Source organism: Lissotriton vulgaris, chromosome 7, assembly GCF_964263255.1.
Source record: "Lissotriton vulgaris chromosome 7, aLisVul1.2, whole genome shotgun sequence".
Classification (NCBI taxonomy): domain Eukaryota; kingdom Metazoa; phylum Chordata; class Amphibia; order Caudata; family Salamandridae; genus Lissotriton; species Lissotriton vulgaris.
The window spans coordinates 944,040,089-944,184,267 of NC_141695.1; positions in this window are offsets into that span (position 1 = coordinate 944,040,089).

Consider the following 144,179-nt stretch of genomic DNA (forward strand, 5'->3'; position numbering starts at 1 on the left):
TCTTCTGTCACCCCATGAGACAGTTTTGGTACGAGGAACCACAAGATCCATTAGACTTGAAGAACGTAGTGTTCTGGACGGACAATAGGGAATCAGATTTTGGACAAGATAAGCTGGTCCCAGATTATGCAAGGCCTTGTACACAATACAGAGGGTTTTAAATTGTATTCTGTTTCTGATGGGTAACCAGTGTTGCTCTCTGATGGTGTCCGAGGCAGATTGATATTTGGGAATTTTTCCCAAAAGCCTGGTTGCTGAGTTTTGTATTATTTGCAATTTGTTTAAAACTCCTTCTTGTGCATTGAGGAATAATGCATTGCAATAATCCAATGTGGACAAAACAAGGGAAGTGACCAGGGTTTTACCAGCTGAGTCAGGGAGGAAGGGGAGGATCTTTTTGATGAGTCTCAGTTTGTGGAAGGCTGAGGAGGTAACCTGGTTAGCGTGTGGATGAAAAGTGAGGCAGTCATCAAAGATGACACCCAAATTCCTCACCTTGCTGACAGGCTCGGGAGGAGAGCCCAGTGAAGATGGCCACCAGTTGGATGACCATTCAGGAGTCAGCGGTCCGAAGAGGACTACTTCCGTCTTGTCGGAATTTAATTTTAGACAATTGGAAGCCATCCAACTTCCAATTGCTACCATGCCTGATTTAAGATGTTCCGCTTTTTGTGGCCGTTGTTCTTAATGGCAAGGACCAACTGTGTGTCATCTGCATAGGAGGTAAGGCTCATCCCATGTGCCCGAATGACATTGGCTAAGTCCGACACATAGATGTTAAAAAGTGTCGGACTTAGGGATGAGCCCTGAGGTGCTCCACATGGCAGAGACATAGTGGAAGAGTGAAATGGTCCCATTGTGACCACCTGGGTTCTGTTGGCCAGAAAAGAGGCCAGAAGTTTGCTGGCGTTCTTCTGGACACCCATGTTTTCGACACGGTCGATCAAGGTAGCATGATCGACCGTGTCGAAGGCTGCTGATAAATCAAGCAATATCAGGACTGCTGAGCCCCCAGCGTTGCGGATGGATCTAATATCATCCGCCGCTTTGATCAAAGCCGTCTCCGTCCCATGGAATTGACGAAAGCCAAACTGGGATTCATCAAGTAAATGATGTTGCTCTAAGAAGGCAGAGAGCTGTTGATTCAGTGCTTTTTCCGCTATTTTAGCCAAAACTGGTAGGCTAGCAATAGGGCGGTAACTCTTAGGTTCTTCCATGTTGAGGTGTGGTTTCTTTAGGAGTGGTTTAATGAGGGTTTTTTTTTAAATGTCAGGATAAGTAGTACCTGTGCTAAACATGGCATTGCAGATGGAGGTGATAGCTGGAAGAACCACTTCAATAACAGGTAGTAATACTTTGAATGGACAAGGGTCAAGTGCCGAACCTGATCTAATGGTGGATATTATGTCCGCAATCTGGGAACTAGAGATTTCTGCGAATTGGGAGAGGATGGGTCCAGTCTGAACGGCGGTCGACATGTTAGGGGGAAGGTTGGTATTTTTAGCAAAGGCAGAATAAATGTCATTGACTTTACTAAAGAAGAAGCTGGCTAGGGCATCGCAAAGGGGTTGTGAGGGAGGTGGAGTCAGATTAGGGGAATAGCCTGCTAACTGCTTAGTGGTTTCATACAGAGCTTTGTTGGAGTTTTTGGCCATTTTGATTCTATCACTAAAGAATTTTTTCTTGGCCTCATAAATCATGGTCTTATATTTGGCTACCATTACTTTGTACGTCATTTTTGCCTCTGCAGAGTAGTCTTTCCGCCAGTGCCTCTCCTTATTCCTACACTGTTGTTTTTGTTTTCTTAAGGCCTCCGAATACCAGGGAGCCGACGGGTTAGATCTATTACGGGACCGTTGTTTAACCGGAACCAGGGAGGATGCCGCCGCACCTACCCACTCATAGAATTGAGTGGTGGCGGTATTAGGGTCAGTAGATAGAGGGGGGATGGTATTGGTTAAAAGAGTTTCCAGGCTGGAACTATCAATGTCATTCCACACCTGGAAGGACTGATAGGGGTTGGAGAGTGGTATGGGGCACCAGTGTCATGAATAGTTAGTGATGTCAGAATAGCATGGTGGTCTGACCAAATGACAGGAAGAATTTGTGAGACATGTAGATCCTGTGAGTTGGTGAAAATACCGTCCAATATATGGCCCCCATCATGTGTGGATGAATTGACCAGCAGTGGGAGACCAAAGGTGGTCATATCCCCTAGACGCGCAGCAGTATCTTTGTCCTCCGTTTTATCAAAATGAAAGTTAAAATCACCGAGGACAGTAAGGGAACTGTCAAGAGCTGACGATTCCAAAATGGACCTAAGGTCAGAGATAAATCCGGTCCTTGATCCCGGTGGGCGATACAAAAGGATCCCTTTAAAATTGTAAGAGGGAGTCAGCTTGATAGAAAATTGCAGAGCTTCACAGGATGGTAGTGAGATCATATTGGTTCTGACAGTGAAAGTGTCACGTGCAATGACGGCAATCCCACCACCTTTCTTGCGTTGTCTGTCCAGTCTATGGATAGAAAATCCTTTAGGGACTGCAATCGCTATGTCTGGCTCGGACGAACTGTCCATCCAAGTTTCTGTCATAAATAACAAGTCTAGACTATTGTCCTCCATCAAGTCAGCTATGTCCTGTCAGTGTTTCCCGAGTGAACGGACATTAATAAGGGCAAGTGAGAAAGATTTGGGTGATTTGGACTTGGTAGTGGGGGAAGGGTTGAGATAAAAGGGTATCCGTGATTTACAACTGGGACAGATTTGGGGAGAATCCACAGCAAATAGCAGCGGGTCAAGTAAAAGACATGACTGATGTTGGGGGGTCGCAGAAGCATTAGCATATTGGACGTGTAAAGTCCATGTGGGTCTGGACCAGGGGGACTGGCCCTCAGCCCGATCCTGGCGCGGACGGGCGCAGACGGCATATGATGCTGGGAGTGTGTTATTATGAACTCTGCACCATAATGACTTTCCTGAAAACTGGGAAGTTCGGTATCAAACTTCTCAGCATAGTAAACCCACACTGCTGCCAGATTTAAAGAAAAATGCACTCAGCGGGCATCTTGGAGGTGCCCCCTGAAAAACAACCAGCCTCTGGTGGGTTACCTGACTAGTACACTCCAGCCTACCATCACGAGGCATGTTTCTGGACACCTAGGGTGGGAGTCTTCGCTCCCTGAGCCCAGAAACAAAGCCTTTCCTGGGCAGAGGGGTTTACACCTTCCCCAGGCCAGGAAGAGCCATCTGCGTCAGGGGAGCGTCAAAGGCCTTGCAACCTATGTAATGTGACCACCAGCGTCTTCTGCTATCAGAAGCAGGCCCCCTTCCAGTCTCCCCTCATTTTCGACGGGACAAATTAGCCAGCGCAGAAGGTGTGCCCACCTTTGCCAACCAGGTGGGGGAGGCGAAGTGAAGCCCATTCTCTAGGGCACGCCATCTTGCAGATGGCAGGCATGCCCCAATCAGTATTTGGGATTGTGCTAACTCCCAGGTCCGGACTGGGTGTCAGTTTTTGCTACCGGGGTCGGCAATATTAGCCCCCTGTAACAAAATCGGCTGAAACCGGCCCTAGCAAACTGCTTGGCCACTCCCCCACCTTCCCTCCAGGGGGGACGGCCGAGCAGTTTGCCAGGGCCGGTTTCAGGTCCCAGTCTGGCCCTGCTCACTCCCCCTCGTGGGGGAAGCACACCAAGCGTGTAGTCACCCTAAGGTCAGTAGCCCGTTGGCTACTGACCTTGAGACCCCTAAAACGTCGCCTAAATACACTATTTAGGAGGCAGCCCTGAACCAAGAACTCAGACAAGGAAAACACAAGGAGAAAAGAAGAAGAAGGACCGATCAGCTGTGATGAAGCTAAGAAGAGGAGGACGCCCACTGACTTGGCCCTAGCCCCACCGGCCTGTCCCCACCTCGAACCTGAAAATGCAAAACTCTGGCGAGTCCAGCAGCCTCCAGAACCCAGAGGACCTGCCCTCCAAAGAAAAAACTCTGTCTCCCTTGAACACCGGATTTGTTCACCCACACCCTTCAGCAAAGTCCACGAGACTGCACCCGACGCCCACGGCCCGAGTTCGAGTGGCCCAACACCACAAGGAGATCTCCCTGGCGATCCTGAGCCAAGATCCAGTGACCCCTGACCTGCCTCCAGCCGACACCTGCAGCCTCAAACCAGAAGGTCCCCCCAAATGTGACAGGAGCTGGTAAGAAGATCTGACCCTAAAAGGCATCCCTGCACAACCTTGGATAGCCTAGCTGACGATGCCTACCCAACCCCCAGCATCCCAACTTACCTTTCCAAATGGTGGGCGCACCCAGAAGACCTTCATCCCAAGCCTGCAGTGTGTTTGCAAACCTAAGACTCCCCATTGAAAGCTGCAGGGCGCCTGACGCCAAAACAGCACTCTGCACCCGGCCGCTCCAGTGCCGCTGAGGGTGCACCTTTTGTGCTGGCTTGAACTCCCATTTGCCCTGAGCTTAAGTCCAGGAGCTTTACTCCCACAACCTTGTGGCCTGCTCGTAAGCAGCCACCAACTGGAGGCCCCATAACCCCTATTGGCTAACATTGGACATCAGCACTCTGCACCTGGCTGCCCTAGTGCCGCTGAGAGTGTAAAACGAGTGCATCCTTGACCCTAGAGGATCCCTGAGTCTACCCTCAGAATACAAACTTCCACAACCGAATACTTACCTTTGAACCAATAAACCTATTTTCCTCCGTAGGATGACATTGACTGTTTTTCTGTGAAAAGTTTCTACGTGTGGAGTTGGAAAACCCTCTTTAAAACTGAAACCGAAAAATCAAAACGCTTTTACTTACCTGTTTACAGGAAATATCCCAATGTAGTATCCATGTATATTACACTGTGTAAGAAAAGTAATCTGAAAAGTAATTTACATGACCTGCTAGTGAAAAGTCAACACAAAGTATATGTACAGTATTTCACAGTATTGCATTACCAGTAATTCAAATTGTAACCAAACCAAAGTATACATATACAACTGGAATCAAAGCTGTATTACTTCTGCAAAGTATTTATCACTTACCTGTGCCAGGCTTGGTTTTAGGAAAATAAAATAACTAAAAGAGTATTTTTTATACAAAACCAATTGGTCTAAGTTCAGTCTTTGAGTGTGTGTACAACAAAGGCTTAATACTACCCTCTGCTAAAGCCTTACTGCTTGCCCCACTACCACAAATAGAGAGTAAGGTGTTATCTTCTTTTACCTCTACCTACCTTTGGGGTTCATCTGGACTCTGTGCACACTATACCTCATTTTGGTATAGTATATACAGAGCCCGCTTTACACCCTGGCCTCTGTCCCATAGATATGCAAGACTAGGAACAGAGGCAGATCCTTCTCCGACCTTGCGGCCAAGACCTGGAACACCCCGCCTCTCCACCTCAGGCAAGCCCCTTCGCTGACTCAATTCAGGAAGGATCTCAAGACCTGGCTCTTCGACTGAATCCCAGCACCTGGACGGATCAGAAGCTCCTCATCCCCCCGAGGCTTGACACCATCTCCAGTCACTAGCCACGCTATACAAACTCTGACTGATTAATTGATTGGTGTTGCCTATCTCTTTAGCTGTCTGTAGGCAAAAGCCCGGTGTGGACCATACCACAAACTTACAGTGGGCTTGAAGCCCACCTATTAGGTTCCATTGGTTGTCTTTATTGTCACTCTCATTTGCTTGCTTCTATTTTGACGACTTGTCCCTTCTCAAAGGCATAGCCTCTTTCATTTCTTTTTGGTTGGTTGACTTGTATCCTCCCAGTGCTCACATTTAGGGAACTTTTTTTCTGTTCATTCAACACTGCATGAAAGTGCATTTGTTTGATTGCTCTCCTTCTTGAGTTGCCCCACCCCTCCCCCCAACCAGTCTCCCAAATATCTGCCCTCTCTGCTGCTCCCCACTTTTCCTAGAGTGTCCGTTAAAGCAAAGCTGCAGGTATATTTTTGCAACTGTATGATTGTTTGTGTTTTATCTCTTGTAATAAATCTAGTTTACAAAGGCTCAACCTTGGCAAACAAAGCCTTTTATGGCCCTGATGCACTCACCAGACGTTTGAGGCAGAAGATGTATTTAGCTGAGAATGGAGAAGAGGTGCCGCTTCTCTTGGAGGCCAATAATTCTGTTTCTGCAAAGAATCAAAGGGCTGGTGCATCTTTCAGGTCTGAGCTCCGAAGAAAGTAAATTAGGCTTTGGAATTCGGTTTAGTTTAAACTTCCTTATCCTTTTTGAATTCTGTTCAGTTTCCTGAGTGAAAAGTAATTGAAAAGAAAAAATGTCAGTTTGTATTCAGTGTAGAGTTGTAAGACACATTAAAGTCTTTGCTTTTCCTTACGTATTTTGAAATGTTTTTGATTTTTTTTTAAACAACGGTTAGCAAACAATTATTGGCAAACTACTATCTTACCACTCTTGTTATATTGCTGAGGCCTGTTGGTTTTGCCAATGCTTGCTTTGTGTTCTAACTAACCTTGCCTGGTCTATCAGGGAGGTTGCACTGTGTTGTGCTGCGTGTGAAAGGGAAGTTTTATTAAAAAGCTCAAAGATAGAACTTGGCAGCTCATATATTTTTTAACAACAAATTGTATTTGGTTTTTCTTTGGAAAGATGGGTAACAGCCCTGCAATGACCTGTAGGAGAAAATGACTTAATATCACAAAGATTCCAGCATTTTGACCAAATTCCAACACCTGCCCAACTTGCAGGGGATACAACTCAGAGAGTGCAGACATTACTAGATCTCAAGACTTGCGTACATGGTAAATTAGTATAGGGATCCATTTCCAACCAGTGCGGGATAATCCAAACAGTATACATTAGGGAGCGAGGTGCCAATCAGGGGTCAGTAGGCGGCAAGGGGGGGAGCTCAATTCCTCGATATGACGGCCATTGGGTCCAAATTTTCCTATGTTTAACGGGGCAACTGCGAGCAAGAAATACTGCCATTTCGACCCCAAACATCTGTTCATTTCGGTCTTCCATTTACCCATCGTCGGGGGAGAAATCCCTTTCCATAATTGTGCTATGTCTCTCTTGGCAATTGTGAGAGCTAAAAACAGTAAATGTTGCTTAGACACATTTCCCCCAATGTTGTCTGTGCTATGTAAGAGGAAGAGTCACGGGTCCAGCAGGAGTTCCCACTCTAGTACCTCCTGGAGGCAGGACCTAATTCTGCACCAAAAAGGTTGCAACACTGTGCAGCACCAAACTGTATGTAAGAAAGTCCCCTCCTCTCAGTCACACGGCAGAGATGCGGAGGATTGAACCACTCCCATCTGCCAGAGACTAGTCTGTGTATAGCAAAACCTGGGCAAATATTTAAACTGTATCAGGCGGTATCTTGTAGAGACCGCCACACCCCGCGGGCTAGCGATAGCTTCGGCCCAGTCGTCGTCCGTCAAATCAGGGATGTCGCCCTGCCACGCCTGTCGCGTCTTGTCAAGCGTTGTCTGTGTGTGGGTCGTTAGGGTCTGATATATCTGCCTAATCTTGTGGAGGCCTAAATCTCCCATCTGCAGATGTCCCACTAATGGATGGAATTCTGGAAGGGTCTCAAGCGAGCGAACCAGGGGGTGAGTGCATGGCGGAGTTGGAGAAATTCGTAGAATTGTGTTTTGTGTAAGTTGTACTCCGCTTGCAGTTGCTGGTAGGATTTCAGGGTAGTGCCCCACATCACATCGCCGAGGGTCGATATCCCCACCAGGTCCCATCCCCGGAACCCCCCAAGGCGGCCGCTGGACGGAGGTACGTTCCCTGCCATAGAGGGGTTGCCCAGGTGAGCTTTCCGTTCCAACCAATCTGTCGGACTTTAGACCGCCATAGCAGTATGACGACTTTACCTGCTGGAGGCATAAAATCTGGGTGTGTAGTGCTGTATAAAGGTTGGAGGAGGGAGGTCCGTTCCATTGCTGCATGCTCAATCACATATGCCCGGTATGTAGGGGAGTTATACCACCATTTGTTTACCACGAGTAGATGCTGCACTGCGTAATATGAGTAGATGTCTGCTGCTGCGATGTCCCCACAGTACGTGGATTGCACTCATGTGAGAAAAGCGACTCTGACCGCACCACCGTTCCAGACAAATTTGTTTTGTATGGCGTTGACCTCTGCAAACCAGGAGTGCGGAATGTGGTAGGGAGGTTTTGGAGACGATATAACACCCGGGGCAGCGATAACATCTTGAAGATGGCTGAGCGCCCATATAGGGACAAGGGAAGGGAGGACCATATTGCAGTTTTACTATTGAGGCTAGGTAGCAGTGGAGTGATATTATGCGCCCAGGAGGTTTTGGGTCATGGTGACACGAAGATGCCCAGATATTTAAAACCGTCTGACGTATGGGATAGCTGCGATGCCCAAGGATCTCAGCCTTCATGACCGCACACTGGAAACAGTATGGATTTGGTGGGGTTCATGTGCAAGCCCGTAGTTCCCCCGAATACCCTGAGGATTTTCAGGATGCGAGGCCCGGAGAACCAAGGGTCTGTGATGAAAAATAGGACACCATCCGCGTATAACGCAATACGGTCCAAGCGCGACTGCGACCATTCAAAGCCCCGTAAAACCAAGTCATTTCTAACCCACGTTCCCAAGGGCTCAACCGCGAGGGCAAACAATAATGGTGCCAGGGGCAACCCTGCCTAGTGCCTTTTTGTATAGGGAAGGGGGGTGAGCAATGCCCGGCTATTCGCACCGACGCTGTTAAGTTTGTATAAAGTAGACGTATATATGCAATGAATCGTGGTTGAAAATTGATTGCCTCAAGCAGTTGAAAAAGGTATACCCAACTAAGGGAGTCGAAAGCTTTGTCTATATCAGCCAATAGTATTGCCGCCGGCCAGCCGAGTGCTGGGGAAGCTGTTAAAGCGTTATGTACTCTTAGAATATTATGACGGTGGCTCTGTGGGGCATAAATCCTGACTGGTCGAGATGGAGCAGATCTGAGACACACGTACAGTGGCGATCTCAAAGGACCTTCCCCAACAGCTTAGGCTCAAAATTAATGAGGGAAATGGGGCGGTTGGAGGAGGGGTCTTCTGGAGGGCAACCGTGCTTGAGGAAAATAACTATTTCCATGTGTCTCCAATCTTGGGGCAATATGGAGGAGTCCACGGTCTCCTGGATAACCCGCCAACAGGTGGGGGCCTAAGAGGTGTATGTTCGGCCGTAAGAATTCCATAGGAATCCGTTAGGACCGGGGTTCCACCCCGGGTGAAGCGCATTGAGGTCTCCAGTCAGCTCGTACACTGTGATTGGGGTCTCCAATTGTTCTCATAGTTAGTCTGGAAGCTTTTGTGGCGGGATATCTCTGAGGAATCCCGCAATCAGATCGGCCAAGATCTGTTCGTGTCGGGCGTATAGGGCAGTAAAGTGCTGCGCAAATTGCCTAGCTACACCCTTCGGTGATGTACATAAGGACCCGTCTGCGCCGCAAATGGTGGGAACCATCGCTGGAGATTTATCCGCCTGACACAGCCGGTGGAGTATTCTACTCGATTTGTCTCCCGATTGATAAACCCGGTGTTGTAACGCCTCCCAGATTTCTTTGGCCTCTCCCATTAGATATTGCTGTAGTTCTTATTGGGCCAGTAACAGGTTCCGCCGTATATCAGGGCTAAGCGTGGGCGAATTTTGCGAATCTCGCGTTCGCGAATTTTGCGGATTTGCGAACTCGCAATCCGCAAAATCCGCGAATTCTTGCGAATTTGCGGATTTTTTTTTTTTTTGTGTTCGCAAGGATTTCTGCCAGTTCGCGAGGGTTTCGTACCAGTTCGCAATTGCGAACTTACATTTCGTCGCGCAACGGTCGCGAATTATGTTGTTTCTACGTCTGGTTCATCATCACAGGTTCCCAGCACCCTCTGTTTCACCACTGCAACCCTCTGTTACATCAATGCCACCCTCTGGTTCATCATTACTGTAGATTATGGGGGGGAAAAGCAAGCACACCAGCCCTGCTTCAACTGAGATGAATTAATTTGGGGTTAGTTTATTAATGTGTCACTGTTTTAAAATTCCAGTCTGGCACCTGCTTCCTTATCTGTAATTTTGCTTTCTGTTGCAGTGCATTTTTTTTCCCCAGGACCTTCTTTGTGGCCTACTTGTAGCTATTGTATGAGCCTGCTGTGAGGGTCAGAGCAGGGTCATACAATTGTTGCAACTAGCAACTGAATTCTGGAGGGGCCCCAGTCAGGAAGCACTACCGGGAATTGTTACTAATGATGAGTTTGAACTCTTGCCCCTGCCGAGTGCTTTCAGTTTTGAAAAACTCGTTTTTCTGCAATTTCGCGGGGTTCGCGGGGTGCGAACACGCGCGAGATCGGATTCGGAAGCCGCAAATTCGTGCGAATATGCAATTTGTTTTTTTTGCGGCGTGTTAGTTGGCAAGGTTTTGTGCGTTTTTGCGAGCCGCTCGTAGCGCAAGACGCGAAGTTACCCTCGCGGTCGTTCAAGGGCGCAGCCATCTTGTTTGCCTGACGTATTTCCGTTTCCGGGCGCGACGTGTAATCTCGCAAAGTCCGCGGCTTGCCAGTACAGTCTCGCGCGTGTTCGCAAGGAAAATCTCGCGCGAACTTACCCGCGCGGTCGCGGCCATCTTGTTTCTCATTCATTGCTATGGTTCTGGGCATGGTCTTTGTATCCTCTGTCAATCTCTGCCATCCTTTGCTTGTTTGAAGTTTTTTTTGATCTATTTTACTTATTATCTATCCCTCTATTTTTCTAGCCCTATATTTTTGTGTTTACTGCTACTTTTGGTTAATTTTATACTACTTTTGTAAACTCTTTTCTTTTCTTCTCTTCCCTATTCTATTTTCTTTATTCCTTTCCGCCCAGACCATGGTGAAGGGAGCCGGGAAGCATCCCGAGAAGGGGAAGGGTCCCGCACCCCGTGTCCGGCTCCCGTGCGGGCGTTTGAGGGGGGGAGCTAGTGATGCCACGGGAGATCTTTACCCCGGAGGAGGTGGCCCAACTCATTTTTTATGTTCAGCGCCGCCTCCCCAGGACCATCATGGGAGGCGGCAGGATCAGTGCCGGGTACGGGGCCCGGGAGCGCCGGAAGCGGTGGGAGAAGGTGTGCCAGGCCATTTACCACCACTCTCGGGTCTGGCGCACCTACAACCAGGCCACCCACCGCTGGACGGATGTCCTGACCCGTGAGCGAGATCTGCTCGACCTCCTTGGCCTTGAGATCCCCGGGCTTGGTGAGTAGTAGTAGCTATGTCTTTACTACTATGTTTTCTCCTGCTGTGTTATTATATTGCAAATTTTTGTTTTTTACCAAGAGCAATAATGCTGCTCATTACATTAAATTTTATTTCAAAATCTTCTGTGCATTTCAGGTACACTGCTCTCCTTCTTCTCAGTAGTGTTGCTACTATGCTTATTTGTTTTAGATTTTGTGTTCATTTCATTGGCCTGTGAAATTATGTATGAGTGTAGTTGAAAGAACTGCGTAATGCTACACACTAAGGTTCAGATTTTTAATTACCGGCGCATCCCTGCAAAGTTGCAGGGATGCGCCAGTAATTGTGCGTCACGCCACCATCACCCATGGTGCGCCGTATTTACAATGCGGCGCACCATGGGCCCAAAACGTCACCAAAGCGTTACGCATCTGTGCCGTAAAGGCGGCGCATTGCTGGAGTTGCGTCGCAACGATGGTGCAGCTCCATCAATGCTCCATCAATGCTCTGGGGTGCCCTATCTCCCCAATGCTGCGTCAAGCCGTACGTCTGCTTCCAGCAGGCGCAGGGTTTGAGTCACGCATCATTGTCCTCAAAGTGACTGATTGAAATCTTGTAGATTTCCCTCAGCCACTTTTAGGATGCGTTCCTGCGCAGGAACGCCCTCCCTTGCGCCGGAACACCCCTATTGGCGCAGGGCTTTACAACGTGATGCATCTCCCAGATGCGTCACGTTGTTAATATACGCCGCACCATTGCGCCTCTTTTGTGCTGTCGCTGCGTCACAAAAGTCACGCAACAATGGAGCAAAAGAGCCGCAAGGGCCTTCTAAATCAGCCCCTACAGACTCAAGTCCAGTCCTTCCTTTGTACACATGGCGATAAGAAGAAATAGTGGTGGTGGATTAATAGTTTGAGTATTTTAATGACTGGTGAATGTAGTAGGAAACTTTAGTGTTGTCGCTGATCTTCAATCACGATGGACTTTGGCTGTCACTTTGCGTGCTGCGGACTGCTGCCTGCCAATCCTAGGCAAACCTTTTTAGTACTTTGTTTAGTGAGTTACATAGGGTATTTTCCAATTCGACGGTCCGCAAATCAAGCAATACTAAAGTAATGACGTAGTCGACCACATGAGATTGGTCAATAATATATCCCGTGGAGTCGTTACCTATTTGCTATTTCGCAAAAATATTTTGTTACTTTGTTAGTTCTTTTTTAAATGTTTGATTTGGTTGAGAAATATCATCCATGTTTTCTGTTTTTCTTTCTTTCATGTTGTACATCAGCTTCCCCCAGGGGCAAGAGGAGGACACAGGAGGAGGAGGAGGAGGGTGCTGTTGTCGATGCAGGCCAGGACCGGGCAGTCGAGGGCTCCTTTGCTGGCCCCAGTAAGTTTTAATTTTAATATAGAGTACTTATTTTTTCCTAGCGTTCCTCATTCGATTTTTTCTAAATCGTCTTTGATCTTCTTGTAGACAGGATCTAAATTCTTATCCTGCCTCGACTATGACTCCGTGTGGTATTACTAGATTATTCTTATTAGTCTGTCTGTGTAGCTAACTAAGATTGCACATTTGGCATTTCCATTGGACTCCCATTCTAGTCACCAATAGCTGTATGCACTGAGTGTAGTCCTCTGGGATTGTACATAATGTCTTTTCAAGTATTCTAAATGTTTATGCTTTGACCATTGCCAACAATAAAAAGGTGAATGACCACCACCAAGAAATAATAAGATACTACTTTACTTTTGGTTTGGATAGGAGGACAATCCATTCTACTACTGTTGCAGGGACAAATCTGCACAAACAGAACTATGGACACTAAATAATGCATCGCTTAGCTTATCAATTATAATAGGTGCTGTAACTGTTAGACTTTCCACATACCTCAGTGATAACAGACTTTGTAGTTGAACCCCCAATCTCCTTACTGAGTAGATAGTGTGGCAGAGTCATTTAGCTCCCAAAGTCACCGATGGCAGAGGCACGGACTCATGCTTGCAAAAATTCGAAAACCTTTAGCTCATCCACTCTAGTCTGGAGGACCAAAAACCACAGAGTCTATTTAAGTTTAAAAGCTTTATTAAAAGTAAACACATTTATTAAATTCAAGTTTGTCATAAAAGTGAACGTGTAACTGAAAATGGAAAAGTGCTTAGTGCTGACGATTAATTGGACACATTTCTTGTGGTCGAGCCGAGCTCTCACCTGGTTTGAACTTGATCCTGCTCGTGTTCTTAGAAGTCAAGGTTCTGTCTGTTAGGAGAAAAAGTGGTGCGTGTTAAAAAGTAAAAAGCAAACATTCATCAGTTGTGCCAAAAAGTGCAGCAAGACAACAGCCTTCCCTGGAAAAAGGGACATTTTTACTCTAGAGTACACAGTCAAAAATTATTAAATTGTACACTTTTTTTCACATTTCTTTCTTCCTCCTAGACCAAATATTATATAGTAGTGAGTGGTGTATTCTAACATTATTAAATGTACTTTGTAGGTGGAACATCTGGAGACGGGGCCAGCGCGGAGGTGGTGGCATTGGACGAGGAGGACAACTCTGGGGAGGAGGCGGTGCAAGTGCCGGAAAAGGACATGCCTGTGAGGGTTCACACGGTGGTGGCGGGCAGAGGTAAGCTATACATTCCTTAGTCATTGAGATTGAAGACTGCAGAGTGTGCTTTCTGCACGGGTGTATTATAAAAAAAGCAGGTAGTAGCCTCCTCTAAATGTACTTCGACTTAGCTGTGAAGTTTTTGGCGAGAAGAATCCCAATCAGATCTGAGGTGAACTTGATGGATGGGATGAACGAAAAGCGAAAGAAGGGTGTAAGTAAGTGTGGAAGCACGAGAAATGTAATGATGACTGGCAAAGAAGAATGATATGTGTTTGCTTGGTCCCCGAGGTGGCTGGGAAGGTAAGAAAATGGTATGGTGCATGGCTGGGTGAATGATGAAGCAAGGATGGGTGGAAGGAGAACAGCCTGGGTGGGTGAGACAGAAACTGTATGTGTGCAATATACTTTGAATGGATGGATGCCTGGATCATTCATGGTACTATCTGACTCTTAGATAGCATATGTGAATCTAGAGAGAGTAGACGGTCACTGGATGAACTAAGTGTTACTTTGAAGAGCATGTAACACCGCACCCGCACGTCCGTTCCAGTGTAGGAAAGGCAAGGAAAAGAAGTTGTAACGTTGTCCAAAGACTACCATGAATAGTAGCAGTAGTTTGTATTGCAACTGCAAGCACAGCATATATCCAGTTATTACGGTGGGCACTCCCTACCTCCCTTAATAACTTTAGTTTAGTAGTAGTACGTCATTCATGTGTGGGGGTATCACTGTTCACTCAATAATAAGCAAAGCACCTAAAGTCATCCCATATGTCATAAAATACATCCCATGTGAAGTGATAGATAATCAGATAATTTAGCTTCTTCATTTTCCTTTTCTAATACTCATTTGCACTGTAGGGTGAAAGCTAAATTAATTAAGCAGTAGCCCTTTTAACAGAGTATTCTCAGTGCCACCCGTAATAGAAAAGTAAGAGCTTCACCACCTGCATGTACTGGACCGGTACAGTAACGCAAGTCTGTCTCACTCACCATGGTGTGCGTCTGTTTTTCTCGGGTGCAAGTTCACTGCGCTGGCATTATGCCGGCTTGCATAAGATAACGTACCAATTTTCCTAAACAAGAGAGAAGAAGAAGAATAAGAGTGGTGTACTGTCATAGTCGACTGTAATAGAAGTCCATAGTGCTCGTAGAATTTGTTCCTTAAACTCCCACTAATGTTAGAGCAAGGATGAAGAAGTCGGAGGTTACATAGATACTGTCCTCAATAGTTATGCACTGTGCTTTCAATTTGCTACTTGTACTGTGACAACTTTCTGCTCAATCATTTTGTGTTAATCTTAAGGAGCATTGGTTACAGACTATGTCTTTCTTTTTTCATGTAGTTGCTCCTTCCAAATCCAAGACACCATCAAGGAGGAAGGAGCTGGCTCGAATGGCCCGGCAACGGAGGCTGGATGCCACTGTTGCTGAATATCGGCGGCTGGTGGCCCTGGAGGAGGAGGAGACGCAGTCTGGAACAACAACAACGTCCACTGGGACAGCTGCCTCCTCCTCCGTGCGAGCTGCCAGCCAGCGCAGTGCTCCAGCGGTACGGAGCCGGGCTACCAAAGCCAAACGCCACCGCCCAGCAGCAAAGAAAGCAGCTGCCCCTCACAGGATTTGCAAGGCACACCGGCGCCGCTTATCCCTCAGACTGTCCTACCTGGAGCAGGAGGTCCATAATTATAAGAACGTGGTGGAGGGCCTCCGCTTCGAACTTGCCACCCTCCGCAAGGAGCATGATGCCCTGGCTGCTAATTCCAACAGCACCCTGCCATAGTGTCCCTTGCCCCTTTTTTAGAGACTTTTGGGGGGTGGGAATTGGGAGTTGTGATTTTTGGGGACTTTTGAAGGACAATCGTTGGGGTTAGGGAGGGTCTTGCGGGAGATTCTTTTGTTAGGGCTATAAAAATATACTTTTTGAAACTTTATCTGACCATACCTGTTTTTTACTGCTTTTGAGTCTGGTGGGTGGGGGTTTAACATAACAGTAAGTTTGTTTTCCTGAATAGTCCTAGGACTTTAGTAGTACTACTGTCAATCAAATCTCTCGTCTCTCCTAATACTCCATTATACTACCTCCAACCAAACGCCTATCTTACCTGTAATTTCTGTTTGCAAGTAGGGCTAGGCCCAGGGCTGGCTCCACGGGAAACAGCAAATAAGGTTGGCAATCCTGGGCGGATAAAATTTCCTCATAGCGGTGGTACTAGTGGTGTGACACAGTGGCAGTTGCTTGCCTATGAAAAAAAGAAAATGAAATCTGGTTTGTCCTCCTGAGCAATACAAAGGTACAATACAGAATATAGCAGGTGACAGAAGTACACTAGAACAGTGCCACGTTGTAGCCTAACAAATGTTAAAGTATAACTAATTCGGTTGAAGTTCTTTGACATTAGCCATGGGTCTTTGTCAAGCAGAGTAAGAATATATCCTCGGATTTCTTCACCAGCCTGTTGCTATCACCTTATCCTCCCCAGCAAGTGTGTGGATTTATTGCTGTAATTTAGTCACACATCAATCAAAACCACACAGCCCGGGGGAAGAGGGTTAGGGTTTGAAAAATGGATGGGTACGGGGGTTTTTGGGAAAGGTTTTGGGAGACAAGAAAAAGTAGCACAGCATGGACGAACAATTGTGAACATAAACAAATCTTTGGGTACAAACCTATCCATCAATCTTTGAAAGTGCATACACTACTGTAACTGCATGCATGTCAGTTAAAAGTAAGTAGTACTTTCGACAACTGTGGAAGAAAGAATGCGACAGTACAGGGCGTGGGTGGAAATATTGATAACTATATTCAACATAAGGTCTCTGTAGCCAGATACCTGAGAGCCTTGCTGGTCACTATAAATCCATTCACAACAACACTCAATGGGGTTGGTCTGGAAGGTGTCAGGTTTACTCCCCGTGATCCAGTCGATGCAAATATGGTTCCACCTCCAAATGTCACCAACACCCAGAAGTGTAAACACAGGGTGTTCGAGGCATTAGGCGGGGGAGAAAAATAACAAACTAAAATAAAAAATGTGGGATGGGTAAAGGTAGGGTCAGCAGGGAAAGGATACCTGTAACAGAAGACAAGACAGGCATCAGTGAAGTGTTGTCCTAACATACAAGGGTACTCTCATATAGTCTCACTAAATAGTCTGCAAGTCTCCCGCCTACTCATGGGAAATGTAGTTTCATAGTACGGTAGGCGCTTAGGGGCTGCGTAACCTGACAGAAGGTATAGTAGATAGAAAAGGAGAAATTGCTTTTTTTCTAGGTGTCCCCTCACTCACCAGGGTTGCCCCTTGGTGACATGCTTCATCATTGGGGCCATCCCAGTCCTCTACGGCCTGGGGCGTGCTGCGACTTGCGAATTACGTAGGAGCACTTACAAATGACTATGTGTGGTGCAGATGTGATAGTGGAGTGGACTAAGTGATGTGTTAAGGGATCAATGTAGAAGCAGAGAGAGAGCCAAGAAATGCAGTCACAGTCAGAGAAAAAGGCAAGGGATACTGTATCTATGTGGTTGTAGTGGTCCTGTTGGAAGTGGTAACTAAGTTGCCCGCAGAAAAAAAATCCTCCTATTAGCGGCACTCCTCCATTGCAGCCGACGCTTCGTCCATCGATGTTGGTCACCAGAAGACACCCTGTCCACTGCCTGCCTGATGCTGAATTGTGGCTCGCTACTGTGAAGCCTGACTCCATCCTTTTTTCCCCATTGCAGAGACTGAAACCCGGCCTGTAATTATTCAACGAAAAACAGGAAGTGATATAATATTACAACACCACTGATAAATAAATATAAGGTATGTAGGCTGTGGAGTGCAAAAAGTCACAATTTGTTTTTCCTAGTAGACAGTACAATGTTTTTGAAAGTGCGTACTCTGAGTCACCTTTTGAAGGATAAATAAGTATGGGCAAATTAATGTAGCGGATCTTGCCCCTCAAGCTAGGTGTACTGTAAACTGTGTTTTAGAACAAAATTAGATCTTCCTAGCAGTGCTCCCACCCAGACCCTTACTAAAGCCAGTCGCAAAAATGTAGAAGACCCCCAATCAAATCTCAAAAAACGAGGCCTAGCAGAAAACTGGTGACAAAACTTACTTTGAAAGTAAAAGTAGGCCGAAGTACCCTATTTACCCATTACCCACTGTGGATTGCATTCAAACCACTTGCAAGCAACCAAGCAAAAGTAGCCATAGCCAGCATCGCTCCAAGACTCGAAATCCCCCCCACTCAAACACATGCAATAGAAATACTGCTAACCCTAACGAACCCTAAGTTAAGAATAGTGGCAAAGGCTTTCTTTAACTATGCCAAATCCCCCCTTTCCCACCATGGATTTTCTTCAAATGACTTGCAACCAAAATTACACATTCTCACGAGTGCTCTAAGACCCCAGAACTCAGTTTGAAAAATCTAGAACACCCCGAAACACATGCAATCCTGCTGCTAGGGCTAACCCTAACGAACCCTAAGTTACAAAAAGTGCCAAAACTAAAGGCTTTTCCGCGCGGATTTTGTCCCAACCACTTCTACCCGGTATTAGACCTTCCCAGGAATGCCCCAAGACCCGGCAACCCACCCGCCAAGAAGCGTAACACCCCCAAACAGGCCAAAAGCAAAATCTCATACTTGCAATATTTCTGGGCCTTCGGTCCAAACGCGCTGCGTAGCTAGGCCATAAGTCGGGGTTGGCACGACGGATTTCCTGAAAAGCAAATGCAATCAAGATTAGAGTGTCCCAGCAGTGCTCCCAGACCACGAAACTCACCCGCAAACACCAGGAAGCCCCCCAAACAGGCCCCCGAAAACGCTACATAGAGCAAAATGTCAGAAATAGCCAAAAAAAAAATCGGCCTGGATTTTGTCCCAACCACTTCTACCCGGTATTAGACCTTCCCAGGAATGCCCCAAGACCCGGCAACCCACCCGCCAAGAAGCGTAACACCCCCAAACAGGTCAAAAGCAAAATCTCATACTTGCAATATTTCTGGGCCTTCGGTCCAAACGCGCTGCGTAGCTAGGCCATAAGTCGGGGTTGGCACGACGGATTTCCTGAAAAGCAAATGCAATCAAGATTAGAGTGTCCCAGCAGTGCTCCCAGACCACGAAACTCACCCGCAAACAGACGGAACCCCCCCTAAGAGCACCTCAAAGGCAAGCAAGTCATCAAAAACACAAAAAAAATTCCGCCTGGGATTTGGTCCAAAACACTTTTATCCGGTATTAGAGCTTCCCAGCAATGGCCCCAGAGCCGTCAACCCAGGAGAAAACGAGTAGAAGACCCCCAAACAGCCAAAGAGCAAAAGTACAAAAATGGGGACTTAGTCAATTTTTCACAAATTTCCCAAATCACTCCGCGCGCGCTCTGCAGCTAGGCCCTAATTCCCCTCTGCCACCATGGATTTGCTTCAAACCTCTTGCAAAGTAAAGTATATATAGCCAGCAGTGCTCCCAGACCACGAAACTCACCCGCAAACACCAGGAAGCCCCCCAAACAGGCCCCCGAAAACGCTACATAGAGCAAAATGTCAGAAATAGCCAAAAAAAAAATCGGCCTGGATTTTGTCCCAACCACTTCTACCCGGTATTAGACCTTCCCAGGAATGCCCCAAGACCCGGCAACCCACCCGCCAAGAAGCGTAACACCCCCAAACAGGCCAAAAGCAAAATCTCATACTTGCAATATTTCTGGGCCTTCGGTCCAAACGCGCTGCGTAGCTAGGCCATAAGTCGGGGTTGGCACGACGGATTTCCTGAAAAGCAAATGCAATCAAGATTAGAGTGTCCCAGCAATGCTCTCAGACCACGAAACTCACCCGCAAACACCAGGAAGCCCCCCAAACAGGCCCCCGAAAACGCTACATAGAGCAAAATGTCAGAAATAGCCAAAAAAAAAATCGGCCTGGATTTTGTCCCAACCACTTCTACCCGGTATTAGACCTTCCCAGGAATGCCCCAAGACCCGGCAACCCACCCGCCAAGAAGCGTAACACCCCCAAACAGGTCAAAAGCAAAATCTCATACTTGCAATATTTCTGGGCCTTCGGTCCAAACGCGCTGCGTAGCTAGGCCATAAGTCGGGGTTGGCACGACGGATTTCCTGAAAAGCAAATGCAATCAAGATTAGAGTGTCCCAGCAATGCTCTCAGACCATGAAACTCACCCGCAAACACCAGGAAGCCCCCCAAACAGGCCCCCGAAAACGCTACATAGAGCAAAATGTCAGAAATAGCCAAAAAAAAAATCGGCCTGGATTTTGTCCCAACCACTTCTACCCGGTATTAGACCTTCCCAGGAATGCCCCAAGACCCGGCAACCCACCCGCCAAGAAGCGTAACACCCCCAAACAGGTCAAAAGCAAAATCTCATACTTGCAATATTTCTGGGCCTTCGGTCCAAACGCGCTGCGTAGCTAGGCCATAAGTCGGGGTTGGCACGACGGATTTCCTGAAAAGCAAATGCAATCAAGATTAGAGTGTCCCAGCAATGCTCTCAGACCACGAAACTCACCCACAAACAGACGGAACCCCCCCTAAGAGCACCTCAAAGGCAAGCAAGTCATCAAAAACACAAAAAATTTTCCGCCTCGGATTTGGTCCAAACCACTTTTAGTGCTTCCCAGCAATGGCCCCAGACCCGTCAACTCACCTGCAAAGAGGTAGAACAACACCCCCACAAGTGCTGAGTCTTTCTTCATTGGGCGTAAACCAGCCCTCTGCTTTGATGGAAATAGGAGTCTGGAGGATAGAGGAGCATGTTCTTCTGAACTTGTGAACCTGAGGAATGCAGACTGCGGCACCTTCAAATAAATTAGCAAACAAGTGAAGACAGTTCTGCTGATGGGCTTGTTTTTGTGATTATCTGATTAAAGTTTGAATTATATTAACTGTGCACAACAAAGAAAGACAGACACACAGGAATAAAAGTGAATAAGGATGAAAAAGAAAGTTATTGATTCGTTGTCTCATTTTCAGGGCTCGAAGTCGGTATCACGGTCCAGGAATAAGAATAAGGCTTCGTCATCATACTCTGCGAATTCCGCCAGGGTGAGGTCAGTGCCACCTGACAGAGTAGAAATTCCCTCATCTATGTTGCTGGCCACCTCCTCTTCATCCGGCACGCTCTCTCGTACTCTTATATCTGGTGGTATGAGGTGCTGATTCATCTTGATCATTGTTAACCTCTCCACATTTTTGGGCGAGAGGCGGCTCCGTTTGGGAGTTACAATCCCACCAGCCGCACTGAAAACCCGTTCAGAAGACACACTTGCGAGTGGGCAAGACAAGTAGTTTAAAGCCAGGTTGGTGAGCTGTGGCCACAATTCTTTTTTCCCATGCCAATACGCCAATGGGTCAGAATTAACATAGACCTCTGTGGAGTCATTCAGATAGTCCTTCACCATCGACTCAAGGTCCTCCTCCAAGGTTCCTCCACTTTGCGTAGCTCTTGCTGTGCCTCTGACCTTTTGAGAACCAAACCCACGCAGAGCTAGCCAATCCTCTTCAGCCTCCAATGTTTCTGTTGTCTTTCGTGCAGATGATCCGGTTGCCGGTGTCTTTAACGGCTGAGAGGTCACTTGTGCCACAGCCACAGGTGCAGAAGTGGATTGTTTTGACTGGGGATGGCCTGCTGATGTACTGCCATTTCCTTCAATTTCCAGCCGTTCTGTTTCAAACTTCTTGGCTGACAAGGCTAGCCAACGTTTGTACTTTGTAACATCTTCATCACCAAAAGGAAAGAATGCTCTGCCTGCCAGCGCCTTTTTGTAGCGTGGATCCAGAATAGTAGCACAAATGTAATGCTGTTCTCAGTGGATCTTTTTAAGACGTTCATCACCTTGTAGGAGCTCTAATAATTGCTCAGCCAGAAGCAAAGAGTCTTTCTTTTTGTCATCTTTTCCAAACACAGAACACACCTCCTTCAGTTGGTCCTCCAGCATGTACAACAATGGGATAGCTTTTCCCAAATTAGAGTCCTCCTTGCTGACTGCACGCGTGAAGACCTCAAAAGGACGAAGCATGCGTGTTAGGCTTTCAACTATGTTCCATTGCGGCCCACCCATCCTCAGCTCCTCTATACCCTCTTTCAAGAAATATTGATCGAGTTGCGTATACTGCTCATACAGACGCTCAAGCATGTAGAAGGTTGAGTTCCAACGTGTTACCACCTCCTGGATGAGTGCTTTCACTGGCATTTGACATTGATATAGCATGCTCCTCAGCTGCTTCCGGGCCTTAAAAGAATGCCTGAAATGCTTGCAAATTTTTCGGCAGTTCTCCAATACACTGTACGCTGCACTGCGTTTATTACCCAAGAATTTTTGGACAACCAGGTTTATACAGTGCGCCAAACACGGCACTCTGAAATAGTAACCGTCCCTCATGGCCTTAACTATATTGGAGCCATTGTCCGTGGAAACATAACCAACCTTGCGTTTTAGTGGGGACAGACAGTTAAGGACCTTTGTGTTAAAGACATCCAAAATGTTTTCTGCTGTGTGACGTTTCTCCAAACCAAACATGGCTAGTGTTGCATGTTTCCGAGCACCTTTAAAAACAATGTTAGTGTCAACACCTGAGTTTAGCTTTGCTTTAGCCCCTGAAAAAGAGACCCAGTGTGCAGTGATGCACATGTAATCAGCGCCTGCGCCACTGGTCCACATGTCTGTTGTCAGATGTATAGTGTGAACAGCACTCTTCTGCAAAGCTGCCCCAATCACCTTCAGAACATCTTCATGTAGTGCTGGAACCGCAACTCGTGCAAAATAGAACCGGCTAGGAACCTTCCATTTAGGGCAGAGCGCTGTCACTAATTCTAGAAAACCAACCCCTTCTACAAAAGAAAAAGGGAGAAGGTCCAGAGCTAGCATTTTAGCCAGCTTAGTGTTATACAGACGGGTCATTGGGTGGTTGCGTTCATATTGCGCTTCTGTAAACAACATCTTTTTAATGTTGCCCTGGACCAAGGATTTACGGGATGATGATGATCTCTTCGACCCAGTTACGCTCGCTGATGAACTTTTCCGCATTGATGTCTCACTCTCTCCCACACTCTTAGTGTGGCTCCCATGGGGTGTGCTGCTGACAGGGGAACTGGGTTTAAGTGAAGTGTTTGAATCGTCTTCTACCTCCTCGTCATCACCAGATGAAAAAACAACGTTTTCATTGCGTGCAATTGCGGCTTCCTTGATCGTGTGTAGGTGCGCAAACCATTGGACATCGTGCGTTCTCCTAAGATGACCTCTCTGGCCTCCGGTACCATAGTTGGAACCCAACTTACCACGACTAACTCGAAGCTTACAAATGCTACAAATGGCTATGTTTTCATTTTTTGGGCAAACACTAAAGAAGTCCCAAACTGGAGACTTGAAATGTCTTCGGGGGGCAGAGGAGGCGGCGATACTGGTGGTGGTGGTCCTGTTGCTAATGGCAGATGAAGTGGAGGATGTGGATTGCCGAACTTCAGTACGTTTTGCACTTTCACCACCACGAATTGAGGTCGAGGACGAGGTGGGTACCTTCTTGCGAGGAAGAAATATGGAAGCGGTAGGTTTTGGTGTACTACTTAACTCCAAATCTAATGATTCCATTTCCATTGCCTCCTCGCCGACATCATCATCACGCTCAGCAGCTTCTCGGGATAGGGTCAAAATGTCTCTTTGCTGCATGCCCGGTGGGGCTGCAGTGACCTTTGTGATGACTGGCTCGTCGTCATCGTGAGAGGCTTCATCACCAGCAGTATCTGTCACTTCTTGTTGAGCCTCATCACACTCCATAGGTTTGAGTTTTTGGACGACCTTCCTTTTACGCTTAGGTACCGGTGTCAGATCATGGTGTGCCTCTGCCTCACTGTCAGACCGCAGTTGTGGTTCCCAAGACAGATCACTTGCACCAGAACGAGGTGGGCTTGAAGAAGATGTAGACACCCCCCTTGATCTTTTCCTTGCTAGGGATGTGGAAGACAATGAATGATCATCAGGAGGAGTGGCTTCCAATGATACCTCGGCTTCATTGTCGATTTCCAAATGTGCCCCTACTTCGGGAGGAACAACTATTGTGGGCACTTGTGAACCTCCATGCACCTTTGCTTGCGCATCTCCTTTTGCTGCCTCTCCTTCCACATGTACTTGGGCGTGTACTTGCACATGGTGTTGTTGTTGCGGCTGTGGTTGTTCAACACTTGTCAGATGAGTTACAACAACCTGTGTTGATTCAGGGACATTGCTGCTACTTTCTTGCGATGAGCCAACATCACTGGTCGATGGTGATTGGAGAAGTACACTGACTGCCTCTGAAGCACTCAAGGGCTTTGACTTAAGTTGGCGTGGTGGTGGAGGCACTGAACCCAATGGAGCAGGGGTGCTGCTCCCAGCTTGGTCCCCAGCAGATCCTGCTGCTGCAGGCGTACTTTTTTTTTTGCTCCCAAAAAAAGTGGCGGGTGGCACACCAGCCTCCTTGGTAACTTGCTTCTTCTGCTCCTTACTAGCAACTTTCTTGCTAGAGGAGCTACGGAGAACTTTCTTTGGGGGCGGGGCCATCTTCTTCAGAGCAGGTCAGACAGCAGGCCGCAGTTGCACGAATTGTAGAGTTGTCTGAGGCCAGACGTGACGTCGCGTGACGTTATGCTGCACACACACACCGCTGCAGGACTTCTTCCAGGCACTGGTGGTTCTCTTGAGTCTTGTGCACCTAAAAAAAATGGAAGACAGAGGAACATCAGTTCAGTTATAGAGCACCAAAAAATCGAAAAACACTGCAAAATCAGCACAATCCCAATCCATCCATGCCCTCCATAATGTTTAAATTCAAGACAACCCACAGAAAGACTAGGCCCATGCAAGACTCACTACCCCTGGGCATAAATAAAGGTTGAAAAGTAGGCAAAATGGTTGGAGGCCTAACAACAAAGCCTGCATTTAAAATGGCCACTTGCCTGCCAGCACATGGCCAGTGCCTGTAGCTGCACTCAAAATGGCCACCAGCCACATGGCATGTCCCTCCCCATGAACACCCCCAAAAATCGAAAAACACTGCAAAATCCGCACAATCCCATTCCATCCATGGCCTCCATGATGTTTAAATTCAAGACAGCCCACAGAAAGACTAGGCCCATGCTAGACTCAAATACCCCTGGTGAAAAGGCCACAAGTACAGGCCCAAAAATCGAAAAACACTGCAAAATCAGCACAATCCCATTCAATCCATGGCCTCCATGATGTTTAAATTCAAGACAACCCACAGAAATTCTAGGCCCATGCAAGACTCACTACCCCTGGGCATAAATAAAGGTTGAAAAGTAGGCAAAATGGTTGGAGGCCTAACAACAAAGCCTGCATTCAAAATGGCCACTTGCCTGCCAGCACATGGCCAGTGCCTGTAGCTGCACTCAAAATGGCCACCAGCCACATGGCATGTCCCTCCCCATGAACACCCCCAAAAATCGAAAAACACTGCAAAATCAGCACAATCCCATTCCATCCATGGCCTCCATGATGTTTAAATTCAAGACAGCCCACAGAAAGACTAGGCCCATGCTAGACTCAAATACCCCTGGTGAAAAGGCCACAAGTACAGGCCCAAAAATCGAAAAACACTGCAAAATCAGCACAATCCCATTCCATCCATGGCCTCCAAGATGTTTAAATTCAAGACAGCCCACAGAAAGACTAGGCCCATGCTAGACTCAAATACCCCTGGTGAAAAGGCCACAAGTACAGGGCCAAAAATCGAAAAACACTGCAAAATCAGCACAATCCCATTCCATCCATGGCCTCCATGATGTTTAAATTCAAGACAGCCCACAGAAAGACTAGGCCCATGCTAGACTCAAATACCCCTGGTGAAAAGGCCACAAGTACAGGCCCAAAAATCGAAAAACACTGCAAAATCAGCACAATCCCATTCAATCCATGGCCTCCATGATGTTTAAATTCAAGACAACCCACAGAAATACTAGGCCCATGCAAGACTCACTACCCCTGGGCATAAATAAAGGTTGAAAAGTAGGCAAAATGGTTGGAGGCCTAACAACAAAGCCTGCATTCAAAATGGCCACTTGCCTGCCAGCACATGGCCAGTGCCTGTAGCTGCACTCAAAATGGCCACCAGCCACATGGCATGTCCCTCCCCACGAACACACCCAAAAATCGAAAAACACTGCAAAATCAGCACAATCCCATTCAATCCATGGCCTCCATGATGTTTAAATTCAAGACAACCCACAGAAATACTAGGCCCATGCAAGACTCACTACCCCTGGGCATAAATAAAGGTTGAAAAGTAGGCAAAATGGTTGGAGGCCTAACAACAAAGCCTGCATTCAAAATGGCCACTTGCCTGCCAGCACATGGCCAGTGCCTGTAGCTGCACTCAAAATGGCCACCAGCCACATGGCATGTCCCTCCCCATGAACACCCCCAAAAATCGAAAAACACTGCAAAATCAGCACAATCCCATTCCATCCATGGCCTCCATGATGTTTAAATTCAAGACAGCCCACAGAAAGACTAGGCCCATGCTAGACTCAAATACCCCTGGTGAAAAGGCCACAAGTACAGGCCCAAAAATCGAAAAACACTGCAAAATCAGCACAATCCCATTCCATCCATGGCCTCCATGATGTTTAAATTCAAGACAGCCCACAGAAAGACTAGGCCCATGCTAGACTCAAATACCCCTGGTGAAAAGGCCACAAGTACAGGCCCAAAAATCGAAAAACACTGCAAAATCAGCACAATCCCATTCAATCCATGGCCTCCATGATGTTTAAATTCAAGACAACCCACAGAAATACTAGGCCCATGCAAGACTCACTACCCCTGGGCATAAATAAAGGTTGAAAAGTAGGCAAAATGGTTGGAGGCCTAACAACAAAGCCTGCATTCAAAATGGCCACTTGCCTGCCAGCACATGGCCAGTGCCTGTAGCTGCACTCAAAATGGCCACCAGCCACATGGCATGTCCCTCCCCATGAACACACCCAAAAATCGAAAAACACTGCAAAATCAGCACAATCCCATTCAATCCATGGCCTCCATGATGTTTAAATTCAAGACAACCCACAGAAATACTAGGCCCATGCAAGACTCACTACCCCTGGGCATAAATAAAGGTTGAAAAGTAGGCAAAATGGTTGGAGGCCTAACAACAAAGCCTGCATTCAAAATGGCCACTTGCCTGCCAGCACATGGCCAGTGCCTGTAGCTGCACTCAAAATGGCCACCAGCCACATGGCATGTCCCTCCCCATGAACACCCCCAAAAATCGAAAAACACTGCAAAATCAGCACAATCCCATTCCATCCATGGCCTCCATGATGTTTAAATTCAAGACAGCCCACAGAAAGACTAGGCCCATGCACCACTCACTACCCCTGGTCAAGGCCCCAACAACAGGTCAAAAATCGAAAAACACAAAATTTTACAAAAAAAAAAAATCGAAAAACACAGAAAAATCAGCACAATCCCAATTCATCTATGGCCTCCATGATGTTTAAGTTCAAGACAACCCACAGAAAGAATCAGTCCACCCACCACTGAGTACCCCTGGGCAAAAGGCCCCAAAACAGCCCAAAAATCGAAAATCCCAAAATTTTAGTTGCAGCAACTGTAATGCCCCAAACAAACTTACTTGTAAAATTTCTAATCCAACAGTGATCCAAAGAAAGTCAAAAAGGCCTCAAATCCAAAGATCCAGCAGCATCCACAAAAAGTAATCCTTCCAGGTCCACATCCAAATGAAAAGTGACCAGGAGATGGACAAAGCACTGGGAGGAGCCTGCTGAACAGGAACAGGAAGTTGAAGACTATGGGGCACTTCCTTCCTCCCACCCCCCTGCCCCCCTCCCCAAAATGGACTCCTCGCTAAAAAAGTGCAGGCAAATGTCAAACTAAGGAGTTATTCACATAAAAATCATCATTTCTAGAAGGTTTATGCTGCTTGCTGGTGGATTTCTTGTGCAGAATTGCAAATTTATATTTTTGCGCGCCGCATCTCAAATCTCGCAATTGCGAAGTACCGCGAGACGTGATCTCGCCGTACTCGCGTTCACAAAGTATCGCTGGCAAGCCGCGATGACGTAATCGCGCTCGCCAATTCCCGCGGGATCACACAGCAAGATCCAAAATGGCGCAGCACTCGCAAACTATCGAAAAAAACAACTCGGCAAACGATGATAAACGCCGCGCGCCGCAAAAATTGTATCACCAACGCCGCGCGCCGCCAAAAAAATCCGCTGCGTGCGAATTTGCGGATTTTGCGGGAAATCCGCAAATCTCGCGGATTGCGGATTTCCCGAAAATCCGCAAAATCCGCGAGCGGAACGGATTTTCCGCCCATGCTTAATCAGGGCTAGGGTCCCTGTTAAGCTGCACTGCGACTGCGAGGGTCGTCTGGTGCGACTCTAGAGCCGCCAATTGCTCCCGCTGTGCACGTTTTTCATTGTTGCTACAACTAATCTCGGCGCCTCAAATGGTAGGCTTAAGGGCTTCCCACAGAATACATCTGGATAGGGCGGAGGGGCCGTTGGAATCCAAATACGTGGAAATAGCCGAGCAAAGCATATCCTGCTAATCCGGAGACCGGAGGTGCCAGGGAGACATTCGCTAGCGAAAGGGGGGTTTGCGAGAACGCGTGTGAATTTGCAGGGTGATCGGAAAGTGTTCAGATAGCCAGCGGGGATGGTGAGTTACTTGTGAGAAACGGTGGAGGAATATGCGAGAGACGAAGAAATAATCTAATCAGGATTATGACCCATGAACTGTAGACAAGTATGTGTGGCCCTGCTCGGAGGGGTTATATTCCCGCCAAAAATCTGTCCAACCCAGGGTGGAAGCCAGGGAGCTCAGCTTAGTGGGACCCAGTGATGATTGATGGTCTGTAATGCGTTGTCGGTCCAGTGGCCCCATTGTATCCTTCCAGTCGCCCCCTAGAAGTATCAAACCCTCCTCGAGGTTCCCCCAGACACCCGTAATCCTGTCTATGAAAGCCTTTCCCAGCGGGGACGTTCGCCATGTAGTGTGCATGTGACGAAGAGGAGTCTGCCCCGGGATCTGTCCTGTGGGATATGTGTTGGAACTGGACCTTGCTATGTATTAAAATGGCCACCCCCGGAACCCCTGGTGAACCCTGTATGATGAACTTGATGAAAACCAAACCTGGCAAGGCATGGGGCCTTGGTGCCTAAAAGGTGGATATCCTGCAATAGGAGAATATCTACCCCATACCTCCTAGCCTGGCGCAGGAATGCCACCCCCTTTTACTTTATTCTGTGGACCCGAACATTCCATGAAACCACAGTAGGTGGTTACGTCATCTAATGCCATTAACCTATGTCGCAAAAGGTGTAGCAAGGGAAAGATTGAGATCCGTGTAGCATGTCTGTAAATAACATATAAAACAACCTAACACTACATTCCCCTAAAGTCCCACCACCCCCAACCGACACTGCCATGAACTAGAAGCATCTGTCACGGCATGTGGCACACTAGGCCCCCAACAGGGAAACCCTGAGCCCTCACACCAAAAGTACCCAACCCACCCACAAAACATAAGAAACAAGGGGGGGGACCCAAAGAGTCTTTGGCCTGGAAGTCTCATGGCCTGGCATCCACATCCACTCAGAGGAAAATGCATTCGGAGAGTCTTAGTAAACAACGAATAATGTCAACTTGCGGTTGGCAGCCAGTGATGCGTCAAGCAGCTCAGGAGGGCCGTACTGGGCTCGTTGACAGTCTGTCGGACCCGGAGCCATGCCGTCTCTTGGATTTGTTCTGGCAGGACTTATTTTGATGCGATTTGCGTGAGGAGTCTGAGTCCAATAACGACGGTGAGCCTGGCCGGAGTCTTGGGCGCTGCTTGACCCAGGCGAAGACAGCCTCCGGAGTGTCAAAGAAAAATACTTGATTTGATTTGAGTTAAATTTATATAGCGCAGTAAATGCCCGAAGGCGTGTTGGCGCTGAGGACTAGACAGGTAAAGAACTAGCGTGTAAGTGAGCTTAGAGGTCAGACTGGAACAACCATGTTTTTACTGACTTCCTAAAAGTTTTTAGATCTGCGCTGTTTTTAATTGTTAATGGAAGGCGATTCCAAGATTTGGCAGCTCTTATCAAGAAACCCCTGCCTCCCCAGCGTACTTGTTTGAACCTGGGGATTTGCAGCAATTTTTGTTGAGCAGATCTGAGATTCCTGGATGGAGCATACACTTTTAAGTGCGCTCTCAGTTATAAGGGACCATTCCCCTGGAGTGCCTTGAAGATGATACATAGGGCCTTGAATACTATTCTCCTCCTGACTGAAAGCCAGTGCAGTGTGTCCAAGTGCTGGGATACAGACTCATATTTTGGTATATTCAAAATCAGTCTAGCTGCAGCATTCTGCAGGAGTTGTAGCTTTTTCATGAATTGAGCTTGGATCCCCAAATACAGCGCGTTCCCATAATCCAGCCTGGCGATGGCAAGGGCCGTTACAACTGTTTTTAACGCCTCAGGCGGAATAAAGGCACGAATCTTCCTAATCATTTTAAGGATGGCCCAGACACTGGAAGACAGGCAATTAATTTGGCTATCAAAAGTCAGTTAAATAAAGTGGGGCTAAGCGCAGAGCCCTGGGGGACTCCACATTGCAGATTGTAAGTTTGGGAACTGGATTCCTTAAGTTCGACTCTAAAAGATCTATCAGTAAGATAGGATTTTAGTAGAGCCGTAGCAGAGCCTAGAATACCAACTTCCAACAGTCTGAAGATTAAGATGTTATGATTGACGGTATCAAAGGCCGCCGATAGATCTAATAATATCAAGGCGCCCTTACCGCCTTCATCCAGTGACTTCCTAAGCTCCTCGCTAGCTGTAATTAAGGCAGTCTCAGTTCCATGGCCTTTTCTAAAACCAAATTGTGATTGATAAAGTATGTTATGAGCAGAGATATACTCTGACAGCTGGGTGTTCATCAATTTTTCCAGGACCTTAGAGCAAAACGGGATTCTGGAAATTGGTCGATAGTTGTTGGCTTCGACAGGGTCTAGATGAGGCTTTTTCAGTAATGGGAGCACCAACGCTATTTTCCATACTTCAGGGAATTGCTCCTGGAGTATAATCTCGGAGAACAGTAAAGTTAACTGCTCGCTGAGAAAGTTAGAGAAGAGATGAAAAATTTTAGGGGGACAAGGATCGGATGGGGCCCCAGATGTAATGCCCATTATAGTTTCCGTAATCTGATCTGTAGTTGGGGGCAGGAAAAAAGCCAGATGAATTAGAGGCAGGATTACTCCTGATAGAAGGTGAGTCGCTGGCAAGATTGGAAAAAGTTCTATAAACCAGTTCCACCTTGTCCACAAAGGCCTGGCCAAGGGTATTGCAGAAATCTGGAGTGTTATCAATTTTGGGTTTGACCAGAAGTTTTGCTAAATTTCTAACGGTGGCAAATAGCTCTTTGCTAGAGCTTTTTGAGGCCAAAATCTTTGACATAAAGTAGGTACTCTTTTCCTCAATGATCAGTTTTTTATAAGAGGCTAGTACCTGTGCATAAAGCATTTTCGACTCTTTACTATAGTTTTTTCTCCATTCTTTTTCTGTCCGCCTACAGAGCTGTTTTTGTTTCCGTAGTTTGTCAGAGAACCATGGCTCAGATGGTTTATTCCTTTTCGAGACAAGGGTCTTTAAGGGGGCTGTAATATTGGCTGCGTTTGTAATCCAGGCTGATAAATTTTGTACTACCGGGTCAGTTTTAGTCTTCAGATTAGGTTTATTTATTGATAGTGATGCCTGCAGATGGTCAGCGTCAATATTTGCCCATACACGATAGGTATATGTTGCAGCTGGATTACTATCTATTTTCGGCTGGGGTGTGGCCTTAATAGTGAATAGGATGGCTTTATGATCTGACCATATTACTGGTAAAACTTCCTTAATTTTAATATTGGTATTGGAAGTGAATAATCCGTCTAGCGTATGTCCAGCAGCGTGAGTACTCTCTTTGATTAATTGTTCCAACCCTAGGCTGGTCAGAGTTTTAATAAGCTCAGACTTAGAGTTAAAGATCACTCTCATCCTAGCTGGATATAAAAGAACATATTGTAGGTTCATGTTACGCAACTTGCGTTTTGCAGCTGAGAAGGACTGACATTGTTGTTGGACCAAGCGTGTGTAATCAGGGAACACCATTATGGACCTTGACTCGTGTTTAATGTGGTCTTTGTGTGTCCTTGCATACCGCAAGATTGCATCCCGGTCTGCGTAGTTCAGTATTTTGGCGATAACCGGTCTGGGATTTTCGCCAGAGGGAGGTTTTTCAGTCAAGGCCCGGTGAGCGCGGTCTACCACAAAGCAGGAAGACACCAGATCCCTAGGCATGATGTCAGTGAGCCACTCAGTGATGAAGCAGGTCATAGAGGCTCCTTTGCACAACTCCAGATGGCCCACAAAGCGCAGACTGTAGCGTCGCGCCCGGCCCTCTGAGTCCTCCATCCTGGAGGCCAGCTCTTGCGACACCAGACTCTCGTTCCTGCCTCTGTGATGCGATCTACGGCCTTACGGAGATCCTGCCGCAGGAAAGAAACCTCCGACCCCACTTTACCAATCTTGGCATCCAGCGTGTCCCTGGCGTTGTTGATTGCCACCAGGCACCATTCCAACATGCTGACATCAGTTATTTTATTTCCATGCCAGTCAGCACAGATCCGGAGAGAGTTGCTCTCAGTCATTTTTCGGCTGAACGTTTTTGTCCAAGTTTTTTTTAGATCTTTCTTCTGATTTGGCAGGGATGTAAACTAGAAAGGTTGGTTTCAAGCCCTGCGGTGTCTGTCACCTACAGATGTCTGCCACGGACCATCATCTTGTCTGCCTCTGGTGTGTCAAGCGCAACCAAGACTTGAAGACCTGCGTCAAGTGCTACTTCATGCTCCCCATGGCCTTGAGGGAGGTGTCCCTCAAGCTCCTTGACGCTCAACGTGCAACAGTCTCAATCTTGGTCGAAAGGAAGGTCCCAGGATTAGTCGTTGAGTTGTTGATCTTCATCACAGTTGAAGTTGTCCGGGCATTCATTTAAGTTGAGGAGGAAACGATACGATCCATGAAGCCCCGGGTGATTGACATCAAAATTGAATAGTCAATCCCACAGGTGGACTCATAAGGGGAGTTTGTCCATGTGACCTCATTCATGAAAGCTGGTACGAAAGACAGGCTATTTGAGGTCTACCATAACGGTGTGTCCAACTCTGGTGCTTTGGCAAGATGTCTGGCCCTGAAGAATTTGCCAAAAATTATTGTGGCAAAGAAACATGTTGGCTTTGGGAATGGTATGCATGAATAGCAACCTGCCTATTTTAATTTGACAGCACACACTCAGTAAATAATAAAGTGATTGCGACAGGAGTGTGTATGTCAATTTTAACCACTCATGGTCACAATGTGTGATGTTATTTAAGCACTTCACTGCACCTAAGGTTTTTTAAAGTTTCTTTTGGACACTTTTTCTTTTGAACGAAATGACCACCGATGATGATAAAAGTGGGCACAACTGGTGAGTACCTACCAGTGAACCCGTTGGTGGTGCACATGTGAGGGGTCATTTTGTTTTTCCACAATTTTTTTGAAAATGTAGTTGTGTCTTTCACATTAATTGCCTGCTTTTTTAGGATATCACTGTGGGATTGTATATACACGGAGTCCTTCTGGAAAGACTTCAGTGTTTACCTCTTGGTGGACTGTCAGTTGCAAAAATATGCTTTAATTAGAGGCGAAAAACGTGATGCAGCTACCTCAAAAAGTAAAGGAATAAGAGGAGTAGATGTAAAGTAGAAAACTACAGTATTGTGCATACGTTTTAGAGGATGTGCTTGGAAATGAGATGCCTCAGGAATCAGGTCTTTGTGTATGAATTCATTTAAGTCCCACAAGAAGGAAAAGAGTAAGAAAAGAGTAAGAAGTCAAAGAGGTCTTTCACTTACCCCTGCCCGTTGAAATCATCCGACGAGATGGGGGAGCATCGTCATTTGTGGTCTAGCTGTGCAGATGGGCCTTTGTCGGCCTCCATGAGCTTCTGGGAGCCAGATCGACCACCGCCAAACTCTCCAAATTTTATAGGGCCATGCACCTCATATTTGGGAGAACCCGTGCCTGCTGGCGCTCCTTCGGGCCCCATGAGTCTGCAGGAGCACCCACTGTTTCTCCATCTACCGGTGCTCTCTCTGCAGCATTTGGACCCCATGCACTCACTGATGGATACGGATCAGCACTGGTCGTACCACCTCGGCCCTCTCGGACGCCGGTCCTGATGTTGATGCTCCCGGAGCTGCAGGCACCATCCCCATTATTATTATTCCTGATATGACATGGACCCGGATGGGCATCATCTGATGCCGACTGGAGACATTCCCTCCAGGATGGAGGCTGAGCCCTATTCCTATGGGCTAGGACTCAGGATTGGAAGGGGGTGGGTTATGGCATATGTGGGATCTGCAGTGGAACCTGATGTTTCGGTGGGCACAGCATCATGGGAATTTCTGCAGCATAGTCCGGATCTTGGAGGGAACTGCAAAAGACCTGCAATGGTGGTTAAGAAACCCTGATTGGGTCAGCAGCAGCCCCCTCTCCATTCCCCAACTAGACATGATAGTGGTGACAGATGCATTTCTCCTGGGCTGGGGGAAAATCTGAGAGAGGTGGATATCAGAGGCCTCTGATCTCCAGCAGAATCCGGACTCCTCAGTAACCTGCTGGAGCTCCAGGCGATCCGGCTGGCATTGAAAGCTTTTCTACCCTCCATCAAAGAAAGGCTAGTGCAGGTGTTCAAGTACACCACCACCACAATGTGGCACTGCAATAAACAGGGTGGGCTTGGGTAGTGGACACTTTGTCAAGAGGCCCTGCGCATATGGACATGGCTGGAATATCAGGGCATATACCATGTGGTTCAACGCCTGGCAAGCTCTCTGAACCCCACAGCGGACAAACTCAGTTGACGATGACTAGCAGATCACAAATGTCATCTCCATCTGGAGTGGGTGCAAGGTCTCTTTCAGCTGTGGGGAGAGCCTTGGATAGATATGTTCCCCACTGCTAAGAACACACAATGTCAGCACTTCTGCGCACTGGAGTTTCCAAAGCGGGTCTCGCACAGAGACACTTTTTATCTCGAGTGGAGATCAGGCCTCTTGTACACCTTTCCGCCCATACCACTCTTGCCCAGAGTTCTCAAGATCTAGAATGACAGGGCCCAGGTCATCCTTGTGGCTACGGATTGGGCTCTGAGAGTTTGGTAACCCTAGCTGTTGAGCATGGCCGTCGGTCCGCTGATCAGGCTGCCTCTTCAGGAGGATCTCCTATTGCAGCCACAGGGAAGTGTTCACTACCCGAAACGGTCAATGATCCGCCTTCATGCGTGGAGATTGAGTGGCAACAGTTGACAGCTATCGTCTTTCTGTCTGAAGTCTGCAATGTTATTTTGGCACCCAAGTGTCTCTCCACCAAGACGGTATCTGCCTGCCGCTGGGGCAAGTTTGTGGCATGGTGTATAGAAAAGCAAGTTGACACCCTTTCTCAGGTCCTTCTATTTATTCTTTTTCTTGCCCGGCAGGACTTAAAGGACTATGTTTCGGCCATCTTAGCCTTTGCGCAGCTGTCAGATCAGCCATCTTTGTTTAAATCTCCTATTGTAAATAGTTTTTTAAAAGGTCTTAAACATATATTTCAAACTTCACCCTTCATCATGCCTCTGGGAAACCTCAATTTAGTACTCACTCATGTGCGTTCCTTTTGAGCCGCTACACAACTGTCCTCTCAGGCTCCTTACCATTAAGACAACTTTCCTACTGGCCATAATATCTGCCCAGAGTTTCAGTGAGCTCCAGGCTTTGTCTTCTACGCCTCCGCACCTCAACATCTTCCCAGACAAGTTTTTTTTTACACTACAGCTTCCTTTCTGCTGAAAGTTGTCAGTCTCTTTTATGTAAGCCAGTGCATTACCCTTTCTATCTTTTATGCTTTGCCACTTCCGTCTAAGGAAGAGGAGTGACTTCACTGGCTTGACCCAAAAAAGCATTGTTGTTCTAACTTGACCACACAAAAAAGTTCAGAGGGGAGGACCAACTCTTAGTGGGGTATGTTGGAGCCAAGAAGGGAAGTGCTATGCAGAGAACGGATCATCTCCCAATAGATCATCCGCTGCATTGAAATCTACTACGCACTGGCCAAGAAGCAACCCCCTGGGAGTTTGCGTGCCCACTCCACCAGAGGTAAGACTATGACCACAGAACTAGCATTCAGAGTTCCGGTCCTGGACATCTGCCAGACAGCAATGTGGGCTTCTCTGCACACGTTCACCAAGCTCTACTGCCTAGACAGGCCTGCAGGACGTTTTAGTGTGAAGCAGTTTCCCAGACCCACCTTCAAGGAGGTATTTCTTGGGTATCTGTTCTTAGGTAAGGAATCTGCGCCTAGAATTCTCTACCATATGAACAAGTTACTTACCTTTGATAACACCTTATCTGGTAGAGACTCTAGGTGCAGATTCCTTACCGACCCACCCATCCTCCCTGCTGTGCAAACAGATTTCTAGGGTCAAGTTTGTTTCCTAGTTTTTCACACCAGTGGTCTGTGTTCTTCACACTCCTCGCGTAGTAAGTCTCAAAAAGAAACTGACGTCAGCACGGTGCTATGGCACCTATACAGGCACCTCACACGTAACTTCCGGCATGGATGATACTGGAGACACCTTGTGAAGCCGAAAGGCCCGCAGGGGGTACTGTGTCGTAATGATGAAAGATACAATGTCCACAATGAGTAGGAGTAGAATTGGCTTGTTTATTGCAAGCTACTAACTAGAGCTGGTGTCCCTCTCCTGACTAGCAAGCAACTGCCAGTCTAAGCAGAGAGAGAGAACACCAGAAGAAATAAAGATCCAAAAGGAATGCGAGCATTAAAGGGACAGGGATCAAAACAAGATGGCAAGATACAACATACTGCTAACAAAAAAATTCTGGGTCCAATCTGACGTCTGGGGATAATTCTAAGGTAAGGAATATGAGGCTAATTAGTTTCTACCAGATAAGGTGTTAACTTGTTCTTCAGAAAACATCGCTGAGAGACTACCTTTGGCTGTGAAATTGAACTGATACTTATAAATGATGAACGTATTCTGGCCTTTTGCTGAAATCGCTAAAAATTAGTTTGCATGTTTCTTATTGTGCATTCGCTTGCCGCAATAACTAGATGTGTACATACTCACATCCATCCCTTTTTCTGCTTTTTTAACCGTCGGTTCAAGTGGTTTCTTTTGGAGGAGGGTGGGTGCCTTCCACTACAAACTGCATGAGATATTTATTTTCTCCCCACCCCCCTGAAGTTGATTAACTGTTTTACACTTGCACAATTTTTCATGGCGTTGCTTGATAAAACAGGCTGAAAAAGCTCAGTGCTGAAGGGTTAGGCTAGTGTCTGGTGTGGGAGGGTACAGACTGACCTAAAACATCTCCCTCATTAGACCCTTCCGGTTCCCTACAAGATCCAAAAGACGGCGTCGTGTACATCTACCAGTGTAAGGAGTAACACAGTAAATCTTCGCCTTATCGCTGGGGCCCAGTTCATAAATAATCTGCGAGAATTAGGAAAGAGGGAGCCAGGCGGCAAATTCAAAAGGACTGCGTGGGGCCAGTGATCTGAAGTGGGCTTTTTGAACGTACCTATAGGCAGGTTTAAGCAGTGAAATGGAATGCCATTGAACTATTTTAACCCACTTTTTTCCGGTTTACTGTTTAATTTTCACTAGGGCCACTGGAATTATGCCGCATGGGAGAACCAAAGTATGCAACAAAGTTTATTATATTATGTGGCAAGAAAAGGCACATTATGCGGTATAATGCTGCGCATTTTGTCCCATTATTACTTCATTATTTTGTCATTTCTTCTCATGGTGACATTGTTTGAGCAAACTGAAAGATACCTTATCAACGTTTACACAGTGCCTTCCACTACGAGGGAGCATAACACATTTTTCGTAAATTAGCCATTGTTAGCTAGAGACAACATTTTTTTTTGTAAAAAATCTGCATATTATCCCTCAACTTGCACAACCCCCCACCCACTGCAGACCACCCCCAACCTGGCCTGACAGGACCCAATCCCTCCCTCCAACCACATACATGCTAAGACATCCTGGGTTTCCCCAGGTAAAGCCCACCTAGGGGCGGTAAGAGCTATAAGCGCTAGGGCAGAGGTCGCCACAAGTATCACACAATAGTTCCACATCTGTGTCCCGTGCGACTGTGGCCCCAAGCGCCACCACCCCAAACAATATTATACAACGGGCGGGCAAACCAGTGCGCGGCGTGTGACCATTCAGAGTGACATCCATACAGTTCCCTCCCCTTCCCACCATATATCTCTGGATTCAATGTTCTATGGCAGCGAGGGAAGGGCACATAAGGATAATTGGTACTTATCAAAATGGAGTGATCTCACCCAGCCGCCAATCGTCAGGAGATCTCAGAGTGCTTCCGTTTCTTCGCCTCTGCAGGTCAGCTCATCCATGAGTCTCGTTAATGCAGCAGTTCAGCAACATGGCACCGCTCAGTGTCTGGTGTCTCCAGAGTCTGTCCACGCTTCAGGCCACTTGGGCATTATTCCTGTTCATCCAGAGTGCTGCTTTCTGCTTGGTCACTGGTCGATCTGTGTGGACTGCGCCTCTGTTCCTTGGTCCATTCCTTTAGCGATTTCTGAAGTTCCTTAGGATCTGTGAAGAAGTGCGAGTGCCCCTGTCTATTGATCCGCAGCTTCACCGGGTACAGCATTGCGTAGTCGAGTCCCAACTCCCGCAATTGTTTCTTGTAAGGGGCAAAGGGCCAGATGTAGGTAAATCCCATTTACCGATTTTGAAATACCGAATCTTACCGATTCGGTATTTCAAAATCGGTAAATGGGATGTAGGTCCCAACATCTGGATTTTTTACCGATAACTTGAAATTCGGTATTTACCGATTCGGTAAATACCGAATCAGTATTTGCTATTGAATCCTATGGGCCTTGAAGCCCATAGGATTCAATTCAAATACCGAATCGGTATTTACCGAATCGGTAAATACCGAATTTGTCAAGGGTGCAGGGGGTGTCACTTTGACACCCTCTAGCACCCCCAAAACGGGCATGTGTGCAATGTGGCACACAGACATGCCCTAAGGGCACGTCTGTCTGTCACATGGCACATGTGTACATGCACAGATGTGCATGTACACAGGAATCAGTATTTTACCATGGATTTGTATTCCATGGTAAAATACCGATTCTGAAAGGCATGTGCCAATGGAAAATTGGCTACCCACATTGCATTTTCGGTAATTTTACCGAATCGGTAAATATTACCGAATCGGTAAATATTACCGAATCAGTAAATATTACCGAATCGGTAAATTTACCGATTCGGTAATAATAACGAATCGGTAAAATTACCGAATATGTGCCCCTACATCTCCATAGCCCTTTACCGATCGGAAACGGCCGAAAATCGGTATTTTCGGCCGATTCCGATCGGTAAAGGGCTACCTACATCTGGCTTAAAGTGTCTCCGCTCCTCCTGAACTTTTGCCGTGAAGTCGGGGTACAGGGAGATCTCCATTCCTTCAACTGCAGCTTCCCTTTGTCTCTGGCCACCCGCAACGCCGTGTCACGATCTCTATAATTCAGCAATTTCGCTATTATCGGTCTTGGTAGTGCTCCAGGGCGTGGTCGCGGGCCCAGCGTGCGGTGTGCTCTCTCAGCGATAAACATCGGGGAAAAGACATAGTCTCCCAGCAGTGTGACCAGTAGCTTTTCTACAAACAATTCTATCTTCCCTGTTTGTGTCGTCTCTGAAACCCCCGTAATGCGTATATTCAATCGCCTCGAGCGGGCTTCCAAGTCTTCGGACTTATCCTGAATGACCTGTAGGAGCCTGGAGAACTGTTTGCGGTCCTTATCCCACTCCGTCTGTGCCTCCTCCGCTTCAGTAATGCGTCTCTCGGACATGTCGAGTCTCTCTGCATGTTTGTCGACCCTCTCCGACATGCGGTCCATGCGGTAGGTAAGCGCGTCAATCTTTGTGCCGATGGATGCCATGCTTTCTTGAAGTCCCTTCTCCATAGAAACAAGCATGTCCTTGATGTCTGCGTACAGTGTGTTTTCAGGGCCCGTGCTCCTTGTAGGTAGGTCAGGCGCCGGCTCTTCAGAGACCTTGGTCCTGCGCTGTTCGAACGCTAGCTTCGTCTGAGTCCTGTCGTTTTTGCCCATAGCTCGTTGTCGGGAGCGGCCTGAGCCTCGCTCCTCAGCTCTGGTAGTGAATCCGCGTTTGCAATGGCCAAGGGCAATAGGATCACAGTGGCGTTCTCACCTCACCTTTCAGGTGCTACGTCGCTACCTGCTCTACACTGCTTCAGGACCCACCGACAATGCTGCACCACTCTGTCGCAGTCGAAACCTTCAATCCGCTATCGGGCGGGCTGCGTCTGCAGGACTCTATTAGTGCGGCCTTGGCCCGACCGCGCCTCCTGGTCAGCACTCGCACTCGTTTCCAGTTGTGCTGGTATGCACAGGAGTGTTTCAACCAGGGCACAAGGGTAGTGTGTCTTTCGCGTGCCCTCCTGTATTGCGTTCGTGCCCTTCCCTCGAGGCCCTGCAACTGATAGAGCACCCCCCCAGGTATGTTCAGCAGGGTGACACCTCCCCGATCTCCACAGCACTTCAACCCCAATGGGGAGGGGGAGGCCAGGCCGCAGCACAGAGTGTAATGTCCAGGGTCGGGGGTCTGTGTAACAATAGGGAATCTGTCAATCGGCTGCTCAAGACTACTCCCGCTGATCCGTCACTGGAACGCTCCCGAGTTCCAACTCCACTTAGCCCTCGGAGGTTGATCACGCAGACAATGAGACAGTCCCCGTGCCGCCCGAGCATTCACGGCGTTATCGGTGTGGGGGAGGGTGAGGGGGGGCTCGCAAGGCTCCCCAGCCTCCGCCTGTGAGACAGCACAGTCCTGGGGCGACCCTCAGAGGTCAGGAACACTGCCCCTGCCAGACCCAAAGGGCCGCCGCAGTAGCTGTTCGGGGCGGGTGCGGGTCTCAGCAGGGCTTCCAGCTGTAGACGTCGGTGTCCTCCCTTGGTCCCGCACCTGGTTTAGATTGCTCAAGGCGATGGGTGCAGTCGCTCTTTCCGGTGAGCCGCAGTTGAAGTAGGTCGCAATTCTCCGAGGTCGCGTTCCCCCACTGTCCGCACGTCGGAGCACGCACGCCGGGCAGGCACCCAGGCAAGTCCGCTGCTTTCAGGCCCCGAATGGTCGCCTCTTGCGGGTCTCGCAGCTCCTCCGATATTTGCCCAAATTCCACCAAATTGACAGTCGAGTGCACCGCTTGAGCTACTGCAGCGGTGGTGCGCACTGGTGAGCCCGTAAGTCCGTCTGAACAGGATAATTTATCGGATATTGCCGGTGATGGCACGGAGCTCAGCGCTCACGCGTCCGGCATCGATGCTGGCAAGCTCTGCCCCCCCCCCCCCCAAAAAATCTGCATATTATGTAGCAGATTATGGATTATGTGGTAGATCCATAATTATGCTGAAAACGCATTGGCTGAAGAATTACAAAAATTCCTGTGGCCCTGATTATCACCCGAAAGCACTGCACATGCCTTCAATAAATGGGTAGAATGTTTTCATAAAGTGTGCCATGAGCGAAAACCTGGAAACCAAAGGAAAGTGTATACAAATGGCGAACTATTGAATGTCGCTTAACACACTATACACTCTCTTACCTCTAGTCGAACTACCTCCCAAACACCACTGCACTCCCAACGACAGTGCAGAAGCCAGGAATATTTGTTTCATGGTTGGTGGTCCGAGCACTCAGTAATTTCAATTAAGACAAGGTTTAATTTCCGTTTATTAATATCACGAAAGACAAGCATGTGCCTTAACCTACACTGAGCATTACACCTTTGGCATTGCATTTTGTTCCTTCCTGTCTCCCATGTAAATAAATGCTGACCACTCACAGACACTTCTACACAGCGCATGATGCCCATGTCCAGAACAGTGCAAGACACATCCTGCTAGGTTACTTGACTCATACAAGGTAGCTCCGGCCTTTTCCCTTTATGAGCTCAATTAGAAAATGGGGCATAATTGGGCTTGGTAATTCCGTACACTCCTCATTCCAGGAGTTACTTATACCGGGGACACAGATAACTTTGGGGGATGGGGGCGGCAAAAACACTCCATTTTGAGTTGGACACTGAGAGTCCATTCATTAAAGGTGTGGGTATTTGAGAATTCCACAGCCAGCATCCCTTGCAATTCCTCATTTCTCCCAGAAGTTTCACTGAGGATTTAGTCTACTTATAAGCTGGCGAAATCCCCTTATTAAACAACACAATCCATGGATTTACTTTTGGTCTTGGAATTGTGTTGGTGCAAAAATTGTCACAAAAACTGACGTTCGCATGTCAGGAGAGGGCATGTATGGACTCCATTGATGTCACATTTGGGAGACGGTGTCGCTACAGAGTCGCTTGACTCCATCTGCCTACGCGCAGAGGTACTGCTGAAGAACCGGGCCTTAGGGCCTGGCGGCGCAGGGAACGCCTGAAATCTCCGAGTTCACCTGCCTTGTTTCACAGAGACACGGAATACTATGTTGGGCGTAGAAAACCAAGTTTTATTAGCTGCAGCTAAGCACAGTTGTCCCAGAAGTACACCAAGTAGGTTCTCAGGAGACTGCCACTTTACTCTGTGGCTCACAGTCTTTTATAGAAAAATACATCTGTACAAACATACACCCAATGCACAAAGTTTTAGCCAATCAAAAGAGTTCGAAAACAAGGTGTTGTGCAGCCAGAATGCTCTCTGCTTACATGTTGTGTGTTATCCAGCCCCCAGAGTTCATCAATACTGGTACCCATAGTTTAGTGTTGCAATGGCAGGACATGTCTGTATGCTTCAAAAGAAAGGTTGTGAAATGGGTAAACACAGGGAGAGAATAGCGAAGGCCAAAAAGATAAGATAGGCAAGAGAAGAATACTAAAGGCTAACAGATAGTTGAGACATGTAGATCGTCTAAGGGCATGTGAACATTACCTTAATAGGAGACCGGCACGCCTTGCCTCACAAAATAGAATGATTTTTGAAATCATGGAGTGGTGTCTAACTAAAAACATTTTTCTCTTTGGTAATGACCTCTACCTCCAGGAGCGGGGGACCCCGATGGGCACCTGCTTTGCCCCCAGTTACGCCAATTTACATCTTGGCTGGTGGGAGGAACAGGTGCTCAGAGGGGTTCCCCTTGATCATTGGACGGAACACGTTCTATTATGGGTTAGGTATATCGACGATGTCTTTGTGCTGTGGCAGGGCACGGAGACATCAATCGACCTATTTATTGAGGAGTTGAACCAGAATTCACAAAATTTAGAATTCGTGGGGCATTCGAGTAAAAAACGATTGGTTTCCTCGATATTAGGATCACTCCCATAGATAGCAGGTTAGAAACTACAGTGTTCCGGAAAACAACTGCAGGTAACTCAATCTTGCATGCTGTAAGAGCCCATCCGACAGCTCTCATAAGAAATATTCTGTTTGGGGAAAACTATAGAGACAGGCGCACCTGCAGCAGTGATGAGCAATATGATAAGATTGAGACTGAAATGACCCAGAGGTTTATTCAAAGAGGGTACAAGGATACGATCCTTAAAGGAGCATCCAGCAAGGCAAGAAGGTTGATAAGACAGAATATACTATTTGAACCTTCTAGAACTCAGAAACTCAAGAATTTAGGTAAATCACAGAAAGATCAAGTTACTTCGAGATTCATAACCACATTTAATACCAAACATAAAGAAATAAGATCTATTCTAAGAAAACACTGGTATCTAATAAGGAATGACCCAGTGTTAGGTTCAAAGATGAAAAGGAATCCCGAAATTACATACAGAAAATCAAAATCTCTTAAAGATCTAGTTGTAAGAAGTGAGTTCATAGAGAAAAAGAAAAGCAACACCGACTGTCTGAAACCGAAACCGGGTTTTAAGAGATGTTTTAAGTGTAAAGCCTGTCAACATGGAATGAATCGGACAGATTTTAAAACCTCTTTTAATAAGACAGTCACCGTCAGGAGTGCTATAAATTGTAAAAGTGAATATGTAGTGTATTTATTACAATGCCCATGCCCTAAGACATACATTGGTAGCACCATTTTACCAGTGCACCAGCGAATCCTGCAGCACAGACGTGCAATTGTCAATCAGGACAGATCCTACCCTGTAGCACGGCACTTTGAGTCACACCACCAAAGTAACCCTGTAGGCCTCCAATATTCTTTTATTGCAGAGGTCCCAAAGAAAAGGAGAGGAGGTGACTGGAAAGGTGAACTAAGGAGGTTGGAGACCTATTTTATTTTAGAGTTTAATTGCAAAGAGCCACAGGGTGTGAATGTAGATGGAGATCTTTATACATGCTTAACCTGATTGCTGATATATGAAATGAAATGACGGATTCACCTCGAGCATATCGAAATTTTGAATTGTTAATGTTTTTAATTGACAAAAAAAGCTTTTTTTTAAAAAAAACTCCCCCCCCCTTTTTAATACATAAGTGGTAGTATGAAGTGTAACATTGAAGTGACATTGATGAAGTGGAATGAAATGGGTAATGCTTTTTTAACTATTTATGCACTGACACTTTAAAAAAATGTTTAATGTGCAATAAAGTGCAATAGGAGTGGATTGTTTACAAACAAGCACTAGCACTTTACTTTCTCCTTGAATTATGTGTATTTTAAGAGAGTAGTTGTTTACAGTAAGAGAGTATTATTGTTTACAAATAGGCACTTGCACTTTATGGAAAAATAATAAAGTTATCATGAGTGAAATTGCATTACTAGGAAATGTTTTCCCATTCCAATTAGAATATTCAATTATATTGACAAAGTCACGTGGAAAATTTAGATAAATCATTGGGTCAGCTGTCTAAGGTCTAAATGAAAGCAACCAATTGGAAACATGAGTTGTTCAGCATGTGATAAGAAATTATAAAATAATCCTATTAACACTCTTTTAAGGTTCTAGTGGTTTAGGGGCACTTGCCCAGACAATTGTGGAATCCTTATCGTTTGAACAAATGTAATTGATTTTTACATGCACTTGCATGTTATTAAAACTGTGTTTTTATACCTTTGCTTCTGAACTTTGAAACGGCAAAAAACATGATAATAGGATGTTTATATTTTATATTGTGTTATTGGCGTTTGCCCTAAACATGAAGTATCTTTGCTTTTTTGCTGTACAAAAGTTCCCTTAATTGCAAGTGCTAAAATGGCCGCTGTATTAGTAGATGGTCTGACCAGTACTTGATTGTCCTTCTGTACTGTTCACTACCTTGCTTGTGTATTTTTAGAAGTCCGTAATGGCGGCACAAACATCGTGATCAAGGGAGCTTGACTCCCAAAACGCGTTGATGGATGTAACTTATAAAATAATAAAATAAGCCTGAACTACTGATACCCGTGTTCGAGTGCCGGATGATTTCCTTGGGGAGTTAATGGATATCCTATTCTGAATATATATATATATATATATATGCCAAAGAAGCTGCCGCGGGGATTGCACCGCTGCCAAAGAAGCAGTCCGGAGGCCCGGGACGCCTGGAGCCTGTCCGGTTCATCGTGTTGGCAAACTATTTTATAACGCTGTTCTGCTCCCCCTGGTGAGCCCACTAATGGCTGTATTGATGCAAAAACTATATTAGAGTGACTTTGCTGTTGAATTTGAACTAAGGGATGAAATTCAAAAACTGCTGTTCCCAGAATGCAATGCTACTAAACTTGCGAGGCTCCACCTATGGCCTATAAAAGTGATTTGTGATACTTAGCAGCAGTCTTGGTCCTTTATTTTGGGTCGCTCTAGACTGTGAGAAAGGACGATTAATTTGTTTGAAACGCATAAGGCAAAAGCAATGTATGTTTCCAGTGTGATGCGGATGGTGTTGTAGCCTTACTTTTGGACCGATGAAGAGTGTATCCTAAAGCTTTGGCACCTGTGAACCTTAATAAATACGCGGCAGCCATGCCGCGGGGATTGCACCGCTGCCAAAGAAGCAGCCCGGAGGCCCGGGACACCTGGAGCCTGTCCGGTTCATCGTGTTGGCAAACTACTTTATAACGCTGTTCTGCTCCCCCTGGTGAGCCCACTAATGGCTGTATTGATGCAAAAACTATATTAGAGTGACTTTGCTGTTGAATTTGAACTACGGGATGAAATTCAAAAACTGCTGTTCCCAGAATGCAATGCTGCTAAACTTGCGAGGCTCCACCTATGGCCTATAAAAGTGATTTGTGATACTTAGCAGCAGTCTTGGTCCTTTATTTTGGGTCGCTCTAGCCTGTGAGAAAGGACGATTAATTTGTTTGAAACGCGTAAGGCAAAAGCAATGTATGTTTCCAGTAGGATGCGGATGGTGTTGTAGCCTTACTTTTGGACCGATGAAGAGTGTATCCTAAAGCTTTGGCACCTGTGAACCTTAATAAATACGCGGCAGCCATGCCGCGGGGATTGCACCGCTGCCAAAGAAGCAGTCCGGAGGCCCGGGACGCCTGGAGCCTGTCCGGTTCATCGTGTTGGCAAACTACTTTATAACGCTGTTCTGCTCCCCCTGGTGAGCCCACTAATGGCTGTATTGATGCAAAAACTATATTAGAGTGACTTTGCTGTTGAATTTGAACTACGGGATGAAATTCAAAAACTGCTGTTCCCAGAATGCAATGCTGCTAAACTTGCGAGGCTCCACCTATGGCCTATAAAAGTGATTTGTGATACTTAGCAGCAGTCTTGGTCCTTTATTTTGGGTTGCTCTAGCCTGTGAGAAAGGACAATTAATTCGTTTGAAACGCGTAAGGCAAAAGCAATGTATTTTTCCAGTGTGATGCGGATGGTGTTGTAGCCTTACTTTTGGACCGATGAAGAGTGTATCCTAAAGCTTTGGCACCTGTGAACCTTAATAAATACGCGGCAGCCATGCCGCGGGGATTGCACCGCTGCCAAAGAAGCAGTCCGGAGGCCCGGGACGCCTGGAGCCTGTCCGGTTCATCGTGTTGGCAAACTACTTTATAACGCTGTTCTGCTCCCCCTGGTGAGCCCACTAATGGCTGTATTGATGCAAAAACTATATTAGAGTGACTTTGCTGTTGAATTTGAACTACGGGATGAAATTCAAAAACTGCTGTTCCCAGAATGCAATGCTGCTAAACTTGCGAGGCTCCACCTATGGCCTATAAAAGTGATTGGTGATACTTAGCATCAGTCTTGGTCCTTTATTTTGGGTCGCTCTAGCCTGTGAGAAAGGACGATTAATTCGTTTGAAACGCGTAAGGCAAAAGCAATGTATGTTTCCAGTGTGATGCGGATGGTGTTGTAGCCTTACTTTTGGACCGATGAAGAGTGTATCCTAAAGCTTTGGCACCTGTGAACCTTAATAAATACGCGGCAGCCATGCCTCGGGGATTGCACCGCTGCCAAAGAAGCAGTCCGGAGGCCCGGGACGCCTGGAGCCTGTCCGGTTCATCGTGTTGGCAAACTACTTTATAACGCTGTTCTGCTCCCCCTGGTGAGCCCACTAATGGCTGTATTGATGCAAAAACTATATTAGAGTGACTTTGCTGTTGAATTTGAACAACGGGATGAAATTCAAAAACTGCTGTTCCCAGAATGCAATGCTGCTAAACTTGCGAGGCTCCACCTATGGCCTATAAAAGTGATTTGTGATACTTAGCAGCAGTCTTGGTCCTTTATTTTGGGTCGCTCTAGCGTGTGAGAAAGGACGATTAATTTGTTTGAAACGCGTAAGGCAAAAGCAATGTATGTTTCCAGTGTGATGCGGATGGTGTTGTAGCCTTACTTTTGGACCGATGAAGAGTGTATCCTAAAGCTTTGGCACCTGTGAACCTTAATAAATACGCGGCAGCCATGCCGCGGGGATTGCACCGCTTCCAAAGAAGCTGTCCGGAGGCCCGGGACGCCTGGAGCCTGTCCGGTTCATCGTGTTGGCAAACTACTTTATAACGCTGTTCTGCTCCCCCTGGTGAGCCCACTAATGGCTGTATTGATGCAAAAACTATATTAGAGTGACTTTGCTGTTGAATTTGAACTACGGGATGAAATTCAAAAACTGCTGTTCCCAGAATGCAATGCTGCTAAACTTGCGAGGCTCCACCTATGGCCTATAAAAGTGATTTGTGATACTTAGCAGCAGTCTTGGTCCTTTATTTTGGGTCGCTCTAGCCTGTGAGAAAGGACGATTAATTTGTTTGAAACGCGTAAGGCAAAAGCAATGTATGTTTCCAGTGTGATGCGGATGGTGTTGTAGCCTTACTTTTGGACCGATGAAGAGTGTATCCTAAAGCTTTGGCACCTGTGAACCTTAATAAATACGTGGCAGCCATGCCGCGGGGATTGCACCGCTGCCAAAGAAGCAGTCCGGAGGCCCGGGACGCCTGGAGCCTGTCCGGTTCATCGTGTTGGCAAACTACTTTATAACGCTGTTCTGCTCCCCCTGGTGAGCCCACTAATGGCTGTATTGATGCAAAAACTATATTAGAGTGACTTTGCTGTTGAATTTGAACTACGGGATGAAATTCAAAAACTGCTGTTCCCAGAATGCAATGCTGCTAAACTTGCGAGGCTCCACCTATGGCCTATAAAAGTGATTTGTGATACTTAGCAGCAGTCTTGGTCCTTTATTTTGGGTCGCTCTAGCCTGTGAGAAAGGACGATTAATTCGTTTGAAACGCGTAAGGCAAAAGCAATGTATGTTTCCAGTGTGATGCGGATGGTGTTGTAGCCTTACTTTTGGACCGATGAAGAGTGTATCCTAAAGCTTTGGCACCTGTGAACCTTAATATATATATATATATATATATATATATATATATATATATATATATATATATATATATATATATATATATATATATATATATATATATATATATATATATATATATATATATATATATATATATATATATATATATATATATATATATATATATATATATATATATATATATATATATATCCTACTGGCGGTTGCCAGTAGGTAGTTATAGTTAGGATTTTTTTCAATGTTAAATCTCAAAATTCTATTTGGAGTAACTTTGGCGCCGGTTGACGAATCTGCCTGAAAATTTCCTCAAAATGGCCTCTTTGAGCTCCGGTCCTTCTCTGAAAGTTTGGGTGGGATTCGTCAAGCGAGGGCTGAGATAAAAGGGGGGTCCCAAAACACGTTTTTCCCATGTTAATTTCCATAGGGCGGTCAACCTCACTTTTAGCCCGAACGGCTGAATGGATTTCCACCAAACTTGGCAAAATTGTAGGGACTGGTAGCCCGATGTGCCTTTGCTATGTCTCAAGATATGTGCTCCAGTGGATTTTGAGTAATTTAGGTTCAAAAAAATATATATATCTATAGGCGCGCCCCGGTACGCGCACCGTGGAGCGCAGCGGGCGCGCCACGCGACTTACGCACGGAAAGCTGATTGGCTCTCTGGTGTCTGTAAACATTCTAAACAGTCTGGAGCGGCCGCCATCTTGTGTCTCGGTAGGATCGAGACATGAGAGGTGGCCAAAACAAAGGGGGAAATTATCATAAGGGGAAGAGTAGACCCTCCCTGACCCCCTAGGTTTGATGTGGGGGCTTTAAAAGGGCCCCGCGGGCCCAAAAAAAAATACTTTTTTTTTCGATGTTTGCGGGGGAAGCGCCCGGTACGCGCACCGGGGAGCGGACCGGGAAGCGTACTATGGGGAAAAAAGAATGACAGACTGTTAAAAATTGTATGTTTATTAATTGTTCTCTTTGTTGTTTTTTTTTTATTTAAGTACCAACATGTAGGTACCAATGCAGAGTCTATAATTTAATATACACCGTCTCCTTTGTAGATATCTTGCATGTTGTTACAGAAGTTATTGTGGTATATGGAATTCATAGCGTAGTCTGTCAGGAAAGCAGAAACAACATGGAGGCAGGAGATGATCAAGAGATGTTAAATACACATTGGAGATAATATAGTGGGAGAAAGGGAGTAACTATGAGTAAACTTACTATGTAACACAAAAAAGTTGCACAGTATACTATAAGTCTCACTTTATATTTTAAACATTTTGGAACTACTTGATGAATTGCATATAAAAATGAATAATGGCTCGAATATTTTTTGATTATTAAATATAAATTTATTCTTCTGATTCTTTTTCATAATTTAATAAAACTTCTAACAATATATTGTCTGGAATGTCCTCATTTTCATTCTGTGATTCCATTGATTCCACACACTGAACTAATTCATGGTCCAGAGACAGCAGCACCGGCAGCGTTACGGGAGTTCTCCATTTCGGTAGAATCGAGACACAAGCTGGAGGACAAACAACGCTGGGAATGGGTAGAAGGGGGCACTGTAGTCACTTCCAGACCCTCTCGGTTTTCTGAGGGGGGCTTAGGACGCTCATATAGGCAAAAAAAAAAAAAAATTGAAAAATTTCGCGGGGGGAGCGCCCGGTACGCGCACCGATAAGCGTACCGGGGAGCGTACTTTGGTGAAAAATAGTGAAAAAAGTTAGAAAAAGATAAACGTTTTGAATGATCAGAGGTAGGGTAGCTCTGAAAAGAGCTTTTGGGTTCTGTGGCTGATTTAGGTACCTACAAGTAGGTTCCAATCCACAGTCTTAAATTCAGGAGGAATATTCTATTCCCCTCATCTGAGAAGTGCACACCATCTCCTCTGTAGATGTCTTGCATGTTGTAACGCAAGTTGTTGTTGTATATTGAACCCATTCCACAGTCTCTCATGTAAGCAGAAACAGATTTATTCACATGTTTCCGTGCTTTCTCAAATTGTGGACAAAATTGGTTGGACCAGTTCCATTTCTGTCTTTAGCATATATTGGAATATACCAGTTAGTTGAAAACAGAAAGTTAGGGTGCATGGTTGTGTTGTGTGTAAGAAGCAATTTGAATGGTTAAGAAAAAGTCACTAAAAGCAATAATGCCCTGGATAAGCTGGTGTATTGAGAGGTCAAACATCCTAGCTGACTTAATTTGCAACATTGTAGAATAAACTTTTGAACCTGAGAGTTCAGTTAGGAGGGAGTTGCTATGGTAACAGATAGAAAGGTCTGAGAGGGGGAAGGGTGTTGGTTTGAAAATAGTGAGGGAAGACTTTTGATTGGTTGCAATAAGGCATATGTGTGTAAAGTTAGAGATTTTCTATGCCAGTCTTGGTTTCAGTGTATTGAGTGCACACCTTTTGCTCTGCTAAAGAAAAATTGGTGTGTGTGTCTGACACTGTTTTCAATCTCCCAAAGCATTTGTAAAGGTAAGTAATGATTTATTTAATTTAGATAGAGACGTGTTTGCTCTATGTACATAGGATCTTTGCTGTGTTTCTAAAATGTTATTCAAAAAACGATTTTGGGTACAAATGAATGGTATTTTCATTTGGCCCTTATTTATGATTGCCTTGTGCAGCCGGTGCATCACTTTAAACATGGGAAATAAGTGACGCTCTTGTGGCGCAAGGCCTTCATAAATAAGGCCCTGAGTTTGTTGGCTGTTGATTTGTTTTATGCTTTTTGATAATACTTATTATGAACATTTGCAAGATAGTGGATTTGTATTTTGGGAAACAGTGAGGTTTCAAAAGTGATATTGAGTGGTTGTACATAGGTTCTGCGCAGTGTTTCTAAAATTTTATTCAAAAAACGATTTTGGGTGCAAATGAGTGGTATTTTCATTTGGCCCTTATTTATGATTGCCTTGTGCAGCCGGTGCATCACTTTAAACATGGGAAATAAGTGACGCTCTTGTGGCGCAAGGCCTTCATAAATAAGGCCCTGAGTTTGTTGGCTGTTGATTTGTTTTTTGCTTTTTGATAATACTTATTATGAACATTTGCAAGATAGTGGATTTGTATTTTGGGAAACAGTGAGGTTTCAAAAGTGATATTGAGTGGTTGTACATAGGTTCTGCGCAGTTTTTCTAAAATGTTATTCAAAAAACGATTTTGGGTGCAAATGAATGGTATTTTCATTTGGCCCTTATTTATGATTGCCTTGTGCAGCCGGTGCATCACTTTAAACATGGGAAATAAGTGACGCTCTTGTGGCGCAAGGCCTTCATAAATAAGGCCCTGAGTTTGTTGGCTGTTGATTTGTTTTTTGCTTTTTGATAATACTTATTATGAACATTTGCAAGATAGTGGATTTGTATTTTGGAAAACAGTGAGGTTTCAAAAGTGATACTGAGTTGTTGTTCATAGGTTCTGCGCAGTGTTTCTAAAATGTTATTCAAAAAACGATTTTGGGTGCAAATGAATGGTATTTTTATTTGGCCCTTATTTATTATTACCTTGTGCAGCCGGTGCATCACTTTAAACATGGGAAATAAGTGACGCTCTTGTGGCGCAAGGCCTTCATAAATAAGGCCCTGATTTTTTTTGTTGTTGGTTTGTTTTTTGCTTTTTGATAATACTTGCTATGAACATTTGCAAAATAGAGGATTTGTATTTTGGGAAACAGTGAGGTTTCAAAAGTGAAAATTGAGTGGTTGTACATAGGTTCTGCGCAGTTTTTCTAAAATGTTATTCAAAAAACGATTTTGGGTGCAAATGAATGGTATTTTCATTTGGCCCTTATTTATGATTGCCTTGTGCAGCCGGTGCATCACTTTAAACATGGGAAATAAGTGACGCTTTTGTGGCGCAAGGCCTTCATAAATAAGACCCTGATTTTTTTTGTTGTTGGTTTGTGTCTTGCTTTTTGATAATACTTGCTATGAACATTTGAAAAATAGAGGATTTGTATTTTGGGAAACAGTGAGGTTTCAAAAGTGATATTGAGTGGTTGTACATAGGTTCTGCGCAGTGTTTCTAAAATGTTATTCAAAAAACGATTTTGGGTGCAAATCAATGGTATTTTCATTTGGCCTTTATTTATGATTACCTTGTGCAGCCGGTGCATCACTTTAAACCTGGGAATTAAGTGACGCTCTTGTGGCGCAAGGCCTTCATAAATAAGGCCCTGAGTTTGTTTGCTGTTGGTTTGTTTTTTGCTTTTTCATAATACTTATTATGAACATTTGCAAGATAGAGGATTTGTATTTTGGGAAACAGTGAGGTTTCAAAAGTGATATTGAGTGGTTGTACATAGGTTCTGCGCAGTGTTTCTTAAATGTTATTCCAAAAAAGATTTTGGGTGTAATTCAATGGTATTTTCATTTGGCCCTTATTTATGATTGCCTTGTGCAGCCGGTGCATCACTTTAAACATGGGAAATAAGTGACGCTCTTGTGGCGCAAGGTCTTCATAAATAAGGCCCTGAGTTTGTTTGCTGTTGGTTTGTTTTTTGCTTTTCGATAATACTTGCTATCAACATTTGCAAGATAAAGGATTTGTATTTTGGAAAACAGTGAGGTTCCAAAAGTGATATTGAGTGGTTGTACATAGGTTCTGCGCAGTGTCTCTTAAATTTTATTCAAAAAACGATTTTGGGGGAAAATCAATGGTATTTACATCTGGTCCTTATTTATGACTGCCTTGTGGCACCGGTGCGTCTCTTTTAACATGGGATGCACTGGTGGCGCAAGGTCTTCGTAAATAAGGCCCTGAGTTGCTGTGGTATAAACTTTAATATGTTGCAAATTAGTGTTTATATTGTTTTCTTTTTGTCATTACTTTGTTGTTTGCTAATAGTGGTCTTTAATGTGTTATTTTTTTCAGAACCACAGATTGAAATCAACATTTTAAAAGCAAGCAAAAATGCCATCAAGGCAAAGGAATAGAAAAAAATACCATACGTAAAAAATCATCAAAGGAAATACAAGAATCTTCTACAACAAGTACTTCAAAAAACACCAGAAAAGCTCCTGGTAAGACAATTAAGTCTTTTCTTCACAATTTATGTAGATCAAAAAGTAATGTTAATGGTCATAAGAAGATCCAGAAGCAGAGAAAAAATTTAAAAAGGAAGGAGAGGCCCTCAAAAAATGTCTCTATTGGAGCAGGAGATAAGACTATGGATAGCAATAGAAGGTTAAATAAATTTAGGACATTCGTAGACGAATGTTTCGCCATAGGGTAGTTTTAAATTTGCTAAAAAATGAAAAGAAAGGTAAACAGAGAGCTGCTTTTTACAAGAAAAAGAAAAGTGTAGAGAAGATTGTTGATCAGGCTTTTGAAGTTAAGAAAAAATTATTTATTTTAGTAATCAATAGAATTAGAATACTTAATAAGGCAATTGATGTTTTCAAATCGAACAGTAGATGGAAAAGAATTATTAATCGGACTAATTTTTGTAAAGTATTTTCTGGAGAATGGATGCATAGTTCAAGTTCTGAGCCATTTTTTAATGAGGAGAGTTACTTTCAGGAAAATGATTTGGTGCATGCAGTTGACACCAGTGGTCGAGCATATGAGGTGAAAGATGGTTGTGTGATGGAAAAAGAGAAACTTGTGTCTAGAGTTGCAGAAGAGGTGTTAAGTGATGAAGTTTTAGGGAGATGTACTAAGGGTCTAGTGTATACATGGAAGTGCAGTAGTATTTGTAGTGTGCGACAGGATTCAATTGATTTGCTTCGAAATTTCTTACGTACATATAGTAAGAAAAGTCTAAAACAAAAAATGAAGATCTTGCAAGAGTTAGATCCTTGCAGAGGGAGAGAAAGCACAGGTTCGCATGGGCATTCACTGGCTTGTCTTTCTAGATCATAATAAGGTGAGGAAATTAGTGAGAAGGTTGTATTATGCAAAAAGTCCAGCACTTAAGCTTAAACAGTTAAACAGTGCTCTTTTGCATGGATCTGAAGTGGATGTGAAGACTATTTGTGAAGAAATTGAGTTTTGTTATTTTTGGAACAAAGAGGACAGTGTAGAAATGGATATAGTAATGTATGGTAATGTGGAAGACAATGTACAGATTTCAAGTACAGAAAAGTTTGACGAGGAAATTACCAAGTTTAAGGTGAAATCAAGTGAAAGGCCTAATTTAACTTGTGTGTGTTGTCGACGGACTCATTATAAGATTCAGACTAGGTTAGTTGATTTATATGCAAAATGTGAATTGGAAAATAAGAGTGAATGGCAGGATTTTGTAAGTTATTTGTTGGTGGAGAATTCTTTTGATTTGAGTTTTGATCAGTGTATTTGTAATTATTGTTTGAAAAAATTAAATGAAAATAGAATGCCTGCTAGAGCTGCTCATAATAATCTTCAGGTGATAGATATTCCTTCTGAATTGATGGATTTAAATACTTATGAATCAATTTTGATTCAATGTGTCCATCCTTTTCAAGCTATTGTTCGCATGGAGCCTAAGATAGGGAAATTACCTCCTACAGATTTACAAAGAGGATTAAAGGGAAGAGTTGTTTATTTGCCTCTAGATATCAAGAAAAATATTGATACAATTGGTGTAGAAAGAGTAGAAGAGGATCCTCTGGTTATTCTAGTTAATGGGGTTCCGACAAAGAGTAAGAAAATCTGGCAAGATTTAGTGGATGTTAGGAAAGTCAAAAAGGCAACGTTGTATTTGGTCAAAAACAATGAGTACTATAAAGATGTAAGTGTTGGAGCAGAGGAAACAGCTACAGAAGAAGACAGTGATTGTTCCGTTGGCCAAATTGAAAAAGTTGATGTGTCTAGAAGTGAAGAAATATATGAACATTATACTGTTCATCCTTTGCATTCCAAAGAAGTAATGGGGAATGCAATTGACTTGTTTCAAATGAAAGCACCAAAAGGAAGTCCCATTAGTGTATGGGAAGAAAGTTTGGAAGCTCGTTGTTTTCCACAGTTATTTCCAACAGGTCGTGGTGGACGATATGACGATCGACCAGTTCAAATTCATGCAGCTGAATACCGGACTTTAAGATTTAAGAAGATCCAAGGTTTCGGCAATGCATTACGTATTTGTTTCATCTACTGTATGAAAGTGATTTGTCTGGGCTTTCTTATGCAGTTAATCATATATTGAAAAGTGGAGCTCATCTGCAAAATGTTTCAGCAAGGGACTTTATGGAGAAAGTCAATCTGCAAGACAGTATTTTGGAATCTCAGCTAATCAATCTCATGGCATGTCAACGTGGAACAAATGAGTATTGGTTCCGTCGTCATGGGGTATTGAAATGTATGCTAAGAAACGTAGGAACTCCTACATGGTTCATTACTCTTAGCTGTGCTGAGTATGCATGGGACGACTTACTTCAATTTCTACGAGAGGCAAATGGAAACATACAAAATATAGAATTGAAAACACCTGGAGAACTGTGTTCTTTGGATCCAGTGAATGTTTGCAGATATTTTAATCATAGATTTGAAGCTATGATGTCTTTTATTACCAACAAAAAAAATCCTCCCCTTGGAGAGGTTTTGGATTTCTTTTGGAGGAAGGAATATCAAGCGAGAGGTGTTCCTCATATACATATGCTGTTATGGATTAAAGATGCACCCAAATTTGGATTAGATTCGGATGAAACAGTGATGAGTTTCATTGAACAGTATTCAACATGTGCTGTTCCAAAAACTTTTCAATCTCATCGTTGTCGAAAGTACTGTCGTCGAAAATTTAAAAACAAGGAAAAGTACTACACGAAATGTCGTTTTGCGTTTCCATGACCAGTGATTTCTAAGGGAAGAGTAAATAATTTGATGTCATCTCTACGACATACTGTGACGAGGAAATCTCCCAAAAATACATATAATTTAAAAAGAAACGAAGAGTCCAAGTACATCAACGACTACAACCCAGTGATTTTGTCCATGTAGAATGCTAACATGGATATTCAGTTCGTTGCTGACAACTCTATTGCTGTGGCTCGATATGTGACATCTTACATCACAAAAAAAGAAAAGACAGAACTGAAGGAAATGTGGGAGGACATTTCACATGAAAAGAGTCTAAGCAAGAAATTATACAGTTTCAGTCTGAAGATGTTGTCGCATCGAGAAATTGGAGCATATGAATGTTCTGATCGGTTATCATCAGCAAGCCTCTATGCCAAATCAAGAACAATCATTTGGGTGAGTCTAGGTCTTGCTGCAACACGAAACCGAGTTTTGAAATCTGTACAAGAAATTGAATATTTGGCGGAGAAAGAACCAAACAGTACAGATATTTTGAAGACAAATATGTTGAATACATACTATCCAAATAGAAGTACTTCACATTCTCCCAGAACCTCTGCTTTAGTTTTCTTCCTCTTCCTTCTCTTCTTTTGCTCCCTTATTCATTTTCCTTTTCTCATTATTTTTTTTTCTTTTTTTTTTAAAAATTGCGCTGACGGTGTGGTAATATCGATTACCTATACTTAATTTGCTATCAATAATCAATAAGAATAACTCAGAAAAATGAGAGGCAGAATCCGAGATATTGAGGTTAACTCAAAAGGGTTTTATTCCTGTAAAAGGAATTGGGTTATTGGCTCGAGCCAAGGTGGCATAACCATTCCATTCACCACACAGGGTTCAGGAAGGGAAGACAGAACACATATTGTTTACAAAAGTGCATATATATAGTCAATGCATTACAATGTATGAGCATACAGTAGGCGTAATAGTAGGCGTGACTGCTGAAAAAGGAGAGATAAAACATGAAAACGTCACAAAAGAGGCATGGCAATAGGCGTGCATGAAGGTGTACACCGGATACGTCATTTAACATGATGTCACAAGTAGGCGGAACCACTAGAGAATCCTGCAGTGTCAGCATAATTATATGGCAGAGATGCGCGCGCAGCTGTTTGACGTGGATCTGACGTGTAACTGGAGGGCGAAGGGGACTTGACTTTTAGCACTACAAGTGTAGACATAAGTGGAGACATAAGTCTGGGATGTCAGATCAACCTAGTCCCAAATCGTATCTGATATCATATGTTTAAGGAACAGTAGTATCTGGAAGGGAAAAGGTCTCTAGACATAGACTACCCTATTCTGAATATGAATGCGTGTACATGTGTCTACATGTCGGCATGCGGGGTGAGGGGGCATGGGCCTACCATGGCAACGGAGTCTATGAATTACTTGCACGGAGACAGAAGAGCCTGGCCCTCTGCTCCTGTAGCTGGGAGGATGTTTACTTGAGCTACGAGACAGGAATGTGTTTTCGAGGAGTGGAGCAGATAATTCGAAGGTTGAATACAGTCTTGGCAGGCAGAGGTTAGGCTATGCACCGGAGTCGCGCAAGAAGTAAGGTGGGGGCCACTGGCACAGAGGTAGCCTGGGCTGCGGCCCTCGGAGTCAGGAAACAGGAGAGAACTCGAAAAAGGCTTCATGGCAGAATCTGGGCCTACTTTCGCCAGAGCTGAAAAACGTGCAAAGTGTACCACAAAAAGACGGTGGCACGGCATAGATAGGAACTGAATATTCAATCCGTTCATGGCGGATCTGAAAGAGGACAAGTTAAAGATGGACGCAAATGTATTTGCGTCTTCGTAGCTGGCACAGGAGGGAAATTACATGCACTGCAAGCTAGTACATGGAGACGGTGGGGTTCTCGCTGGGGAACACAACTTGACCAAAAATTATATTTCCTCATTCCCTCCTTGTTCCCCACGGACCCTTCATGATACATCGATATTCATCAATTGATCGACTTGTTCACTTAACATTATTTGCTCTTCTTGCTTTATGCGCTTTGAATGGGAACTTGAATGTGGAACACATGAAGTGGCACACAAACCACAAATTGCCGGTCCGCATTGGAGACACAGGCAACAACTGAATACTACGAGAAAACCAATACCTAGGAGGGATAGGATCTTCCACCCCCAGGCTGACAACGTTGTCCAGAACCAACCGGACCAAGTCCAGGTGCCTGGATTCTGATGAATTAAACTTGCGATTTTATGAAGACGTGTAATAGCTTTGTACACCGTTGGCGCGTTATTAGGTATAAAAATACAGCAGCTTGACCCGATGACCTTACAAGCTCCACCCCTATCTGCCAAGATGACGTCAATAACAAGACGATTTTGAAGAACAACAACCCGCATAGCGGACTGCTCCTCCGTTAAGTTACCTAGTGCTGAAGTGGTTTCATTCACTACTGCTTCGAGGGTTCTAGTTAATTTTCGTATCAGTTTACTGTTAAAGACAGCACCTAAGTAGGGGAAGAAACCTTTATTGAAATCTGTATATTTCTCCCAGGCAGTTTCAGTATAATCGACAAGCGGGAGATCTCTCTGGTATCTATGTTTTACTAGATTGGTGTTTCTATGATAATCAGGAGGGGCTAGGAATACGGGTGGCAGAAGGAATGCAATATAACAGGTACCATCCCAGTCTAAAGGCAGACGGACATATGCAGTACGACCGCAAACAAAATAGGAATGACGTAAAGCCCTAAACGTGGATCTACCATGATCAGTAAATTCGACTATAGTGGTGCATTTACTATGACCTACGTGTACAGAACCATTCTTGCGAACACATAGTTCACCAGTGACAGGCAAGACTGCCATAGCAGGCAGGACAGGAGCAGCATCGGATTCAACAGATAAAATCATGAAAGTGACTGTGTAATTACCTAATCCATATACTTCATTTTCTATATCAGTTCCAGTAGCAACGGGGAGTCCCTCCTTGTCAGGGTAGCATACCTTAAGCAAGACTATGTTCAGGTTTCCCCAAACCCAGTTACCTTCATAAATAGCAGCAGTAGATACTAGAGAATTAAGCATTTTGAACCATGCAGCGCATGTACCATTGTGGGTGAACGGGTACGGGAAAAGGGGCAAAACACCCTTGTTGTCTTGGTAAGGAGGGAGTCGACCACATATCCAACAATTAGTAGCATTGGTAGTCTGGTGAGAGTGATGTAACATACTAATGAAAGTGTTGTTGCGCAGCGCAAGTCTATAAGACAATTCATGAGGCGGTAATTCACTAAAAGAATGTTCAGTAGTAGCATTATAAGTAGCATGCTTGAATATAGGGTAGTATATATGCAGAAGAATACCAGCAGTGATAACCAGCAAACATAGGAAAAACATAACAAGTAGTGTCACTATGCAGCGACTACGGAGTGATTTGCAATACGCATTTTTCTTATGTTGTCTTTGTCTATCTCTCTCTCTATCTCGATCTAGGGGATACATGTCAGAAACTAATTTAACCGATTCACCTAGGGGAGGACTTAAACAATTAAACTGTCTGACTTGCTAGATCGTAATTTTTGTCTGTAAAGTTCTGAAGCAGTTTTCTCGACCAAAGGGAGTTTTGTGTCAGTTTGTGAAGGAGGGCAGGGCTTAGTGTCCAAGTCCGAAGGAAGTCCAAAGTATTTCTTTACGTGGCTGGAATGCAGCCACCCCTTCCTGCCCTCGATTTTTACAGCGGTCCTCGTCGTAAGCAGAACCAACTTCGGCGACTGCCAGCGGGGCTCCAGCGGACTCTTCCGGTCGAAATTTCTGACGTACACAAAGTCACCAGGTACCACCTCATGGGGCTTCGTCTCGGTGTTATCGGGAAAGGCTGCAGCTACCTGTGAACGACAAGATTGTAGTGCAGACATCAAGGAGGCAAGGTAATCTGTCAGCATAAGACAATCAACATCAGTTATTTTACGTGGAATGGGCGTCCCCCACATATTCGGTGGCCTACCGAAGACCACTTCATACGGAGATAGCCCAGAACGGGAATGGGCCACCATCCTCATATAGAAGAGGGCGACCGGCAAGGCAACTATCCAGTCTATACCTTTGTCTCTACAGATCTTGGAAAGTCGGATTTTCAATGTTTGATTATGACGCTCCACGAGACCTGCTGCCTCGGGATGCCGGACACAATGGAACTTCCACTTGTAACCTAACAGGAGTGTAATATTTTCTACAAGTGCGGATGAGAACGGCTGACCATTATCTGAGTACACGATACGGGGCAAACCATACCGCGGGAAGTATTCACGGACTAACTGCTTGGCAGTAGTCGGAGCAGTATAATCGGGAACTGGGTATGCCTCTATCCATCGGGAAAGAGCACACACGACTACGAGGACATATTTAAAACCTCGGCAGCGTTCCATCTGGATATAATCCATCTGGAGGACTTCAAAAGGGTGATCGGGAGGCTGAAATCCACCTTGCTCTACGGGGATGCTTTTACCTGGATTGAACTGACCACAGATCATGCAAGTACGCACTTTCTGTTTGGCTGCTGCCCGTAAGTTTTTATTGGACCATATGTGTTGAATACTATCTAGCATAGCTTTCTCTCCAAGGTGTGCGGGACTATGTATTGTATTAATGATGACTTGTACCATAGAATCGGGGAGAAACCATGTAGATTTTCCCTTCGTCATCCATCCCTGGTCTGTTTGGACCCCTCCTAGTTTAGTCCATTCCTTAATTTCATCCGGTGTTGCATGTGACTGTATGGCGATTACATCATGTGCGGGATCCCTAACTGTCATGCAGTGTGCTGGAACCCTTATTTGTGTCTGATCAGTTACATGAGTTCGGTTCTGAGCAGTTTGCTTTGCTGTTCGGTCTGCCAGGTCGTTACCCTGGGAAATGGCATCAGTAACCTTAGTATGTGCCTTACATTTCATGATAGAGATTGCAGTGGGTAGATGTATTGCATCTAACAGAGCTTGAATGAGGGGACCATGTTGGATGTTGGCACCGTGAGAAGTTAAGTAACCTCTCTCTCGCCAGAGGACTCCGAAGTCGTGTACGACTCCGAATGCATAACGTGAATCAGTATATATGTTGACTCTCTTATTCTTAGCTTGAATACATGCTTGTGTCAGAGCAATAAGCTCTGCAGCTTGAGCTGATAAAGTGTCAATACAGTTTGTTTCAATGACTTCTGTGTCTGTCGTGACGGCGTAGGCTGCCACTAATTCACCTGTCTTTGTTCTCATACATGAACCATCCACATAAAGTGTCAGGTCTGGATCTGGTAACGGAACATCTGTTAAGTCTTGTCTAGGCTTTGTTGTGATAGTGATAACTTCAATGCAATCATGTGCTAATGGATCTACTCCATTTAATGGCAATAACGTGGCTGGATTCAATGTACTGCAGCGTCTGATTTCAATGTGTGGCTGAAACAATGTCAATTCATAACCTGTCAATCTTGCGATAGTCAGGTGCTGGGTTTGAGTCCGATTCAAGAGGACTTCTACAGAATGTGGAACCTGTACTGTCAATGGATGTCCTAACACGATAGAATCACTCTGTCTAATTGCTAAAGCTGTTGCTGCAACTGATTTCAAACATGCTGGAAGGGCTTGTGCTACTGGGTCTAGTGTACTGGAAAAATAAGCACAAGGCTTGTGTGAACCTGCTTGTTCCTGAGTGAGGACTGACAAAGCAGTACCTTCACGTTCTGTGACAAAAAGTGTAAAAGGCTTACTGTAACATGGTGTTGCTAAAACAGGTGCTTGACATAAGGCTTTCTTTAAGTCTTCAAAAGCTTGTGTATGTTCCTGAGTCCAAGGGAGGACAGACGTAGTCGCTGCCCCCTGTGTCGTTAACTGAATGAGTGGCTTGGCTAGAAATGCATATTGGGGAATCCATTGTCTACAGTATGAGGTGAGGCCTATAAAGGCCCGTACCTCCTTTAGTGTTCTGGGCGGTGACATGTTTACAATTAACTGAATGCGATCAGGTGTGAGCTGTCTCCCCACTTTGGACAGCAAGTGACCCAGGTACACAACTTGCTGAACACAGAATTGCAGCTTCGAAGGAGACACCTTGTGCCCCTTGTCGGCCAGGAAATTCAGAACAATCAGGGATGCATTTTCGCATTCGGGTTCGCTTCGAGCGGTGATCAGCAGATCATCGACATATTGAAGCAGAGCAGTGTGAACTGGCATATGGATGCTGTCGAGTTGTTTTTTCAGTGCTTGACTATAGATACTGGGGCTTTCTGTGAATCCTTGAGGTGCACGGGCAAATTTAAAAGATCGGCCATTTAAACTGAATCCGAACAAAAATTGGCTTTCCGGGTCTATAGGAACACTGAAGAAAGCATTCTTGAGATCTATTACAGTAAAGAACGCTGCTTCGGAATCAATAGCTGTCAATAATGAAGAGATATCTGGGACCACAGGGTACTGTGGTACAATGCATTTGTTCAATTCGCGCAGATCAATAACCAATCGATAAACAGGGGGAGCATTTGGGTCAGTACGTTTAAGAACAGGAATGATAGGAGAATTACACACATTAGAGTCCGTTTCCACGACCACTCCTTGTGCGATGAGCTCGTCAATGATTCTCAGTAAAGCCACTACAGCATCCGGGGGTAACTTGTATTGTCGAATTCGTGGTAATACCACTCCTGCTTTGAGTGTGACTCGATATGGGGTTATGTGCATGCAACCTACATCAGTGGGGCCCTGCGCCCACAGGTGGGCAGGGACTTTCTGTAGTCTGGGATCCATATCTCTCAATACATAATGGCCTTTGAAATCTCGCAAAAATAATCGTACTCCCTCAGGAGAACAACAGATAATAGCTCCTAAAGCTTTCAGTGTTTTTATGCCTAAAAGATTTTCTGGACATGATTTCGTGAGCAATAAATCTGTAGTCCGTGTCAGAGGACCTACTGCAAGAGGGAGGGGTTGTGATACTTCGTTAATAATGGGTTTTCCTGAAAATCCGAGGGACACGTTCTGTGAGCCTGAGAGGGGTGCCCCTGGTACTTCATCGTGACTGATCGTGGTTCTGCTTGCCCCTGTATCAATGAGAAACTTTCTGTCTTTCCCTAAAACTTGACTGTGTACATAAGGACCATTCTGATCTACAGGAACTTCAATAAGAGGCAAGCGGAATTCACTCTCTAGGCTGTCTCATGTGTAACGTTGGTAATCAGGGTAATCGTTCTGTGCATACTGATACATTTGCTGTGTCGTGGTTTGTGTTGCAGTAATGGGCTGTTGCTGAGGTATCGCTACTGTCTGTGAAGGAGCCGACATTGGTGCGATCTGCTGTGTATTCTGGGGTACTTGTTGTGAAGTCTGATCTTGTCTAGGAGGACGCGGTCTCTCTTTTGTCTTGCCCGTGGCAATATTATGTTTCAGAACGGGACATTCATTTATATAATGACCTGGCTGCTTACAATAATTACATACACCCTTTACAGGAACTGACGCATTACTAGCTTGGTTCGCACCCTTTTTCTGACCATCAGCAGGAACTGACTGAGCAACTAACATTTTCATTTTCGTATCTTTCATACGTCTCTGTTCATGTTCTTGTTCTTCTCTGAGTCTATTCTGGTGATACTGTAACATTTGTAACATTTGCGAAGGAGTATTAGCTTGCCAAGTGCTTTCTACTTTCAGTACTCTATTCTTAACCTGGGGTAGAGAATTCTCGACTAATTTCGTTACAAAAAGATGTGGATATGACTCGCTACTCGGTTTCAAACCACTGTTAATACCAAAACATTTCTCAAATCGTGTGTAAAAATCACTAGTGTCTTCATCAGGTTTCTGTTTGCATGCTGAAATTGCACCCCAATCTTCCTTTTTCGTACTCAATAAACGTGGCAACACCTGTATTAATAAACCTGGTAATGCTTTAACTTTATCCCCAAGCCCTAGGCCTGGCACTCGGGTATTCTCTTCATCTTGTAATGCAGCCCAATCAATCTTTGCATTACCCACCTCCCATTCTTTTTCTTTCAGTTTCTCGTATATGCCTGGAGGCAACAATACTTTCAATATTTTCATAAGGTCGGGATAAGTGTAATCGCCCATTAATAACATATCCTTTATTTCACGGTGGAAACCTGCAGGATCTTTATCGTGACTGGGTACTAGTTTCTTCATTTCCAATAATTCGATTTTAGTTACAGGAGTATACACAAACACGCGTCTGAGCGTGTGGTCTGCGTTCTGCACGGGGTGCACTTCTCGCAACGGATTCTGTCTATCCATGTAATACATGGTCTTTCGCTCCATAACGGGTACTGGGGTAACCTGCGGATTTAAGAATGTATTATACTTGTGGCGGTGTTCTAGAATTACTTTAATCAGGTCAGTACTTAGACCTCTCCATCTGTTCGTGACCAGTTCAATTAGTATATCGCGCAGGGGTCCTGGATCAGAATGTTGACTTTTATACAATAAGAGCAGATGCTGTATCATGTACATACCAGCTAAACGCTGTTCACTCGGTGTCAAATTCAGAAACGTGTGCGCTAGCACATCATCACCATATTTCTCAGAACTGTCAGCCCATTGCACGGCTGACCTGGCTAATTCTTGTTCATCCATGGAATCAAGTTCATGATACCCCATGCGCTCTTGAAGTACTCGGTCGGTGGCTTGGAATAAGTGTTCGGGAGTTTTAGGATTACACATGGCTTCCTGATATATTCTTTTACATTCCGGGCGCACTAGACGCACCGGATCTTTAAACGGTCTTCCTTTACCTACATACGCTATCATGTCTCTAACTGGCATTTGTTCTTGAACTAGTGTTTGTGCCTGTACTGGTGTTTCTGGTTCTTCCTCTGCCTCCTCCTCGTCGGATTCTTGTTTGTCTGAATCTACTGCTGGTTCGGTCTTTCTTTGCTCATGCATCTTAGTTATCGAAGTTCTGATCCTTCGGTACATGTTATCTATACTGGCTTCCTTGTCATGCTGTCCATCGGCTATATGTCGGCCCCACCTATGGAGTGCTTTCAGGTCAGCCGGGTTCGCACCCGGCCTATCTGCTTCTCGAATAAAACAGTTTATAAGAAACCGTAATAACTTGGCTTTAGTTTCCACTTTCTGATGGGCCATGGCCTCCTTAATGCATTCAGGCCCTACTCCTGTCTGCACAAACTTATATATTTGATCCATATGTTCTGTCATTCCAGGTAGTGTCATTAGGAAGTTCGTGACTCGACGTAAACGTACTGATGCGAGTAACATTTCTATGTCATTCTTTTTACCAGGTACCGGGTCATATCTACAATCCTCAAGGCGATCTCCATAAATTGTAATATCTGTTTTGGGTGTACGCTGTTGTGACACCTCTCTAAGACTCAGGCGAGGGTTTGGTGGTGGGGTCCGGTAACCTGCCCCTCCGGACGCGCCTCCTGAGGCACCGGCTCCGAAAGGGTCTGTATCAAGGGAAGTAGGAGGAGGTGGAGGGAGAACTGGAAGACCAGGAGCAGGAGGATTCGGGGGAGGAGTAGCTTGTCGGGGAGAAAGGCCATAAGGATTCAGACCGTTAGGCGCAGGCGCGGGGGGCAATGGAGCTGGGGTATTAACATAGGTGGGAACAACATCGTCTAAGTAGGAAGAAAGGAAAACGTCCTTTGCTGTCCTCGGATGTGTTTTAGTCGGGAGCAATGGGGGTGGTAGGTCCTTCGGTATTTCTGGAGAGGCCTTGGGCAGGCCCTTTGACAAGATGGGGAACATGCCATTCATAAGCGTATTTCGCTGTCTGTCTACTTGTTCTAACTTCACTCTGATACCTTCCTCAACTAATGCGTTTTCTCGGACCTTTTCGGGGTCCTCCTTACTCTTCTCTTCTAATCTATGAGCTTTTTCTGTGCGCCTGTGCGACTCTTTACGCCATAACTCGATGGCATCTTTCTGTGACTGTCTAGCTTTCTTTTTCCATAACGCTTCCTCTACTCTCATGATGCAATCCGCATCCCATGTCCCAGCAGCGGGCCATCTCTGATTCTCTGACAGTTCTTTAGTGTAGTCTACCCATAAGTCAAGAAATAAAACAGCATCTAAGCCATGCTTATGGTACATAAAGTACCCTGGAGTGTCCCTAGGTGGAATGGGAACAGCTTCTTCTAGAACCCCCTTACGGGTTTTTATTTGTCTTAATTTGGAAAACAACGGCATTCTGAAATCTGGCTACTAGGTTCTTACTCAGATGTGGACACTAACATGCTATACATAAGACACGTTTAAGCACAACAATGAAAATCGAACATTCACTCATACCACGACATTTGAATGACACATTAAAACATTTCAAAAACAAACCACATTAATCGATAACAGTGACAAGTGCAACAGGATGTACCGCTAAACGGCACAGATACACCTTTTACAGGTGCAAACTAGATGTACTGCTATACAGTACAGATACACTGCTGAACAGTGCAGAACAGGTTCGTGTACCTGAACCCGACTTGACCGGCACAAACTAATGCGCACGTCAGGATGCGTCCCTAGCAACGGTACTCACCAGGAAGCACGGAAACAGAAGGCCTCGGAAAACTCTGGACTGGACTCGACTCGGACTGGATTCGGACTCGACGCAGATACTTCGGAAACTTCGGAACCTGGCGGGCCTCGGTATACCACGGATCTTGCTCTCTCAGCTAGGCTCAGGTCGGGATCCTCCGCACGCCTCACCGCCTCGTCTGGGTGTTGATCGCAGCCTCAGTCACCTCCGTTGGCCTGAGGGAGATACAGGAAATCCTGCGGGTACGCGTAAGTGTCCGTCCGGCTGTGGGCAGGGGGCTAGGCCTGCAACACACCACCGGCGCGTGGGGTGGGGGAGGGGTCCCTGTTCGGGCGCCAGAACTGTGGTAATATCGATTACCTATACTTAATTTGCTATCAATAATCAATAAGAATAACTCAGAAAAATGAGAGGCAGAATCCGAGATATTGAGGTTAACTCAAAAGGGTTTTATTCCTGTAAAAGGAATTGGGTTATTGGCTCGAGCCAAGGTGGCATAACCATTCCATTCACCACACAGGGTTCAGGAAGGGAAGACAGAACACATATTGTTTACAAAAGTGCATATATATAGTCAATGCATTACAATGTATGAGCATACAGTAGGCGTAATAGTAGGCGTGACTGCTGAAAAAGGAGAGATAAAACATGAAAACGTCACAAAAGAGGCATGGCAATAGGCGTGCATGAAGGTGTACACCGGATACGTCATTTAACATGATGTCACAAGTAGGCGGAACCACTAGAGAATCCTGCAGTGTCAGCATAATTATATGGCAGAGATGCGCGCGCAGCTGTTTGACGTGGATCTGACGTGTAACTGGAGGGCGAAGGGGACTTGACTTTTAGCACTACAAGTGTAGACATAAGTGGAGACATAAGTCTGGGATGTCAGATCAACCTAGTCCCAAATCGTATCTGATATCATATGTTTAAGGAACAGTAGTATCTGGAAGGGAAAAGGTCTCTAGACATAGACTACCCTATTCTGAATATGAATGCGTGTACATGTGTCTACATGTCGGCATGCGGGGTGAGGGGGCATGGGCCTACCATGGCAACGGAGTCTATGAATTACTTGCACGGAGACAGAAGAGCCTGGCCCTCTGCTCCTGTAGCTGGGAGGATGTTTACTTGAGCTACGAGACAGGAATGTGTTTTCGAGGAGTGGAGCAGATAATTCGAAGGTTGAATACAGTCTTGGCAGGCAGAGGTTAGGCTATGCACCGGAGTCGCGCAAGAAGTAAGGTGGGGGCCACTGGCACAGAGGTAGCCTGGGCTGCGGCCCTCGGAGTCAGGAAACAGGAGAGAACTCGAAAAAGGCTTCATGGCAGAATCTGGGCCTACTTTCGCCAGAGCTGAAAAACGTGCAAAGTGTACCACAAAAAGACGGTGGCACGGCATAGATAGGAACTGAATATTCAATCCGTTCATGGCGGATCTGAAAGAGGACAAGTTAAAGATGGACGCAAATGTATTTGCGTCTTCGTAGCTGGCACAGGAGGGAAATTACATGCACTGCAAGCTAGTACATGGAGACGGTGGGGTTCTCGCTGGGGAACACAACTTGACCAAAATGTCGTTTTGCGTTTCCATGACCAGTGATTTCTAAGGGAAGAGTAAATAATTTGATGTCATCTCTACGACATACTGTGACGAGGAAATCTCCCAAAAATACATATAATTTAAAAAGAAACGAAGAGTCCAAGTACATCAACGACTACAACCCAGTGATTTTGTCCATGTAGAATGCTAACATGGATATTCAGTTCGTTGCTGACAACTCTATTGCTGTGGCTCGATATGTGACATCTTACATCACAAAAAAAGAAAAGACAGAACTGAAGGAAATGTGGGAGGACATTTCACATGAAAAGAGTCTAAGCAAGAAATTATACAGTTTCAGTCTGAAGATGTTGTCGCATCGAGAAATTGGAGCATATGAATGTTCTGATCGGTTATCATCAGCAAGCCTCTATGCCAAATCAAGAACAATCATTTGGGTGAGTCTAGGTCTTGCTGCAACACGAAACCGAGTTTTGAAATCTGTACAAGAAATTGAATATTTGGCGGAGAAAGAACCAAACAGTACAGATATTTTGAAGACAAATATGTTGAATACATACTATCCAAATAGAAGTACTTCACATTCTCCCAGAACCTCTGCTTTAGTTTTCTTCCTCTTCCTTCTCTTCTTTTGCTCCCTTATTCATTTTCCTTTTCTCATTATTTTTTTTTCTTTTTTTTTTAAAAATTGCGCTGACGGAACGCGCCCCGGTACGCGCACCGGGGCGCTCACCGGTACGCGCACCGGAAGCGCACCAAAGTGAAATTTTTTTTAAAAATGAATATACTTTAAAAAATATATATTCTATTAATATACAATATAGGGTTAATTTTTAGAAAAACATACCTTTCTCAGCTATAGACATTTGCGAAAAAATAACCTTAGAAATTCACTAAAAAGTACATAGGTATGAAGCCCTATAAAAAGTTAAGAGTAAGCAGTTAAAAAACCTATGAAATTCCCAGAAAAAACCAAAGGTTTCACACCAGTTATAGTTCGGAATTAGCAGTTAAAAAACCTTTGAAATTCACTGAAAAAACCATAGGTTTCACACCAGTTATAGTTACCAGCAAATTTTACTGACATAAAACCATTGAAATTCCCACGTTATAGTTAGTTTGACTCACTATAACTTGCGCGTGTAATGCACTGCTGATGACATCACATATTACATCACTCATGACATGGTCAGTGACATCACTCATGACATCTCTCATGACACCATCCTTGTGACAGAGAGACTGACCTACTTTCACTGTAAAGTAACCCTTGAAACACATTTTGAAAAATAAAAACTAACATTTAAAAAAAAGTGGACATACCTATACCAGTTACAACAACCAATTCAGTAATTCCACCATTTATATTCACATCCACTCACTCACCAACACTTCTATATAGTCACTCATACATATACTCACTCGTCATATGTAGTGGGACACCTATACATCCGTTAACACACCGACAGTCTTCCAAAAGTTGCTCACACACATACTCATACATGCAAATAAACTATTGAACATCCATTTATTTGCATATACAGCTATACATACACTACCACCTTACTTCTAAAGAAACTTACACATACTTACTCTCTTAAACAATCACTTATAGAAACACATACGTATTAAAACAAGAAATCTTTCAATCTCTCACTCTCACATATACTCACTTATATACACCAATACTCACATATACTAGATTAAAACATATGTAGTTACTGATAAAGACAGTAGTGAGACAGTCATTCACTTACATACATATACACACTCACTCACCCATACAGTCTGGCACATATGCTGTCTTCAAAACACATACAAACAGTGAGTCAGTCATTGATGCATCAGTGTGCTAAGTAACACCCCCACCAAATCATACAGACATTTATACTGATACTAAAAAAAACATCTAATAAGCCATAGAAACACACATGTAGCTACTCACCAACCCATGCACCCACTTATATACAAAGTGAAACACTGATACAAACATTTAATTATTGATACAATACTCGCTAATATATGTATTCACTATGATACACTTAATAAGCCAGTTAACCAATCATTTAAAAAAAAAAATATCCATTAAGACACTTATTTAACCATTTATTCTTCCATCGACCTTTACATATACATATATAAAACATATTTATTTTTCAGAAAGACACACATTCACTGGATGGTGTCATCAGTGATGTCATGAGTGATGTCACTGACCATGTCATGAGTGATGTAATATGTGATGTCAAATCAAATCAAATAAGCTTTATTCGGTCTTTAAGTTTAAAACCATAAAAGCAACAGAAAGAAATACATACATATATATAAGACTCAACAATTCATTACAAGGTTAAAAGAAAACCGACTATTTAAAGCAAACTAGAATCAATTTAGTGAATCAACTGAGCAAAGTAAAATAAATGGTACACAGAGTCCCCTTTCACCAAGTATTATGATTCAATGCACAGGGGCCAGGATAAAAGTCAAACAAGTCCCAGATACAAATTGGGCCATCTCCAGTTTTGGGCTCAGAAAATCGTAGATAGGGGACAATGTTCCTGTGTTTAAATTTAATTAATATCAAGTCTCCCGGAATGTCTTTGGGCAACATACCTAGTCACCCCACCCTCCTGACACTCAGGATTCCGCCATCTAGAGCAGGTGGCAGTGGTCTATTGTTATTGAGCCAGAAAATGGCTTTGTTCAGCAGGTCCTGGCGTGTTTCGAGTTTGCCCTGACTAAGTGCAGGGACCCCAGAGAGAACGGTCACGTATGGGGCGGCTTCAGGGGGTAGATTAATTTGATGCCTTCTTTCTTTGAGAATCCTAGGAGCTATGAGAGGGACATGAGTGGGTTTAGAAGTAACATTGCGACCACTTGGAATGGGTGTGTCAAGAGGGGAATCTAATGTTCGTGCTTTCCTGTGTGCAATGGACTTAGGCTTTTCATGATTAGTAGGGAGAGTAGGACATATGGGAATAGCAGTATTTTCAGTTAATGGATAAATCCTTTTTACAATTTTTTCAATACCGGTCAACCTGTCCCCCAGATCGTTAATTTTTGTTACCAGGGGTGATAATGCAGTAGGGTCAATTGGAGGGGCGATACAGAGTCATTTGTTCTAGTCCCCGCCTTATCCGGCGTTGATAAAATTGGGTTGGGGGGGATAATGAGGGGCTACAGCACATTTGAGCGACATTAGATAGATTCTCATCGGTGTTCCTTTTGCTGGTTGAGCCCCGGGACAGTGGGTTAGCTTGAGAAAGGATTATTTCGGGGGATAGAAGTACATCCTGGGGGATGCAGTTTATGTGGTCAGTGTCTCTGGCCACTGTAGGGGGGGTTGATATGTCAGGGGCATAGTTTGTGCCACACAGGGCATTCAGCTCCTCCCATATGGACATGATTATTGGACTACAGAAATCCGAAAACGACACTAGGGAGTTCGAAAATAATAAAGATCAAAGATCAAAGGGTTAAGTGTCTCTGTACCTCCTCCTTCGATGGGGCCAAGTGGGGAGGCCCGTCCCGTCCTCCTCGGGTCCTCTGAGGGCCACAGAGGGCCCGCCCTTTGCCCAGGCTTAGCCCGGCGCCGTCCCGCGCGCGTCCCGCGGGGCGGGAGGTGTTCCGCGTTCTTGAGGCGCCTCCAGGCGCAGCGGGAGCGTCACGAGCGCCCCAGGACCCGGGGCTGCTGGGAAATGGAGTTTTTAGTGCCCGACTTGGCCAGGAGAGTCCCTGTTTCTCCGTCGCGTTTGCCGTTTCCCTCACGGCTGGAAAGGTGAAGGGTTTGCTTGGCCGTTCCCCTCACGGCTCCCCACCACTGCAGGTAAGGTTTCAAAATGCCCTCAAAATGTGATGTCATCAGCAGTGCATTACACGCGCAAGTTAAAGTGAGTCCAACTAACTATAACGTGGGAATTTCAATGGTTTTATGTCAGTAAAATTTCCAGGTAACTATAACTGGTGTGAAACCTATGGTTTTTTCAGTGAATTTGATAGGTTTTTTAAATGCTAATTCCTAACTATAACTGGTGTGAAACCTATGGTTTTTTCAGTGAATTTCAAAGGTTTTTTAACTGCTAATTCCTAACTATAACTGGTGTGAAACCTTTGGTTTTTTCTGGGAATATATATATATATATATATATATATATATATGTTTTAGGGACTGGCGATCCCGTCCAAAGCCCGCCGCTGTAAGGGGCCAACACAGCTTAGCGCCAAAAACTCGGCTGGGATATATATATATATATATATATATATATATATATATATATATATATATATATATATATATCGCTGCTTGTGCCCCGCCGCTGCGCCAGCTATCAATGATCAGCCAACTCCAACAAGGACACGGAAGACCCAGAGTGCAGGTGAGTTTTTTTATTTTTTCGCACACCACGCCAGGATAACGTTTCGCCCTACACAGAGGGCTTGGTCACATATATATATATATATTTTTTTTTTAATCAGCAAATCAGCATAATTTGCGCTGGGGTTGTGCGTTTTAATTTAATGAGGCCCTTGGGTTGCCTAGGTTCAGGGGGCATTTGTTAAAAAATAATAGCGGTGACTTGCAGTGGTTGCGGCGTCCTGCTGGGGTCAGTGCAGCCCCGGGGCTTCACTCATGTTGGGAGGGGGATTGCGTGGCCCCCCCTCCTGGAGGCTTGTCTCTGCTTATAACTTTGGCGTTGTTTGACGAATCTTTATGAAATTATCCAAAAAGTTTCTCTTTTTTTGCTTAGGTCCTATATTGAAAGTTTGAGGGTGATTGGTCTAGGAGGGGCTGAGAAAAAAGGGGATCCCAAAACGTGTTTTCTCCATGCAGTTTCCATATGAAACTTTACATAAGACTACAGGTGAAACTGCTGAACGGAATTACGGCATATTTGGCAGGGAGAAAGGTGATGGTCCAGAAAGCACGCTTTTGTTTAAATTGTGTAAATGTGTACAGTAGTTTTTAAGAAATATCAAATAAAAAAAAATCGATATTTGAGAATTCTGACATGTGATTGGCTGAGGGGTTACAAGCACGAGCGTGCGGCTCATTGGCTGTGAACTGTTGAAACCAGGAAGTGTTGGCAGCCATTTTGTGCTTTACTCCGTTAGCTCGCATGTTGTAGAAGCCATCAGGTCCGCAGTTTTACCTCTGCGAGGCAACACTGGCATCTGTGTGAGATATGCCTTTCATGCTGCCTCTCCTAATATAATTAGATTGTGGCTATGGCTTTAGGAGCCCATTTGTTGGCTCCCACCTCTCTACGTTTGCCAGCTATTACGTTGCTGTGGGGTGCAAGTGTCCCTTAGCGAGACTGGGTGCGAACTGTTGATAAGTCTCACTTTATGAGCATTGAAAAGCCATTTTGTGATTGAGTCCTTCAGCTCGCATCTGTCCAAGGCAACTCAGAAAACATACTGGAGCTCTGTCTGTGAGAGATGCTCCTTTCACGCTGCTTCTCCCCACATCAGTAGGTAACGCACCCTGTTCCCATATCACCAGCATTGTATTCATCCAGCAAGTCTGCCGCTGCGAACTAGTGGTGGGGTCGCAGCTGTTCCGGTGGGACTTCTTGGGGCTGCAGCTGTATCTGTGAAGTCAAGACTGGAAATATGCTGCAGGTCTCTCTCTGCGAGATACCCTCTTCACGCTCCCTCTGCCCAACATCACCATTTTGCAGCTATGCCTTTGGAAGCCAGTGCGTTGGGTTGCAGCTCTGTACCTTTGCGAGCTACCACACTGCTGTTTCTTTGGGAGACGACGGCCCATAGTTCTCCCTCTGCGAGTCGGGTCCACGGGCCGCAGCTGTTCTTATGTGAGCATAAGTGGGAACTGTTCATAAGTCATACTAAATGAGTATTGAAAAGCCATTTTTGTGATTGTCCGTCAGCTGGCATCTGTCCGAGGCATTTCTGAAAACATACCGGAGTTCTTTCTCTGAGAGATACTCCTTTCACGCTGCATCTCCACACATTAGCAGGTAACACACCCCCTTCCCACATCACCAGCATACCCCAGCAACCTTCTTGGACCCGGAAGTGACTGGTGCGGTTGGACAAGTAAGAATCTTATCATGTATAGATTTACATGTAAAACATTTTATTTAAACAAAACAACAACAAATAAAACTATGTACAGCCGTGACGTGTCATTGCTGGTCCATTTGTGAATCACAGCCTGCAAGGGAAAAAGAAATTTAAGATGGTGCGTCATGCGTCCAGGAAAGGAGAAAGAGAGAGAGAGAGAGAGAGAAAAAGAGTGAGAGAGAGGGAGAAGAAGAGAGGAAGAGTGAGAGAGAGGAAGATAGAGAAAGAGAGAAACAGTGTGAGAGAGAGGATGACCAAGAGAGAAAGAGTGAGAGAGAGGAAGAGAGAGGGAAAGAGTAAGAGAGAGGGAAAGAGTGAGAGCGAGAGAGAGGAAGAGAGAAAGAGTGAGGTACAAGGAAGAGAGAAATAGTGTGAGAGAGAGGAAGACAGGGAAAGAGAGAGAAAGAGTGAGATACGAGAAAGAGAGAAAGAATCAGTGTGAGAGAGGAAGAGAGAGAAAGAGTGAGAGAGAGAAAGAGTGAGATAGAGGAAGAGAGAGAGAGAGAGAAAGAGTGAGAGAGAGGAAGAGAGAGAGAAAGAGAAAAATAGTAAGATACAAGAAAGTGAAACAGTGTGAGAGAGAGGTAGACAGACAAAGAAAGAGTAAGAGAGCAAGAGAGAAAGAGTGAGCTACAAGGAAGAGAGAATGTGAGAGAGAAGAAGAACGTAAAAAAGAGAGAGTGAGATACGAGAAAGAGAGAAAGAGGGAATCAGTATGAGAGAGAGGAAGAAAGAGAGAAAGAGTGAGAGCGGTAGAGAGAGAGAAAGAGTCAGAGAGGAAGACAGAGAGAAAGAGTGAGAGAGAGGAAGCCAGGTAAAGAGGGAAAGAGTGAGTCAGAGAGGAAGACAACGAGAGAAACAATGTGAGAGATAGGAAGAGAGAGAGATAAAGAGAGAAACAGTGTGAGAGAGAGTAAGAGAGAGAGATAAAGAGTGAGATAGAGGATGAGAGAAAGAAAGAATGAGACAGAGAAAAAGAGAAAGTGTGAGAGAGAGAAGCGATGGAGAGGTAGTGTTGACACTGGAGAAAATCTTCGCAGCTCATATTTGTGCCACCGGTGTGTCTCCAACCATGTGCCGGGAGATAGTGCAACCCTCAAGTTTAGTGATCTGAAAGATAGTATAGAATTAGTAATTGCAGAATACATACAACAGCAGCCAGTAACCGGTCCTTGGATGCTTGATTCCGGTCTAGGAAAGACATGGCTTGGTAGTTCGGGCTGGACTGTTCCCATGAGGCACAGGGTCAAGGCTGATTTGCATATAGCCATTGTCTGACCTAGGGTGGTGTGGAGTGCAAAAAAACGATGGATTTAGACCCAGATCTTTGTACTGGGGTGAATGTAAGACATTGTTCTGCATTCTGTCCATCAACTGTGTTTTTTGCAATTTTCACCCCGAGTGGGCTGGGTATGCTCAGACGTGAATCCCAGGCTCTCCACATCACTGGAGTCAAGCTATCCAGGCTGAAGAAGGCTGATAGCCAGAGACCGGTCCTTGGATGCTTGATAACGGTCTAGGAAAGACATGGCTTGGTAGTTCGGGCTGGACTGTTCCCATGAGGCACAGGGTCAAGGCTGATTTGCATATAGCCATTGTCTGACCTAGGGTGGTGTGGAGTGCAAAAAAACGATGGATTTAGGCCCAGATCTTTGTACTGGGGTGAATGTAAGACATTGTTCTGCATTCTGTCCATCAACTGTGTTTTTTGAAATTTTCACCCAGAGTGGGCTGGGTATGCTCAGACGTAAGTCCCAGGCTCTCCACATCACTGGAGTCAAGTTATCCAGGCTGAAGAAGGCTGATAGCCAGAAACCGGTTCTTGGATGCTTGATTCCGGTCTAGGAAAGACATGGCTTGGTAGTTCGGGCTGGACTGTTCCCATGAGGCACAGGGTCAAGGCTGATTTGCATATAACCATTGTCTGACCTAGGGTGGTGTGGAGTGCAAAACAACAATGGATTTAGGCCCAGATCTTTGTACTGGGGTGAATGTAAGACATTGTTCTGCATTCTGTCCATCAACTGTGTTTTTTGAAATTTTTACATACAACTGTATACACTTTATTCTTTGTTTCACTAATGCTCAATGAGGCTGGTGCACCCCATGCACTCCCTCTGTTCGGAGGTGTCTGTGCTCTTTTGTGCGCCCAGACTGCTGCACACTATCCACTCCCACTGCCGAGACGTGACTGCCCGCTGCTGTGGAAAGAAGTCTCTCTCCTCACCTTGTGCCATCGGCATGTGTGTAAGAGAGTCCACCACATGCGGAAGCAACTTTGTTGTGTGTTCAGGAGGGCCACGCATCATCGCAGATTTTTTGCGCGTTCAGCTTTGGTGGTGTGGGGGGGGGGGGGGTGTGAACGTCGATTCGTGATTCAAAGCCTGTTAGATAAAAAGCAAGATAAGATTGTGCGTCATGTGTCCATCAAAGGAGAGAGGTAGAGAGAGAGAAAGAAAGAGTGAGCAGAAGACAGAGAAAACAGTGAGAATGAGAGAAAGAGAGAAAGAGAGAGAGAGAGAGAGAGAGAAAAAGAAAGAACGTGAGAAGACAGAAAGAGTGAGAAAGATGAAGAGAGAGAGAGTGAGAGAGGAAGAAAGGGAGAAAGAGTGTGAGAAAGGCACAGAGAAACAAAGGAAGAGTGAGAGACACAGAGAGAGAGAGGAAGAGAGACAGAGAAAGCGACAAACAGTGTAAGAGGAAGAGGGAGATAGAAAGAGTGTGAGGGAGAGAAAGGAAGAGATGAGGAGGGACACTGAAGGCCCAAACTGTGTACAAAACCGTCACAGCTTACCTTTATGCCACAGCTCCCACATCTGAAAGATAGTACAGAATTATTAATGGCAGAGCAGGGTTGGATTACGATTCAAAATCGGCCCGGGCACGCTAAAAAAGAAAAGTGTGCCGCATTTGGATATTGCATTTCCTCAAAACACTGCTTCTGCGAAATTTTATTTACGAAGAGGGGGGTGGGGGAGATGCAAAGAAATGAATGGTTTTGTATACACTGGTGTCTTAAAAACAAGTAAGGCCACTTCTGCTGAGCCCCCCTGCCCTGCTAGGTATGCATACATTAATGGACGGCCCTGCGAGAGAAAGAAAGTGATACTTCTGCCTGTTGTTAAGCGTGAGGTAATGCCGCCCATCTGCCTCCAGAAAGGCCATTCAGACACCCACTGGACTGCTGGCTGTATCCAAACAACAGCAACATCGCCCAAATCTGCCCCTCAGACTGTTCCAAAAAGCAGCCGACAGTTGGATAACAGCACCGGCCTCTAGGGCATTGCACCAGTGCTCGTGTTACGAATCCGACGCTGTGGCAGAGTATACATGAGTACGTACGCCTAAATCGCTCTTCCGTCTTTCTGCATTCAGGCTGCTGTACCCCATCCACTCCCTCTGCCCAGAGGTATCTTCCCGACGTTGCGCACCAAGGCCTCACTGCTCACCTTTTCGCGATCACTGCACCCTCTACATCATGCAGCTCCGTTCTGCAAGCTAACAGGTTTCACATTTGGAACGGAGTCTTGATATCCCCGCAGGAGGGGACATACTAGTGCACTTATCATTGCAGGTTGTACACCCGCTCAGTGATTGCGGTGTTACTAACTCAGTGAGAAGTGAGGCCACGTACTCTAAACGTTAAAATGGCATAGAGCACGTGCTCCTGGTTTTTTATATTAGTAGGGTCACGTGTCCTGTGACTCCTTTGCTGGATGGGTGTGGTGTGGGTGTATACAAGCGTGAGGGAGTGGCTGTGGTATCAGTGTTGCCAGATTGGGCTAGATCACGGACAATTGGGCTATATTTTTCCAGATGTGTGGTAAAATTTTGGTTTATGCTAGTTGCCAGATTATAAACGTATATACAACGCTCCAGCAAAGTAGTATGTCAAAGCGATTTATTAGACAAATATTTATTTGGCATACTGCTGCAACATCAATTCCAAAGCATTCACCTCCTGCTTGACGCTGTCCCTGCCCCTCGTTCCCTAAAGTAGCAATATTGAGCTAGTTTGGGCTACTTTGGGCTATAGAGAGCTGACAAAATCTGACAACACTGGATGCGGGTGTCCGTTTTGGAGCGCTACCGGCACTCGTGTTGCAAAAGCCAAAGTGTCACTCTGTGAGCCAAGTCCCACAATATGGCCAAAATGAAAGGTACGGGGAATTACTGACCCTATATTCATCCATAGTTCCACACAAGAAAGATGGTGAACATGAGACATCTGTGTAGATATGAATGTTTATTGCACATTCAGTAGAGTGCTGCAGCTGTAGCAGTACAGGGCCATGGAAAGTTGAAGTTTCAGTTTTTGGCACATGGAGAGCTGCCAATTAGAGCCATGGTCGTTGTCGTAGTTAGGCTGCGCCAACTTATGTACTTATACAATCACTCCGACGATCCTCAAGCACTTATAAATTCAGTATACACTCTACTTGCAATACTGTAATGATGCAGTCTCTACATACGTACTTGTACAATGACTGAGACGAAGTTACATAACTAAGGGGCATATTATCAAGAATGGTGTTAAAATTATCACTGGTTTAGAGGCAGAAAACTGCCGCTAAAGAGGCGATAATGGGCTTTATAATATGCCCTATAGAATTCCAATATAAGCCCATGTTCACACCAGAACATGGACTTCTATTGGAATTCTCAAGGACGTGATGACATAATGTCATCGGTGATGTCATTTGATATGTCATCAGTGATGTCATCACTGATGTCACTGACCATGTCATAAATGATGTAATATGTGACGTCCTCAGCAGTGCATTGCGGGGGAGCAAGTTATAGTTACCTCAACTAAATATAACGGGGGAATTTCTATGGTTTTGTATGAGTGAAACGTCCCTGAAACCTATGGTTTTTTCAGTGAATTTCAAAGGTTTTTTAAATGCTAATTTGTAACTATAACGTCCTTGAAGCCTATATATATATATATATATATATATATATATATATATATATATATATATATATATATATATATATATATCCGTTCCACACTCCTACTGATCGGCAAAGAATTCCGACTCTCCAAACGTAGGTACAGACCACAAAACTGCGCTTCATTCAAATCAAAGGTGGTTTATTGTTCTTCTGTTCCCAGCATGACGCGTTTCGGCTGCAACACGGCAGACTTGATCACATGACCATAAGAACCTATAGGTGCAGTTTATATACTATGTGTGTCCCCAATGAAAAAACTTCAGCAATACATAGACATAAAGAGAATACTAAGTTATCGGAGATATTGTCTAAAACCAAATATACATTTTTACATTGGTCTATTTACAAAGGGAAAGGTAAATTGATATATTTACACAATAAATAAAAAATATATCATACATTTCATTTACCAATTGATTATAGTGCTATTTCCAATCAGTCCTCCTGTCTCCCTTTTCTATTGTAAATACTGGGCATGTTAACCCTCTCCATATTCTGATTAATATAAAAGTCAAAATTGCTGCAAAGTTTCATATTTTAGGGAACGTGCAAATATTCTATTTGATAAAGTGCCTAATTGTGCAAATGTGCAAAATAGTGCATATTAAAACCAAGTGTCCAATTCATATGTACAAGTGAGTGCATTGGTGATGGCACGTTAAATATACCTCTGATTATGAAGAGTTACATGCCACCCACAAACAGAAGTGGTTGTACTGACAATTTTATCAATGCTGAAAACCTCATTAGACACAACTAATGATAAGACAAAAAATGAACATTATGGCATAGTGCCCATACTATAATCAATTGAAAGCCAGGAAAGATACGGGGCAGATCAAGGGCACCCTATATATTCAGAAAAGATACCCAATAAAATGTTTTCTGGGATCCCTATGCGTATACCTCACAGAATAACCGGGCCCACTGGATCATGAATTGATCTAATAATTTCTACCACTGCCCAATCTGGTCCCTGAAAGATGGTAACGTGGCAGATAGGTGTCCAGTATTCATGTTGATCCACCCGGCTATAGGAAGCAATGAAGGTCTTCCCCTGTGTTTAATCCATTAGGGATCCTGGTATCTAAAAGCAAGATGTATTGGCTTTCAAGCTGTCTTAAGGCTTTCTCCCTATTTCCCCCTCTGATGTTTTTGAGCACCGCATATATATATATGTACGCTTCCAAAGTGCCCTGAGGCGAGAGAGCACTCTACTGCCAGCTTGTAGGTAAAAACGACTTCAGTTGCGCCGTGCGTCTTCCAGCTCCGTTGTCTCTCAATGCCTGACGCGTTTCAGTAAACCTTTCCTCAGAGGCTCAAGACGTGGAAAATAGGTGCACAGCTGACGTAAGTTCTTTTATCCACATGACACGACCTGAATGGGCTGCTTGGTTAAGTCGGTGCCTGCCGGGACTTGTAGTCAGTTTTATGTGCAAATGTTACTGGGGATAGATAAAAGCCCTGAATGGGCCTCAGCACACTGTTGCCATCATAGATCCTATGGTCAGTCCGCAGTAACAACCCAGGTGGATCCCAGATATGCGGTCCCCACATTACCAGGGTGGTGCTCTCTCGGCGGCCAGGCTGCCGCCCAAAATGTACGCTTCCAAAGTGCCCTGAGGCGAGAGAGCACTCTACTGCCAGCTTGTAGATAAAAACGGCTGCAGTTGCGCCGATGTGTCTTCCAGCTCCGTTGTCTCTCAATCCCTGACGCGTTTCAGTAAACCTTTCCTCAGAGGCTCAAGACGTGGAAAATAGGTGCACAGCTGACGTAAGTTTTTTTTATCCACATGACACGCCCTGAATGGGCTGCTTGGTTAAGTCTGTGCCTGCCGGGACTTGTAATCAGTTTTATGTGCAAATTTTACTGGTGATAGATAAAAGCCCTGAATGGGCCTCAGCACACTGTTGCCATCATAGATCCTATGGTCAGTCCATAGTAACAACCCAGGTGGATCCCAGATATGCATAATAATAATGTATTTCTACTTGTAATAATCATATTATTGTTTAATTTATTTTCGCGAAGTCACGTCGGGTGCTCGGATCCCATGTGACCTAAAAAAAAAAGATTTGATTGGTTCATAACATTTCCCACTGTAACTATTGAAGGACCCCACCCATTTTAATTATTCTGTTTGGAGCAGTTGATGAGAGACATCTCTTCTTCTTCCAGAGCTGGTTTTGGAATTTTGGGGTGTTTTTAAAAAATTGCATTGGAGAAATGGCATCTGGTTCGCAAGCTCCTCATCATTCTTCAGATGAATATATCTTGGAGGAAGATCCACCAAAGCAGAGGCCTGAATCAGTGGTATGGACATTTTTCAAATTTCTTTCCGGAGAAAAAAAGGTCAACGCAAGAAAAGTCACATGCTTGCTATGTGACAGGGTCCTGTCGCGAGGCAGTGACAAGAAAGAAAGCGAGTATGTATAAACATCTGCGGACCATTCACCCGAAGAATCTGGCACGAGAAGAAATGAGGCGTGCAGCAAAAAAATCCACCACCAGGCATTGCTAGCAACCCCGGAGCATCCACTTCAGCACCACCAGTAGACATTGGCCCAGAATTCGCTTTTCTGCAGCAGCACTGCACTAAGTGCAAAACCATCATCTGTTATGGTGAACAGTCAGTGGACGCTACATGTGCAGCTCAAAGGAACCACAAATGCAATTTTTTTTTTTTTGTAATGATGTTGAATTCCAAAAGCTAACTGTTTACTTAGTTCCTTTTTTGTTACATTTTTAAAGAACACCAAAAAAAGTACAACATTGTAAAAAAAAAGTACAAACAAATAGAAAACAAAAAAAAGAAGGAAAAAAAGTTCAGAACTACCTTATCTGGTTTAAAAAATGAACTACAAATGCATGGTAATGTCTGAAGGTTTAGTTGACTGTATGTGTAGAGCATGATTGACTGAAAGAATGCATTAGTACTGTATGGTGAATTTATAGGGGCAGATCTATGAGGAAGTGCTGCAGCGTGACAACGCAAGCCCTTTAGATGCACCGCGCTGCGGCACTTCTGAAGCACAGGGATGTGACATATTTACATGAATTTCGCAATTCTGTGCTCCCTCTGCACTAGCACACAAACTGCAGCCATGCAGTGACGCAGGGACCCTTGCACCATGGTGCAAGGATATCTGTGTCGTGGGGAGATTGTTTTTGTGCAGGAAAACAATCACTAAAGGCATTTTCCTCCTTCAATGTGTGCTGTGGAAGCACGCAGTATGCATTAAAAGAAGAAAAAAGGAGGAGAAATGAAAACATTTCTCCTTGTAGTGCCTCGATACACCACCTCTAGGGTGGTGCACCATTCACACGTATCTACAGATTTATACTTTCTCGTAAGTCTTGAGATGTGTTATTCCATGGGTGTTGTGTGGGAACAGACACAGCAACACCCATGGAACGCCCCTTCCATGCAAAGTGCTGCGTTTGAATGGGTCGTATTTTCAAGGAGAGGAAAAGCCACTCAGGGTGGATTTTCCTCTCCTTGTAAATATGGAGGAGTACCCAGCGCCATCACTACGGTACAAAAAGTGACTTACTGGTGGCGCAGGGGGCTTGTAAATCTGCCCCATAACTACTTCGGTATTGGCAGAGTGATACAATAAGAACATAGTGCTGGGTGGCTGATTGACGAACTGTATGAGACTGACAGGAGGTATCCTAGGCTGCATGAGTACTACTTCAGTATTTAGTGGAGTGTACCAATAGTATGTATCTGCTTAGCGGTTTGTAGGGATTGTGCACAGAATATTGTACATTTAGTTGTGTTGGTGCCTAGGTCATTCTATTAGAACATCACTAGTAACTAGAATGATGACAGTGCTGCAAACAGAGTGCTCGGTTAATTTATAAGTGCTTAGGTATTGTCTCAATTCCCAAGTCATTCTGCAAGTGCATAGACAGTGACTGGGTTCCTAGAGTGCTAGTTGTTGACAGCACGATAAGTTTAAAAGCGCTCATGTTTCAGCAGAGTGATTAGATAAGAAAATGCTTCTGTCGGGATGATTGTAGGAGTGGACACAGAGCGGAGAACCAGGTCAGCAGAGCTATTTTAGAGGGAGAGAACCAGGTAGGCAAAGCTGCTTTATAGCCAGAGAACAGTTCAGCAGAGCTGCTCTAGACCCAGAGAACCAGGTCAGCAGAGCTGCTATGGAGCCAGAGAAACCAGGTCAGCACAGATGCTTTAGAGGGAGAGAACCAGGTCAGCAGAGTTCTTTAGAGGTAGAGAACCAGGTCAGTAGAGTTGCTTTAGAGCCAGAGAACTAGGTCAGCAGAGCTGCTCTAGAGCCAGAGAACCAGGTCAGCAGAGCTGCTTAAGAGCCAGAGAACCAGGTCAGCAGAGCTGCTCTAGAGGCTGAGAACCAGGTCAGCAGAGCTACTTTAGAGGGAGAGAACAAGGTCAGCAGAGCTGCTCTAGAGCCAGAGAACCAGGTCAGCAGAGCTGATCTAGAGCCAGAGAAACCAGGTCAGCAGAGCTGCGTTAGAGGGAGAGAACCTGGTCAGCAGAGCTGCTTTAGAGCCAGAGAACCAGGCCAGCAGAGCTGCTTTAGAGCCATACAACCAGGTCAGCAGAGCTGCTCTAGAGCCAGAGAAACCAGGTCAGCAGAGCTGCTTTAGAGGGAGAGAACCAGGTCAGCAGAGCTGCTTTAGAGCCAGAGAACCAGGCCAGCAGAGCTGCGTTAGAGCCATAGAACCAGGTCAGCAGAGCTGCTCTAGAGGCAGATAACTAGGTCAGCAGAGCTGATTTAGAAGGAGAGAACCAGGTCAGCAGAGCTGCTTTAGAGCCAGAGAACCAGGTCAGCAGAGCTGATGTAGAGCCAGAGAACCAGGTCAGCAGAGCTGATGTAGAGCCAGAGAACCAGGACAGCAGAGCTGCTTTAGAGCCATAGAACCAGCCAGCAGAGCTGCTCTAGATCCTATGAGCCAGGTCAGCAGAGCTGCTCTAGAGCCAGAGAACCAGGTCAGCAGAGCTGCTGTAGATCCAGAGAAACCAGGTCAGTAGAGCTGCTGTAAATCCAGAGAAACCAGGTCAGTAGAGCTGCTTTAAAGGGAGAGAACCAGGTCAGCAGAGCTCCTCTAGAGCCAGTGAACCTGGTCATCAGAGTTGCTCTAGAGCCAGAGAAACCAGGTCAGCAAAGCTGCTTTAGAGGGAGAGAACCAGGTCAGCAGAGCTGCTTTAGAGCCAGAGAACCAGGCCAGCAGAGCTGCTTTAGAGCCATAGAACCAGGTCAGCAGAGCTGCTCTAGAGGCAGATAACTAGGTCAGCAGAGCTGATTTAGAAGGAGAGACCCAAGTCAGCAGAGCTGCTTTAGAGCCAGAGAACCAGGTCAGCAGAGCTGATATAGAGCCAGAGAATCGGGTCAACTGAGCTGATGTAGAGCCAGAGAACCAGGACAGCAGAGCTGCTTTAGAGCCATAGAACCAGGTTATCAGAGCTGCTTTAGAGCCAGGGAACTAGGTCCGCAGAGCTGCTCTAGATCCTAAGAGCCACGTCAGCAGAGCTGCTCTAGAGCCAGAGAACCAGGTCAGCAGAGCTGCTGTAGATCCAGAGAAACCAGGTCAGTAGAGCTGCTTTACAGGGAGAGAACCAGGTCAGCAGAGCATCTTTAGAGCCAAGGGACTAGGTCAGCAGAGCTGCTCTAGAGCCAGAGAACCAGGCCAGCAGAACTGCTTTAGAGCCATAGAACCAGGCCAGCAGAGCTGCTCTAGAGGCTAAGAACTAGCTTAGCAGAGCTGCTCCAGAGCCAGATAACCAGGTCAGCAGAGCTGCTGTAGAACCAGAGAAACCAGGTCAGCAGAGCTACTTTAGAGGGAGAGAACCAGGTCAGCAAGCAGAGCTGCTTTAGAGCCAGAGAACCAGGCCAGCAGGGCTGCTTTAGAGCCAGAGAACCAGGTCAGCAGCGCTGCTTTAGAGCCAGTCTCTGGGGGCCATCTTGGGAGACTTATTTGTTATGAAGTTTCCTAATTTCCTCATTTACTACAGTCTCCTCAGTAGGAAATACTTTCACACCCACATGCATCAAACATAGTTTTTGCGATTCTTAATTTGCGAAAATTACCGAATCGCAAATAAAGAATCACAAAATGCTATGCATTAATTTTTCCGCAATTTTTTTGCGATTCGGTAAAAATCGCAATTTTTACCGAATCGCAAGAAAAATGCGATTTCTGAAGTGCGAATTCACAATTTGCAATTTCGCAATTTGCGATTTCGCAATTTGCGAATTCGCATTTTGATGCATATCAATGAGGACACACCCAGGAAGCCAGTACACTGATTACACACACCTGAAGCCCAGTTCAAACTGCAGGAGTGGCTTTTGGCAGTTGGAGCTCTGCTTGCAGCAACAGGAGGAGTGTGTTTGGTGTGCTCTTGAAGGAGTAATGGCTACTGAAAGTGCTGTTGCAGACCTGCATGCCAGAAAATGGAAAATAAAGTTTAGTGACCAGGAACTTGAGATGTTAATAGAAGAGGTCACTTTGAGGCATGATCAGCTTTTTAGCAAAGATTCCCTTAAGGTCCCTGAAGGAGTGAAGAGAAGACTGTGGCTGGCTATTCAATCCAAAGTGAATGCTGTGGGGGTTGCCCACAGAGACATTACAAATCTGCAAAAACACTGGTATGATATAGGCAGCTGTGCCAAGGAGAAAATTGCTTGCAGGATAAAAAGTGCAAAGAAAACTGGTGGAGGACCCCCAAAGGATAAACCAAATACCCCATTGGAGGACATGGTTGAGGGGACCCTGGTCACTGAAGCAGTGATTGGAGTGATTGACATAGACACCTCTGAGCATGCTGGTACTTCGCAAGGTAAGTGTGTAATTGTCTTATTTTGTTGTGCAAATATGTTTCAGATAGTTGACTTTTCATTCAACTTCAAATAATTTCATTAATCCCCAGCATTTAAACTCAAGCGCATACAAAAAGGTTAAGTAATAGTAATAATTTAGCATTGAAGCAATGCATCATGGGAGATGTAGTTTTTCTCAACATAAAAAAATTGACTTCCTGATGAAAATGATTTCCAAATGCAAACTTAGTTATCACAAATGTGATTAAATTGTTTTAAGCAAAGTAGTTGTTTATTTAGAATCACAAATGCATACTTGCACAATTATTTTAAATTCACAGACATTTTAAAAGTAAACTTTACATACATTTTACTTTTGTAGATATTGCAAAAGAGGGTGAAACTATTGATTTGGACAACACAGTTACTACTGACTTGGAGAACACACAAGTACAAAATGAAAAGATATCCTCACCCACAGTTGCAAAGAAAAAAACTAGGAAAAGGGTTCAGCAACTGCAAGACTCAGACACTGATGAAGAGCCCAATGCACATGCACATTTGCAGCAAGCAGTTCAAATGAATGTCATTCTAAAGAAAAATATAAGTCAACGTAGTAGACTGCAACAATTTTACAGAAGAAGGGCACGTCCTGCAAACCAGAGTTCATCCTCACAAGACGAGTGCCAGGCCAGTGTAGTTGAAAAGAAGCTCCTGAAAGTCCAAAGGCTGCAAGGCAAAGATATCAGGGTAATGAAGGGCAAACTGAACCATATTAGTAACAACATAAGTACCATGAGTAACAGTCTTGTGAGATTGACAAATGTGATAGAAAGTGCACATATGACGTCAAGTAATAAACTGGAGTGCATGGCAACAGCTAAGGAAAGTATGTGTGAAGCAATACAAGCACAGAACATTGCCAATTGCAATAGGCACGTGAGATTAATGTCAAGCATGCACACTTATACCAGAGCTATTCATCGCTTGTGCAATAGCAATGCTAAAATGATAACAACTACACTGTGCATGAAAAAGGAATTAAGTAAATGTTGTACTAAGCTTTCTGAAGGGATGGTTGCCAACACAACTACCAAGGATGTCATGCAGGAAGACATGAGTGTGCTTCCATCAATGCACGGGGACAATAAAAATGAAGATGCAAAACCCACTTGTGAATCAAAATCAGATACAGTTGTTGGACGCCGCAGCTCAAGACATGTCGCACTGCAAAGCAACACATATTCAGCTCAGAGAAATACAAAAAGCAAAGCTTTAGGTGTGAGAGGGAGGAAATGAATGGACAGCCTTTTAAAGGATTGACATAATGACAATACTGGCCAGACACTGCTGAAAGTCAAAAGCCACATGTTGATATCATTTACACTTTTTTTAATTAATGTGACCTTTGTTTATCATTACTCCTTTTTTGATTTCAAATAAATGTCACTCAGATTTACTGACTATGAACTGGCTTCTTACCTCTTGTAAAAATAATGCTCTGTGATTTCTGCTCTCCTTCGCCTTCCTTCTGCTGCATCTGGTCCATGAAGTCTTGCTTGTGGTTGTTGTGGCTGGTTGTTATTGTTTGGTAGCATGTCATCTACATCCAGTTCCAAGCCTCTCCGTGTGGCAATGTTGTACAGGATGGCACATGCCGCTACTATTTTGCAGCACACATCAGGGCGATATTGCAGTGCTCCACCGGTTTTGTGCAGTATCCGGAACCTAGACTTTATGACCCCAAAGGTCCTCTCTACAACATTTCTGGTGGATATATGGGCATGGTTGTAGTGTTGCTCTTTACGGGTTGATGGATTAAGGTATGGTGTAAGTATATATGATCTCACAGCATATGCACTGTCACCTATGGGGGTGTAAAATGGTACAATTGCAGTTAACATATCATGCAACAGCATGTGAGTAAAATGTAGTTTGGCAAAGAGAACAGTATTTACCAAGCAAATATCCATCTCCAAATTCACCTGACAACAGTCGCCCATGGATGGCACTATGTTTGAAAATGTAGGAGTCATGGGCACTCCCAGGGTAACTTGCAACTAAGTCTGTGATGAGTGATTTTGAATTACAAATAACTTGGATGTTTAAAGAGTGATAATTCTTTCTGTTGCGAAAAATATACTCATTTACAGATGGGGGACACATGGGAACAAGTGTTCCATCCATGCAACCTATGACATGAGGAAAATTAGCCATGTTATAGAAGTCCAACTTTGTTTCCAACAACTCTTGAGGAGTTTTTGGAAAATAAATGTTATGCTGTATCCTTAGCAGCATTGCATTAAGGAAATCATTAAAAAATCTAGAAAGTGCACTCTGTGACACCCCCCAGCAATTGCTATAACTCCCTGGAAGGAACCTGAGGCTAGAAGGTGTAGACAACATAAGACCTGCACATGGGTGGGTATGGCTAGGGTCCTACGAGTTTCTCTACGCAAAATATTGTCTAATTCAGCAATGAGATCTATTATGGAGTCAGCATTCAGCCTATACTTGTCATATATTTCAGCCTGTGTCTGACCAAACAAAGTGATGCGCAATCTAAATATCCTTTCACTGAGCATCCTCCTTCTCCTTCCTGCTGCTCTCAACCTCCAGCGACGTGCCAGGACAATGACTACTGCCATCCTCAAAGAGGTCTAGCTCAACTGTGGAACCCCTTAAGTACCCTACAAATTGGTTTGACATGTTTCCCAAAAAAAAAAAAAATACCACCTGCTCTCAGTACTTCTAAATTTAGGAATTCTTAAATGCGATTCCTTACAAAATCGCAGTTTGCGAATTTTGATGCATACACGTTTTTGAGATTTTTTTGCGATTCCTTAAATTTGCGATCTTTTAAGGAATCGCAAACACAATTGCGATTTCGCAAAATGCGAAAAATACTTTTCTTCATGATGCATCTCAAAAACAGAAATTGCATTCGCAAACGGCCGATTATTGCGATTCGCACCGTTTGCGAATGCAATTCTGCTTGATGCATGTGGGTGTCAGTGTTTTACTTTGGTTCCATCAAGAAGGCATTCAGATGTGTCACACATTTGCCACAAATTCTGAATGTTAGCACTCTAGTTGCTCATTAGATCACTGTAGTAAAGCTACTGCTCACCAGGGAAGTCTGCTGCTGGTATTGAAAGTACATGTTTCAGTCTGCATGTCAGAATTATTTGTATGAAATAGAAGAGGATTTGAGAAGTCACTCAAAATGTGCCCTAATTTTTAGGGCTCGGCCTACGAAGTGGGTGTGTCCAGAGTCCTCTAGAGAGCAGCTCGGCGAGGTAACCTAGACATTCCAGAGAAGCGCGTGAATTGTGTAAGGAATTTATGTCAGCTGCCTGTCAATAGGCCCACGCATGGCTGTGTTTTTACAAGCCAGCACACAATAGGCCATACGTTTTTGAGTATCTCCACTTCCTGCATATTTCGTTCGGGCACGAGCTTGAGAAGGTCATAAATCTTCAATTACCAGCTGTCATGGCGTGCGGTAATTGAAGACAGATGCTGGGCTTGCAAGGCAGATGGTGGGCGTGCGTGCTCACGTCAGCCCCACAGAATAAACACCATTCCTCGCACGAGCAGCAATGCGCGTTCGCCTCAGCAGGAGCCGTGGAAGTTATTTTAATCCACTGTTTCAACCTATGAAATCGGCATTTTCTTAGTTAGACTGTCTGTCGAGCTTTCAAGGAAACCCAGGACGGGTATGTCAACAACCTAGCACCCTCTGAGTGAGCACACTCTGAGGGGCGGAAGGTTCATAAAGACACCACCAGCATGAGGGCGGCAGAGAGCTGTAACCCGAGGTGCTATACTGGAAGGAGGGCTGTCTTCGAGGCACTATCGGCACTATCGAGAATGGCCCTACACGCAGCTCTGTCACTGCAGAGACACCCCAGGGTCTGGGATGGGACAGTAGTGAGCACACTCTGACGGGCGGGAGGCTCATAAAGACACCACCAGCATGAGGGCGGCAGAGAGCTGTAACCCGAGGCGCTATGCTCTGTAGGCACCGCCCTTACGGAAGCCCGAGCAGCGCATTCCTGGCACAGGTGAGCTCACTGCAGCTCGGCTCGTGAAGCGCTGCGGGATTACAGCACGCCTGAGGCCACACAGCGCAAAGTGTGGCCCAGGGCTGCATACAGGACACGATTGTGTGGCTGTTCACAACGGCAGCGGTGCCTGGGCACTTCTATGGTGTGGGGTGAGATGTGTACATATCAGAGCAAACACAGTCTTCTTGCACAGCAAAGGCCAGCGGTGCCGCACAGGCGCAACTGCAGGGCCAACTCACTCCTTCAGCCTTCCGAAGTCTTCACATGAAGAGCTGCAGTAATATTGTATCCGCAGCAAGACACAGCTTGGTCTGTGGCGTGCGTCCTATGAGGGAGGCTGTAACCGTGGGCGCCATGTCCAAGACACCACGACCTGGACGGCCTGTGTGTGGCAAGCGCCAATAAGCACACCAGCCTCGCAAGGCACTATTGGGTGGCACGCACCGTGACATGCGATGATGAGCAGAGAGGTGGCGCTTTCATGTGGACATGGCATCCCTCACCACATACATCTTCAGCGAGGGTCTGAAAAAACACCACGTACACCAAAATGCGGGTGAGGGTGAAAACCCACCCACCATAGCAAGACCTCAAGGGACACTCCAGGAGTCCACAGAGGTGGCAGTGGGGATATGTTGTTATAAATGGGAGGGTGGGGGCTACCCAGAATCCCGTAAAGTGTCAGATCGGGGTGTAAACCGTGCCCCCCTCTGGCTCCCTGGTGGGGCCTGTAGTGAGGGTTTACATGTATTGTGTTTTTTCCCTGTCTAGATGTCTTGTTTTCATGCCGCGCGCCTGCCCCCGGAAGAGGGTGCCTGTCTGGAAGGGGGTTGCTGGCACCGGAAGGGGGGGTCTAAATCCGTCCCCAAGGGCTCCACTCAGAGGCTGGCAGACACCGCACCTGGGGGCCTCACAGCTCGCACCTGCACTGCCCGAACACACATTCCAACATGTAGCAAGCAGCAGCTACAACAAGCATTTACAATGCAATAGGTCTCTGGTTAAACTCAGCTAATTATACAGACTGTGCTGTAATATCCCGCGTCTTAAAGACCCTTGCATACAATCAGAAATAGTGTGTTTATTATACAGTGGCATCAACATACTCTGCGCCATGGAGCGCTTCAACGAAGTACACAGCAGAAGAAAAGCAGTGCTGATCTGAAGGGGACTTTATTTTTAACCGTTTTAAAGAACTTCACCTCAAAACGATACCATCGTTACTACTTTAGCAAGTTTAGAAGTTCTAACCGCCTTTAAACATTCCTACTAAATATTCTGTGTTGTAAAACCTTTTTTTACATTGGAAAAGTTAATTATATTCGCACAAATTAATTTCTCAAACATCCAGTGCTCGGGGAACTGCAGATATTTGGAATACATTTTGATATTGTTGACTACAATTATTTTTTTATGAATTCGGATATTTAGAAACATACTGGTGAGAATGTTTAGTCTTCAGCATGCCTTAGCAGTATAGTGTACAAGAGCAATGCATTGGCTGTCTCGTATTACCTACAAATGATGTTTATCCTATAAGTACGTATGTCACCCAGCCGTATTTGTGTGTGTGCGTGAGCGTGTGTGTGTGGGTGGGTGTGTGTGTGTGTGTAGTAGATTATATATATATATATATATATATATATATATATATATATATACATATTTCAATTTCTCCCACGTTCACTAGGAGAAAGAAATAGCAGCACTCACATCTTAAGGCTGCTTCTGTGGGTGGCGCAACCAGCGCTGCAGGCCCGCTAGCAGTATTGGCATTCACAAGCCCTGGCACTCCTAGTGCACTTTACTAGGGACTAACAGTAAATCCAATGAACCAATCATGGACATCAATCACATGTACAATTTACAGTAGGGAGCACTTGCACTGCGGCACAGGTTGGCCGTGGCGCAGTGCCCTGAGTAGCGGAAAACCAGCAAAACATCGGAGGCACACCAGCAAAAAGTGGAAGGGAAACTCACGCCAAGGTGCCAGGTCTAACATATATATATATATATATATATATATATATATATATATATATATATATATATATATATATATATATATATATATATATATATATATATATATATATATATATATACATCCAAAACTGAAGGTTGCCCTCTTGGAGAAGCCACACGCATAGGGGTATGCACACTCGATGCTGCAGGTAGCAGTAGTCACAGCAGGCTGTAAGCGCTTGAAACAGGCCATACGCGTTTCGAGCTATGTGTAGCTCTTGTTCACTGGCAAATGAGGCACAAGACGGGTTTGTAAGAACACATTCTTTTATGCAAATTAGAGTCCCGCCCTTACGCTAGCCTGGCCGCGGAGAAGCCCCGACGCTTTCATGGCGGTTTCTGAGCGTTTGTTATTACGAGCGCTTAAAGAGCAGAGGGGACCTGAGCTGCAGTTTGCTATCAGCAGAGACAAGCAGTTTGTTAAAGCAACTCACCTGACAAGGAACTTTATCAATTTGTGAAGCAAAGACGGAGTCCACTTTGCGAGTCATGGCATCATTTAGGACTATAACAACCAGTATGCCTCTGTATGACGCTTATAAGGGCGGGACTCTAATTTGCATAAAAGAATGTGTTCTTACAAACCCGTCTTGTGCCTCATTTGCCAGTGAACAAGAGCTACACATAGCTCGAAACGCGTATGGCCTGTTTGAAGCGCTTACAGCCTGCTGTGACTACTGCTACCTGCAGCATCGAGTGTGCATACCCCTATGCGTGTGGCTTCTCCAAGAGGGCAACCTTCAGTTTTGGATTTACAAGCGGCTAGCCTGGCCGCGGAGAAGCCCCGACGCTTTCATGGCGGTTTCCGAGCGTTTGTTATTACGAGCGCTTAAAGAGCAGAGGGGACCTGAGCTGCAGTTTGCTATCAGCAGAGACAAGCAGTTTGTTAAAGCAACTCACCTGACAAGGAACATTATCAATTTGTGAAGCAAAGACGGAGTCCACTTTGCGAGTCATGGCATCATTTAGGACTATAACAACCAGTATGCCTCTGTATGACGCTTATAAGGGCGGGACTCTAATTTGCATAAAAGAATGTGTTCTTACAAACCCGTCTTGTGCCTCATTTGCCAGTGAACAAGAGCTACACATAGCTCGAAACGCGTATGGCCTGTTTGAAGCGCTTACAGCCTGCTGTGACTACTGCTACCTGCAGCATCGAGTGTGCATACCCCTATGCGTGTGGCTTCTCCAAGAGGGCAACCTTCAGTTTTGGATATATATATATATATATATATATATATATATATATATATATATATATATATATATATATATATATATATATATATATATATATATATATATATATATATATATATATATATATACATATACATATATATATATATACATATATATACATATATATATATATATATATATATATATATATATATATATATATATATATATATATATATATATATATATATATATTACGCTCCAATTTCTCCCATGTTCACTAGGAGAAAGAAATAGCAGCACTCAAAGGGATTCCGGTGTCCACATAGCTTTTATTATGTGCAGAAGCTACACAGACGCGTTTCGGCGTGCTGCCTTCGTCAGTGTATTAAGCACTCCATTTTCGACATGCTATATAAATAAAGTTTTCTTTCTTTCTACGTCATGAAGACATGGACATAGACATAGGACATCACCCCTATACGACGCTTATGGGCGCCATCTTGTAGTGATGTTATGACACATTATATTTAAAGTGCATTGATTCTACAGCATTAATCATGCCCACAGTTGGATGGCAAGTCTGCGTCAAAGGGTATAATTATACTCAAATGCGTTGAAATAACATTGTTATTAAGCCGTGGATCGGCTTATGTCCCATGTACTAACATAGTCCATGTAATTATGAAATCAGACTATAATGAGACAAGTCCTATTTTTCAGGTACAAAGAAAAACAGTTCAAAACACCAGAGCCCATCAAACTTCAAATAATAATCAATCATGGCAATACATATTCACATTATGGGGAAAACGAAATGTTCCTCCAAAAAGCTACTTATGGCTACAAACAGTCTGAGTAAAACTTCTAACGACCGATGCAACCAACAGCAGCCATAAAAAATTGCACCAGTTATCTATCATTCATGATGGTATAAGTGATGCTGATCTATTCACATTCAAAAAGATTTTCCAAATTTCCAGATACATTGTACAGTTTTACAAATCATTGTTATCCAATTCTGCTGATAATCCTTACATGTACTTAATAAAGGGTATAAATATGTATATATGTACATAGATGTACGCACTTATGTATTGATGAAACATCTCTCTATCTTGGATTCCACAAGGCGTCATGTAAGGTCAGCGGATATAGCAATTAATTTCAATCACAGTGCAACATTATTTGCCCAAATGAAAAGCCAGTTCTTCCCCACTGTTCAGACCCCGAGGGTGTTTTGTTGACAAATCAATGATAAACCTAGACTCCAATCTACATAGTCGTCTAAGTCTATCTCCACCCCTTGCATTTGGTTCAATGGTGTCTAGACCGAAGTATTGTAGCTGGTTTCGGTCCTTGCTATGGCACTCTGCGAAATGGCGGGCCACAGGATACAATGGATCCACTTTATCTATGGCCCTGAGGTGTTCTAGTATTCGCAGTTTTAACTGATTAATGGTACTTCCAATATAGCGAAGACCACATGGACATACCAAGCAGTAAATTGCAAAGGGGGTGCTGCAGGTGATAAACTTTTTTATTCTCATCGTTCTACCTGTGTCAGGTATGACATAGGATAGAACTCGTTTACTGCCCGAGCAGGCTTTGCAGCGACCGCAGGGAAAGAAAGCCCTCATTTCTTTCAGTGTGTTGTTTCTAGGTGGCGGTTTCTCAAGATGACTGGTGACTAATAGATCCCCCAATGATCTGGCTTTACTAAATGTCACCAGTGGATGTGCGGGCAGGTCTTCACTGAGCAGACTATCAGTTTTGAGAATGTTCCAGTTTTTCTGTAGCATGGCTCTCAGATCTTTTGCTCCTGAGGAGAAGGGAGTTATCATTCTGAATTTCCCTTTACCTTCGCCTGTCATTAGCTCTTTCCCTCGTCCTTTCTTGGATGGCTTAGATGTTAGTAGTGTGTGTCTAGAGATCTTTCTTACTCTCCTTAATGTGTCTTGTAGCAATTCTTCCCCATATCCTCTTGCTCTGAACCTGTTCAAACAACCTGAAGCAGCTGCTTCAAAATCTTGGTCTTTAGAGCTATTCCTACGGAGCCGTAGTAGTTCTCCATACAGAATACTATTCACTAGTTGAGGTGGGTGACTGCTGCTGGCGAAAAGAGTGGAGTTCCTAGCAGTTTCTTTTCTATAGAGAGAGGTGTGAAGCTGGCCCCCTTCTACAAACACTTTCAGGTCCAAATAGACCGCTGCCACCGGATCAATAGTCCCCGAGAAGTTCAAGTTATACTTGTTGTTATTGAGTAGTTTGATATAGGCTTCTGCTGTATCTCTTGAGCCTCGCCATATGATGAAAAGATCATCTATATAGCGGTGCCAGCATACTGTGTCACCTCTCTCCTGCCCCACCAAACAGCTCCTGGGCACCTGCTCCTCCCACCAGCCCACGAAAAGGTTCGCGTAGCTGGGAGCGAAGCAGGTACCCATCGCCGTCCCAGACACTTGTTTGTAGAGTTGTTCTTCGAACAAGAAGATGTTATTATTGAGACAAAATTTCACAAATTCCAAAATCATGATATTGTGCTTTGCAAATCACATTTGGCGAAGATTAAGAAAATGTTGTAATGCTAATAGTCCATGGCCATGTTCCATTATCGTGTAAAGACTAGAAATGTCCAATACCATCAAGAGGCAGTTTGATTCCAACCTTATGTTCTGGATTTTATTCAAAAAGTCCTTGGTATCTTGGACGTATGATTTTAGGTTCATCACTAAGGGAAATAAGGTATTGTCTATTAGTCGAGATATGTTTTCTGTGAGACTGCCTATGGATGAGACAATTGGACGGCCAGGAGGGTGCTCACTGTCTTTATGGAGTTTAGGGAGATGGTAGAAAGTTGGGGTCAGAGGTTGGCTGGTTCGTAGGAATAGATGTTCATCCTTGCTGAGCATTTGTGCATCATACCATTTCCTTATCAGCATATCGTATTCGCTTATACTTTGCTGATAAAGGTCGTTGTTGCATTTGGTGTAAAATTTGTCATCCAACAATTGTCTTAATGCTTCACCTCTGTAATATTCCCTGCTCATCAGTACTACATTGCCCCCTTTGTCCGAGGGTTTTATAATGACATTGTTGTCATTCATTAGGTCTTGGAGAGCCGATTTCTGTTGTTCTGTGATGTTGCTCTGTATCTGGTGGTTGGCTTTCCTGTATTTCATGAGGTCATTGTTCATCGCTTTCACAAAGACATCCACTGCATCCCATGGGGCTTGTGGGACAAATACCGATATGGGTTTGAAGCCACTATCTTCTCTCTCTTGCTCTATGCCTTGGACTTCTGCTCGTTGAGCTAAATCCAGCATTCCAGTTTGGACAGACTGTTCAGTTCTTAAGTCTTCAAGAATCTCAAGTGCTGGAATATATTTCCCTGTTAAGGTATCAGTGGCAGTTATTCTAGAGCCTTTACTCCCTTGGTCTTTTAGGTGCGGTCGGAGTTTAAAGTATTTGTGAAGTTTTAGTTTTCGCGTGAAGCGGAACAAGTCAATGTGTGTCTGTGTGTATTCTAGGGTATTATTGGGACAGAATGTTAAGCCCAAGCTTAGTAACTCAGTTTCACAATTCGTTAGACATCTATTCGTTAAGTTGACCACTGTTAGTCCGGCCCTCTCCGAGTTGTCATTGGGTGTTACTTCTTCTTGTTGTAGGTTCGGTTGGCCCAATTCGAGGGTTTTGCACTTCCTCGTCCTCCTCTTGCCGCCCCCGACCTCCTTGTCCTCCTTGTGCTCCGAGTGATGCAGTTTGTGTTGTATCTGGGGGTCTGTTCTTTCCTCCCCGTAGCCATGATTTTTTGATGACTTCGAACTCCTCGTGAAAACTGTTTCGTCCAGTATTGCTATATATATATATATAGATAGATAGATATCTTTACTATTCTCGAAACGACTTTCAAAGCTCTCACTCAAAGTTATAAAATGTTTTTATTTTCTATGTGCTCCAGCTTATTTCTTATACTTGTTAGTTACTTTTTCAATTACTTGTTTTCTAATGCTTGTTATAGAGCTATTAGAAACATTGTAAATGTGCCATGCTATGTACACCAGTTTGTTTCTCTTCGGGCAAACATGAATCACACAGGCTTCCGCATACCGTTGTCCAATAACCAGGCATACGTTTCACTCTTGCGGTCATTTCTTTGGAGTGCTACAATTGTCGATTATAGAGTCAGGTTTGGTCTCTGTGAAACTGCCTACGTGTATGTATGTAAGTGTGTGGATGTGCATATATATGTATATATATATATATATATATATATATATATATATATATATATATATATATATATATATATATATATATATATATATATATATATATATATATATATTCGAACCTGCTTCCCATCCACCTCCACTAGCTGGACACAGGCCGAGGATTGTTTTTGCAGCAACCTTGTGGTGTTGCGTTCTAATCTAGGACCCTGATCAATACTGTGACCTTATGCCCCTATACGGCTATAATCCATGTATTCCCCTATAATGGCATAAACGATCAAGAGTAATATTTCAGAAACTCGTCTCTGGCCTAACACGAACAGAGCCACATTTCAGAATGACTTCCTCTGCAGCTCATTAGAGCAAATGACACAGCAGAAGCCACTATCTAAGATTCCTAGATTACACTCCGAGTTCTTCAACAAGATAAAACTCAGCAACGTGGGAAAACCCCGCTTGCTATGTTTTGATTAGTAATAGAACTCTAATGAGCACTAAGAGACGATCACTTCCTAGTGACATCTTTATTGATGTCTTATGTCCAAAAACTTACGTCAAACCAGGCACCTTTCAGGTATAAATATTACCAACGTTGCCTTAAGCAAAGGCTGATGTTACTACTGCCGCTACTCTGTCTCAACGACATCGATGATAGCGATGGTGTGGTGAACATAGGAGCAGAACAGCTGTCCCCTTCAGAGCCCAGCATATGCAAGCTGCCCCTCCTCTTCCTCGACGCGCTGAGAGAGACGCTGTCTTTTCTCCTGCTGAGAAATCCAGCTCCGGCGTTTCCAGCCTACTCTTGCGAGTGACTGGGATATCGAGTTCTGGAAGGAGATACCAGACCGCCAACATTCTATTCCAGAGGTATGGTGTTGACTAAACCCTTAGAGAGAATTCTTGAAGCAAACCTTGGCAAAACCAACTTAACTAAAACTGCTACTTATTACTTACTCCCTCCCAAGTATTAGGCTTAGGTCATGTACACTGGGGTAGGCGTAGTTAGAAGCACCAGTTGGGTACGTTAGTCAAATGTATATATGAATGTATATATTTTATTCATTTTAACCATTGTATGGCTAAGAAACCATATCAATGGTTTTACAGTATTATTTCGCAATCCTCATTTTACTGTACGCACTTTTTATACTAACAAGTCTTGCAATTGTGGCAATTCATTTCTCTTGCATGAGAAGAAAGACTGTTCAATAAATAATACCTTTTATTGAAAACGCCCATCTCTCTATTCTCTGCACTTTGGTGAAAGTAATCTGCACAAAACTGACTGAGTAAAATAACTGTCTATTGTTTCACACGACTCTAGAGATTGACTCTTATTCTAAGGAGCAAAGTTGTCATGTTTATGCGGTTGTTGGAAAACTGAATCCCTTCTTGTCTGTACCAGGGAAGCTGATCACTTCCTATTCAGTCAAGAAAGTTTCCAGTGACCTCTGAGCTAGTTGGTAACAAACCCAATTAAGTTTAGCATAGTCAGTGGAGACCTGGAAGATCCGCACTTCTACGTCCATACTACTGTTTATGTTATTCCAATGCGCAGGGCCTATTGGGAAAATAGGAACTACACTACATGGCACCCAACGTTTGGTAAGGCGATAAAACTAACGCAAGACGTTAGAGTAACTCAGTTGTGCATTTTTCACACAGACCCCTTTTTACCGTAAATACTCCAATAGACGTCTGGAGTGGGTGAAAGGTTAAAATCCGCCCGAACTTAGTAGGAAGAGATTCCTATGTAAAGCTCTGGTTTATTCAACGTTGAAGGATACAGTGTTCCAAAATATTGTGCACCTAATCTTTGTCTCCTTGGAGACCTGCTCTGCAAAACCTTTCTGACAATAAAATGTCAGACACTGAAAACGGAACCAATGGGGGTGCAGTAAATGCGACTCAGCAGGGTCCCGACGGTACTGATGACCCGGTCGCAATAATCATCCCGGCACATTTAAGAAAATCTATAACGTTAAAACTTATAGAAAATGGACTGACCACACAAGGTGGCACAGTCGTTTTCGTGATAGAGGCACACGAATATCGGCAGACAGAGGTATTCTATTCTTGGATAAAATTTCCAGCGGCAAACGCTGCAACACACGAGTTCCATTATTACAAAATAGGGGATCCACCGGAAGAGTACGCTCCTTTCGAGGAGATTGAAATCCCATCAAAATTCCAAGAGCACCTGCTCTGGTTTAAAGGCGCCCTAAAACACAATGATCATATAACAAGGCTCGGTCCACTAGGTAGACCAGGAGCAACGTGGCCGGTTCTAGCCAGCTACACACCACATCCGGACATTGATAAAATGGCAAGTGAAGAACTCTTAGTTAAAATAAGAGAATTAACAAAGGCATATAGAGAGTTAGTAAAATTATTTATTAAAAATAATTCAAACACTCCTAAAAAGAGCTGGGATGGAAATAAACTATCCACTCCCAAGGAAAAAGTTTTCCAGTCCAGAGGAAGGTCTCCTCGACGGAGGGAAAGAACTCCGACTCGAGAACACCGCTCTCCCCAGAGGGAGCCCTCTGAGAAAAGATATAACCTTAGAAATAGGGATAATTTGAAGAAGCCTGATAGATATCAAAGTATTGATACACGTCCCTCTCGATCTTTTTTGCAGAAATTGGAAAGAAGAGGACGGTCAGACCCAGCAGAGCACACCAGGTCCAAAGACAAGGAACCTGCTCAAAGTAAAAAATCTCAATTTCCGAAAAAAAAGGTAGCCAGTATTAGAGTAATCGAACATGCCGAGAATACTGAGGACACAGTTGAAAAATGGGGAGTGGGCACAGACAATGTTAAACAGTGCAGCAGAAATCAGTATAGCCCGCAAGATCCTGATGAGTCATCTGGAGACAGTGGACACAAATGAATACATTCAAGTAGAAACTGCCGACACCAGAGTTAGCGAGCCCCATAAGATATACGAAATAACATTGCGTATAGAGGGTGATAAGACTAGGAAAATAAGGGGTCTATTTTGGGATAAAATCTCAAAAGGCTATGATATTCTGTTAGCTGAAAAAGATTGGCCCCCAGAGTTTGTCAGGGAGTGCCCTCATGGCGAAGAAATGATTATGCCTGCCTTCTCGAATCACATTCCGATTCACAAAAAATATACTTATGCAAGGAAATGGGCAGTAGCCCAGGCACCAGCATTATATTAAAATCATGTAGGATGGGATGAGGACTCTCCTCCTCACAAAATCCAGTTAAAAAGTCAACCGACTGCCCAAAGGCAGTATCCAATTAAGCAAGAAGCTAAAAAACAAGTCATGGAGATTTTAGATCAACTTGAATACCAGGGGGTGATTGAAACATGCACCTCTCAAATGAACAATCCTTTGTTTCCTGTCTCCAAGCCAGACAATTCATATCATCTAGTTTTGGATTACAGACACCTTAACGCATGTTGCAAAACATTTGCAGTACAAAATTCGCATAGTGCTGCACTAATGAATAACATAGTTAGGAAAAAATATAAAACGACATTAGACATATCTAATGGTTTCTTTTGTCAAAATATTGCACCAGAAAGCAGATACTTGACCACTTTCTCAGTAATGGGGTCACAGAAAAATTTCTGTAGGCTCCCACAGGGATTCAAGAACAGCCCAGGACTATTTTCAGCCAGAGTAACAGAGTTACTACAAATATATGATGATGAGGCATTATCTTATGTAGATGATATCTATCTCACAGACTACGACTTAGAGACTCACTTGAAAAGAGTGAACACCATAATACTTGGGTTCGCAGCAGAGGGTTACAAATTCAACTTTAAAAAGTCTCGAATTGCCCATCTGACAGTATTATTTTTAGGATACGAGTTATCAAGTGAAGGAAAAAGCTAGCGGACAACTTCTTAGAGAAGTGCGCTGTACTCCAAGCACCAAAAACGCTGAAGAACTTACAATCGATTCTAGGCTTCCTGAATTTCGGTAGAACTTACATTCTAAATTATGCGGAGAGGGTTAAACCTCTCTACGAACTAATTAAACCCGATTTTAACCCAATCACTTGGACTCAAAAACACACAGAAAATTTGAGATCACTGCAAACAGACATGTTAGCAAAAACAAAATTTGATACATGTGACAACACACGCGATCTTGTAATACGAGTCATCCCAGGAAGATGCGGATTCACGTACCTGACCTCTAATGAGGGAGAAAAGGTACCAATTTCAATTAAATCTCACTTGTACACACAAGCGGAAAAAACATTCAGTCCCACAGAAAAAACTGTGAAAGCAGTAGAAACTGCATTAGCGAATGAACGAGAACTAGCACATGGTAGAAGGATCAATATCCTCACAGCGGAATCCGCCTTCGAGGCGCTATTCAGCCCAGTAAACCTGCCTACAGTGTCACTGGATCCGAAATGGATACAGTGTGTAGATTCTCTTGGAGCGGAAGATGTGAAATATTATTTCGCCCCGCAATTCGAAAAACTGAATGATTTGACTTATGAAGAAGAATATCCTCTGCCAATCGAACTTCTACCTCTCCCACAGTACGCCTGTATAATCTATACAGATAGATTTGTACAGCATTTCAACGTAGAGAACAAATCCTACGATGCAGCCTGTGCGATTGTTAAAGGTCGTTGGCTGTGCTGTAAATTCAGACCGAAAATAACAAAAACTGAATCAGTGAGGAACTGTTCGGCTCAGAGAGCTGAAATCAGATGTTTAAAGATGGCGCTTGAAAATGCAGAACGTGAATTCCCGACACTAATCGTGTGCGATTCGCATTTTTGCGTCAACTATTACAATAATAAGTTGCAGAGCTGGATTGAAAATGATTACAAAGATGACACAGGTGCCACAATAAAGCATAAAATGCTCTGGAAACAGGTAGCTCTTTTACAGAAAGAACTACAAAAGACTCACGTGATACACACTCTTGAGTCATCAACGTGATGGCGTTCACGTTGCAGGGAATTCATTGGCTAATACAGCCACAGCGGAAGCAACTAAACCGGCTTCCGTAGCCACAAAAAAGCGTTCAGAAAAATACATAGACGGGGAAACCATGCTGGCAGTAAAAACGTCCGTAAAAGGCGACTGTGCAGCACTACCCGTGAACTATCTACTCAAATATGCATACGTAATTGATGCAAACTCTGTTCCTTTTGCTCGAATCCCTGGAGTGGGGGATAGGGTAATTCCAAACACGAACCAGAGAAAGTTATTAATAGTAGACGCACACATGGGTGAAGGTCCAAGGCACAAACAGATGAAGGAATCTCTGACTGAATTACAATCAGTATACTGGTGGCCAGGGAAGAGCCTGCACCACTATAAATATGTAAAGAACTGTCCGGACTGCGACAGAGAGCGCAGCAGCGAGTCAAGCGTAGTAATGCCATGGCCTGGTATGTAGGTAGCGTAATGCTGTCTGTATACAATCCCGCTTCCTATTAATGGTTAAGGCTAAATCCACTTAAAAAATGTGGCCCCCAGCGCTCGGCTCACGCCAGAACGGTTATAAAAGATCTGCAAGTCTTTATCGGCACATACGCAATTGCCATGTTCCATTCTGATCAGGGTCCTGCTTTCAGCTCTCGAGCTTATAAGGAGGCCATGGCCAGCATGGGCGTTGGCTTGCGGTATTCTTGTCCGTCACACCCCGAAGGGAACAGTGTGGTAGAAAGAAAAAACCGGGACACAAAGCAATCTATAACAGCGAAGGTATTAGGTTCAGGTGCTGGGTGGGTCAAACATTTAATAAGTGTCCAGTTAAGCCTAAACAACTTGCCGAGAAATTCTCTAAAAGGTTTCAGCCCATACGAACTATTGTTCGGAACTAGAATGCGAATTCAGGACTTAGATAGTCAGGTATCAGTGGTAGAAGATAAGAAAACAGACTTTGACATCAAAGATCGTTTGGCTGTTTTACAGGACTTGAACGAAACAAGAAAATCCTTAAGCAACATAAAGTTAAAGCAACAGCCAGCTACCACTGACGAGGCACCACCAGTCCCAGCAAGGCCTGTCTGGATTCCAAAGATTGGGGATCTAGTCAGAGAAAAAATAGCGGTGAAGAAGGAATTTGGGCCTTCTTACAGAAAAGCAGTACCTGTCTTAGCAATCAACGGAACAAGATCAGTAGTACTACTGACCCTTGCTGGTAAAAAGGAGAACAGAGTTGTATAAATCGACCTGGTAAAACCACAATCATGTGGCCTATAATAAACAGTAGGCCCAGTGGACTCCCGAGAAACAACAGAATACCCAAACTTGCAACAATCCAAGAGGTTCAAACTGAAAGACTAATCACATTCGATAAGCCTGCAGTGCACAGAGAGGGACTACGCAATAATGCCATGGAACTCATGCCTCTTGAAACACAGATTGAAACAGTTCGTCAAGAAACACCAGTCTACAATGATGTGGCATCGGAATGTGCTACCGAAAGACAAATTGAAAGAACAATTCCAACAATTGACAGAACTTCCTCTGACTACTTCATCAACTTTGATAACATTTCTGAGGATCAAAGCAACCCCGAAGTGATGCCAGAAACAAAAAAGACTTTTAAAGAAAAAGCAACAGAACTCTTTCAACAAATCAAAGAAATATATCTGGATGCACCATTGATTGAGCATTGGATTATTTCAGGGGTATTCATACTCCTACTATGCCTAATTTTAGTTTTAATTTTAGGAAAGTTTATTACAATTCAATGGACACAGCAAGTCAGAACATCAACTTAGTCCTCAAACCACACAGATCATCCCACGCGAAGAAAAGAGAACTGTCAACAGTAAATGTCACAGCCATTCCAATACCCGGCGGGGTAGTATGGGACAAAACTGACTATGAAATATATGGTCCGGTCGAAATCCTGAAGTATCCTCATCAATTCAAGGTTTCATTAAGTGACTTTGTAAAACCTAGTACATTCTCTGATGATTGGGACTTTGAAAGTATTAATAATATGATGTCTGATTTAGTAATGTCAGCAAGATTCACAGAACATGATTATTTGCAAGGTTCGTCTAATTATGAACAGATGTTCTGCTACACACACTATGGTGATCATTACTTGCATAAATCTGCACAGCCTAGAAATGTTTTTAAGTATAACCAATGGGAACATTGTGCTACTCCACCTAAAAGCAGTTCTAAAACATTCTATGAGAAATTTCAGTACTTCTCAGGGTTTAACACGAGTGATGCAGAAACGTTTTATTATAAACTGTTAGATAAAACAGGATTGAAAACAATGCTGACAAATACTAAATTGAGATATTCAGAAGCATTTTATGAAAAAATTATGACATTTGGTTTTGATTATTGGAAAAATAACATTGAAACAAAAACAATCTGGGGTACAAAAGATTGGCAGGTACAAGGCCTAGAAGCACTATTTCGAGCCTGCACGATCCCAGAACAAATAATGTTTTTAAATGACACAATCCAACAAACAACCTGTCTTGGCCTAGCTAAGATCAAAGACCTTAACAAACCGTCTATTCCAAAGCCAATACCTGATAATGCAACAACAGATATTGAAATAGACGTATCTAAAATTTTACATCTAAACAGAACACATCCTGATTGGAAAAAGTGGTTAATCTGGCCTACTGACACAAACAACTGTCAAGATAGATTCCTGAATAAAACACAGGGGTTAACAATGTCCAGACCAGACCCTAGATACTCCCAGAGACAACAACCAGGGATAGTAACAACAGTGTAGGGAAGCTGTGCCTTGAATGGCTAGAATCATCCACACTGGCTGAAATTAAGCAACACTTATCTTTACTTAAAGATGGTGCTGATTTGCGCAATTTTATTATGGGACCACGCAAACAGCGTCAAAAACGCTTCATAGCGGCCAGCATCTATGCGGCATACAACGAGGCTTGGAAAGTCACACAAATTGAAACAGCTGAAAAAATACGAGAAATTGATCGTATTAATTTGGAAAAATCACTTTCTGTAGTGGACAATGGGTTAATGACTCTGTCCTCCAGAATATATTCACTGGACAGTATTGTATCATCTGCCATAGATATAATAGACAAAGACTTGCTAATGTTACAGCATGGCCAGTCGCAATTGCGTTCTATTGTACAGTTAGGCTGGACGCTGCAAAATCTTCGTTCGGGCTATGTGCCTTGGCGTTTAATCAACACAACGTCATTGTTTTCCATCTTTAACCTTACTGATAAACAAATCAGCTTGGCACAAAAAGGAGCAGACTATACAATCCTGAGCATCGAAAAACTTGAGATATTACCATTGACAATGTCAGAAAGTCCTGTCATTGAATGGATAATACACAGGATTATCACAATTCCGATAACAACTTTCCGATTTAAAAATTGCCTGGAATACATACCTACTGGCCAGTATGAACGATTGGGTAAAGGATACATTAAGTCAACATGGAAATTACCATACACACACACATGCTATAGTGACAGCAACAACATGTATTTCTTAGTGGTGAAAACTGTAAACATTCACTAAGCGGTATACTTTTGAGCCAGGGTATTAATTTACACGGAGCCTGTGAAGGAAATTGTAACAACCTTTCATGCCACCAATATGTCACACCTGCAACACAGATAAAGCCTTTCTTTAAGCAACTCTCGAATGGGAGTTACATTCTAAGAACGGATCGCAGCTGTTGTGGCCTTTTGCCAGGGAAAGCATATCTCGTACACGTAACTTCCATGGTCAAATGCTGTATGCAAGCATTGTTTCCAAACGGCCCTGGAGACACTGAGACTCCCATATGGCCTCGTTTGAATTTCTCTTCTATACGAATTGATACTTTAAGCAGAATGAAGTCTGTGCTTTTGTAGACAACAGTGCCCATCACGTCATCAAAAGAGACGTATGAACTCCAAGTTGCAAGGACAACATCTGAGATTCAGGACCTTTTATCAACAAATTGCCCCGTGCATTTCACAGAAATGCTTAGCCAACTGCTTAACATGTCTAGTGCCACAGGCATCCCAGGCATATTTAAGACGATTTTTTCGGGACTGCTAACCCCATTCAAAGCAATTCTAGGAATCATTCCTAATTTTGTCCATTCAGTCTTTGGCGGCATACCCCTATTCTTGGGACTTGTAGCAGGCATTTTATTTTTGACCCTCCTGCTACGATATGGCAAGCCAAAACTCAGACATGACTCCTACAAGGATGGAAGAAACGATCCTAGCAATACGCTACCGGGACCGCATAACTAGAGTCCTTGGATTGGCCAGACTAAGAGATCTGAACATGACCTGGTTTCTTTCATTCAGGCCGATATGGCAGACCTGCATCTTACCTGTGCTTCGATGTATGCTATGCGGAGATGAGTGCGTGTTGGACATCTGTCTTGCACTTCCATCAGCAGTACCAATGGATATCGATACTTTACTAAGTCCTATAACGGCTCACGCATTGTGTTGTCCCCAGCGGCTACCAATCCTGATGACGGCATTCGTTGAGACTCCTGTGCTACGACTAGGTGGTAACAGTGGAGCAAGAAATAAAAGAAACATCACCCAGGTACGACCTTCTGTGAGCATTGCCGATCCAGACTTTGATGACAGCAATCATTCTCTCACCTGCCAAGTTACAGCGTTATCGAACTTGGTCGAACTGTCACCTGATTTTGTAGACCAATTTTTTGAGAGCCTGTCTGATATGATGTTCTCACCCGAACAGAAACAATAATTTAGAAAAGCATTCCGACACACAGCGTTCCCATGAACTCTGAATTTGGCCTTCAGTTTTGATCAATAAAAACTGCTGAAAAGCATTGGAACTCTATTCCCCCGTTCACCAAAGTTTTTTTTTTAATTGAACACTTTAAAAAAAAATATTTACCTTTTTCTGGCACAAAAAATTCTTTGCTTAAAGTAGACCTATTCATAAAGAAGCTTCTATTTTTAGGTAAATCTAGAGACATAATAACTTTACATCAGCCTCTAGCACATTTTACAGCAATGCATTTATATGTGATGAAATTATCTCGCACTTCTTTTCTGTATTAAGAGATATTTCATGTGTAATTTTTTCGCAAAATCGTTCATTGATTACATATGCTATAATTTTGAATGATTTCTATGCTTAAAGACGTACAGTACATTCCATGTATTTCAAATACGCCATTTTCAAATGCATATATGTATTTTGGGGTGGGTAATGTTACACATGCATCTTTTGCTATAGTTTTTAGTAAATTGATGGACATAAATTCGTGGAGTGGGTGTCGCGTTCTAATCTAGGACCCTGATCAATACTGTGACCTTATGCCCCTATACGGCTATAATCCATTTATTCCCCTATAATGGCATAAACGATCAAGAGTAATATTTCAGAAACTCGTCTCTGGCCTAACACGAACAGAGCCACATTTCAGAATCACTTCCTCTGCAGCTTCCTCTGCAGCTCATTAGAGCAAATGACACAGCAGAAGCCACTATCTAAGATTCCTAGATTACACTCTGAGTTCTTCAACAAGATAAAACTCAGCAACCTGGGAAAACCCCGCTTGCTATGTTTTGATTAGTAATAGAACTCTAATGAGCACTAAGAGACGATCACTTCCTAGTGACATCTTTATTGGCGTCTTATGTCCAAAAACTTACGTCAATCCAGGCACCTTTCAGGTATAAATATTACCAACGTTGCCTTAAGCAAACGCTGATGTTACTACTGCCGCTACGCTGTCTCAACGACTTCGATGATAGCGATGGTGTGGTGAACATAGGAGCAGAACAGCTGTCCCCTTCACAGCCCAGCAGATGCAAGCTGCCCACGGACACTGCCCCTCCTCTTCCTCGACGTGCTGAGAGAGACGCTGTCTTTTCTCCTGGCGAGAAATCCAGCTCCGGCGTTTCCAGCCTACTCTTGCGAGTGACTGGGATATCGAGTCCTGGAAGGAGATACCAGACCTCCAACATTCTATTCCAGAGGTATGGTGTTGACTAAACCCTTAGAGAGAATTCTTGAAGCAAACCTTGACAAAACCAACTTAACTAAAACTGCTACTTACTTACTCCCTCCCAAGTATTAGGCTTAGGTCAGGTACACTGGGATAGGCGTAGTTAGAAGCACCAGTTGAGTACATTAGTCAAATGTATATATGAATGTATATATTTTATTCATTTTAACCATTGTATGGCTAAGAAACCATATCAATGGTTTTACAGTATTATTTCTCAATCCTCATTTTACTGTACGCACTTTTTATACTAACAAGTCTTGGAATTGTGGCAATTCATTTCTCTTGCATGAGAAGAAAGACTGTTCAATAAATAATACCTTTTATTGAAAACGCCCGTCTCTCTATTCTCTGCACTTTGGTGAAAGTAATCTGCACAAAACTGACTGAGTAAAATAACTGTCTATTGTTTCACATGACTCTAGAGATTGACTCTTATTCTAAGGAGCAAAGTTGTCATGTTTATGCGGTTGTTGGAAAACTGAATCCCTTCTTGTCTGTACCAGGGAAGCTGATCACTTCCTATTCAGTCAAGAAAGTTTCCAGTGACCTCTGAGCTAGTTGGTAACAAACCCAATTAAGTTTAGCATAGTCAGTGGAGACCTGGAAGATCCGCACTTCTACGTCCATACTACTGTTTATATTATTCCAATGCGCAGGGCCTATTGGGAAAATAGGAACTACACTACAGTGGAATATATATATCTATACTACTATTATAAAGAGAGAACTGTGTCCTTTGAGCCAGGTAAACTCAAAAAGTACACCACCAATCGCAACACCCAATACAGCATTGGAAAGGGGAGGTCCAGGAGATGGACATAGGCTAAAATAAAATAAAAAAAAGTAATGAAAAATAATTACCATAAAAAAAGTAGTCCCTTGAAAGTAGCGCCGGCCGTGAGGTGCGTCATGACATCAGGAGTGAGGGGAGGAGGGGCGTACGCTGACGTCCGAGCATTGATTGCAAAGAGCGGAGACTGTAGGACTGGTGAGACGTGATTGGAGCAACCGACGCTGACGTCCCAGCATTGATTGCAAAGAGCGGAGACTGGAGGACTGGTGAGACGTGATTGGAGCAACCGAGAGGCGAAGAAAGGGGGACCCGATAAACGAGAGACGTGTGGCCAGTAGCAGAGAGGGTCAGGAAAGGGGTCACTCACTTGTGTGATAGTCACAAGGCAACAGCGCTAGGAAGGGGGCGGAGTGACGTTATGCTGAGGCGGCCAGGGGGCAGGTATTAAGGTACAAAGTCCGAGCGCACGGGAAGGGCTGCTGTGACAAGGTGTAGTAGATGCCACGTGGGAAGGGAACAGGTGACAAGGTGTAGTAGATGCCGCGTGGGAGGGGTGCTGTGACAAGGTGTAGTAGATGCCGCGTGGGAAGGGAACAGGTATGATGTATACAGCCAGCTGGAGCACAAGGGATATGGCAGAAGGCTTGAAAGGGCTGGTATGCGTAGAGAGACCCAATAGCGGCTTTTGCAGTACGATCATCCTTCAGCACAGTCAGAAAGTCAGTGAGCAAACTAACAAGAGTGGATATGATGCAGATGTGTCTACAGAAGTCGAAAGAATGCTGCCCTAGCATCTAAAAAGGTGACCAGGAGGTGGAAAAGTGGGCTCTTATGCAAACCCAAAACATAGTCTGAAAGAAAAGGTTTAAATACACCCAGAGCCTAACCAATCCCTTTTTCTACGTGCAGGCAGGGGCTCTGAAGCCTAATTGCTCCCGAACAACGTCGGGACGGGCTGCTAGTATATATATATATATATATATATATATATATATATATATATATATATATATATATATATATATGAGTGTATATTACCTACTGGCGGTCGCCAGTAGGTAGTTATAGTTAGGATTATTTTGAATAGGGAATTCGCAACATTCTATTGGGAATAACTTTAGCGACGGTTGAGGAATCTGCCTGAAATTTTCCTAAAATTTGCCTCGCGAAGCTCCGCTATTTCCTTGAAAGTTTGGGGGGTATTCGTCAAGCGGGGGCCGAGATAAAAGGGGGTCCCAAAACGTGTTTTCCCCATGTTAATTTCCATAGGGCGGTCCAACTCACTTTTAGCCCGAACGGCTGAATGGATTTCCACCAAACTTGGCAAAATTGTAGGGACTGGTAGCCCGATGTGCCTTTGCTATGTCTCAAGATATGTGCTCCAGTGGATTTTGAGTAATTTAGGTTCAAATATATATATATCTATAAGCGCGCCCCGGTACGCGCACCGGGGCGCGTACCATCGCGCTACGCGAGTTCGCACGCAGAAAGCTGATTGGCTCTTGGGTGTCTGTCAACATTCCAAACAGTCCGGAGCAGCCGTCATCTTGTGTCTCGGTAGGATTGAGACACAAGAGGTGGCAAAAACAAAGGGGGAAATGACCAAAAGGGGGCAGGGTAGACCCCCCCTGACCCCCTAGGTATGATGTGGGGGCCATAAAAGGGCCCCGCAGGGCAAAAAAAAATATTTTTTTTTTCCGATTTGCGTGGGGGAGCGCCCGGTACGCGCACCGGGGAGCGTATCGGGGAGCGTACCATAAGAAATAAAGAATGACAGATTTTTTTTTAAATGAAGCATTTTTTTATAAATTGGAGGTAGTTTTAAAAAGAGCTGTTTTTTTCTTCTTTTTGTTGTTTTATATTTTTTTATTGTTTTTTTGAACATATTGTACTTTTTTTGGCTTTTATGAACAATTTTATATTTTTTTTGTTATTTTTATGGGGAGAAACAAAAAACGGAATTGTAAACGGCTCAACTGGAGCAAAAAAAATCTGGAAAAAATTAAGGTTTTTTGGGGCAATTGTGGTTGTCACCAGCACGGTTGATGAGCTTTATGCTTTGCTCACCATAGGTAATTGTTTTACCACAAAATATACAAGTGATTTTGTATTGCCCAAACTGGGGTTGTATGTTTGGGACCATCTCCCTTGTCTCTGGACCCGATGGAGTGGGTTGCTTTCTTTTGGAGGTGCTGGGTGAAGATTGGGGAGGGTTTCTGGCCAGTTCTCGGACATCTGCCGCAGCATAGTTGTTAGGATGCCGGCGTTGCATGTGGCGAATCATGGTGTTATTGCCAAAAGAGTACTTCTTGTTAGGGTTCCCCCTTGAAAGTTCAGTGCCACAGATTAGGCAAGTAACCCTTGGCGCATTCACTTTTTTGAGGTCCTTTGGGATGGAAAAAAACTCCCAGATAATGTGCTGCTTTGCCCTATATGGGGTATTATCTTCTGGCAGGAACGTCCTCCTCCCCTCCTCCTCCTCCTCCTCCTCTTCTTCATCTCCACCACTGTGGTGTTGTGCTGGTCCTCTTGGTGGTGGTGGTGGTGGCTGAGATGCTCCTGCTGCTGCTGCTACTGAAGCCATTTTTCAGTCCAAAAAGGTACAGAGAGGTCTTTCAACAGGTCTTCTTCACTCAAAGTACAAAGTGAGAATGAGGAAAAAAGGTGGGGGCTTTCATCATTAGGAAAAAAAACTGTCCTGAACCAATGAAAAGTGTTATTTTCAGGTCACATGACCAGGGCTTTCATCATTTGGAAACCAAAACTGTCCTGAACCAATAAAAAGTGTTAATTTTTAGTCACATGACCCGACGCGCTTACGCTACGCGCCCCGGGGCACGCCCAGGAGCACGTCGCGTAAGCACGTCGGATGCTTACGTTGCGCGATCGTATGCGCTCGAGTGCTTCCGGGTGCGTTTACGCAGTGCGTATCACGCGGACGAGGCTACGCGATCCGTCATGATGATGTTTTCTTCTGCGCCAATAGCGCTAACGGGACGCTCACCGGTACGCGCCCTGGGGCGCGCCGCAAGACTACGCTTACCGGTGTGCTCACCGGGACGCACACCGGGAGCGCTCCAGGGCAATAAAATTTAAAAATTTAAAAACCATGAAGAATATACATAAAAAAAATAGTATTACATAAACAATATAGGATTCATTATAAAAAAATATTACATTTCATAGCTATAGAAATTTGCTATTAAAAAACCTTTGAAATTCACTGAAAAAACCATAGGTTTCACACCAGTTATAGTTAGGAATTAGCATTTAAAAAACCTATGAAATTCACTAAAAAAACGTAGGTTTCACACCAGTTATAGTTAGGAATTAGCATTTAAAAAACCTATTAAATTCACTGAAAAACCATAGGTTTCACACCAGTTATAGTTAGCTGGAAATTTTACTGACATAAATCTATTGAAATTCCCACGTTATAGTTAGTTGGACTCACTATAACTTGCGCGCCTGCAATGCACTGCTGATGACGTCACATATTACATCACTCATGACATGGTCAGTGACATCACTCATGACATCACTGATGACACCATCCTTGTGACAGACTGACAGACCTCCTTTCAGTGTAATGTAACCCTTGAAACACATATTCAAAAATAGAAACTAGCATTTTCAAAAAAATGGAGATACCCATACCAGTTACAACAACCAATTCAGTCATTCCACCATCTATATACACATCCTCTCATTCAGCAACAGTTCTATATAGTCACTCATACATATACTCACTCATCATATGTAGTGATACACATTTACATCCTGTTACACACCGACAGTCATCCAAAGTTACTCACACATGCAAATAAACTATTGAACATCCATTTATTTGCATATACAGCTATACACACACTAGCACATTACTTCTAAGGAAACTTACACATACTTACTCTCTTAAACAATCACTTATAGAAACATACTTATTTAAACAGGAACACTTTCAATCTCTCACTCTCACATATACTCACTTATATACATCAATACTCACATATACTAGATTAAAACATATGTAGTTACTCATAAAGACACTAGTGAGGTAGGCATTCACTCAGTAACACACACATATACACACTCATCCACCCATACAGTCCTGCACATATGCTGTCTTCAAAACACATACAAACAGTGAGTCAGTCACCAACCCATGCAGCCACTTATACACAAAGTGAAACACTGATACATATATTTAAAAATTACTCGCTAATATATGTATTCACTAAGATACACTTTATAAGCCAGTTAACCAATCAATATTTTATTAAAAAAACATCCATTTACACACTTATTTAAACATTTATTAGTCCATCGACCTTTACAAATACATATATAAAACATATTTATTTTTCAGAAAGACACACATTCACTGGATGGTGTCATCAGTGATGTCATGAGTGATGTCACTGACCATGTCATGAGTGATGTAATATGTGACGTCATCAGCAGTGCATTGCAGGCGCGCAAGTTATAGTGAGTCCAACTAACTATAATGTGGGAATTTCAATGGTTTTATGTCAGTAAAATTTCCAGCTATCTATAACTGGTATGAAACCTATGGTTTTTTCAGTGAATTTAATAGGTTTTTTAAATGCTAATTCCTAACTATAACTAGTGTGAAACCTATGGTTTTTTCAGTGAATATATATATATATATATATATATATATATATATATATATATATATATATATATATATATATATATATATATATATATATATATATATGTGTGTATATATGTATATGTGTGTATATATGTATATGTGTGTATATATGTATATATATGTGTATGGTGATGTAGGCGTTGGGGGTTGAGCAGTGCTGTACGCGGTGGGGATTGAGTGGTGATGTAGGCGTTTGGGGTTGAGTGGTGCTGTAGGCGGTGCACATTTTCAGCAGGCACATTCCTCCAGTTGTCGGTGCACACTTTCACCAGGCACACACCACTATCCGTTATTGCACACTTCACCAGACATACACACCACCAGTTGTCAGTGCACGCTTCCACCGGGCACAAACACCACCAGACGTCAGTGCACGCCTTCACCAGGCAAGAGGGTAGAGTAGTGAGTGCACAGTAGTGAGTGCAGAGTAGTGAGTGCAGAGTGCAGAGTAGTGAGTGCAGAGTAGTGAGTTCAGAGTGCAGAGTAGTGAGTGCAGAGTAGTGAGTGCAGAGGGCAGAGTAGTGAGTGCAGAGTAGTGAGTGCAGAGTAGTGAGTGCAGAGGGCATAGTAGTGAGTGCAGAGTAGTGAGTGCAGAGGGCAGAGTAGTGAGTGCAGAGTAGTGAGTGCAGAATAGTGAGTGCAGAGTGCAGAGTAGTGAGTGCAGAGTGCAGAGTGGTGAGTGCAGAGTGCAGAGTAGTGAGTGCAGAGTAGTGAGTGCAGAGTAGTGAGTGCAGAGGGCACAGTAGTGAGTGCAGAGTAGTGAGTGCAGAGTGCAGAGTAGTGAGTGCAGAGTAGTGAGTTCAGAGTGCAGAGTAGTGAGTGCAGAGTAGTGAATGCAGAGTGCAGAGTAGTGAGTGCAGAGTGCAGAGTAGTGAGTGCAGAGTGCAGAGAAGTGAGTGCAGAGTAGTGAGTGCAGAGGACAGAGTAGTGAGTGCAGAGTAGTGAGTGCAGAGGGCAGAGTAGTGAGTGCAGAGTAGTGAGTGCAGAGTAGTGAGTGCAGAGTAGTGAGTGCAGAGGGCAGAGTAGTGAGTGCAGAGTAGTGAGTGCAGAGTAGTGAGTGCAGAGTAGTGAGTAGTGAGTGCAGAGTAGTGAGTGCAGAGTAGTGAGTGCAGAGTGGTGAGTGCCGAGTGCCTGTTCCAGAGAGAGCAGGGTATGCTTGTGCACTGACACACAGGAGCTAAAACAAAAAACAGCTGAACACGTGGGAGCTTCATTGAGGCAGCCGGCCCTCTGCGAAGGGAGCAGCAAGGAGGGGATACCTCAACCAATCAAGCGCAGCTACTCACAACCTACTGTACGATTACAACACAGGGCGAAGGGCAGAGCTAGGTCTTTTCACATTACGCAGGGTGAGCAGTGTGTGAGTGTGTAGGGTGAGCAGTGTGTGAGCGTGCAGGGTACACCTCCAAAAAACTCAAACTATATAAGGCTGAAAAATAGCACTAGGCGACAATAATGAAATTCAACAGTACTGCGAAAGCATGGCTTACATTACAAACAAAGTCTTGCAGTTGCCCATTGTAAATGACAATGCCATTTATTTAACGATTAAGCTATTGGCAATGTAAATGACAATGCCATTTATTTATGATTTAAAGAAATGTCATGAGCAATGCCAATAGCTCTACCTTTAATGATGCCGAGACCATTGCATTGTAAATGCTTGTTTTTTCTGTAGCACTAATCATACTTTCTATTTCAAAATGAACCCCTTCATTTTGTTCCTTTTTAAATTAAATGTTTTAAGACTTACCACTTTATTCCAATCACTGGCCCTGGGACTGCGGCCCTGGGACTGCGGCCCAGGGCCAGTCCCCCTGCCCCTTTTCCACATCGTACTAGTTGGAGTCGAGATGAACTTCTTCTCCTCCGCAGTGAGCTTTGTGGACCTTGCTCACACAGTATTGAGGCAGGAAACAACGTGGGCTGCAGCTACTGTAACTTTACCTTCAACATAGGTAAGGCTCAAATCAGAGGTCAACATGCCTTGGTATGTGGCCTGCTGAACGTACGCTCCCTACGCAAACACTCTCTGGATATTTGTGACCTCCTCAGCGGAAAACAATGGGACCTGTTTTTCCTCACGGAGACTTGGCTTGACCAAGACTCCATGCCGGAGATCATTGAAGCCATCCCAGAGGGTTACTGTCTGCAAAGACTAGACAGAATACGGGGGAGAGGGGGCGGCATAGCCATAGTTGCTAGACAAGACTATCAATGTCAGCTAGAACGCACCATGATTGATGATAGCGAAGCTGGTGCTTTTTCCATCTCAATAAATGGCTATTTCACCCTGAAAGGCCTTTTAATTTACCGCCCTCCGGGCTCCACTGCAGCCTTCATTGAGAAGTTAGTGGAAGGCGTCACAGAGGCCGCATTACGCACGGATAAATACCTTGTCTTAGGTGACCTTAATTTGCATTTAGATACCCCTACGGATAGGGTGGCGAGTGATTTCTGTCACACAATGGCAAGTTTACAGTTTGCTCAGAAGGTAATGCACCCTACCCACAAGCTGGGCCCCCTTCTGGACCCAGTTTTTGCAAACTGGAACCAAGTGGACGCCCAAACTCCGATCCCCATCCCATGGTCTGATCATCTCCTCATCCCTTTCACCATCGAAATGCAGGGACCTCGCCCCAGTGACCCCCCCGCTGACAAACACCCTAGGCGTAGATGGGCAGCGTTCTCCCAAGCCAAATTCAATCTGGCGCTAACCGAGAAGGGTCATCCTGGGGGTGATGGGGTGGATGAAATTAATTCTAATCTAGACCAGCGAATTACGGAAGCCCTGGATCTGGTGGCACCACTGGGTGTGGCGAAAATGGGGGGCCGAGTACAAAGATCGGCTCCTTGGTACAACGAGGACATGCGGATGTCCAAAGCAGCATGTAAACGTGCTGAAAGGCAATTGAGGATTGCCTACTCGACCCAGGCCAAAACAGAATATATAGACTGTAGGCGCAACTACCACAAATTGATCAGGAAGGCTAAATCATTGTACTATTGCAATAAGATAGAAGAAGCTGAGCAGTCCACCAAGGAGATTTTCTCTATTTATAAGTCTATTGCGATAGGGAAACCTGCCGCAGTGCCTAAGAAACTTTGCACGACGGAGGGCTGTAACCAAATTGCTGAGTTCTTTGCTAATAAGGTTACTAACATTTATAATTCCTTCCCCCAGAGGACAGATAGCGGCCCTAATCACCCGGAAGCCACTAGAATTAAAGGGGAACAACGACTAACCACTTTCGTCACTCCCCCCACTGCGGAACTTCTCCGTATTTGTGGATCGATAAAATCCAGTTCCCCAAGAGACCCGACCACCCCTAGTCGGCTGAAGGGCAGCTTGCCAGTACTTGAGCCCTATGTCCGTCACCTACTGGACACCTCCTTTGAGTCCCAGGCTGTCCCGAACGCCTGGAAGCAAGCAGTGGTACTTCCTCTGCAGAAGAAGGCCAACGTCAGTTTTGAAAAACTGGACAACCTCCGTCCTATCTCCCTCCTGCCCTACATGGCAAAAGTGGCAGAAAAAATAGCCAATGTACAGCTTATGCAGTTCGAGGAGACGGCTTCGCTACTCCACGACTCGCAATTTGGCTTCCGCCCCCGTCATTCGATGGAATCTGCTCTTCTCGTGGCGGTTGAAGCACTAAGACAGGGCGTGGACGAGGGCCAAACTATGGCATTGATCCTACTCGACCTAAGCGCAGCGTTCGACACTGTAGCTCACTCCACCTTTCTACAGTGTCTGAATGAAGGCGGGGTGACAGGAGCGGCGCTTGGTTGGATCAAGTCCTTCCTGTCTGACAGGTGTTTTCAAGTCAGACTGGGTGAATGCTACTCAAGGGAGATTGAGTTGGGCCAGGGCGTGCCTCAGGGCTCGTCTCTGAGCCCAATCCTATTTAATATCTACGTCTCCCCCCTGGCAGCCATCGTGGAGGGATATGGTCTTCGTTTGGTGTCCTACGCCGATGATACGCAGTTGGTCATCTCCCTGTCGCGTACACCCGGCCTTGCAGCGGACATCTTCAGGAACTGCATGCAAGATCTTGCTGCCTGGATGTCCGCAAACTGTTTAAAACTGAACGGCAGCAAGACCGAGGTGCTCGTGGTAGGGGGTGGGCCGTCTGCTTGGTCGTCGGCGTGGTGGCCGCCCTGTCTGGGCGAAGTCCCTGTTCCCTGCCGTGAGGCCAGTAACCTTGGCGTGTGGCTGGACAAGGACCTTGCCTTTGGTCCACAGGTCGGTCGGGTGGCGGGGGTGTGCTTCGGTGTCCTGAGAGCCCTTAGGAAAGTGTTAGATCTGCTCCCTACCTCTGCTCGAAAGACGCTGGTGCACGCCCTCGTCACCTCCCGACTTGACTATGGGAACCTGCTTTATCTGGGGGCCACAGGCAGGATCATGGGCCGCCTGCAGGTCCTTCAAAACGCGGCAGCGCGGCTTGTACTCAGGCTCCCTAGGAGGTCATCCGCCAAACCAGCTCTGCGGGTCCTCCATTGGCTTCCCATTGAGAGGAGAGTGGAGTTCAAGGCCCTTGCTACTTGTCACCGCATCCTGAGCGGTAAAGCACCTGTACCGCTCCAGAGCCTGGTAACCCACTACGAGCCCACACGCAGTCTACGGTCCTCCCAGACTGGGTTGTTAAAAGTCCCCAGAGTATCTAAGGTGCGCATGGGAGGCAGATCTTTTAGATACCTCGCTCCCAAGCGCTGGAATGCTCTTCCTTTGGAACTGCGACTAGAACCCTCCGAAGTCCTGTTCAGGAAGAAACTTAAAACATACCTTTTCAGCAGATAGCCTTCTGTGGGAGGAGCGGGGACAGCCATTTTCACTTATCACAGCGCGGGGACACGCCAGTGGCGTAAAAAGGCGCTTAATAAATGTCCAAATAATAATAAGATGGCTTCAGGTGTGCTATACTTTTGTCATAAGTAAGGCTGTTAGCACTCTAGTTGTTCTTTAGAACACTCTGGGAAACTGCAGTAGAACATAAAGGAATCAACTGACAGTCTCTGCCCTTGTTGGATGTACATGCTTTACTGAGAATGTCAGACTTCATTCTCACATGACTGAGAAAGATAATGTGAATTTACAGAAAATATCCTCTCAGTTTAGCTTATAGATCGCCTTCCAAACCTCTGTGGGAAAAGCATGAGAAAATAGTTTTCTCTCAAACATGATTCATGATATCCCAGCAGAAGGCTTTTTCACATGGTAAAATCACCTTAGAACACACCACAATTCCTAAAATGAGTATGGTACCATCAACACATGATTTACAATGTAACTAAAGTCTTAAAACCTTCTATTAACTGCAATGCTTTTTAATGAGGTGCTATCATGTATATTGGTCCCAAGATGGCTGCCAACACTTCTTGGATGAAGTGCTGACAGCCAATCAGATCTCACAATGAGATGTGTTGTTAGGCTCCGCCCAGATATATATGTATTTTTGAGTCCTGAGATTTTCTCTGACCAGCTGAACTGAGTTAATTGAAGCTGAGGGGCGGAGCGGACATTGCACCTATCTTAGTGCGGTTGGGCTTATTTGAACTACAGAACGTGGGGCTCTTTCACATCTACTGCAGGCGCTGACGAAGGCCACACCGGCCGAAATGCATTCGCCTTTCTATTGTCAATAAACGGAGCTGCCTTTTCATCCTCGCCTAGGTTTCTGCTTCTTTCATTGGAGAGGAGTCTTTTTGTTTCATATATATATATATATATATATATATATATATATATATATATATATATGGGATGTACATTGGCAATCGGGTTACGTACTGATCTCATTGGACGTTTCCTCCCTCTATACATCAATTCACCATAGGGATGGACTTAGAGCAATATCGCGCTACCGTGGTAGCAGATCCTCCTGTCTTAAGGAACATAGTGCAATGGTGCTGGAAATGATTGATCTGTGTCTGCACAATAACTATTTTTTGTTCTCTAACCAAGTTTTTCATCAGGTAAGGGGGGTGGCTATGGGGGCCTGCTTTTCTCCCAGTTATGCCTGTCTTCACATGGGCTACTGGGAGGAGCAGGTCCTGTTACCATCCTTCCCCCAAATATTTGATACCAAGGTCGTCAAATGACTGCGCTATATTGACGATCTTCTGATAATTTGGAATGACAGTGAGGAGGAGGCATTTGTATTCATAAATGATTTGAATTGTAACTCATTGAATTTGGGCTTCACTAGTCAGATGAGCTGTTACTCTATTTGTTTTTTGGATGTGGAAATTTACATCCACAACAAGGAATTGCGTATTAGACTGTTTAGAAAGCCAACTGCTGGTAACGCCGTGCTTCACGCATCTAGTCACCATCTGGCTCCTCTAATACATAGCATCCCATGTGGTGAGATGTTGCGCATTAGAAGGATCTGTAGTTCAGATTTTGATTGCAGAGTAGCCCAAAATTAATGTAAGGCTAGATTCCTTAGGAGAGGTTATCGGTCAGAGGTTGTAGATAACGCTATGCGTCGAGCCAACACGGTAGGAAGAATGCAATCAGAAGCACCGCTTGAACAGGCGTCACTCACCAAGCATGACGAAACCAGACTGATCCTTACGTAGAGCAGACAACATCAGGCTATCCGTAAGTTGGTACGCAGTAATTGGTCATTAATCGCTAACAATCAAGTTCTAGGAGACCAATTGCATACCCCTCCTAACATTACATTCAGGAAGGCAAGATCCATGCGTGACAGCTTAGTATCCAGCAGTCCTGAGACTAGACCAGCAGGTGATTGGCTATCAGGCAGTAAGGGTTTTTTCAAGTGCTCTGTGTGCAAAGCATGCAAGAATGGAATCAGTAAAAGCGAGTATTTGATCCCCTTCAGTAACCAACCAGTGCGCATCCAAGCCAAGTTAACTTGCAAAACCGAGTACGCGATATATGTGCTGGAGTGTCCTTGTGGCCTACGGTATGTAGGTAGTACCAAGTTACCGGCACATAAGAGGATACTCCAGCACCTAAGAGCCATCACCAATGGCGATACCGCGTACCCGGTTGCGAGACATTTTGAGGAGGCCCATAACAAGAATCCAGAAGGGTTGAAATACTTTTTGATCGACACAGTACCTCCTTTAAGGAGAGGGGGTGACCGTGAGGCACTCCTAAGAAAGTTGGAAACAAGACACATAATACTGTTCGATTGTAAGATCCCTAACGGTATGAACTCTAGTGAAGATTTGTATACCTATTTATGAATGATACCTGTTGACATGAAATTTACTTATTTATTGACTACATATCTGTACATATGCTGCTCTTCGTATCAATTTATTGGTTTTTGTAATGTTTTTTATTGATATATTTAAATTCAAGTGTGGCACTTTTTTCAAGTATTTTAACACTGGGTTAGATCTAGCGTGGATTGGTTTGATGAACTGTGTAGTCTATTTAAGCAACTATATTCAATTGCTAATTTGCACAAAAGCATTTGGCCCACTCGAGCTCTATTGCTCCCCGATAGCAACATTGGTTATGCAACCAGAAATAGGACATATTATGCATAAGAGGGCATTTTGAGGAGGCCCATAACAAGAATCCAGAAGGGTTGAAATACTTTTTGATCGACACAGTACCTCCTTTAAGGAGAGGGGGTGACCGTGAGGCACTCCTAAGAAAGTTGGAAACAAGACACATAATACTGTTCGATTGTAAGATCCCTAACGGTATGAACTCTAGTGAAGAGTTGTATACCTATTTATGAATGATACCTGTTGACATGAAATTTACTTATTTATTGACTACATATCTGTACATATGCTGCTCTTCGTATAAATTTATTGGTTTTTGTAATGTTTTTTATTGATATATTTAAATTCAAGTGTGGCACTTTTTTCAAGTATTTTAACACTGGGTTAGATCTAGCGTGGATTGGTTTGATGAACTGTGTAGTCTATTTAAGCAACTATATTCAATTGCTAATTTGCACAAAAGCATTTGGCCCACTCGAGCTCTATTGCTCCCCGATAGCAACATTGGTTATGCAACCAGAAATAGGACATATTATGCATAAGAGGGCAAAAGTTTTAAAATGGGTTTGATTTTAATTATCAAGTTAAATCCAGGCCCTTTGACAACGGTGTCCATATGTAGGTTGACGCATTACAGATAAAACTTTGGTAACAAGCAGCAGGGTAGAGCGTGTATATAGAAAACTGTTTGGATATTGAATGAATTCAATCCTTAGTTTTTACATGTTTTTATCCTTTTTACTGTTTTATCAAATTATGCGTTTTTAAACGAGTTGTAATAATTGTATTTTACAGTTATCATTTGTTTGCTAATGAGCCAGTGTACAACGGGGGTTGTTGGCAATATGGAGGTATTAACATTAGTCTTTCTTCTATGTTTTCCAGATTTTTACTGCACGCTAGAACTTTAAAAGGGTCACCTTACCTGTTCAGCGTTTGCCATGTGATCAAGGCCCTTCGCGGGCTGAAACGCGTCATGGTTGATATGGTGTTAGGGCTCCAATAAAAGAATTTTGCACCATCCAAGGGTTTGTCTCGTCTTTCCTCGACAGCTGTTCAAGACGTTGTATGCCTCATATATATATATATATATATATATATATATATATATATATATATATAAACATTATTGATAATGGGGTAGCCCTTAAAGTCACCCTGGACCTGGGCACAGTACTGGAATAAGAACAATGGTCCGTGACCAAAATTTGAAACAATTATAGAATGGTTATTGCCTAGAACATTGCAATAAAGTTACTAAATAACATACAATGAGACACTGTGGTGCATATACAAAATTGTGCATCCAAACAATTACGTAGACCGCACATACACACAAACGCCACAATATCTGATAGATTTCAAGATATTCAATGAGCAACTCAATTGTTAATGTCCTTCACATAGGTTGCGCACAAAAAAGGGGAGAGGTAAAAAGAGTAGAGTAGTTATGTTATGTTAATGTTATGTTAATTAATTTATAGAGCGCGTCTGTTACCCGAGGGTGTCCTGGCGCTATCTGCTATCCTTAGGAAAGAAGAAAAGAGTTGTACAGAGAAGAGATGGTTCTAAAATAACCACGTTTTAAGCATTTTTCTAAAAGGCAACAGCTCCGTGCAACTCCTCAGATGAAAGGGAAGCTGATTCCACAGTTTTGCCGCGCCCCCCACAAAGCTTTTCCCGCCCCAGCGGGCTTTTTTCACTGGTGGTACTCTCACCAGTTTTTAAGCTGATGAGCGTAAAGGCCTAGTTGGTAAATACCATTGGAGTTGGTCCTGTAGATGGCGTGGTCCCTGGTTCTGAAGTGACTTTAAAACGAGGCACATGGATTTGTAGTGTACTCGTTGTCTCACTGGTAGCCAGTGGAGTAAGCCGATTTCGCTAGAAATAGGGTAAAATTTAGGTACGCCTGAAATCCGCCTGGCAGCTGTGTTCTGCAGCATCTGTAGCCTATGCAACAGCCTCTCTTGGATGTTTAAATAGAGACTGTTGCAATAGTCCAATCTTGACATGACCAATGCCGTAACCACCGTCTGTCGACTCTCCTTAGGCAGAAAAGGGAGGATACAGACGGCTCCTGCTCGAAGATAAGGACAGTCACTGAACTTGAAAGAAACTCACATATGGTGATGTGCTTGGAACACACCAGACGAATCGTATCGGGGCGACTTTGAGCCTTCTGACACGTCGCTCCTATCTTACCTCCCCAGCCAGGCTTGGCTGCAGGTTAGGTTTCTCTCCTATACAGTCCTGATGAAGACTTGCAGCCAAGGTTCAAACACCTGAGGGCTCAGTCGAGTCGAAACGTCGACGCCTTCCCTTGACCAAGACCTGTACCTTCTACTCACCACACTATGACATTGGATTTTGCATTTGATGCATGTTGAATAATTTACAGATTACTTGTAAACCATCCTTGGACAGGCTTGCTAGAACTGATCTTTGCTATCAGTATTAAAAATGTGTTAAATTGTTTATATCTTACTCTTTGATTCACCTTTCCACCTCTGAACACCACTACTCTACTCTTTTCACCTCTCCCCTTTTTTGTGCGCAACCTATGTGAAGGACATTAACAATTGAGTTGCTCAATAAATATCTTGAAATCTATCAGATATTGTGGCGTTTGTGTGTATGTGTGGTCTACGTAATTGTTTGGATGCACAATTTTGTATATGCACCACAGTGTCTCATTCTATGTTATTTAGTAACTTTATTGCAATGTTCTAGGCAATAACCATTCTATAATTGTTTCAAATTTTGGTCACGGTATATATATATATAAACACATGTATCCAAAAGAGTTGCCCCCTGATGAAGTGTACTCTCAACCTCAACAGATGAAATGTATTGGCAGCAAACAGCTCCAGAAAGTAACATTCAAATGCAGTACAGTGCCGATGCGTTTCAGACTTAGGTCCTTCTTCAAAGGCAGCACCTGGGAGAATGGCAAACATAACCTCCACAGACTCCCCCAAATATATTCTCGTGTGAGCTTAAGGCGCCCATGAGGATATATTTGGGGGGAGTCATTCGAGGTTATGGTTGTCATTCATCTGTTGAGAGTACGCTTCATCTGGGGGCAACTCTTTTGGATTGATATATACACCTTTATAACGTTCTTCACTGTCCCCACCCGGCGCCCGCTATCATGTTAAAGAAAGAAACAGCTCAGTTGGTTAGTGTACGGGTTAAAAGTGTAATCCGCGTTATTGACTGACAGGTGAGTTCAAGCACTGTCATTAAGCGGTACAATAATTACCATCTGTTTTAAATGGCAATTAGTCAATGCACCACGAGATATTCTAGCACGCTCCCCCCATACACTCTAACACAGACACACACACTGATTCCCTCACGCACACTCGCGATTTCTCTCTCGAGCACACATTTTCCCACACAGACACTCATGCCCCGGTCCCATCATCACATGGGGTCAGCCTGGCAATAGCGGTCTGTTTTCTGTCCCTTTTGTCAGAGGAAGTTTAAAAGTTGGTTTTCACATGGCTGAGAAGGAATTTATGACTTACTCCGATCCCTTATCAAGGCCTGGTGTCAAAGGTGTCACAATGGGAGCGGGGACTGAGGACATGAAAGACACCCCTTCCTCTCTTTCAACCAAACCCCCGAAGCCAGGTGCCAGCAAGCCCCTGCAAACCCCACCCGTTGGCCCTCGCCCTTCGAGTAATCAAATACCCCAGTTTCACGCGCTGTGCTCTATATACCAGGAGCACGACTTCCACCCCCGTCGAATGGAATTGCCAGGGCTGGTTTCTGTTCCCACTTCGGCCGTGACTGCGTGGCTGAGAATGCTTTACCCACTGACCCCCTGGGTTAGGCTGGCTGGGCTGGAGCTGCTCGTCTGTCGTCCAGCCCTGAAAGCCCCCTCTGGGTTTTCAGAATACAAATCCATGTTATCATTTATCAAACACGATTGTTTCTTTCCATATTTAAAGTGAAGAGGTGAAATGGGTCAAAGCTACAATTTTCGCATCCCACAACCATAAATAACAGCAGGGATACCAACAATACTTCCGTTCTAACCAAAGAGATAAAATATGAATCAAATAAGCGTCAGTTAAAAGACAATTTTATGCCAGAATAAGTTTGCCTTCCATAAAAGTCTATAAAGTTGGCCTCGAATATTAAAATATAGCATATAATTTAATAGCATTTTGTGTTATGTTTCCTTGGTGCTGTGAAGACATCGATATTGTGCAACACCACTTAAACATAAAGGGCACAAAGGATATATTGCTTTGTGATATCAAGGAAAAAAGAATGCCCAATTCTTATTAATGCACATTATAGGCAACTGCTCATCAGTAGTGTTATGTACCATTATTGGGCCAACTGCAGACATCTAGCACGCACGGACAGCTACACACAACTTGCGTAAATGTTGAATTCCAGCAGGGGTGTCTCAATCTTTCATCTTTCTTGGATAGATAATATGGATATTAGTTAAGGTCAGCACACTTAATTTGCTGAGATGCGAAATTGGAGCATCACCAAGACAAATTTGCACATCACTAGTTCCGAAGGTCACATGGTGGGCAAAAAACAGTCCGCTACAATGCGACTCTAAGTAGTTTCAAGTTTGTTTATTTATGATAACGGAACTCAATTGAGGTCCACATAATAATTCAATAAAAAAACAACAGATTTCTTTAAAAAAATAAGAAAAGAAATTTACATAATATTAAATTATCAATATAATGGTAAGAAACATTTAAAGAAATGAAACAATTTAAAACAAAACATTTCGTTTGGAGGAGTAAGCATTGCTTCAATAAAATCAAAAGCAGTAAAAATACCCAATTGAAGGCACATAGGTCTTAACCATTTGCGTCTAAATGCCATAAGGACCGGACAAACAAAAATAACATGATACATATCCTGGGAATTAGAATTATAAAAATTACAGATATCTGAACCACCATACCATTTGGACAAAAGACAGTTCAGAGGAAGTAAGTTATACCTTAACAAAAGGGTAAATCGCCTAACTCCATGAGGGAGATTCCAGCATATGTATGGCTGGGTTTTTTTATTTCACAAAATTTACCAGTAGGGAACATTCCGCTCTTAGCTTTACTTGTCCTACTATCAACTCTAAAACTCAACTCCCAAGAGGCAGATTTTAAGGATAACTTTAATTGGGCAGCAGATAGTGAAAAAAGGCCTTGTTCCTCTAGCTGTAATAGTGTAACAGCCTGTCGGAAATTCCTGACAATTGAAGAATAAGCATTAAAGGAACCCAACAGCTCATTTTTTATTAGGTATCTCAGTGTGCCAGGCATTCCTCCAGCAATATTGAAAACCCAACGCACCACACTCGCAGCTGCCTGAGCCCAAGAGCTACGCAGACCGAATTCTCGTCTTAACGAAGACGTAGAATTTGCAGTATTTACAGAAGCTAGGTTACGTAATATTTTTCCTTCGGTAGAATCCAAAATATTCCAACATGCCATATCTACTATTTCTAGTCCGTAGATTAGGGATGCGGGGATTTTTGCTCAGAAAACCTCGAGCAATATGGAGAAATGCCTTCTACCTGTCGCTTTGTAAAGAGAGATAAGACTCTTCCCTTGAGCAAGGGCTTTCCTGCTATTGTTCTCAGTGTGGGTTTTTTCACTTAAATTGCTCGTGACAATCTTTCCAAGAAAGGGATAGGATTTGACTACTTCTAGTCTTTCACCCCCAATGGACCAATCATAATTTTCATATTTGGATTTTCTCCTTCCCTGGAAGCACATTATTTTGCTTTTTAAAATATTTATTTTTAAGAAATGAGCCTCAGCGTAGGAGAACAGAGCTTGTAAACGGCCATTCAGACCTTTTGGGGTGAGGTCCAAAATTAAAATATCATCTGCGTACATTAAGCACGCTATTGGAGATCTCCCCAAAAGTGGTGCAATACCATTACTAGATGATAATAGAGCCTTAGGGAGGTCAGCAATATATAGAGAGAACAACAGGGGAGCCAATAGGCAGCCCTGTTTAAGTCCATTATTTGTGGGTATAACCCTGGATAGTCCTCTCTCACCACCCATTAAAACTCTACACCAGGTGTCTGTGTGCAGTGCAATGACTAATTTTAATAAACTAGGGGGCATCTCTAATTTAATTAACTTACTCCACAGCAGAGATCTGTCCACCTTATCAAAGGCCGTAGAGAAGTCAATAAAAGCCCCATATACACCTCCTCTACGAACGGTAACATATTTTTCTAACAGGATTTGAAGAGCAGTAAAGTTGACTAGGGTACCATGTTGTTTCCTGAAGCCAGTCTGTTCTAACGGAAGTATTGCAGACCCTGATACCCAGTCATTTAAAGAATTCAATAAACATTTAGCAAAAACCTTACCTATGGCATCTAAGAGGGCTATTTGTCTGTAATTTTGGGGTAAATCTCTAGCCCCCTTTTTGTAGAGAGGAATTAATAAACTCCCTTTCCAGGAATGCGGGACGGTGCCATTGGTAAAGCAAATTTTAAAGACTGGGTATAAAAGTTTCCCCCATAACGTACTATATGATTTTAGCACTGAAATCGGAATTTCATCTGGGCCTAATGCACCAGAAGAGCGCAGAGCTTAAATTGCAGCAACTATTTCCAATTCAGAGGGAGGATCGTATGGGAACGAGTCCTCCTGCAGCTTACCGGAATCAAACTTCTCACCATTACTGCTATATAGTTGCTGAATAAAGTCAACCCATGTCTGCTCATTAATAGATATCGTTGAGGGTCTGGATCTTACCCCACATCCTTCTCCAATTAATGACCAAAAGGTCTTTGCCTGCCCACTCTTAGTTGCCTCGCGAAGTTTAATCCAGAGGGCATCTTCTTTCTCCCGTTTTAATCTAGCCTTTATCCTTTTTCTCCTTCTTCTCAAAAGGGATATTCTTTGTCTACGTTCGGGAATAAAGGAGAGGTACTGGGCCCTAACCAATTTATTTATTTCTGTATTTAGATGACGACGATCAGAGCGGATTTTAGGAATTATCTTTCCTGATGGAGGCTTTTGAACTTTAGATTTTAAAGTATGTAGAAGGGACGCAAAACAAAGTAGCTCTTTACCTTCCCATAGAATTAAGTTCTCTGCTGTGTATTCTAATATATTGGTCAAACTTCTAATGGACCCTGAATTCCAATAACATTTCCCTTTTTTATTATTAAAGTTCAATAAATCATCCCCAATATTCCATAGGTACCTTTGAGATGATGTTACATTTAATTTTACAAACAAAACATTATGATCACTAAGATCAGTAACAAATACTGATAAATCCTTCAGAGAACCAAAGAAGGTACTATCAACTATCATATAATCCAGGATCGAACCACCGTTCCCTAACTTATGTGTAAAATGAGCGGGACTATCCGAGGGGAGCCTTCCATTGATTATAATACAATCTGCTTCGGCTAAACTCTCCAAGATTAGTTTCCCTCTTTTATTTGTTTTAATGTTCTCTGGGAATATAGCTTTAGGTATCAGGAACGTTTCCTCCTTTACCTTATTCCTGAATAACTCCAAGGCACTATTAGATATTTTACCATTTAGGTCACCTAATAATAAAATATGAGGGGGGAAAGTAGATTCCTGAAGATTTAATACAAAAGAACAAATCGTCTTAATACCAGAATTATAATTTATATCTGGAGGCAAATAGGCATTTATTATTACGAGTGATTTCTGAGGGGCATCCTTAGCAAAATTTATTAAGGTTATTGCCTGAAGTAATTTGTTCGAATCTAAATAATGGGTATAATTCCAATTGACTTTATTTGACAAAAGACAGGCTAGCCCTCCCTTCGCACGGCCTCTCGTAGAGGGAGTAGCATTACTCTCCAATACATAATAATCTTTTACAGCCGGGAAATTCCCTACCAGCCATGTTTCCTGCAAACAGACGATGTCTGCTTCTAAAGAATGCAAGAATAGCAACTTTTCAGTGCTCTGGATTAATCCGGCAGTGTTCCACGATATTATTTTTAAATTATCGTTAAAACTCTGAGTTCATTCTAGGTGCAAAACCAGATTTATCTGATAGAACAGCGGGCAACCAACTCCACTCCAGATCGGCATCCTTTACCCTAGTTTGTTTTATAGGTAGCGGATTATTTACTATCACCTGTCGCTCATTTTTTGATATCCGTATTTTTAACTCTTCGGTCACTGCAGAGAAACCATCTGAAGGACCGGATTTTATACCCTGATAGGTTAACATTTTTCGGGGTCTTTGGCTTTCTATTTTAACTGGAATAAAAGGATCGACATCGATTCCTCTTATTTGAAATTCTTCTGCCCATTGTAGGACGTGATTTGTTACCAGTTTGGAATAAAATTTTACCCGTGCTATCTTTCCGTTCTCTGAGTTTATTAATGTTATTATATCTAGATCTGCAGATTGAATCAATTTTAAGCTCTCTATTTCATGAAAGCAGTTAACTAAAGCAGATCTATTTAAGATAAGATCTGGGTCAAAAATAGGTATAAAATCAAGGAAGAAGGTATCCACATTTTCTCTAATCTTAGGCACTGTCTTAGATACATATTCAGTTGCAACTACATCTGAAAAAGGAATAGCCAGAGGGTTAAGAATTGATTTTGGTTTAGGATTTATAATTAGAATTGAATTTTGATCCTTCACCAATTTGATCTGCTCATCGAGATGCTGTTGGTTTATGTGAGGTAAGAGTTCTTGTTGTATCTCTGTGGGGATCAACTTTAAAGTTCCCGCTGGCTCATGTAACGAGTTAGAGTCCAAATCCACAGGATTGGAATTATCCAACGAAGGCTCTTGTTCACATTCAAAAGTTATTTTCCTTTGCCTTTTTTTATAAAATCTACGGTTTGGTTTTCTTTTTTTGCATCGTTGTTTTTTAGATACTGCTATTTCCGTTTTTTTCTCCTTTAACTGAGAAATTTTAGAAAACAGGGAGGATTGGTGTTTCTTTATTTGTTTGGGGAATGAAAATGGGGAAGATAGGGGGTAAAGTGTTAGTCAAATTATCCTCCGTATGTGATAAGGCCTCGATCTCCTGGCTAATGAGAGCTACGCAATTACCGTTAATTGGATTCTCATTCCTATATACGGAAGATTCAGAAGTAACTGCAGTATGAGTGTTAGCTTTAACCAGGGGATCTGACGGTAAAGATACCTCAAGGGCTGTTTTTACTTTTACTTCCTTATTTCCTTCCTTACTTGAGTTTTTGGATGGGGTAATTATTTTTTGATGGATGACACCTTCCAATCCTGTGTTATTACTCAGCAGTGCCTTTAAAATCAGGGTTACTGTATCAAATACGTTATCTGACCCATTAGCTAATCTTTCTAAAAGCTGTAAAATAGATGAGATGAGCCGCTCTAAAGAGGATAAGGAATTAGATATTACATTATCTTCTCGTATATAAGAGTTTAGGGGGTCTTTATTTTGAATATGAGTGGGACTGGGAAATAAATTCATTTCAGGGGCGGAAAACTCAGAGTAATATATATAAAGATGTAACCTAGGAGTAGTTACAATATCCTGTGAGATAATGGAGTTCTGTGCTTTAATTAATCCTTTCTGGGACTCAAAGTTTATATCGGGAAGGGTGAAATCCTCTGGGAGAATATGCAGGGAGGAAGAAGTACCAGGATGGATTTTTTGATCTGCCTTAGAAGGAGAGGGAAGGTTATGTACTACAGCCACAACAGGGAAAACAGAGGTGTACCTAAATCTGCAACGTTTACAGCTTTATCTTGGGTTTTGAAAAGATGGGCAGGGTCTCCCTCTTGGTTCTTATTAAATATATCATCTAAAGGGGGCAGGACAATGATACCTGATAAGGTACTATCATTTTTAGTAACAGAGGGATCTCTCACCTGTTCTTTACTGTTGGTGTTAATAATTTCAGTGAGGGCCCCCTCCCGGTCTACTTTATCCTTACCCTTATCCCATAAAGAGTATAGTTGACATTTACTTTTTAATTGTAAAGCTGACCCATCTTTGTTTCGCAAGGGGTTAGATTTAGTTTTAGAACAGGCTCTACCAACTAGAACTCTTCCTGATCTCAATTTCTTAGTAGTCATGTTATCTAGGGGAACAATATACGGTACCACCTTAAATAAAATAAGAAGGAAACACAATATATTCCGCTAATTCGCAGTAAACATTAAACACTCTATTAGTCCGGAAACAAGCAAACTAAGGGGGGGTGGCCCAGCCCAGCCTCAATCGGTCTCTGTCGGTCGCAGTCGGTCCCGCCCTTGTCCCGGGCTTCTCCCGGCGCGCTCCCGCGCAGCGGAGGTGACGTTCGGTATTTTATAGCAGGGAGGTTAATGTGGGCGTGGCCAACAGGGAGAGCGTCACCAGGTGGTTGCGGTGAGGTGAGCAGTAGGGACTCTTGGGAACTGGAGTCCTGCTGCAGGCACGCTCGCAGCCCTGTTTTTGAGATGCCCTCACAGCGTTTTAGCCAGTTCTGCTCACCAATATCCACATACAGCACAGCACCGCGCAGCGGTCTGAAGTGCTGAAAGCGCCGAAAGCGTTCAAAGTTCAGGAGACGCTAAACGGGTCCACCAGCGTCAGAAATCCAAATCCAGCAAAACAGCCACAAAGGAGAAGTAATCCAGCGAAGGTCAGTGTCCAAGGGCTTTTAACGGTAGGAGGGGGGCGTGGCCAACAGGGAAGCGTCACCAGGTGGTTGCGGTGAGGTGAGCAGCAGGGACTCTTGGGAACTGGAGTCCTGCTGCAGGCGCGCTCGCAGCCCTGTTTTTGAGATGCCCTCAGAGCGTTTTAGCCAGTTCTGCTCACCAATATCCACATACAGCACAGCACCGCGCAGCGGGACCCGCGAAGCGGGTCCGGCAAGAGGTAGCGGTCTGAAGGGTAGCGGTCTGAAGTGCTGAAAGCGGCAAAAGCGTTCAAAGTTCAGGAGACGCTAACCGGGTCCACCAGCGTCAGAAATCCAAATCCAGCAAAACAGCCACAAAGGAGAAGTAATCCCTGACTGCTTTCTCCCAAAGCCCCTGACTGCTGTCTCCCAATGCTCCCTACTCTCGCCTCTTTGCTCACCTGTAATAGCAGGATTAGGGGGGAGCTAAGGCGGCGTGGTGCTGTGCACGTGTCCGTGTCTCCATGCCTCCGTGTCTCTGCAAAGCAGGCTATTATTGTTGTCCTGTTGTTCTGTTGTCCTGAGCGCCTGTCTCTGCACCTACCACCCTGCTGTGCTCCTGCGGGGGTGAGGCTCTATCCGTGGCTCTTGTCTGATGCACTTGTCCGATGCAGAGGCCAGAGGTAGGACTAGGACTGGGGCCGCTGGCTGCTGGCAGGCTATAAACTAGCTGTAAATTGGCTGTAATCCACAAGCTGTGGCCCAGATGCCCGGTTAGCAAGCCTGTGGTGACCCTCTGCCGCAAGTCAGCAAACAGCAATCGCAATGGCGGTCGGCCTGAGCCGCATGAACCGCCTGGAGCCCAGAGCTGCGTTGTCAGTGCGCTGCTCTGCTCCGGATAGCAAACTCCGATCTCTAGACTCCCAGCCCCTGGTACCGCTAGCAGCTGCAGCTCACGGTGCAGCTCACGGTGTAACCCGCAATTCACGGCAATTCGCGGCACCCGCGGCTCCCTGCGGTTCCGCTGCCACTGCCGCTGCTGCCGCTTTGTACTTGCTTTTCCTCTGCTCTCTGCTCACTGGTCACTCGCAAGACCTGGACTGGCCACTGTGATCACTCGCTTCCACTACCAACGCTACTTACACTTTATCCTTGATGACTCCTTTTCGGATCTAGCCCTCACTAGAGGCACTCTAAGTAATTATAAAAGTTCAATCATTCCATCCATCACTTTGTTGCTTTCTTCGGTCTAAGACTCAAAGAGCAATAGGTGTGCCCAGACCTGGGTCTAATGCTCAATGTGCTATAGGACTCAAGCTGTATCCCACTGCTGAGTCCCAAATAGGCCGAAAGTAGTTTAAGGTTACTTGTGTTCCCATTCATAAGGTTCCAGGCCTGGTAGTTTTTGGCTAGACTATTCCTATTTCAGCAGTACCAACGCTGATATGCTTAATTCTTGTTTTTGTCTGAGATTAAGGGTGAGCGCAAAATCCGTTCCGCTCGCGGATTTCGCAGATTTTCGGTAAATCCGCAATCCGCGAGCGGCGGATTTGGGGGGCAAAAGTTCAAGCCTGTTGAACTTGTAACTATTTTAGGATGGCGCCGGCAAGCTGCCAGCGCCATCCTAAAATAGTTACTAAGTTAGCTTCAACAGGAAGCACTAATAGATCAAATAAAGCAGGTGCTTGAGCACCTGCTTTATTTGATCTATTAGTGCTTTCTGATGAAGCTAATTTAGTAACTATTCTAGGATGGCGCTGGCAGCTTACCGGCGCCATCCTAAAATAGTTACAGCCCAAAAATGTGAGTTTTGTCGAGGTTGGGCAGGTGTGCGTTCTCCCCATATCTATTGTCGAAAATTAGCTATGATACTTGATGGAGGCCTTTGCATTATTGACTTTCACGAGCTCAATCCCTGTGCAGCTCCTGTGACCACGAGCTTCTCTGATCCGTGCCTATCCTTTTATGCACACAAGAGGCATGTGAACTCGCATATACGGCTCGCCCGTTTGGCCCTGCCCCTCACACTAGCGATGTGCACCGTTTTCCATCCCCTTACCCATTATGAAGGACAGCCCACTCGAGGGACCCCAGTTCTCTTCGGTGTGATGGCAAAGTTAATCAGCCCCCCCCAAAAATGTGAGTTTTGTCGAGGCTGGGCAGGTGTGCATTCTCCCCATATCTATCGTCGATAAATAGCTATGATGCTTGATGGAGGCCTTTGCATTATTGACTTTCACGAGCTCAATCCCTGTGCAGTTTCTGTGACCACAAGCTTCTCTGATCCATGCCTGTCCTTTTATACACACAAGAGGCATGTGTGAACTCGCATATAAGCCTCGCCCGTTCGGCCCTGTACCTCACACTAGCGATGTGCACCGTTTTCCCGCCCGGCCTTTACCCACACAATACGCAAAATCCACGAATCCGCAAATTCGCGGATTTTGCGGATCACGAATTCGCAAATTCGCGAATTGCGAATTCGCAAAATTCGCCCATGCTTATCTGAGATGGCACTGTGGGCAAAAAAAAGCATTGGGTTGGAACATGGTCCAAAGTAATTACAAGTGACCCGTATCATTCAAGTATTCTACTGGTCACTTGTTTGCTTTCTGCAAAATCTGCTGTAGCAAGCAACCTTATCATTTGTGAAATGAAAAAAAAGGTTCCATGAATTTCGATGAAGTTCGCACCTTGGTCTGGATGGTGCTTATGGAAATTTGGTGCAATCGCAGCTTTTTAAATGTGGAAAGTGGTGGAGTAGGATAATATGTGTTCTCCTATCTCAGAATTTATTCAGATCAAGTACCCTACAATTATATTGTGAAACATTGACAGTAATCAATGTTCACTGTTATGTCCTGGGAGGGTGGGGAGTATTAAAATATTTGTAACTTAAGTTTGGCTCTGCATAAAACAGTTTGAAAAACACTACATTAAAATGTGTGCCCTTTCCCACTTTACAAACCTTCCAATATTCGTGCTATTGGAACAGCATTACTAAAGAAGCAGCCAGGCCTTTGGCAACCTCCGTGGCGCTTGAGTCTCACCAGCCACAAAGCTATGCAGCTCTGAAAGGACTAGTGGCAGGAAGCATAGTGACCATCTAGCATCAAACATTCCTTCCAGTTGGGTAGTTAAGTTTCTAACTTGGTGCGATCTGCTTTTTATGTAAATACCACTTCCAGCTCACCTGAGAGATCCCCTTTACCTGGACTTTTCATAGCAGGCTTTGCAATGCAGTGTGGGTGGAGGACTGGGGGAGAAACCTGATGGGAGATGATGAAGAGAGAACAAAGATTTTCCAGTTGAGAATAAGGCTGGAGCAAGGTCAGAAGAGTGACTAGTAGAAGGGACTGTAATGGAAAATGGAAAACGTGTAAGGGTAAAGGATGTGGATGGAGGAAGTATGAGTAGGCCAGTCGCTAAAAAAGATGGATAATGGGAGAAAAAGTGATAAGTGGTTGAAAGATGAGGTGCAGAGAAGGGACTCAGAAGGATGCAGAATGGCTTGCTGCTATGGAACAAGAGGATGATGCACTTCGTGGCAGAGAATTGTGGACTGTTTGGTGGAGGATGATAGAGAGAAGGGTAACAGAGATTGCATATTGATGTTCAAAATTCTTCTGAATCACTCTTTTTATGCCGGTACTCTGCACATGCCAAGTACCCCTTTAGAGATCCAGAAAAGGAGGCACTCAAAGAGAGATTGAGAGAGAGAAACAGAGAGACTGAAAGAAGCTTGGAAATAATCCTCATCCTGTTACTCAAGATTTCACAGACAAACTGGTAAATCATTACACGGACATAGCAGACACGTTGGACTCGTACTTAAAACAGAACCAAAGCACCAACACTAACCCTTGTACAAAACAAATATCCAAGAATGCTCTTATCAAGCCTCTCCGTTCCTTCTAACACATTTCACACAATTAACTTATGGACCTGGTCAAAGCAAGCAAGCCTGCCGACAGCCCTTCTGACCCCTGTCCACCACAAACTTTCAAGACAATTCTTTTAACAACCTCTGCTGCCATTCCTGTAAGAAGAATCATCAATGATTCCTTAACTACTGGAATATTTCCAGAAGAACTAAAAAAGTCATATATACGCCCTTTACTGTAGAAAACAAACTTGGACCTACTGAACCCTGACAACTACAGACCCATTACAAATGGACCTTTCCTGGGCAAACTGATAGAAAGAGGAGCGTTCGCCCAGATGTCACAATTCATTGAAGAGACTGACATACATTTCAGATTTCAAAACAGGATTCCGTCCGGGAAGAGGCACTGAATCTGCCCTCCTTGCCATCTGGGATGACCTAAAGAATACAGTTGACCGCAACGGGGTTGCTGCGCTACTCCTCTTGGACCTCTCAGCTGCCTTTGACACGGTTGAACATGAAACTCTGAAATAAAGACTTTATGAAGCCGGCATAGAGGGAACTGCTCTAGACTGGATGGCGTCCTACCTTTGAAACAGAACTACTGTCATCCATTCCCCACCTTTCTCGTCCAAACCGTACTCCACAAAAGCAGGGGTCCCTCAATGTTCTATCATCTCGCCCATGCTTTTCAACATCTACATGAAGTCTTTACCAGTACTGATCAAAAAATTTCACCTCACGTGCTACAACTATGCAGATGACACTCAAATACTCCTTCAACTGGAATGCCCCAAAGACATTGAAAAATCACCAATTTTCTGCTGTCTCAGAGCCGTGGATCAGTGGATGATTTGGAGACATCTCAAATTGAATTCTTCAAAAACTGAAATACTCATGTGTGGTGATTGGAAAAATGACAACCCGCTTTCCGCATTGCCTGATGAACTGGGATCACTGCCTAAAGTATCGAAGGATGTAAGAAACCTCGGAAAGACCATGGACTACCAAGCTGTTGATGACTGCCCAAGTGGATAATCTAGCAAGATCAAGCTTTGCTACTATAAAAACGCTGCAACAAATTTTCCCTCATTTGGGATTTCCACATAAGGTCCAAGCTACCATTTCCCTTGTTCTATCCAAACTCGATTACGCCAATACCCTCTACCACGGATCACCTTTAACAACCATGAAAAGACTACAACGGATTCAGAACTCGGCTGCCAGACTACTCTTGCATATCAAACCGCGAGACCACATCTCCCCTGCCTTGAAAGCCCTGCATTGGTTACCGGTTGCCAGAAGATCCACGTTCAAGCTGCTTTGTATTACCCACAAAGCAATACATGGAATAGGACCACTCTTCATCAGGAATAAAATCACCAAACACATTCAACAAAGGAACCTCTGCTCTAAAGGAGCATCTCGCCTCAAAATCCCACCATACAAGAAAAAAAACATGGGTGGCACATCCTTTTCTGTTCAAGCAGCCACCTATGGAACTCTTTACCCCCCAACATAAGATCCACCGACAACCACCTTATCTTCAGAAAACTACTCAAGATTTGTCTCTTCTCCACATAAGCACCATACGGAAACAGAAATTTACAGCATATCCCTCTGTATATAAGCATTTGTTTTCACTATAGATATGTACCTATTTTTGTGTATTACTTTATAAAACATGTAAAATAATTATGTTGTTAAGAGAAAATAAAAAAAATAAAAAATAATAATAATATTAATCAATAAATAAAAATCATCTTTGGTCTACATGTACATACTTCCATTGTGCATCTATGTACCTTCCATGTACTTGGATATGTGTGTCTGTTACTTTTCTCCTGAAAAAGCATATTCAATGCACTACCCTATTTCTCATCCTGTGACTCTATGAATATATTTAATCTAAATATACTTCCTTCCTTTATGTATCTATATTCTTTCAATGTACTTATGGATCTATATATTTATCACTTTCTTCTAATTTAGCATTTCCAATGCACTAGCCTATTTCTCAGCCTATACTTCGCTCAATATATCTGCTAGCCCAACCTTCTGACTCATCTCAAAATTCTTTCTACTACTCCTTCCAATGCACTACCCTATCTTTCATCCTATACATCTATCAATATATCCTCTACATCCACTCTCTCATTTATCCCAAACCCCATGCCACTACTATGATCGCCAAAATAACCCTATCTAGACTCTCTCCTGCTCTACCCCTCCTTGCATCATCTGACACCTCTTTTTACTACACCGATCCCCTAAAACAAACCTTTCTAAACTCTTCCCTCTGACTCCTCCCCTCTAAAACTCCTTTTTACTCATACAAAAGCCTCTTCCTACTGCTAAGATCTAAAACAAAATCCTTCACTCTTTTATCCCTCCATTATCCTTTTCAATCAAAATTAACAGACTAACATGTTCACTTCTCAAATTCCATATTCAACTATACTAATATACTGCCCAAATAACTGAATAAAATATCTACTACTCAAATTACTTCATATTTATACTATACTAATTTTCAACACTAATCCTTTATGGGTTCCGGAGTGGCGTGTTACTCGTCAGAAAAGCGCTTCAACACCCATCAGGGGTAACAAGTGCTGTATGAATGCTAATCTTTCTTCCCCTTTTATCCCTCCGCTATCCTTCTCACTCCAAGTAACAGAATAATATCCACCACTGAAATTACCTCATATTTCACCATATTAATTCACCACTAATCCTTTATAGGCTTCCTGAATAGCGTGGGTCAACAAGCGATGAATAAATACAAACCTTTGTCCTCCTCTATCCTTCTGCTATCATTACATAGCCAAATAACCGACTAACCTATCCACCACTTAAAATGTACTTGCATGTTTCACTGTACTAATTCAACACTAATCCTCTGTGGATCCCGGAGTAGCGTGCTACCCGCCGAAAAAGTGCTTTGACGCCTCGTCAGGGGTAGTAAGCGCAATGTAAATGCAATTACAATACAATACAATACAATATAATACAATACAATACAAAGAGAAAGAGAAACATATTAGTGGTTCAAAGTAAAGAAAATGTTAACTTATAATTCTTGAAAGAAGGGACTTCAGTTGGTGTATCTGTCTTAAGATGTTAAATTACTTATTTTTATAGTTTTTAAGCTGTCATAAGATCATCTAAAAGCACAAAGTGGGAGAGAGAAAACATTTGAAGGCAGAGACAATCATAAAGGATGGGCAAAGCAGGTATTGCCCAAGACATTGATATCTCACTGGATAGGCAACAGTGATTTGTAGGTGACCAACCTTAGACATCTTACAATATATAGGGGGTGAAATAAAGTAGATGCAATGGGTGGCAGGAGGGATGAAGGGAGGGAAGTAGGTTTTTGGGGGGACAGGGAGAAGAATCATATAGTGACAGTGCTTGGTAAATCATGGTATAACCCTCTAGAATTTACTACTTTTTAATTGACAAGTCACTATTAGGGGTAGCAAAGGAGGTCAGACATCTACCTGAACATTTATCGGATCATTCTGCAGTATCAATGGAGATCGAAACCCATAATCACCATATTCAGTCAAGGTGGACTCTAGATAAGACATTACTTTTAGATGATAAAATAATAGAGGACCTTAGTGAGGAAACTACATCTTACTTCCACTTAAATTTGGAACAGACCTCCAGTCAGATCAGATGGGAGGCCTATAAGGCGGTACTTAGGGGAAAGCTGATCAGCTTAGCAGAGTATAGAAGCAAACTGAATAAGGAGGAAATAGAGAGTTTAGAGGGTGAAATTCACAGATTGGAAAAGAATGTCAGTGAGGAAACATCAACTGTAAAGGCGGAAACATTTAGGAGTGAACTAATTAAGGCAAAGAATATTTTAGAAAACATATTGGATACCTTAATTAAGAAGAAATGGGAGGCCAGTACATGTGCTTATTATCAATATGGTGAGGGGTGTGGCAAGCTGTTAGCTTGGAAAACAAAAACTGACAAATAGGAATAAGATCTCATGCATCCAAAAGGTGAATAATAGTCAATCTCTTACAGAAGAAGCAGACATTAAAAAGGCTTTTTATGATTTCTTCTCAGATCTATATAAAGATGATACGAACAATAGCGAGGCCCTAACCCAAGAATATCTCAATCAATGGGTTAAGCATACTCTGTTAGAAGAGCAAAGGAAACAAATAATTGCAGAATTTACTGAATTTAAGTCAATGAGGTAGTTAAAGCTCTAAAAAGCGCCAAGGCTGCCGGGCCCGATGCCTTGCCTAACGAGATTTATAAGGTCCTGAGAGGAGAACTTGTACCAGAACTTACTAATATGTTTAATGATATATTTATAAGAAGACAATCACCCCCTAAATCATTGAGTCAGACTACTATTTGTATTATATTAAAACCAGGGAAAGACCCTAAACACTGTGAATCCTACAGGCCTATCTCTATGTTAAATTGCGATTACAACATCTTCACGCAGTTACTAGCAAAGAGATTGGGAAAGTGGGCAGGACAACTAATTCACATAAACCAGAATGGATTTATAAAGGGTAGACAGATTGAGGAACTCACTCATGAATTAATAGGAGCAATAGATCTGGCGGATGAGGAAAACCTCATATCAGTTATTACCTTTGATGCCGCCAAGGCTTTTGATAGGGTAAACTGGTGCTTTTTACATAACACACTGGAGTCTTTTAAACTAGGTAGCAACTTTACAAGAGCAGTAAGAGCTATATATAACTCCCCAACCTCATGTGTGTTGATTAATGGGTCTCCGACTGAGAAAATACACATAGAAAGAGGTACCAGACAGGGGTGCCCGTTATCTCTTATATTGTTTAACTTTTATTTAGAACCCCTAGCCTGTGCTTTAAGATCTAATCCATCTATACTTCCCTTCAGCTGTAGGAATTGGGGAAAAAAGTTGCACTCTATGCAGATGACTTAATGATATTTACAAACAATTTGATAGGTTCTCTCCCTGAAATAACAGCAACACTGCAGCAGTTTGGAAATATCTCAGGCTACCAAATCAATCAGTAAAAGACCGAGATAATGTGCTGGAACATACAGAGTAAAGACCCCTTGGTAAAACACCAAATACGATACTTAGGGATTCTAATTGTGGGTGAGATCAAGAAGATTGCTCAAATACATTTTACTAAAATCCAATCAGAGGCCAAAAAATTGCTTAATGCATGGCAATGTCTTCCTTTATCATTTATAGGCAGCTCTAATCTGGTAAAGATGATGACCTTGCCCAAATTCACATATTTGTTTAACTCAATACCATTAGAGTTTAAAAAAGATTTGATTACTAAAATGCAGGGTGAAATCAACAGCTTTATTTGGGCTTCAAAGGGATCCAGAATCTCATGGAAGAAGCTAAGAAGGAAACAGGAACATGGAGGGATAGCCAGCCCGGACTTATTCCAGTACTGCAGGGCATTCCATTTTAAGAATGTTTGAGTACTTTTTAAAAAATACAGCTCTTTCCCAATCTTTATGCAAGCAATGATAGGCCTGGAAGGAGATCACTTTTTATGTAAATTTGGCCATACGAAATTCTTCTTGAAAATAAAAATAAAAATCTTGGGAGCGGCCATTAGATTGTGGGCCCAGATAAGGCGTCTGTGGAAGATTCCCTACTGCAGTATTAATGGAGATTGAAACCCATAATCACCATATTCAGTCAAGGTGGACTCTAGATAAGACATTACTTTTAGATGATAAAATAATAGAGGACCTTAGAGAGGAAACTACATCTTACTTCCACTTAAATTTGGAACAGACCTCCAGTCAGATCAGATGGGAGGCCTATAAGGCGGTACTTAGGGGAAAGCTGATCAGCTTAGCAGAGTATAGAAACAAACTGAATAAGGAGGAAATAGAGAGTTTAGAGGGTGAAATTCACAGATTGGAAAAGAATGTCAGTGAGGAAACATCAGCTGTAAAGGCGGAAACATTTAGGAGTGAACTAATTAAGGTAAAGAATAATTTAGTAAACATATTAGATACCTTAATTAAGAAGAAATGTGAGGCCAGTAAACGTGCTTATTATCAATATGGTGAGGGGTGTGGCAAGCTCTTAGCTTGGAAAACAAAAACCAACAAATAGGAATAAGATCTCATGCATCCAAAAGGTGAATAATAGTCAATCTCTTATAGAAGAAGCAGACATTAAAAAGGCCTTTTATGATTTCTTCTCAGATCTATATAAAGATGATACGAACAACAGCGAGGCCCTAACCCAAGAATATCTCAATCAATGGGTTAAACAAATTCTGTTAGAAGAGCAAAGGAAATAATAATTGCAGAATTTACTGAATTTGAAGTCAATGAGATAGTTAAATCTCTAAAAAGCGCCAAGGCTGCCGGGCCCGATGCCTTGCCTAATGAGATTTATAAGGTCCTGAGAGGAGAACTTGTACCAGAACTTACTAATATGTTTAATGATATATTTATAAGAAGACAAGCACCCCCTAAATCATGGAGTGAGGTTACTATTTGTATTATATTAAAACCAGGGAAAGACCCTAAACACTGTGAATCCTACAGGCCTATCTCTATGTTAAATTGCGATTACAAGATCTTCACGCAGTTACTAGCAAAGAGATTGGGAAAGTGGGCAGGACAACTAATTCACATAGACCAGAATGGATTTATAAAGGGTAGACAGATTGAGGAACTCACTCATGAATTAATAGGAGCAATAGATCTGGCGGATGAGGAAAACCTTCCCATATCAGTTATTACCTTTGATGCTGCCAAGCCTTTTGATAGGGTTAACTGGTGCTTTTTACATAACACACTGGAGTCTTTTAAACTAGGTAGCAACTTTACAAGAGCAGTAAGAGCTATATATAACTCCCCAACCTCATGTGTGTTCATTAATGGGTCTCCGATGGAGAAAATACACATAGAAAGAGGTACCAGACAGGGGTGCCCGTTATCTCCTATATTGTTTACCTTTTATTTAGAACCCCTGGCCTGTGCTTTAAGATCTAATCCATCTATACTTCCCTTCAGCTGTAGGAATTGGGGGGAAAAGGTGCACTCTATGCAGATGACTTAATGATTTTTAAAAACAATTTGATAGGTTCCCTCCCTGAAATACCAGCAACACTGCAGCAGTTTGGACATCTCTCAGGCTACCAAATCAAACAGTAAAAGACCGAGATAATGTGCTGGAACATACAGAGTAAAGACCCCTTGGTAAAACACCAAATACGATACTTAGGGATTCTAATTGTGGGTGAGATCAAGAAGATTGCTCAAATAAATTTTAATAAAATCCAATCAGAGGCCAAAGAATTGCTTAATGCATGGCAATGTCTTCCTTTATCATTTATAGGCGGCTCTAATCTGGTAAAGATGATGACCTTGCCCAAATTCACATATTTGTTTAACTCAATACCATTAGAGTTTAAAAAAGATTTGATTACTAAAATGCAGGGTGAAATCAACAGCTTTATTTGGGCTTCAAAGGGATCCAGAATCTCATGGAAGAAGCTAAGAAGGAAACAAGAACATGGAGGGATAGCCAGCCCGGACTTATTCCAGTATTACAGGGCATTCCATTTTAAGAATATTAGAGTACTTTTTAAAAAATACAGCTCTTTCCCAATCTTTATGCAAGCAATGATAGGCCTAGAAGGAGATCACTTTTTATATAAATTTGGCCATACAAAATTCTTCTAGAAAATAAAAATAAAAATCTTGGGAGCGGCCATTAGATTGTGGGCCCAGATAAGGCGTCTGTGGAAGATTCCCTACTATTGTCATCGTGCCC